We start from the raw sequence: 144,179 nt of genomic DNA, 5'->3' as shown, positions 1-144,179 counted from the left end.
CGGTCCTTAGCTAAGTGATGAGCTTTGAGAGCACTATGGTGTTGAACGCTGGGCTGTAGTCAATGAATAGGATTCTCACATAGGTGTTCCTTTTGTCCAGGTGGGAAAGGGCAGTGCTGAGTGCAATAGAGAGCATCATCTGTAGATCTGTTGGGGCGGTATGCAAATTGGAGTGGGTCTATGTTTTCTGGGACAATGGTGTTGATTGTGAGCCATGACCAGCCTTTCAAAGCACTTCATGGCTTCAGACTTGAGTGCTACGGGTCGGTAGTCATTTTGGCAGGTTACCTTAGTGTTCTTGGGCACAGGGACTATGGTGGTTTTCTTGAAACATGTTGGTACTACAGACTGTCAGGGACAGTTTGAAAATATCAGTGAAAACACTTGCCAGTTTGTCAGCCCATGCTCGGAGTACACGTCCTGGTAATCCGTCCGGCCCTGCGGCTTTGTGAATGTTGACCTGCTTAAAGATCTTAATCACATTGTCTATTGAGAGCGTGATCACACATTTGTCCGGAACAGCTGATGCTCTCATGCATTCTTCAGTGTTACTTGCCTCAAAGCGACCATAGAAGTAATTTAGCTCGTCTGGTAGGCTTGTGTCACTGGGCAGCTCGGGGCTGTGCTTCCCTTTGTAGTATGTAATAGTTTGCAAGCCCTGCCACATCCGACGAGCGTTGGAGCTGATGTAGTTTGATTCATTCTTAGTCCTGTATTGTCTCTTTGCCTGTTTGATGATTCGTCGGAGGGCATTGCGGGATTTCTTGTTAGGATTTACATTTATTATGTTACTTCTAGTCTAAGATACCAGGCTGGAGTGGATTGAGATGAATGAGCAAAAATATACTTTCATTCATTTCATATACATTTTCTCAATGGTCCCTTTACCACAGTAAAAATAACTAGAGTAAATGTTACTCTAATAGTCTAATTGATGAGAATGCCACAGATAAGTCTAAAAGGAGTAAAGCGTACTCTGGCAACAGATTCCTTTTTTCAGTGTTCTTTGTTATTCATTTAGTGTTGATATTTAACTCCGGTCATTGCATTTCACTCTGTATTTCATTAATTTAAAATAACTGTTTTTTCTTTTTGAACTCTGCAGTGTTGTTCAGTATTCTAGAGTTAATTGTTTAGAGTAATGTTTACTCCTACCAGTGTCATTAGAAATGTACTCTGACTCATAATACTACATACATTTACTCAAATCAGGTAAACACAAAACAATGATATTGTTACCATAATACAGTAGCCTAAAACTTCTGGTTTGCAGGCCATATCAGGCCTGGAAGTCATATTATTCTGGCTTGCAAAGTTATGTTTAATTCCTGTTGGAATCGATCCAGAGGGGAAATCCAACAATTTGAATTACCTCTTGGAACTCTAGGGGCAGTATTTTCATTTTTGACAAAAAAAACGTTCCCATTTTAAACGGGATATTTTGTCAGGAAACGATGCTAGAATATGCATATAATTGACAGCTTTCGATAGAAAACACTCTGTTTCCAAAACTGTAAAGATATTGTCTGTGAGTATAACAGAACTGATGTTGCAAGCGAAGGCCTGAGAAAAATCCAATCCGGAAGTGCCCCAGGTTTTGAAAGCGCTGCGTTCCAATGACTCCCTATTTGGCTGCTTACGCTTTCTACGTATTCCCCGCGGTGTCTACAGCATTGTGACATAGTTTTCCGCATTTCTGTTGAAGAATAGCCGTATGCGGGCACATTGCGTAAGTGGTCACATGGTGGCTCCGAGAGAGATTCTCGCGTAAAGTACAGAGGTAACCATTACTCCAATCGGTCCTAGAGAAACGGGAATTGTCCCGACGGATATATTATTGAATAGATATTAGAAAAACACCTTGAGGATGGACTCTAAACAACGTTTGCCATGTTTCTGTCGATATTATGGAGCTACTTTGGAATATTTTTCGGCGTTGTGGTGACCGCAATTTCCGGGCGATTTCTCAGCCAAACGTGAAGAACAAACGGAGCTGTTTCACCTACAAAAATAATATTTTGGGAAAAAATGAACTTTGGCTATCTACCTGGGAGTCTCGTGAGTGAAAACATCCGAAGTTCATCAAAGGTAAACGATTTAATTTGATTGCTTTTCTGATTTCCGTGACAAGGTTGCCTGCTGCTAGCAAGGCATAATGCTATGCTAGGCTATGATAAACTTACACAAATGCTTGTCTAGCGTTGGCTGTAAAGCATATTTTGAAAATCTGAGATGACAGGGTGATTAACAAAAGGCTAAGCTGTGTCTCAATATATTTCATTTGTGATTTTCATGAATAGGAACTTTTCTAGGGATATTTATGTCCGCTGCGTTATGCTAATTCGTTTCAGGCGATGATTACGCTCCCTCATGCGGGTTTGGGAGTCGCTAGAGGTTTTAACCTGCATTCAGAATGACTGCCAGGGTTAGAAAGGTTAATAAATGAGACTACCTAAACCATCTAAACAGGAACAACCATTTTGGTAACAGCTGCAATAATCCATATAAGATTAGTTTAGAAAAATGTATGCTATTTATCTTTGTGTTGCATAAGACTAATCAATCAATATACATGCAAAAACACAGATATTGAAGCAACATTCTAAAAACCGCAATGCAATAGAGCATGCTGGGAAGTATAATTATAATAATAGCCATGGTTTTGAGTGAAACAATCACGCTCAACTCTGTTAACCAGTTGCATCTCTAGGGGCGCTATTTCATTTTTGGATAAAAAACGTTCCCGTTTTAAGCGCGATATTTTGTCACGAAAAGATGCTTGACTATGCATATTCTTGACAGTTTTGGAAAGAAAACACTCTGAAGTTTCAGAATCTGCAAAGATTTTGTCTGTAAGTGCCCCAGAACTCATTCTACAGGTGAAACCAAGATGATGCGTCAAACAGGAAATGAGCAGAATTTCTGAAGCTCTGTTTTCTAATATCTCCTTATATGGCTGTGAATGCGACAGGAATAAGCTTAGACCTTCTGCCGTTTCCCCAAGATGTCGGCAGCATTGTGACGTTTTTGTAGGCATATCATTGGAAGATTGGCCATAAGAGACTACATTTTCCAGGGGTCCGCCCGGTGTCCTTTGTCTAAATTTGTGCGTAATCTTCAGGTGCGGGCATTTTCTCCTGGGATTCAGGAGAGAAAGCACACTTCCACGAACGATATATCATCGAAGAGATATGTGAAAAACACCTTGAGGATTGATTCTAAACAACGTTTGCCATGTTTTCAGTCGATATTATGGAGTTAATTTGGAAAAAAGTTCGCGTTTTGAGGACTGAATTTTCGGGTTTTTTTGGTAGCCAAATGTGATGTACAAAACGGAGCTATTTCTAATACACAAATCTTTTTGGAAGAAACTGAGCATCTGCTATCTAACTGAGAGTCTCCTCATTGAAAACATCAGAAGTTCTTCAAAGGTAAATTATTTTATTTGAAGGCTTTTATGTTTTTGTTGAAATGTTGCGTGCTGGATGCTAACGCTAATGCTAACGCTAAATGCTACGCTAGCTAGCTACTTTTACACAAATGATTGTTTTCCTATGGTTGAGAAGCATATTTTGAAAATCTGAGATGACAGTGTTGTTTACAAAAGGCTAAGCTTGAGAGATGGCATATTTATTTCATTTAATTTGCGATTTTCATGAATAGTTAACGTTGCGTTATGGTAATGAGCTTGAGTCTGTATTCACGATCCCGGATCCGGGATGGGGAGATCAGAAAGGTTAATTAACACCAACACTGTGGTTATTTTACACCACAGGGTGTTAATTTCACTCTTTGCAGAGTTAATTCAACTATTTTAGAGTAAAATAATAGTAACTCTGATATAATGACTCACCATGTTTTCCTGTGTGTCAGGGTTTGACTCAGTTCAATTAAGGAAATAAATGAAAATTAATATAATGGCCCTGGAAAAATGTCCATAGTGCACTTCCTGAATTAACTGGAGTTAAAAGGGAATTGACTTGAACCCTATAGTTGGAGTTGATATATTTTCTTAGAAGAGGAAGGGTATGTTTAGGGTGTGCTGTCAGCAGAACTGGCTGCGTCTGAAATTGCACCCTATTCCCTATATAGTGAACTACATTTGACCAGAGCCCTGGCCAAAATAAGTGCACTATATAGGAAATAGGTTGCTATTTCTTACACAACTAACGACTTCCTGGGGAGAATGGAGGGATTTAGTGGACAGAAAGATATTTCTCTCCCACTCCACAACTCTCCACGTATTCCACGTTTCTGAGAGCAATTGGCAGCAGCAAAGCTTTTAGGATTGGTGTATCTTCCTATTAAGCCACCATTATTCACAGAGAAAAAGAGAAAGTGAGAAAAATAAGAAAAAAGGCAATGAGAGAGTTAACTTCAACCCTGATCTGACTAGATCTCAATGCCTCAGTATCATTCTAGTGCCTGTCTAGTCGAAACAGCCTCTCCATCTTGTGGTGATCAGCACTACTGCCCCCAGGCAGTAAAGGCAGGTACTACTTTGTTCTTCCTCACTTTTCCTAAAACTCAGAATCCCCTCCCCCACTTCTTTTGAATGTTCATTCAAAAAATGTGCTCTCACCTCCCTTGCCGCTCCGTGCTGGCAGTAAGTGGAAAAACATTCTGTGCATTTGAGAGAGTGCAATTGGCATCTGACATGGCAAAAAAATAAAACTCCACAGCAAAATGAGTCTGTGATTACATTTGTGAAAATCTAAGATTGAATGGTAGATGAAAACATTTAATTAGATTCGAAATGATGGTAGTTTGCTCTATTTGATGGAAGTCACGAAAGAGCACAGTTGTGTTTTTGTGAGAAAGGGAAAGTGAACGAGACTCAGAGGGAGAACTATTCTTCTGAACACAAACGTGTCTTGAACTCAGTGGCAGCCTAATTAATATAACAACTTTATGTTACATGTTGCCTTGCGATATTTGCCATCAATGTTTTCCTTTTCATCCTTTCGTATGGCAACACACACACTTCTAATTTATGTCCGCTACACACTACTCAAACACAGTGAAGGAGCGCTGTTTGCGACATGCAGTACCAGTCAAAAGTCAGGACACGTCTACTCATTCAAAGGTTTTTCTTTATTTGTACTATTTTCTACATTGTAGAATAATAGTGACGATATCAAAACGCATATGGAATCATGTAGTAACCAAAAAAGTAACACATATGGAATACTGTAGTAACCAAAAAAGTGTTAAGCAAATCTAAATATATTTGAGATTCTTCAAAGTAGCCTTGATGACAGCTTTGCATACTCTTGGCATTCTCTCAACCAGCTTCATGAGGTCAATTAACAGATGCGCCTTGTTAAAAGTTAATTTGTGGAATTTCTTTCCTTCTTAATGTGTTTGAGCCAATCAGTTGTGTTGTGACAAGGTTTGGGGTGGTATACAGAAGATAGCCCTATTTGTTAAAAGACCAAGTCCATATTATGGCAAGAACAGCTCAAATAAGAAAAGAGAAACGACAGTCCATTACTTTAAGACATGAAGGTCAGTCAATACAAAAAATGTCAAGACCGTTGAAAGTTTCTTCAAGTGCAGTCGCAAAAACCATCAAGCGCTATGATGAAACTGGCTCTCATGAGGACCGCCACAGGAAATAAAGACCCAGAGTTACCTCTGCTGCAGAGGATAAGTTAATTAGAGTTAACTGCACCGCAGATTGCAACCCAAATAAATGCTTCAGAGAGTTCTGTTTAGAGGAGACTGTGAATAAAACCTTCATGGTCGAATTACTGCAAAGAAACCACTGATAAAGGACACCAATAATAAGAAGTGACTTGCTTGGGCCAAGAAACACAAGCAATGGACATTAGAGCGGTGGAAATCTGTCCTTTGGTCTGATGAGTCCAAATTGGAGACTTTTGTTTCTAACCGCCATGTCTTTGTGAGACGCTGAGTAGGTGAATGGATGATCTCTGCCTGTGTGGTAGCCACTGTGAAGCATGAAGGGGGAGGTGTGGGTGGCTTTGCTGTTGACACTGTCTAGGATTTATTTAGAATTCAAGGCACACTCACCAGCATGGCTACCACAGCATTCTGCGCTATACGCCATCCCATCTTCTTTGCGTGTAATGGGACTATGATTTGTTTTTCAGGACAATGACCCAACACACTTCCAGGCTGTGTAAGGGCTATTTGACCAAGAAGGTGAGTGATGGAGTGCTGCATCAGATGACCTGACCTTAACAATCACCCAACCTCAATCCAATTGAGATGGTTTGAGAAGAGTTGGACCGCAGAGTGAAGGAAAAGCAGCCAACAATTGCTCAGCATATGTGGGAACTCCTTCAAGACTGTTGGAAATGCATTCCAGGTGAAGCTGGTTGAGAGAATGCCAAGAGTGTGCAAAGCTGTCATCAAGGCAAAGGTTGGCTACTTTGAAGGAACTAAAATATAAAGTATATTTTGATTTGTTTTACACTTTGTTGGTTACTACATGATTTCATATTTGTTATTTCATAGTTTTAATGTCTTCACTATTATTCTACAATGTAGAAAACAGTAAAAAAAATAAAGAAAAACCCTTCAGTGAGTAGGTGTGTCTAAACTTTTGACTGGTACTGTAGTTCTATGTACTTTTGTGTGGCAAACATTTTGGAACAGACGGTAGACAACGCTCCCGTCGCTATTTTTGCGTAGGGCCCATAGCAAAGATGATGGATATACTGACAAGATACATGTGACCATGCCCTAACATTGGGAGTCTTGTCCACAAAGCGGGCGATCCTGTAATCCTTTTTTGAATTTTCGATGAGGGTTGTTGTCTTCAACCGCCTGAATTCAATGGAGAGAGATACTTTGCTACTACCTCGACACAACTCAAAAATAAAGTTTTTTTTTTTTCTCAAAGTTGCCGGGATGTCACGTTTCCTACCTTTATCAGTACACTCTTAACAACTTAAGCATTATGAAACTTCTATTCGAGAAAATGAACCTCACGTAGCAAATAAGCCATAGATTTTTTTGTTGACCAAGTTCAACACTCTTTCATTGACTTCCACACAAAAACTTCTTGCTTGGTGGGCGAAACAATAGAAAAACGCAACCTGCTGGAGGGAGACAGATTTTCCGCAGAGTTGGGCCTCTCTCTTCCTCTTCCTCTCTGCTTTTAGTCAGCAGAACAGCAGGCCCCCATTATGCTCCTCAGCTGCCCATGTAAAATGCCTGAGCAACCACTAGTCTCACAAAGCGCCCATTTAATGATGTAGCTGTCCATCTGTGTGCCTGTGGGCTTTCACGACTACACTTCATAAACATAAACTCCTGCGATATCACTGTCTGTGCAATGTGTGTATCCATATCTATTCCTCGTAATTATCTAACATTATCAACTGATATTCAATATTGTCAGGGCAAAACACGCACATGTTTCTCACACAACCGTATATCAAGACATCAGCCCATCTACTCTTTACCACATCAACTGTAATGTTACATTATCCCACCACATGAGGTACACTATAGACAGGGCATCATTAACCTCACCACCCTAAAGCTAGGAGGAGCTTCCTAGTACCGTTAGAGGAATGTGGACCCGCGTTGACAAAGTGCACCAACTCCTGGTGTGTCTCTGCACGTCTACACAGCAGTATGTCTGTCAGTTCCACTTACGCACAGGAAATGCCAGACTGGCAGTGTGCCCATGCTAACACTCAGCAGCAGGTCCCCTCCTGAACTAAAACCCAGCAGAGTCAGTGCTGCCTGCTGCAGACACACATCGCTGGGAACACAACAGGATACATCCCAAATGGCACCATATTCCCCAGATAGTGCACTACTTTTGAGGACCCATTGGGCTGTGGTCAAAAGTAGCGCAGTATGTAAGGAATAGGGTGCTATTTGGGACATAGAAAAGGCAGACAGATGTAGCAGGGCTCAGGGGCTGGCTTCAGCTCCCTGTTCAGGCTGTAGGTGGCAGCATAGTACCCGGGACCAAGTACTGCCTGTGATGCAAATAATATCATGTTATATCATTATTGAGGAGACTGAGATGAAAATAACAAAATAGTCTGAATCCTACTCTGATAGTAGATACAATCCTACTCTGATAGTGGATACAGCACCTTAAACACATCTCCTTCATTGGACTATAAGCTCACATATACATTTTGTGTACATTTGCTTATGTAGGCTACACCATTGGGGAGAAAGTAACAACACTCCTGGGTATATACTCTATTTCATTTCAGCCTATGATCACATGTGTATGTTTACATTTAAGGTGTTGTCATTTAAGTTATATATAAATATATCATACTCTTGGAAAGCACAGTGCTATATTGGCCCTCCCATCTAACAAACAAATAAATAAATAATATATATATATATATATATATATATATATATATATATATATATATATATATTTATATATATATATACATACATATAAATATATGTTTTATTGCCACTCTGCCCATCACCTCTCCATCTCCCTTTGTCTGAATCACATTCCAGGTGTTAAACAACACCTCTGATAGGAGCATTACATCACTCAGAAGACCATCTCTGGTGCCAGGACAGTGGCATAGAGGCAATTCAAATTAATTAAGGAACAACGCCCAATTAAGCTGGGAGTCACAGGTCAGACAGTGGCTGCATTCGTCACCTCAATGCTCAGTCAGAGAGATGTGGCCCCATTCTCTTATTCTTTTCTGAACATACTACATCTTCTACACGCCCTCTCACTCACTCTTTCCCCCTCGCTATGTTTCTCAGTGGAGTTTTTTGTGTTGCCCTCTATTTAAGAATAATTACAGAATCAAAAGACATTAACAGGGTCATTCATAAAAAAGCTATTTCATACATTAAGTCCAGAGTGCTAGAGGTTAGTAGTAAAAAATGTTTCTCAATATGCTAGTTGATCATCCTCCATACCTGCATTTTTCATACCTACACAATCATATCACTGCTATAATCTATAGGCTTGACTTACATTGACACAAACAAAAGGAGAAGAGAAATTAAAAAAGATTAGTAATATGGAAATAGATGAGCCGAGGAGCTTACAAAGCCAAAGAGGAAACATATGAGACTATACAGTTTGATTTATGCTAGCTCAACTCTACCCCAGACTCTCCCAGCTGCATTTTCTCTCATTTATTTCACTGCATTCATTTCTCTCTGCTCTTTTCCATCCCATCCCTTTTCAGTCTCCTTTCTCTAACTTGCGTATACACATGTACTTCCTCTTCTGCAAATACACATAATATCCGTTCTCTTACATACACTCTTCCTGTATATATCTCTCCCTTTGCCTCCCTCCCTCACACTCTATTCCTCTCTCTCCCACTTATCACACTCTCTCTCCCTGCACCATTCCGTCATTAAGATTCTGGTGCCATGCAACTGCAGCACTTTGCAAATGGAAGGCTGGACATAATTTCCCTAAAATGCTGTTTTTTTATCACCTATTTCCCCTTGATCAGGTTGCGGAGCGCCTGTGATTGATGGCTGACGGCTCCTCTGACAGCCCAGCGTTTTTACGGCCAGATTTACGACCTATCTGCCGCTCCGCTCTGCTCTTTACGGCTCATACTCTGTAAAAATGCTTATTTCTCAGATAAGGGCTAAAGGGAGGATGGGGGACGGAGTATAGCTGTGTGTGCGTGTGCGTTGTGCTATGATACACACAGATACAAACTGAGCCACATGAACCCCCACAGAACAAAAAAAAACACAGAGGGGCTTGTCTTCATAACATACTCTCTCCCTTCACTCTTCTACTTTTCAATGTCCACTTCAAGAGTCCTTTTTTTATTTCTTTCCAGTGCTTTCTTACCAATGCTTGGTATGAGGACAGAAATTTTACGAGGGAGAATCCTTTAAAGGGGAAACAGAGAAGAATGTGTGGTCCGTGTTAAATTTTAAACCCTACAATCATCCCCTGCAGTAACTCTGGGTGATAATGTCTTCCAGAATAGAGAAGAGGATGACATTACTATTGACAGATAGATAAAGCCTTTGGTCTTGCAACCTCTGCTCTCTGTCTCTAATGAACCTTCCTGACTCTGGTATTCCAGCTAGATCACACCAGATCCAATGCAGTATCTGACCTTCGTCCAGGTCCCCAGGAAGTTGGGAGATGACTTCAATACTGGCCACTAGGGGCAACGATGAGTGTCATTATTATCAAGTAGGCTCGCGGCTTGCTAGTGCGTTGTGGATGTGGATGGGTGTAATTCCTAAACTTAACTGTCAAAACTCTACCTTTATCCTCACCTGGAAAAGAGTTGAATACTGAAATCAGACCATGTCAAACCGTGAGATCTTGTTGCATGTAACAAGAACACACAAAGCCAAGTGCCATGACACCTTGGATGATGGGGGATATGAATTCCTGAGTGTACATGTGTGTGTGTGCACACGTGTTTTGTGTTTTCCCTTTTCATCCATTTCATGCACCCATTTGAACTGTGATTATACAAAGAGGCTGGGAGGAAAGAGCGTAAGACAGGCATGCATAGAAGCTGCATCACATCCGGCTGTGATTGAGAGTCCCATAGGGCGGCGCACAATTGGCCCAGCATTGTCCTGGTTTGGCCGGGGTAGGCCGTCATTGTAAATAATTATTATAGCAATTATTAGGAAATGGAAGACATACAAGACCACTGATAATCTCCCTCGATCTGGGGCTCCACGCAAGATCTCACCCCGTGGGGTCAAAATGATCACAAGAACGTTGAGCAAAAATCCCAGAACCACACAGGGGGACCTAGTGAATGACCTGCAGAGAGCTGGGACCAAAGTAACAAAGCCTACCATCAGTAACACACTACGCCGCCAGGGACTCAAATCCTGCAGTGCCAGACGTGTCCCCCTGCTTAAGCCAGTACATGTCAAAGCCCGTCTGAAGTTTTCTAGCATTTGGATGATCCAGAAGAAGATTGGGAGAATGTCATATGGTCAGATGAAACCAAAATATTACTTTTTGGTAAAAACTCAACTCGTTGTGTTTGGAGGACAAAGAATGCTGAGTTGCATCCAAATAACACCATACCTACTGTGAAGCATGGGGGTGGAAACATCATGCTTTGGGGCTGTTTTTCTGCAAAAGGACCAGGACGACTGATCCGTGTAAAGGAAAGAATGAATGGGGCCATGTATCGTGAGATTTTGAGTGAATACCTCCTTCCATCAGCAAGGGCATTGAAGATGAAACGTGGCTGGGTCTTTCAGAATGACAATGATCCCAAACACACCGCCCGGACAACGAAGGATTTGCTTCGTAAGAAGCATTTCAAGGTCCTGAGTGGCCTAGCCAGTCTCCAGATCTCAACCCCATAGAACATCTTTGGAGGGAGTTGAAAGTCCATGTTGCCCAGCAACAGCCCCAAAACATCATTGGGGCTGTTGCTGTTGGAGGAATGGGCCAAAATACCAGCCACAGTGTGTGAATACCTTGTGAAGACTTACAGAAAACGTTTGACCTCTGTCATTGCCAACAAAGGGTATATAACAAAGTATTGAGATAAACTTTTGTTATTGACCAAATACTTATTTTCCACCATAATTTGCAAATAAATTGATAAAAATCCTACAACGTGATTTTCTGGATTTTTTTTCCTCATTTTGTCTGTCATAGTTGAAGTGTACCTATGATGAAAATTACAGGCCTCTCTCCTCTTTTTTAAGTGTGAGAACTTGCACAATTGGTGGCTGACTAAATACTTTTTTGCCCCACTGTATGACATCCAAACCAATCGGCAGCCAATGTTAGATGTATCTAAGAGGTTTTTTTAGAGACCATTTCACTAGAGCCTTTCTTTTTTACACATTTCCTTGGATGACTCTTAACTTGGCTACTGAAAAGAGACTGGCCACAGTGGGTAAATTTCACATAAGGTCAAATCCAGGGGTGAAAGTAGAATTCATTACTTCCCGGTACAGGATCTCCAATACGTGCACGCGTAGAATCACATATATAATCCATATTAATTAAATAGGATCTCTGTGAGTCTTAAAGATTTGTCATTTAACATTTAACTAAAATGTATTACCTTCCTAATTTTTTCATTTTATTGTCCAACAATCACTCAAAAGGGCTCCATTACTAGGTTACCCGCGCACGTTCATCCATTCTCAACATACACTGAGTGTACAAAATATTAGGAACGCTTTCCTAATATTGAGTTGCACCCCCTTTTATCCTCAGATCAGCCTCAATTCATCGAGGCATGGACTCGACAAGGTGTCGAAAGCGTTCCAAAGGGGTGCTGGATGTCCTTTGTGGGGCGGACCATTCTTGATACACGTGGAAAACTGTTTAGCGTGAAAAACCCAGCAGTCAAAGACTCCAGTCACCCAAGTCATAGACTGTTCTCACTGCTACCGCCCGGCAAACGGTACCGGAACGCCAAGTCTAGGACAAAAAGGCTCCTTAACAGCTTCTACCCCCAAGCCATAAGACTGCTGAATGATTAATCAAATGGCTACCAGGACTATTTACTTTGACCCTCCCCCTTTGTTTTACACTGCTGCTACTCACAGTTAATTATCTATGCATAGTCACTTTACACATTACCTGGACTAAGCTGTACCCCCGCACATTGACTCGGTACCAGTACCCCCCTGCATATAACCTCGTTATTGTTATGTCATTTTCTTGTTACTTTATTATAATTTTTTTTATTTTCACTTTAGTTTAGTCAGTAAATATTTTCTAAACTCTATTTCTTGAACTGCATTGTTGGTTAAGGGCTTGTAAGTAAGCATTTCACGGTTAGGTCTACACCTGTTGTATTCGTCGGCAGGGTAACCTTGTGGTTAGAGCGTTGGACTAGTAGCCGTTTGAATCCCCGAGCTGACAAGGTACAACTCTGTCATTATGCCCCTGAACAAGGCAGTTAACCCACTGTTCCTAGGCTGTCATTGTACATGAGAATTTGTTTTTAACTGACTTGCCCAGTGAAATAATGTGACAAATAACATTTGATTTGAGTTATTGACACACTCAAACTGGTGTGCCTGGCACCTACTACCATACCCAGTTCAAAGGCACTTAAATATTTTGTCTTGCCCATTCACCCTCTGAATGGCACACATATACAATCCATGTCTCAATTGTCTCAAGGCATACAAATCCTTCTTATATATATTTAATTCTAATTATTATCTTTACCCCTTTTTCTCCCCAATTGGTAGTTAGTCTTGTCCCATCGCTGCAACTCCAGTACGGACTCGGGAGAGGCAAAGGTCGAGAGCCGCACTGCTTCTTGATACACTGCTCACCTAACCTGGAAGTCAGCAGCACCAATGTGTCGGAGGAAACACTGTACACCTGGCGACCGTGTCAACGTGCATGCGCCTGGACTGTTAAAGCACAATGGGACAAGGAAATCACCTCTAACTTGGACAGTGCTGGGCCAATTGTGCACCGCCTCATGGGTCTCCCGGTCAAGGCCGGCAGTAACACATCCTGGGATCGTAGCACTGCTTCAAGCAGTGCCTTAGACCGCTGCGCCACTCGGGAGTCATGAGTGTTATATTTTGCTTTTGTGGTATCAGTTAAAGTATTTCATTGGAGAATGGGGATACATTTTTTTATTAAATGAATAATAAAAACATTTAAAATATATATAATATGTACCAATCAAAAGTTTGGACACACCTACTCATTCAAGGGTTTTTCTAAATGTGTTCTATTTTCTGCATTGTAGAATAGTAGTGAAGACATCAAAACCATGAAATAACACAAAACAGCGTTTCTTCAAGGTAGCCACCCTTTCCTTTGATGACAGCTTCGGGCGGCCTAGTGGTTAGAGCGTTGGACTAGTAACTGCAAGGTCGAATCTCTGAGCTGACAACTAAAACTCTGTTCTTATGCCCCTGAACAAGGCAGTTAACCCACTGTAATTTAAAATAAGAGTTTGTTCTTAACTGACTTGCCTAGTTATATAGAGATAAAATAAACTCCTCATGAGCCTCCATAAAAATGGGCTTTTCTGACTACAAGTGCACCAGTATCCCTAAGTTAAAACTACATTGGCATTAATAAAAAATGGAAGTTATAATAATTTTTTGGACAAGCTGGTTGTGTGGTTAAGACGTTTGTTTTTTATATACAGTTTTTTATATACAGTGTTTTATATACAGTACCAGTCAAAAGTTTTGACACCCTTACTCATTCCAGGGTTTTTCTTTATTTCTCCCCTACTCTCAATGGGAGAGGTCATTGGCTTAGATTAAAAAAAACTGCCCAACAACAGTAAGATATTTAAGGGAGGAGGATAGAGAATGGAATAGAAAACAACAGACAGCTCACCTATGCACATGTGTACATACAGAAGCACACACACAAATCAAAATTTACTGGTCACATACACGTGTTTAGCAGATGTTATTGGTCACATACACGTGTTTAGCACATGTTATTGCGGGCGTAGCAAAAAGCTTGTGCTTCTAGTTCCGACAGTGCAGCAATATCTAACAAGCCATCTAACAATGGCTCCATCTGAGGCCCTTCCCCACCTCACAGCTAAACAACATCAATACAAACATGATTATGTTACAATTGGAGGTTCGGAGGGAGCAGATTCAACAGAGAAACAACATAAATACTGAACATTGGTAGCTACAGGCACCAATACACCCTTTCAACTTTCAACAGTTTCAAGTTTTATTCGTCTTATTTAGGGACGGCAGGTAGCCTAGTGGTTAGAGCGTTGGGCCAGTAACCGAAAGGTTGCTGAATTGAATCCCCGAGCTGACAAGGTCGTTCTGCCAATGAACAAGGCAGTTAACCCAATGTTCCCCGGTAGGCCATCATTGCAAATAAGAATTTGTTCTTAACTGACTTGCCTAGTTAAATAAATCTTACATTTACAGGATACACATTGTATACAGTTTCCAACGGAATGCTTACTTGCAGGTTCCTTCTCGACAATCTTACAACAATAGGAAAATATAAGAATACGAATATGGAGTAAATAGCACAAGTATCATACAGGAAGGCACAATTTATAGTCCAAGATTTTCATGTGTATCAGGGGATTGGGGGGGCAGTGTTTAAATTGTGCAGTATTAGCAATCGTAAATACGAGTTTGGTAGCAGCAGTTGTGATGTGTGTGTAGCATGAGTGTGTATGTGTATATGTCTGTGTGTGTGCATGTGTGCTAAGGTCCAGAGACTCAGTGCAGGTGGCTTGTAGATAGAACGTCTCTGAGCCTGTTGGTATCAGTCCTCATGCTTGAACACCCTCGGCTCGACGGTATGAGAGTGAGCAGCTCGTGGCTGAGCTGTGTGAGGTCCATTTCAAGTCACCCTAGATGGGTGGGAACTCGGCCCCAGTGAGGTACTGGGATGTCTTCACCACCCGCTGGAGGGCCTTGCTATCGTGGATGGAGAAAGTCCTGTATCAGGCTGTGATGCAACCGGTCAGGACGCTCTCGATGGTGCAGTGGTAAGTCATCGGTGATGTGGACGCCGAGGAACTTAAAACTGCTGACTCTCTCTACAGCAGGCGTGTTGATGTGGATCGGGGTATGTTCCCTCCTCTGCTTCCTGAAGTCAACAATCAACTCCTTTGTTTTACTGATGTTAAGGGAGAGGTGCCCGACAGTTCACTTACATCCTCCCTATAGACTGACTCGTCATTGTTGGTTATCAGGCCTACAACCGTGGTGTCATCAGCAAACTTGATGATGGAGTTGGTGTCGTGCAAAGCCACAAAGTCGTGGGTGAACAGGGAGGACACACCCCTGCTGGCCCCCTGTGTTAAAAGTGAGATTGGAGGAGATGTTGTTGCCAATCCTCACAGCCTGTGGTCAGCCCATCAGGAAGCCCATGATCCAGTTTCAGAGGGTATAGTCCAGACCCAGGGCTCTGAGCTTGGTGACGAGCTTGGAGGGAACAATAGTGTTGAATGCTGAACTGTTGTCAATGAACAGCATTCTCACATAGGTGTTCCTCTTGTCCAGACGTGTTTGGGCCGTTTGAATAGCAAAGGAAATAATATCTTCCATGGATCTGTTGGATCGATAGTCAAATTGGAATAGGTCCAGTGTGCCTGGCATGCTGGCTTTGATGTGGGCCATGACCAGCCTCTCAAGCACTTCATGATGACAGGGATAAGTGCAATGGGGAGATAGTCACTGAGACGATGGTGGTCTCCTTGAAATGAGTGGGGACTACAGCCTGGGACAGGGACAGGTTGAAGATGTCCGAGAAGACGCCCGGTCAGCTGGTCATCGCACACTCTGAGGATGCCATCTGGGCCAGTGTCTTCGTGAATATTCACTCTTTTGAGAGTTTTCCTGACGTAAGCCTTGGAGATCAAAAACACCTGGTCGTCCAGAGCAGCGAGAGGCTTTCTGGATGGTTAGGTATTGTCTGTCTCAAAGCGAGCATAGAATGTGTTAAGCTCATCTGGGAGGGAGGCTTAGTCCTTGCCATTCTTCTTACATTGAATGCTGCAGTATGGGCTTTTAGCATGGTACAGATTTATCTTTTCATTCAGGGTTTTTCATTGGGGTCTGTCCGGATTGTTACTGTGGGTACAACATCAACACATTTGCTAATGAAGCCTGTGACTGACAATGTACTATATATTCCTCAAGATTGATAGATGAGTTCTGGGTGGCTGAATCTATGAACATACTCCAGTCAGTATTCTCAAAACAGTCCTTCAGTATTGAGTCCAGTGCCTCACTATTCTCTGTGTTGGGGACTCCCTCTTGAGTTGCTGATTGTTGGCGGGGAGTGGGAACAGAGAGATGTGATCTTATTGGCCCAAAGTGGGGGCGGGGGATGGCTTTGTACGCGTCACGGATGTTTGTGTACACATGGTCCAACATGTTGTTTCATCTAGTGGGGCAAGATATATGTTGGTGATACTTTTGGAATAATTTGTTTTAAATTGACTTGGTTAAAATCTCCCGCGACATTAAAGACCGCTTTAGGGTGAGAAGATTATTGCTGGCTAATGTTCTTGCACAGTTTGCTGAGTGTCGCCTTGATGTTTGCTTGTGGCGGAATGTACACAGCTGTGATAATAACACACACGAATTCCCTCGGCATATAATGGGGTTTGTATTTTAGCATCAGAAACTTCAGGTCATGTGAACAGAAGCTCAACATGTTTTCAAGTTCGGTACACCAGGTATTGTTGATAAGGAAAGATACACCTCCCCCATAATCTTACCAGAAGCCACCGTACGATCCATCCTGAAAATGTAAAGCCGCTTGGTTAAATAGCAGAGTCGAATGAATTGTCCGTAAGCCATGTCTCTGTAAAACTAAAGACACAGCATTCCCTGATGTCCCTCTGCGATTGAAGCCTTGCTCTGAGTTCACAAAGTTTATTTTCCAGTGATTGGACAATAGCCATCAGGATACTAGGAAGGGGAGGATGTGTAGCCCATCGTTTTTAGCCTAGGAGTCCCCCTTTCCTTCCTCTTTTCGTCGCTGGCGTTGCCTTCGGTCATGCAGGTAGCAAAGGATAGAATGTAGTATCCTTGTACCATCCTCTCAGCTGTTCTCTTAATCTTGCACTTCGCAAGTGAAGATGAGAAACAATTGATTTCCTGTCGAAAGAGCTTTGACACTAGCGTGTCTCTCTGAGCCCATCAATTACTGCAGTGTCTCAGTTACTTGGCTATATTTGGGCAACTTTGTAGCCTGTTAATGTCTAATAGAGTAGTATCGCACCCATCAGGACCGGGGGCAGCCCTGAGCCCGGGCATCATTTACATCTGCTGTCTTCACACAGATTAGACAGGGGTTCGATTTTAATGCAGACGGATCACTGAGAGCCTGGGGTTGAGCTGTAAAGAGGAATGCCCCTGCCTGCCTGCTTGTAAACTCTGCTGTCTTGGTGGGAAGGGGTGGGGGTTGGGGCTTGCGGCTGCTGCTGCTTTTTAAGGGCCAGAGAGGAATTTGAGTCCTTCAAGGGATAAACACCTTCTACCGCCAAAGTTGGGATCAATTCACACTGTGCATACTAAAAGCACAGACACTTAAAACAGTGATCCGCATGGTGATGATTTTGGAAATAAAATATAGCATCCCTGTGGTAGTTGTTTTCTCCTGTTGCCTTGTGCTCTCTGTGTATGTATGGGTGTACCACCGACTTACTATCTCAAAACCTAGTGACAACCTTCATCAAACTTCATTTAGAACTTGAACAGTATTCTGTTCCATATCTAATTGTAAAAAATGATGCTGCAGACAGCCACGCCGAGCCTGTTGAGTAAGGACAACCGCATATGTCTCAGTCCTCTCCTGGGTGTTTTTGAGAGAAATATGGAATGGATTTGAGGAAAGTGTATGTGTGAGGGGGCGTAGGGTGCCCTTGTGACTGCCCGGCCCAAAAGGGGGGGGGGGTTCTCCACCTCCCTCCTACCTGCCATCCACTGCTCATCCCAGGATCAGAAGTGGATCAGATGGACGATATAACACTAATCATTCCCTCTCGGCCCATCGAGCATAAAGCTATCATTAATTTTGTGGAATTACATCAAATCCAGGACATTCTTTATGCAGCCCGCGGCCCAGTGACAGTTATACGACAAGGACCGCTGGGCTAAGCAGATGGGGCAGCTCAGCCCTGCATGCTAACTACCCTCATCTCTATTTCTCCATTCCATTCCACTCCCTCCCTCCACTCTCTCCCTCCCTCTATCTTTCTCAGTACCGATGCTGCCCATACCTCTCCCTCCATCTCTCTACCACATTTAAATCTCTCAGTAGCTTTCTCTTTCCTTTGTTTTCCTTGCCTTCTACTCCCCATTCTCTGTCATCATTCAGTCTTCTGCCCTTGCTCTCCTCCCCTCTCTCACACAGACAGTTATTATCTCCTTAGCATTAATACACTACATACGGTTCTACTGCCCCTGTCCCCCACCTCGGCCTGGGCTAGCAGCTTGCTGTCAGTCACCATTTTGCCTACACCCTATCTTGTTCTCACTCCCCTCTCCTTTCCTCTCCATCTCTCCTTGACATCCAGGGTTGATTTATTCCGTCTTTTATGAACAACCCCATCAAATTTCCCCCTCATCCTCTCTCCTATATCCCCACCACCTTCCCTCTATAATATACCCTGGTCGTCCTCTCTCCCCACCCCACCTTCATTTGATACTTTCTTAATAACCTTGACCCTATGGATTCTAATCATGACCTCCACCAACACTCTGACATTCCAATCTTCTAATTATCAATGGATATATCAATCCAGAGACGTATAGTAACTCAACCAATAACTTGAAATTCAACTCGAATACCATTTTCATCAATGCTCCTTCTTGGAATGATTTACTACATCATTCTTCCCCAATCAATTAACACACACAGCTTACAACCTACACAGTGATTTGAGCCTCAAGATTAACACTGCAATTAATGACACATGCCAATGGTTTCCACTCAGGTTATCAGGTAAGGGTAGGTTCTCTGTCACAGGCAGCTAATCGATGACTACTATGACTCCCAAAAGGAGTGTTAAAATGACCACTGGTTGTGCACATTTTCCCCCCCATAGCAGGACGAGTGGTGGGCGTGAGGTAGAGACAGGGGCTTGGACTATGCTGATTGGTAGACCAGATCTGAATGTCATCTCCTCCTCTGGAGACAAAGGGTGGACCTCCAGCAATGCCTCTACCAAATGTGTGCGTGTGTGCAACTAGCTCTCATAGTCTTAAATCAGAATTAGACATTCATCCACATTTCACAAACTTCAAATTTCGAAGTTGTTACAAACGTCAAATTTTGAAGTGTTTAAGGTTAAGTCTAGGCATTAATAGCAGCATTTTTAAGGTTAGGGTTAAGTTTAGGCATTAATTCTGAAATCTTAAGGTTAGGAATTACATCTGAATGGTTAATTAAGGTAAGGGTTAAGGTTTGGGATAGGTTTAAAACTAAAATCTCAAAAACTACTTTCCATTGCTGGATTCGAACTTGCAACATTTGGAATCAGAGGCAGATGCCATCCCAGTCCCACAATGCCCTATCAAAACCGAAACCTACTTGAAGGTAACAGCGCTCATTGTTGCCCCCTAGTGGCCGGCTTCCGTTATCTCCCAATGTCCTCAGACATGGATGGATGTCGAATGCTGACATGTATCGTGGGTGACCTGGCTGGTGTGTGTGGGGCCTGACTCAGACTTAGGATATGTACAACTTGCTACGCACGCCTTTCCTACACACTTCTCAGTATTTGGGCTTTGCAGGAGTGGTTCCCTTGTGCACGCTGAATAAATGTAATTCAACTGCTAAAACCCTCCCACTTGCTGCCCAATACATTTTCTGGTGGAGTTTTCATTCAATAGGGTTGAACAGCAGTTTTCGGTACCTAAAGCCATCCCTGGAAATGTGGTGAACCTTTCATTTGAATTTTCTCGACAGACTCATTAGAATATATAGTGGAAACAATTCAGAATATTATGGATCAATGACAGAAAGTCATGTAGGCCTAAATACACATATTTGTCTCCTTTTTAGCACCAATTGGTTGATAAAAAATATACTCGGATTAGGGTTAGGAAAGTATTTATGAATAATACAAAAAACAAGTTTGAAAAGTCTTTACACCCAAAATATATTGGTGAATAAAAAATACAGTAGTTTGATTCACATGTTACATTGTTCAATGCATGAAATATTGGAAGGTGAGAAAATTGTACAATAGGGTTTGAACAGTAGTCCTATAAATCTACCCTAATAATCCTCACTAATCATGCAACTGTGATGACAACTGTCCAGTCACTGTGAACAGTGCGCCAGGCTCCAGGTTTAACCTGCTAAGTGTGGTCTGAGTTCCATAATGACTCAAATAGACTACATGTCCCAAATTTTTGCACAACTTGTAATACGGTAGCCTAATATGATCCGCTAATGCTAGTGATCCTCATGAACAACCACATGGACATGACAGAGAAAAGAAAGGTAAAGTAACTATGTAATGGAATCATGCCAAATGTAAGGAAACTAACACTAAAGTGACAGATATAAATGTATGTGGGTATAATTGACGGTGGTTACCAACATTGGCTAATATTTAACATGATACAAATGTTTAAGAATACAGTGTAAAGTCCGGGCATATAATTAAAACATTCAAGAAATCATAAATAACTCAGCAGGTTTGGTGATGTTGCAAAACAATCTCACATTCAATTTGTGCAAATTTTGTACATTTTGTGCATTTTGTGCGTTTTTTGTGGCTTAATTCGTGTGAAAAGACACAAATATTTGTAGAAAAGGTGCAAATTTTTTTTTTTTTTGTGCAAATTCCTTCATAGGAAAATATATTTTTGGGGGACAAACTTCGAAAACAATCTTTTGAAAGTTATAAGAGCATGATCGGCAATGGTGTTCAACACTGCCTTTTCTTTGTGTCCCACATTTATTTACAATACCAGTCAAAAGTTAGCACACACCTACTCATTCAAGGGTTTTCCTTTATTTTTACTATTTTCTACATTGTAGAGTAGTAGTGAAGACATCAAAACTATGAAATAACACATATGGAATCATGTAGTAACAAAAAATGATTATTCAAAGTAGCCACCCTTTGCCTTGATGACAGCTTTGTACAATCTTGGCATTCTCTCAACCAGCTTCATGACGAATGGTATTCCAACAGTAATGAATAAGTTCCCACATACAGCTGAAGTGGGAAGTTTACATACACTTAGGTTGGAGTCATTAAAACGAATTATTCAACCACTCATCAACCACAAATTTCTTGTTTTACAAACTATAGTTTTGGCAAGTCAGTTAGGACATCTATCTGCCTTGTGCATGACACAAGTCATTTTTCCAACATTTGTTTACAGACAGATAAATTCAATTATAATTCTCTGTATCACAATTCCAGTGGGTCGGAAGTTTACAAACACTAAGTTGACTGTGAATTTAAACATGTTGCAAAATTCCAGAAAAGGATGTCATGGCTTTACAAGCTTCTGATAGGCTAATTGACATCATTTGAGTTTGGAGGTGTACCTGTGGATGTATTTCAAGGCCTACCTTCAAACTCAGTGCTTCTTTGCTTGACATCATGGGAAAATCAAAAGAAATCAGCCAAGACCTCAGAAAAAAATTTGTATAACTCCACAAGTCCGGTTCATCCTTGGGAGCAATTTCCAAATGCCTGAAGGTACCACGTTCATCTGTACAAACAATAGTACACAAGTATAAACACCATGGGACCATGCAGCTGTCATACCGCTCAGGAAGGAGACGCGTTCTGTCTCCTAGAGATCAACATACTTTCGTGCCAAAAGTGCAAATCAATCCCAGAACAACAGCAAAGGACCTTGTGAAGATGCTGGAGGAAACAGGTACAAAAGTATCTATATCCACAGTAAAACGAGTTCTCCATCGACATAACCTGAAAGGCCGCTCAGCAAGGAAGAAGCCACTGCTCCAAGACCGCCATAAAAAGCCAGACTATGGTTTGCAACTGCACATGAGGACAAAGATTGTACTTTTTGGAGAAATGTCCTCTGGTCTGATGAAACAAAAATTGAACTGTTTGTCCATAATGACATTAGTTATGTTTGGAGGAAAAAGGGGGAGGCTTGCAAGCCAGAGAACACCATCCCAACCGTGACGCACGGGGGTGGCAGCATCATGTTGTGGGGGTGCTTTACTGCAGGAGGGACTGGTGCACTTCACAAAATAGATGGCATCATGACAAAGAAAAATTATGTGGATATATTGAAGCAACATCTCAAGACAGTCAGGAAGTTAAAGCTTGGTCGCAAATGGGTCTTCAAAATGGACAATGACCCCAAGCATACTTCCAAAGTTGTGGCAAAATGGCTTAAGGACAACAAAGTCAAGGTATTGGAGTGGCCATCACAAAGCCCTGACCTTAATCCTAAAAAAAAATTGTGGTTAGAACTGAAAAAGCATGTGCGAGCAAGGAGGCCTACAAACCTGACTCAGTTACACCAGCTCTGTCAGGAGGAATGGTCCAAAATTCACCCTACTTATTGTGGGAGGAATGTGGAAGGCTACCTGAAATGTTTGACCCAAGTTAAACAATTTAAAGGCAATGTTACCAAATACTATTTGAGTGTATGTAAACTTTTGACCCACTGGGAATGTGATGAAAGAAATAAAAGCTGAAAAAATAATTCTCTCTACTATTATTCTGACATTACACATTCTAAAAATAAATTTGTGATCTTAACTGACCTTAACAGGCAATATTTACAAGGATCAAATGTCAGGAATTGTGACAAACTGAGTTTAAATATATTTGGGTAGGTTGTATGTAAACTTCCCGACTTCAACTGTATGATTTGGCACAGTATTTGCACATTTACACCGCTTTCCCTTCTACATTAGCTGCAGTAAAATGTCTCCACACATCAGATAGAACCCGTGGCATTATCCTGTAAAGATTAGATAAAGAATGGTAAAAAAAAACAAATACAATTCAATGTACAGATAAATAGTTAAGCAGTTAGATTAAACAACTCCTTTGTAAGATACATGTTTTAAAATGAAAAGTGTATGGAAACAGGTGAATTAACACTCCTCAGCTAGCAAAAACGAACTAGCAGAAATTGTTAACAAGTTAGAAATTATTTAAACATACTTTGCTATAGGCTACTACTTACTAGTTAACAAAAATTCATGTTTGTCATATAAAATATATTCACCCCACCCAGTATTGTAATTAGATCATGTAGTCCTTGGCTCAGACAGTGTAGTAGTGTGGGCTCAATAGCATCTCATTAGTGTGCAAGATCTTGAGAATCAGCTGTTCATGTGATGGAAGAGTGCCCTGCACATGTGATGGAAGAATGCACTGTGCATGCAGAGGGTTGCAATTCCATTGAATTGGGGATAGTTTAACCAAAATATGCCACAAGACCTAGAATTGCCTTATGTGTATCCCACAAAAATGGTTCACTGTTATAAGCTAACTTTTATGATGAATTTAAGCAAAATTCCCCAAATTCCAAGGCTTAACTTCCCATGGAAAATTTCCGGAAATTTCCCGAAAAGTTTCCGACCCCTTGCAACTCTACTACCACAGCATTCTCCAGTGATACGCCATCACATCTGGTTTGGGCTTAGTGGGACTATCATTTGTTTTTCAACATGACAATGACCCAACACACCTCCAGGCAATGTAAGGGCTATTTGACCAAGAAGGAGAGTGATGGAGTGCTTCATCAGATGACCTGGCCTCCACAATCCCCCGACCTCAACCAAATTGAGATGGTTTGGGATGAGTCGGACTGCAGAGTGAAGGAAAAGCAGCCAACAAGTGCTCAGCATATGTGGGAACTCCTTCAAGACAGTTGGTAAAGCGTTCCAGGTGAAGCTGGTTGAGAGAATGCCAAGAGTGTGCAAAGCTGTCGTCAAGGAAATTGAATAATCTATATACACTGCTCAAAAAAATAAAGGGAACACTTAAACAACACAATGTAACTCCAAGTCAATCACACTTCTGTGAAATCAAACTGTCCACTCAGGAAGCAACACTGATTGACAATAAATTTCACATGCTGTTGTGCAAATGGAATAGACAACAGGTGGAAATTATAGGCAATTAGCAAGACACCCACAATAAAGGAGTGGTTCTGCAGGTGGTGACCACAGATCACTTCTCAGTTCCTATGCTTCCTGGCTGATGTTTTGGTCACTTTTGAATGCTGGCGGTGCTTTCACTCTAGTGGTAGCATGAGACGGAGTCTACAACCCACACAAGTGGCTCAGGTAGTGCAGCTCATCCAGGATGGCACATCAATGCGAGCTGTGGCAAGAAGGTTTGCTGTGTCTGTCAGCATAGTGTCCAGAGCATGGAGGCGCTACCAGGAGACCGGCCAGTACATCAGAAAACGTGGAGGAGGCCGTAGGAGGGCAACAACCCAGCAGCAGGACTGCTACCTCCGCCTTTGTGCAAGGAGGAGCAGGAGGAGCACTGCCAGAGCCCTGCAAAATGACCTCCAGCAGGCCACAAATGTGCATGTGTCTGCTCAAACGGTCAGAAACAGACTCCATGAGGGTGGTATGAGGGCCCGACGTCCACAGGTGGGGGTTGTGCGTACAGCCCAACACCGTGCAGGACGTTTGGCATTTGCCAGAGAACACCAAGATTGGCAAATTCGCCACTGGCACCCTGTGCTCTTCACAGATGAAAGCAGGTTCACACTGAGCACATGTGACAGACGTGACAGAGTCTGGAGACGCCGTGGAGAACGTTCTGCTGCCTGCAACATCCTCCAGCATGACCGGTTTGGTGGTGGGTCAGTCATGGTGTGGGGTGGCATTTCTTTGGGGGGCCTCCATGTGCTCGCCAGAGGTAGCCTGACTGCCATTAGGTACCGAGATGAGATCCTTAGACCCCTTGTGAGACCATATGCTGGTGCGGTTGGCCCTGGGTTCCTCCTAATGCAAGACAATGCTAGATCTCATGTGGCTGGAGTGTGTCAGCAGTTCCTGCAAGAGGAAGGCATTGATGCTATGGACTGGCCCGCCCGTTCCCCAGACCTGAATCCAATTGAGCACATCTGGGACATCATGTCTCGCTCCATCCACCAACGCCACGTTGCACCATAGACTGTCGAGGAGCTGGCGGATGCTTTAGTCCAGGTCTGGGAGGAGATCCCTCAGGAGACCATCTGCCACCTCATCAGGAGCATGCCCAGGCGTTGTAGGGAGGTCATACAGGCACGTGGAGGCCACACACACTACTGAGCCTCATTTTGACTTGTTTTAAGGACATTACATCAAAGTTGGATCATTTTTTTGAGCAGTGTATTTTGATTTAAAATAAAAAATAGTAAAAATAAATAAAAACTTCAATGAGTAGGTGTTCTTAAACTTTTGACCGGTAGTGTAAATGTGGGACACAGAAAAAGGCGGTGTAGATCACCATTGCCCAAAATGCATTGCTCCAATAACTTTCAAAAGATTGTTCCAAAGTTTCCCCCCAAAAAAAATATTTTCCTGTAAATTACATCATAAAAATGTGTCTTTTCCTAAGAATTTCCTAAGAATTCAGTTAAATAATTCACACAAATTAAGCCAAACAAAAACACACACAAGAAAGCATGAAATCTGCTGAAATACATATTTGCATGATTGAGTGTGAGATTGTGTTGGCTATACTGTCATTTGCGCATGGCTACAGAAGCATATAGCTTGGGTCTCCAAATGTCATCCTTGCATGTTATAAGGCCAGCAATTCATCAACTTCACTATGGAAAATGGTGTTATTTCTATCTGAAAATAAAGTAGATGTTGTTCCACTTGAAACTGACAGGTTGCTCAAGTTTATTAATTGTTTCATCGCACATAAATGTCCTGGAATTATGAGGACATTAAGTTAGTCAGAATACAGCGTATCGGTCGACACACCTTCGCCACACCTTAATTCCTTTGATCTCCACCCCAAACGAATAGCAAGTGCATAGCATGCTATTGTCATGCTTATATGGAGACTCATATCTCCCTCACTAACTTCAAGCATCAGCTGTCAGAGCAGTTTACAGATCATTGCACCTGTACATAGCCCATCTGTAAACAGCCCACCCAACTACCTCATCCCCGTATTGTTATTTTTAATTGTTTACTCCTTTGCACCCCAGTACCTCTACTTGCACATTCATCTTCTGCACATCTATATATAATTTTTCAATTGTGTTATTGACTGTACGTTTGTTTCTTCCATGTGTAACTCTGTGTTGTTTGTGTCGCACTGCTTTGCTTTATCTTGGCCAGGTCGCAGTTGTAAATCAAATCCATGAGCTGACAAGGCAGCAATCTGTCGTTCTGCCCCTGAACAAGGCAGTTAACCCACTGTTCCTAGGCCGTCATTGAAAATAAGAATTTGTTCTTAACTGACTTGCCTAGTTAAATAAAGGTAAGATAAAAAAATTAAATACAAATAAATGAGAACTTGTTCTCAACTGGCCTACCTGGTTAAATAAAGGTGAAAAACAAACAAATACATAAATATATGAATATGTATGTATATATATATATATTCAAGGTCAGAATATGCAAAGAGAGAAGTGCATGAAAAGGGAATTCCATTCCATTCATGATGCTCTTAACTCGGGTCGGAAATCCCCCTTAAGTGAGCTAAAAGTGCATTGCATGAAAAATCCATTGTGCTTCATGAGTTGCAAAGTTAACCTGTGAACCATGTGAGGCTCAACCCAGTGTTCCCATGCAAGCTGTGATAATGTCACACACACAGGTCCCTGTGCACATGAAACTAATAGAAGTATCTATCCAAACAATTTATTACAGCCTCAAAAAACACAACTCATAGAAAGAGAAGTGTGAAAATCTACTGAACCTTCTAGAGTGTAATGTGCATACTACACATAATCCCCATGAACATTCATGTAAGAAGTCTGGATTAGTCGGGAAAAGCAGTCCCAGGAGGCCGCCAAAACCTGTGGAGATACTGGTATCTTACTTAGATGTATAACAACACACTCTCTCCCTTTCTCTCTTGTAACAGAAAACCAAGACTACCAGCATACCTTCACCATCCCCCTCTCCCTCCCCCCAACCCCATGCTCACTCGGTTATAGCCACCTCACAGCCCTTTATTAGAGCAGTCTCATTCACTGCCTGCATAAAATTACTAGTCAGTGGTCGGCTCATAAACCCCTACATACTCTACCGAGCTCTGAGAGTCGGGCATCGCCTGGACAGACATCCATACCCCCAAAAAACACGGATTTACAGAAAAGATAATGACATTACATCTGTGAAGTAATGTGTTTTATTTCAAAGGATGTATACATGTTAGATCAATCTGAGAAGCTAATGGTTATATCTAAAATTGCAATGTGGGGAATATGCTGGGACGGATAGTAACTGCACTTGAACACCAACAATCTCTCCAAAGGGACCACGCCTTTATTCTGTTATATGACAAGGATAGTCTTTGGGGTGTTGTCTCACTGCACCCACTAGGGCCATGATGGCTTAGTGATAAAGTGAGGTTGTGTTGAGATACACTGCCATCTAGTGTTTTTAGGTGGAACAAGGGCTTCAGTGGACTCCAACTCAGTAACTCTTCCTTAGGTCCAAACATATTAAAGCATTTACATTACATATAAAACAAAAGATAAAACAGTACATCATGTAACAGTATTACACCACTACACATCTACAATACAAAATGTTTGATACCACCATACAACAATATCACAATGCATGTGTAGGTGTGTCTGTACTGTTGTGTGTGTCTCTTCACAGTCCTCGTTGTTCCATAAGGTGTATATTTTACCTGTTTTTAAAATCTGATTCTACTGCTTGCATTAGTCACCTGATGTGGAATAGAGTTCCATGTAGTCATGGCCTTATGTAGTACTGTGTGCTTCCCGTAGTCTGTTCTGGATTTGGGGACTGTGAAGAGACCTCTGGTGACATATCTTGTGGGGTATGAATGGGTGTCCAAACTGTGTGCTAGTAGTTTAACCAGACACCTTGGTGCATTCAGCATGTCAACACTTCTTACAAAAACAAGTAGTGATGAAGTACCTCTCTCTTCACTTTGAGCCATGAGAGATTGTCATGCATGTCACTAATGTTAGCTCTCTGTGTACTTTTAAGGGCCAGCCGGCTGCCCTGTTCTGAGCCAACTGCAATTTTCCTAAGTCCCTCTTTGTGACACCTGGCCACACTGTGAATGATTTGTCCCAAATACAATGCTTTTTGTTTTGACAATATTTAGGACTAACTTATTCCTTGTGTAACAGTACAAATTTAGACCGTCCCCTCGCCCATACCCGGGCGCGAACTAGGGACCTTCTGCACACATCAACAGTCACCCTCGAAGCATCGTTACCCATCGCGCCACAAAAGCCGCGGCCCTTGCAGAGCAAGGGGAACTACTACTTCAAGGTCTCAGAGCAAGTGACGTCACTGATTGAAACGCTATTTAGCGCCCACGCTAACTAAGCTAGCCGTTTCACATCCGTTACACTTGCTACCCATTCCGCTCTTAAGTGTTGCAGTCATTTCAGTAGCATTTCAGTAGCATTTCAGTAGCATTTCAGTAGCTGACGTGCATAGTGCTCAGTCATCCGTATACATAGACACACTGGCTTTACTCAAAGATTGAAAAAAGTAAGCTGCCTAAACAACTACCCTGGGGAATTTCTGATTCTACCTGGATTTTGTTTGAGAGGCTTCCATTAAAGTAAATCTTTATCCTATAGGGAGGAGGTCGGAGACCTGGCCGGATGGTGCCAGAATAACAACTCAACATAACCAAGACTAAGGAGATGATTGTGGACTACAGGAAAAGGAGGACCGAGCACGCCCCAATTCTCTTCACATCAACAACAAACTAGAATGGTCCAAACACACCAAGACAGTCGTGAAGAGGACACGATATAGCCTATTCCCCCTCAGGAAACTAAAAAGATTTGGCATGGGTCCTGAGATCCTCAAAAGGTTCTACAGCTGCAACATCGAGAGCATCCTGACGGGTTGCATCAATGCCTGGCAGAGCAATTGCTCGGCCTCTGACCGCAAGGCACTATAGAGGGTAGTGTGGCCCAGTACATCACTGGGGCTAAGCTGCCTGCCATCCAGGACCTTTACACCAGACGGTGTCAGAGGAAGGCCCTAAAAATTGTCAAAGACCCCTGCCACCCCAATCATAGACTGTTCTCTCTACTACCACATGACAAGCGGTACCGGAGTGTCAAGTCTAGGACAAAAATACTTCTCAACAGTTTTTATCCCGAAGCCATAAGATTCCTGAACTGGTAATCAAATGCCTACCCGGACTATTTGCATTGTGTGCCCCCCCCAACCCCTCTTTTTACGCTGCTGCTACTCTCTGTTTATCATATATGCATGGTCACTTTAACTATACATTCATGTACATACTACCTCAAATGGGCCGATCAACCACTGCTCCCGCACATTGGCTAACTGGGCTATCTGCATTGTGTCCCGCCCCCCCACCACCCGCCAACCCCTCTTTTACGCTGCTGCTACTCTCTGTTCATCATATATGCATAGTCACTTTAACCACATCTACATGTACATACTACCTCAATCAGCCTAACTAACCGGTGTCTGTATGTAGCCTCGCTACTTTTATAGCCTCGCTACTGTATATAGCCTGTCTTTTTACTGTTGTTTTATTTCTTTACTTACCTATTGTTCACCTAATACTTTTCTGCACTATTGGTTAGGGCCTTTAAGTAAGTATTTCACTGTAAGGTGAAACCTGTTATATTCGGCGCACGTGACAAATAAACTTTGATTTGATTATATTGTGATCACTACATCCTATGGATTGAATACTGATTTAAAGCAAATTTCTACAACATTAGTAAAGATGTGATCAATACTTGTTGATGATTTTATTCCTGTGCTGTTTGTAAATACCCTGGTAGATTGACTGACAACCTGAATCCGGTTGCAGGCCCCGTATAACTCTCCATTGACTTGATTGGTTGACGGTAGGTGGGGGAGCTATGTTCTGTATAAACACTAACTACATTCGTTAACAACAGACAAAGTGCAAGAAGTATGAATGCCCTGACTTATGCAGTAAATGCTGTACTGCCAGTGCAGACGCCAGATTGACCATGCTGCTAGCTTTAGCGGTAAGGACGTTCTTTAAAGTAAATACTTCAATAAACTCAACTCACATTCTCCAACAAATCTTCAAACAAATCAAACGTATTGAGACTCGATTTCAAAATAAAATGTGAAAAAGGTGACTGTTTTTGAAAACATATATTCTACACCGAAGTGACGCAGAGTAGGTGAATGGATGATCTCCGCATGTGTGGTTCCCACCGTGAAGCATGGTGGAGGAATTGTGATGTGTGGGGGTGCTTTGCTGGTGACACAGTCAGTGATTTATTTAGAGTTCAAGGCACACTTAACCAGCATGGCTACCACAGCATTCTGCAGCGACATGCCATCCCATTTGCTTTTGCGCTCAGTGGGACTATCATTTGTTTTTCAACAGGACAATGACCCAAAACACACCTCCAGGCTGTGTAATGGCTATTTGACCAAGAAGGAGAGTGATGGAGTGCTGCATCAGATGACCTGGCCTCTACAATCACCTGACCTCAACCCAATTGAGAAGGTTTGGGATGAGTTGGACCGCAAAGTGAACGAAAAGCAGCCAACAAGTGCACAGCATATGTGGGACCTCCTTCAAGACTGTTGGAAAAGCATTCCAGGTGAAGCTGGTTGAGAGAATGCCAAGAGTGTGCAAAGCTGTTATCAAGGCTAATTTGAAGAATCAAAAATCTAAAATATATTTTGATTTCTTTAACACTTTTGTGGTTACTACATGATTCTATGTGCTATTTCATAGTTTTGATCTCTTCACTATTATTCTACAATGTAAAAAATTGTAAAAATAAAGAAAAACCCTTATGAGTAGGTGTGTCCAAACTTTTGACTGGTACTGGTCCTTTCTAGGGAGTTTTTCCTAGCCACCGTGCTTCTACACCTGCATTGCTTGCTGTTTGGGGTTTTAGGCTGGGTTTCTGTACAGCACTTTGAGATATCAGCTGATGTACGAAGGACTATATAAATACATTTGATTTGATTTGATTTTGATTTGATACTGTATAAAAATCTCTAAAGCAAATGTATTTGTTTACCTTTTGTTAATAAAATAGATTTTCTGCTAACAGATCCCTCTGTAGGTATGAAATGAGCATTTTGAATCCCGTTGCTGTGTTAATGATTACTGGTTAATTGTATAACTAATAGATTATGTGTTTGTAGGTCGAATGAGGTGAATGAAGCTACAGCAACCAATGTGATAATGGCTGGGGTAATTTTTGTTTGTTTTTGCTGTTCTCCAAATAGCATTTGAGTTTTTAAATCGTATAGAAATGCAGTAAATGATCTTAAAATGTCTTTCACCCCCCCTCACTAAAACAGATCCTGGCTAGGGCCTTGGAGTCAGAGGCTTGAGGGGTATACTACAAAGCAGGATGAAGGAGTGAACCAGCTAACTAGTCTATGTTCTGATCTATATGTTCTGATTCTGGTTTAGGAGTATACCCATCTGGTACAACAGATTTACAACAGCACATTTCATCACATGACTGTGGTTGTTTTGGGGTATACACAAGTAGCAGAATTCCCACAAAAAATGACCAGATAAGTCAGCTATACTAGCCTATGGTAGGTCAAAGAGCGCCCTCATGGACACCGGCTCTTCCATAGCAACAAATCATATTCCACAGCCACAAAGTTAAAATTGGCTACAAAAATGTGCTTTTTGGTCTTAATTTGAGGTTAGGTATAAGTCAAATCAAATCAAATTGTATTTGTCACATGCTTTGTAAACAACAGGTGTAGACTAACAGTGAAATGCTTACTTATAGGCCCTTCACAACTGTGCAGAGAGAAAATTTGAGAAATAATAGAAAAATAATTATCAGGAATCAAGGTAAGCCCCAATTGCAGACTGTGTGAAGTAGCAATGTTTATTGTAACCACAGGGGCAAGTAAACAACAGGTCAAGGCAGGCAGGGGTCGAATATCCAGAGCAGAGGCCAAGGTACAGGACGGCAGGCAGGTTCAGGGTCAAGTCAGGCAGAGGTCAGTAATCCAGAGGTGAAGCCAAGGTACAGGATGACAGACAGACTTAGGGTCAGGTACAGGCAGTGGTCAGGCGGGCGGGGACATGGTCAGGACAGGCAAAGGTCAGAAACCAGGAGGACGAGAAAAAGAGAGACTAGGGAAAAACAGGGGGTGAGACAAAACGCTGGTAGGCTTGAACAAACAAGATGAACTGGCAACAGACAGACAGAAAACACAGGTATAAATACACAGGGGATAATAGGGAAGGTGGGCGACACCTATAAGGGTGTGGAGACAAGCACAAGGACAGGTGAAACAGATCAGGGTGTGACAATAAAACCACAAAGAATAAATACAAAATGAGTGATGGTAACTTGGCTAAGGGTAAGTACCGAGTCGATATGCAGGGGTATGAGGGAATTGAGGTAGATATGCACATACCCCTTGACTTTATCCACATATTGTTGCGTTACAGCCTCATTCTAAAATGGATTACCTTAATTTTCATTCCACATCAATCTACACACAATACCCCTTAATGACAAAGCAAAAACAGATTTTTAGAAATGTTTAAATGTATAAATGTATAAATAATAAATGTATAAATAATAAAAAACGGAAATATCACATTTACATAAGTATTCAGACCCTTTACTCAGTACTACCTCGAGTCTTCTTGGGTATGATGCTACAAGCTTGGCACACCTGTATTTGGGGAGTTTCTCCAAATCTTCTCTGCAGATCCTCTCAAGCTCTGTCAGGTTGGATGGGGAGCGTCGCTGCACAGCTATTTTCAGGTCTCTCCAGAGATGTTTGATTGGGTTCAAGTCCGGGCTCTGGCTGGGCCACTCAAGGACATTCAGAAACTTATCCTGAAGCCACTCCTGCGTTGTCTTGGATGTGTTCTTAGGATATTAGTCCTGTTTGAAGGTGAACCTTCGCCCCAGTCTGAGGTCCTGAGCGCTCTGGAGCAGGTTTTCATCAAGGATCTCTCTGTACTTTGCTCCAATCATCTTTCTATTGCTCCTGACTCCTAGTCCCTGCCACTGAAAAATATCCCCACAGCATGATGCTGCCACCACCATGCTTCACTGTAGAGATGGTGCCAGGTTTCCTCCAGACGTGACGCTTGGCATTCAGGCCAAATAGTTCAATCTTGGTTTCATCAGACCAGAGAATCTTGTTTCTCATGGTCTGAGAGTCCTTTAGGTGCCTTTTGGCATACTCCAAGTGGGCCGTCATGTACCTTTTACTGAGGAGTGGCTTCCGTCTGGCCAATCTACCATAAAGGCCTGATTGGTGGAGTGCTGCAGAGATGGTTGTCCTTCTGTAAGGTTCTCCCATCTCCACAGAGGAACTCTGGAGCTCATTCAGAGTGACCATTGGGTTCTTGGTCACCTTGCTGACCAAGGCCCTTCTCCCCCAATTGCCCATTTTGGCCTGGCGGCCAGCTCTAGGAAGAGTCTAGGTGGTTCCAAACTTCTTCCATTAAGAATGATGGAAGCCACTGTGTTCTTGGGGACCTTCAATGCTGCATAATTCTTTTTGTACCCTCTCCCAGATCTGTGCCTCAACACAATCCTGTCTCGGGGGGAGCTCTACAGACAATTCCTTCGACCTCATGGCTTGGTTTTTGCTTTGACATGCACTGTCAACTGTGGGACCTTATATAGACATGTGTGTGCCTTTCCAAATAATGTTCAATCAATTTAATTTACCACAGGTGGACTTCAATCATGTTGTAGAAACATCTCAAGGATGATCAATGGAAACAGGATGCACCAGAGCTCAATTTCGAGTCTCATAGCAAAGGGTCTGAATACTTATGTAATTAAGGTATCCGTTTTTATTTTTAATAAATTAGCAAAAATGTCTAAAAACCTGTTTTCGCTTTGTCATTATGGGGTATTGTGTGTAGATTCATAAGGAATAAAAATGTATCTAATCCATTCTAGAATACGCTGTAACGTAACAAAATGTGGAAAAGGTCAAGGGGCCTGAATTCTTTCCGAATGCACTGTATTACTATGCGTTCTAAAGTCTAGCTTTCCGACGCTCGCAAGCCGTTACTACCAGGACAGTTTATTTTACAAACATTCTGACAAACATTGTGATTTGCCACATAATATGGATCTTGAAAGGAAATGTTATGCATTTTAAACTTTTTTTTCAGTGGATGTAGGTTTTTGCCATGTCACTGGGTGTTATTCATCAACTTCCACAAGAAACAAAAGTCATAAAATAATCAAATATTTACAATCTCTTCATTATTTTATAGTCCGAGTAAAATTCTCTCTCAACGTTTTTTTGTGATTATTGTATTTATTATTTTATGTTATGTTATTTTATGTCCTTAGCTCATTATTGGCCACTCACAGAGCTATGGCTAATGTAGGCTCCAAATTTCCACCCTGTTAGGATTATGCTCAGGTTGGAAAATGCGCCCAGAAATGTTCTGTGCCTGAGCTAGTGCCTGATGTTGATCAGTATGTTTTTCAGAGAGTCAAACATGTCCCTTTTCCGATTTAATACTTTTTAAAAACAGATAGCAAAAGTTGTGATATCCAAAAGGCACTGTATCGTAGGAGTGACCTGGCTATGGAAGCTACTGACGACAGGGGAAAATCAAATCAAAATTACGCAAATGTTCCAAATAGCCGTCTGTGAGTTCGGTAGGTTTCATATGAAATACAGCCTGTTTTCACAGTAGCCTAAAGAGAAAAATAGAACAGATTTAAAACTCTACTCGGAAACGCATTCTTCCAACTGCGCATTAATTTACAACAAGTCAGTAAACCAATCGATCTCAAAAGCCGCAGGGAGTGACAGTTCTTTTATATCTCAACGTGACAGCGCTATCTTTTTACTACCATGCGCCCCAAATGGCAGTTGTAGTCCAAGACCAAACGTTGTATATTCCTTTCAGGATGTGATGTCCTCTCAAGAACTGCATTTACCATAATGGAGCCAACTGTTTTCAAGCTGTCCCCGGGTGTGTGTTTGTGTTGTAGTAGCAGGCAGCCTGCTATTAGTTGACAGGCGAGCATGCATCACTTTATTTCAATCACATCTCTCTGACAAATAGGCAGCATTGAAGAGATTGGAAGAAAATTGCGTAGCCACTTTAGGTAAGCTTAAAAAAAAAATCTATGACAATGTATGTGCATGAATTTATCAATGTTGTTAATATCTTACATGATAACAAAAGTATGACTTGCTGACTTGACAAATGCTTAATCATTTAGGCTCCAAATCAAATTGGTTTACTAGGCTTTAATTCCAAGCTACCATGGCAACATTTAGATAGGCCTATTGATAACACAAGCATAATATTAACTAAATGATCATCTTTTCAAATGTATGAGGTTATGTTCATTTTAAGGGGACAGTTCAGCCCAAGTTGGAGCATTTATCAATGAATCTAGGCTGTTATAGCCTATGCCATGTCATCATACGTTCTAACTTTATCTTTTAGATGATTTATTTTTGTAAAAGTTTGTTTATTAATCCCGTAGGCTGTCTGAGGTGTAATCTACTTTTAAATGAAGCAAACATGTCAATTACCCAGTAATTACAGTGACAGGTTAAGATGCGTAGACAAAACAATAATGTACCATAACAATGTTGCATAATCTTTGGGTGATCACAGCAACATCATGACAACAACAAAAATCCTGTAGGCCTATATTCCATACTTCACTATCATCGTTGCTTGGCTGCTGGCTCAGATCTCTCACACTCTCTGTCCTGCTTGTTTTAGTATTTTCAGAAACGATTCTGGCATGGACAGTGAACGCTCATTTCACAACACTTGGAAATCTAATATTTGCTCCTGTCCATCAACTACACTCAGAGGTTTTGCCATTCATCAGAATGTTACCAAGAATAGCTTTAGGCCCTTGACCTCAATCCATGACATTGCAAAATATTATGCCACTGCCTGTAGGCTTCCAAATGGAGATAAAACACACCAGCTGATGTACATCTACCATCTCTACTTTTTATTGTATTTAAGATCAGCTTTAAAACTAACTGGATTGATGGCTTTTAACCAGTGCAATGAAAGGGTCAATATGTAGGTAAGTAGGCTAAAGGCTATGGTATGCCTACATCCAAAGATTTCCAATCTGAATAGTAGCTTTCAACTAATATTGTAATTTAGGCTTACTGCAAGCATGTTACTTTTAAATAATATAAAACTATGGAATAGTGTAAACCAAATACCCTTTAAAGCAGATCCCACAGTAGAAGTAAAATGGGAACATTGCTGTTTTTACTTCATCCATAGCTCGTTTTATGGCCTTAATCTCAAGCATACTCGTGGTGTTGTTTGTTATGAACATTGGGACATATGCGTGTCTGTTACAGTGAACACATCACATTCCTAAACTTGTACAGCTATCATTTTTCATCAGCTGTTCTCCACTGGACTGGAACACATTTCACATTTCCACGTCATGTTTTCGTCTCTACAGAGCTCCTAATTGCCATGGAAAAGCAGTCCAAGGTGGAATTTCGGAATGTGGGACAGATGTATTTCCCCCAAAGTAGAGTGGAGTGCCACTACAGCCTTACCTCTCATCATCACTGGACCAACAAGGACTGGATAGGCCTCTTCAAGGTGTAGTAACATTCACAACCTACCTCTCTTCCGGCAAATAGTACATTTCACTCCTCTTATAGGGATCACAAGATTTTCCTGTTTTACATTTTTTTTTAAATAGCCAGAGTGATCAATATAAAGGTATTTTAACAGCATTAGTAGGATAAGCGTTTGTGCATTGTACTGTTTTGATGTTTCAAACAAACGAACACTTCCAAAAAATCACAAGGGTAGACTATTATTGATATGAACAATATAGAGAACTACTAATGTCTCACTCAGGCTGGCTGGTCATCAGTGAAAGAGTACACCACCTTTGCATGGGCACTCACTCCTGAGGGGTACACTGAAGGAAATAATGCCAACTGCTGTGTACATTTCCAAGGTAAGAATGCATCCATCATGTCAGATTAGCACAGGAATGAGAAGTACCTTTTAAGGCTGGGTTTACCAGCAAATTAGCATAATATTTTTTGTCACTAATCAAACCCCTTGATGTAGCATACAATTGACTTAAAATTGGTAAATATTATACTCAACACATTTGATCAGTTTTTGGGGAAGAAAATATGAGAAACCAAACAGGAGAAGTGAAAAAAAAACAGTACCCCCACTCCATATCTCCTCCCTCTCCACAGCCTCTTACCTGCCCCGCCCCAGTGCGGTGGAGTACCAGTTTGTCTATGTGGATCAGAGAGGCGAGGTGTGTGCCCGCAGTCGCCAGTTCACCTTCTGCATTTCCAGGCCTCTGGATGAGCTGGAGACATTGACAGAGGAGCGGGACGAGGATGAGGAGGGTGGAGAGGGGGACGGGGACGACCTGCTCCTGGTGGTGCCCAGAGCTCAACTCCTGCAGGTGGGGATGTATGGATGGACAATAGCTCAGTTTCACTTAACTTCTTTATAAATGTGTCATACTCATGTTATAATTTGTCCAACATGAGAACAGTTTGTGGGTATAATTAATGCAGACGAGTGCAGTCTATGTTAATAGTTTGGTTCCTTGAGGATACTCCATACAAGTTGAGGGTTTAACTGTTTTGATAATTTCCCTTTGAAAATAGTAGTTGCATGCGGGAGCGAGGCGCAGCAGTAGTGCTGAAATCTGTCAAGCACAAAGCCGATCTCGGCATGGGTTCGAATCCCACTTCAACTACCATGTTCCACCTGTTCTCACCTAGAAATTCTGTGTCGCACTCCTAAATTTCTACCTAAAAATAATCCAACATGTGAGGAGATTGGAGCTCACGGTCCCTTTTTGAGAAAAAATGAAAATTGTTGCACTGCTTTCAAGCCTTCTTTCATGGACCCCTTGGTCTTCTCCCTTTCTTTCTCTCTCTCTCTCTCTCTCTCTCTCTCTCTCTCTCTCTCTCTCTCTCTCGCTCTCTCTCTCTCTCTCTCTCTCCCTCTTACTCTCTCTTTCTCTGTTACGATCAGACTCGGCTGGATGAATGCCTTAGAGAACAGGCCGATTCAAAACAGGCCCGGGAGGAGGCAGAGAGGGAGAAGGAGAGAGAGGAAGAAAGGAGCAAAAGGGCGAAGGATGAGTGGGAGCGAGAGAGGGAGGGGATGAATGAGGAGATCTCTGAATTGAGGGACAACCTGAGACGGAGCTGCGACAGGATGGAGAAGGTGGAGGGGAAACAGAAGGTATAACAGTATATGGGTAAATGGATGATAGATCAGCAGACAGTAACTGGTACAGTAGACACAGAGCTTAGAGTAAAATATTTCCTTATACTCCAGAAGGTGCACCTATTCTACATGTTGTAAATAAATGGATCTGGATTGTTTACAACTGCTTAAAAGCTTAAATATATCTTGTTTATATAGCCATAAACCCTTTCATCGCTATTCTTCTCTCCCCCCAACACTGGAAGGATATGCAGTCCTCTCAAGAAACCTTGTCTACTCTATTGGATGAGAAAGCTGAGTGCCTGCAGCGAATCAGAGGGCTGGAAGATGACATAATGGTTCTAATTCAGAGAGGGAAGGAGACAGAAGCTGAACTTGAAAGGTAACTAAGTATTTGTGAAAGAGAAGACTTTGACTCTGTCTTTCTTACTTTCTCTCGCTTTGCGGGTCAACCGCTTTGTTTTGTTTTGACCCACAGGATGAAGGAGAGAGTGAAAAAGATGTCCACTCAATTGAGGGATGAAGAACAGGAGAGAAATAATCTGCAGGTAACAATAGTGTGTAGTTTCCCTCTCGTGCAGTAATACAGCTAGTTCAAATCCCTACATAGCCTACTCAGCCCTGACGTTGGTACTTGTGGAATTGTGCCAGGACAGCAGATCTCTGGAGGCAGGCCAGATCTAACGACAGGTGTCAGCTCCTAGTACCCAGTGACCTGAACATTGGGTGTCAGCTCCTAGTACCCAGTTACCTGAACATTGGGTGTCAGCTCCTAGTACCCAGTGACCTCAGCAATGGGAAGAAGATGATTAGCCATTTAACTTAACACAAGTTTATAGAAATCCACATAAAAAACATACTAACATCTCCCCTTATTCCCCAGGTGGAGAACGGGGCTGTGCTGGCTGAGCTGAGGGCGATGCAAAAGCGTTTGGAGGCCAGCGAACGCGGGGCAGAAGGTCTGAGGCAGGAGCTGCGTGAGATGGGGGCTCAGCAGGGCCACAGCCACGCTGAGCTGCACCAAGCCAGGCTGCAGGCTGCCCAGCTCACCCTGCAGCAGTCTGAGGCTGACCTGGCCCTGAGAGAGGGACGCGCTCACTGGGCCCAGGAGAGAGAGGCCTTCCAACAAGCAGCAGAGGTTAATGCAGTGGTTACTGGATAGGGTAGCACTACAATTCACAGCACAACCTCCAATACAAACATATACAGCACAAAGCAGAGGTAGGGGTAACCCCATAATACAGAATTGGTGCAGCAGAATAGAGGGATAATGCAAGATCAAAAGCTGAGTAATTTGCTGATTCCTATTAGCCCAGTCCAGATTGACTGGCACCTGTTTTTTTTACTCAAGGTTAATGCATAGCACTAAGATTAATTCAAACAGCCCCTTTCTGAGCCCTACTTCTGGATCCAGCTAAGTTTCCTACTCCATTGAGGATTATGGCGTAATAAGGCTCCAACTCGTCTCTGTTTCACAGATCCTGAGCATATGAGGCAACAGAGCTTAGCCTATGTGGATCAGACAACCACCTATTTCAGTTAGCATACAGCCAATCTTTTCTGTATTTATGAATCTTGTGTTTGTGTATCCTATTTTTTATCTATTAATCTGTCTTTCCTTGCTGTAGCTTGATAAAGAGAGGGTGCAGAAGTTAAGCCGTGAGGTGCAACGGAAGGAACAGTGGCTCCAAGAGGAGAGGATGGAGAGGCAGAAACTAGAAGTGGAGCTTGAAAAAGAGAAGGATTGCAACAGGGTAAATATAGTCAATATATTTATATGTATATGTTATATGTACTGCAATAGGTAGGCTATATTTCATCATACACAAACACATAGACCATATACAACTATTGGTACACGAAAACATACATGTCTAAATATAACTGCCATCACCATCGTGTCACTAATCTGTGCCCTCATCGGACATTCAGATCAGATCGTATTTCAGGAAACTGTTTGCTGAACCCCAATAAAAAAACATCCGTGGCTACTTTCACAGTACACACAAACACAAACAGACAGACACAAATAGATATGCCAGCAGCCTGGCATCAACACCCATTCATCACACACTGCTCCCCACAGTGAGTCACACAAGGCTGTAAATCACACTTACCCCACCGGCCATCGCTTAACACACCAGTGCCCCCTGCAGGTGCTGCTGAGCGATGCCCGCAGGGAGGTGCAGGAACTGAAGGCCAGAATGAGAATGAACCAGAAGGAGAGAGAGCAGCAGAAGATGGAGAGACAGGCAAGGATCAGGCTGTTTGCTGTTTATATCGGGTGTCTCTTCTTTATGTCTATATATTTAACTGCTGTTATGTGTGGCATCACTGATCAAAATAAGGTTTAAAAATACTTTTTAGTGATGGGTTTGGTTGAGTAAACCATGTTGTGGATGTTTCCATATCTGTGCTTGTCATGCCCTGTAATGGTTGCTGTGTACGCAATCAAATACACACAGGACCTGCTGGACTACATGCATCAGTTGGAGCAGAGACTGGAGGTGGCTACAGACAATAAGTGGAATGAAGTGGCTCTCTACTACTCAACCAGTGAGTGATACTAATACCATGTAGGCTAATGTACAGACCCAATGCCAGGCAATCACTGTGCCCATTCTAGTCATATACAGTATAGTACAGACATTGTCCCATTCTTGGATGCTCATGACATCATATTTAAAAGACACCATGTCTTCCTTTGCAGCTCGTGGCACTGACACTCCATTTCAGGATGAGAAACCCTCTTCTGAGGATGAGATGCCTGCATCTCCCCTACCCTACCGGACACCCAGACTACACTACTGGAGCGACGCCCTGGAACGCTCCTCTCACCGTAGTGTGAAGTGTCTCCAGACTGAGACGGTAGGCCACCATATCACAGCCAATGTCAAACTAAATACCACCAAAAGACAGAGAATACGTAATGGAAACAGCTAAATATAAGACTATAGCACATCCGAAACACAGACCAAGCATTTTAATATCAACAAAACATACTGACATCAAATCAGTTAAAATCACCATATCAATATCCCTGAAATCCTCACTGGAGTTGTTTTATTGTCTGTGTGTCTGTGTGTTTGTGTATGTGTGTGTGTTCTATCAATCTGGACTAAGGATGAGGAAGAGCAGAACAAGACCAGTAAGGGTGAAGACACACCACTGATTCTGCCAGACCTCACCAACCCCATGCTAAGGTGACTCTTCTGGCCTTCGGCCCAAACACTCCTCCATTTCCAACCTAACCAATTTCTATGCTGACTGTACATACACAGTGCTGACTGTACATACACAGTGCTGACTGTACATACACAGTGCTGACTGTACATACACAGAGCTGACTGTACATACACAGTGCTGACTGCTGTTAAAACGACCCTGTTCCTTTCCTTTTCTTGTGTTATAATATTTAAAGCACTGCAGCAGTGCCAATGAATTAAAGAACAGCGGGAATAAGAGCATCTGTAAAATGATAATGATTGTCCTCCCCAAAACTAATGTGAGTGTTATAGAGGTAATGCATCAGCTGGAGTAGACCAGTGGGAGTAGAGCCACACAGGAAGGGCGGGAGGGGGAAATAAAGACCAGTGCTGCCTGGAAGCAGTGTGGAGATGATCTATCACTAGTCACACAGTGTTCAGTATTCACCACATCATCACTATTTTCTCTCTCTCTCTCTCTCTCTCTCTCTCTCTCTCTCTCTCTCTCTCTCTCTCTAACCATTATAACTATTATGCCCTTTCCCTCTCTCTTTCATGCAAGCATCCATCCACAGAGCATCATCCAACTATTTCTCTCTTCTCTTCATCTTCCTCTTTCATAGTGAGTTTGCTGACGGCTCCCCCTTGTGGTAACAGCAATGAGGACAGAGGACAAGTTGCTTGATAGTTTACAATGTAGGCCCTATATTATTGTTGGCTACAGTCAGCCATGCAGACAAACTGTGCTGTAGAGATACAATATGTATACGATTATGAATCTGGCTTGGGATGTTGTGCGTGATGAGTGTGTTTTTTTAAAGACTGTATTGGTTGTGTGGTGAGTTACTCTACAAAAAATATTCTAACTAAAAAAACAATTTGGCACTTTTTCTCTTAGATTTTTTTGTTTGTTTACATTATATTAGTGGTTTGGTTAAGATTCAATGTTGGAAATTAAAAGATGTTTTGCATGAAAGGTGACTATTGTGCCATGTTCATATGAGCACAGTCTCAACTGATGTTTGCATAGAAATGGAACAATGGTTTATTAGGCCATACAACTTAGCAGATGCTAGCTGTAGACCTACATTTGAAATGAGAGGTTTCTTATTGAAAGCAATGTGTCTATTTGAAAATGTTACTATTTTTATCTAGGTATGCATTTTCTCTAGGTGCTATAACTAGCCCGATTTGTGAGTAGGCTTTAAAAATGTTTGTAGATTTGTAGAAGTGTTCACAGGAGTTATAGAATGAACAAGTTGTGTCTACTGGTTATGTGGTTTTCTTTTATTTAATGATTTATCCATTTGACTGTGAAGTTTACTTTCTGAGTGCTTCACACGGTGTAGAGTCGTTTCTGTAATAAAACACTACCTGTTTATTGATTGATGCTTGTCTCCTGTGATTTTTATGAGGTACTGTTAAGACAAACCATTCATACACTTTATCACAGAATGGCTGGATGGAGCGGAGGATCCATCTGACTGTCTGCTCCTCTGCCTCTGATCCTCTTTGCCAATTTCTACTCTTCGTCTATTACTATTCTCCAAAACTCTGGAGGAAAAGAGCTCTGGAGGAAAAGAGCTCTGGAGGAAAAGAGCTCTGGAGGAAAAGAGCTAATTATAAAATCAATGGTCTAATACAGCCTGCTCTGAGTCTGAAACACGGTCTGGAAACACGGTCTGGAGAAATGAAGTCGCTCTGTGCCAAAACCCAAACAGTAGCGCTACCACCTCTTTGAGAATCACACCACCTCTCAACTATAGCATGGCGTATCACACCACCTCTCAACTATAGCATGGCATATCACACCACCTCTCAACTATAGCATGGCATATCACACCACCTCTCAACTATAGCATGGCATTTCACACCACCTCTCAACTATAGCATGGCATATCACACCACCTCTCAACTATAGCATGGCATATCACACCACCTCTCAACTATAGCATGGCATATCACACCACCTTTCAACTATAGCATGGCATATCACACCACCTCTCAACTATAGCATGGCATATCACACCACCTCTCAACTATAGCATGGCATATCACACCACCTCTCAACTATAGCATGGCGTATCACACCACCTCTCAACTATAGCATGGCGTATCACACCACCTCTCAACTATAGCATGGCATATCACACCACCTCTCAACTATAGCATGGCATATCACACCACCTCTCAACTATAGCATGGCATATCACACCACCTCTCAACTATAGCATGGCATATCACACCACCTCTCAACTATAGCATGGCATATCACACCACCTTTCAACTATAGCATGGCGTATCACACCACCTCTCAACTATAGCATGGCGTATCACACCACCTCTCAACTATAGCATGACGTATCACACCACCTCTCAACTATAGCATGGCATATCACACCACCTCTCAACTATAGCATGGCATATCACACCACCTCTCAACTAGAGCATGGCGTATCACACCACCTCTCAACTATAGCATGGCATATCACACCACCTCTCAACTATAGCATGGCGTATCACACCACCTCTCAACTATAGCATGGCATATCACACCACCTCTCAACTATAGCATGGCATATCACACCACCTCTCAACTATAGCATGGCGTGTCACACCACCTCTCAACTATAGCATGGCATATCACACCAGCACTCTACAACAAGTCCATCCCTCCTTTCCTAATCTGTTCCTTTTCATTCACTCTCACTCTCGGTTTATATTATGTTTGCCTATCTTAAGGTCCATCTGGGGCTCATGAAGATCCCTGGCTGCTATCTACTATAACGAGTCTACAAGGCTTTCCTGAGTGTCTCTTGATGATGTATGTTCCAAAATGCCTCCACTCCCTGATGTATCTGACAATACTGTTGTCATATTAATTTGCACCCAGGGGTAAAATGGGGAAATCCCCCCCCTCCACACCCCTTTCTCTGCACAGTTTTATCTCAGATCAGTCATACTCCAGGCAGCCAAAGACAGATCAAATCTAAATAAAGACAGAAACGCATAAAAAGGGGGAATAAAATATACTGCTCAGCTGCCTTAAATCCTCCACACCATCCTGCGTTCCCATGGAAACGTGCCTCAGCGCAGTGGAATATACGAGGTCGTTTAAAGCTTCCTTGTAAAACAGTGGATAAGGTATGGACCCTGTTTTCATCCTTGCACCGCTTTATTGATCTCTGTTTAATGACAGTTAATTATGGAAATCATTTAATTAGCAGTACTATCCCAATTTACTGCATTCTTCTCTCTCCCTATTACAATGTTTTTTACATGCTGACAAAACACATCCATCATTGAAGGGAGAAGTGTGTGCCTGCGCTCGTGTAATGCATGCAAAGATTGTGCCAACCTTCAAGAGTAGAGTGAGCATCTTCGCAAAAACACAGTAGTGCCTATCCCCCAATCTAACCAAATCAGCAGGTATTCAGTTCCTCTACACTAGAAAGCAAAATGAAGCATGGATGCACTGGCAATAGCTATTATGCGAGATAATGTCATACTGTGGTAAGGCCCAGGGTGTAAGGACAGACGCTGGGAGACGAGAAGCAAGTACAGGGAGTGAATATTTAATAAATAACCAACATGAAACATAACAAGGACAGCGTCTGGACAGGGGAAACAAAACTACATTAATGCTGACACAGGGATGAAACTGAGGAATAGACAGATATAGGGGAGGCAATAAATAAGTGATGGATTCCAGGTGAGTCCAATGAAGTGCTGATGCGTGTAACGATGGTGACAGGTGTGTGTAATGATGGCCCGCCGAGCGCCAGAGAGGGAGAGCAGGAGCAGGCATGACACAGGGTTGGTTATGTTATATAGAACTAGGACAGTCACTGCAGATATGGTTATGGAGACATTAGGTGACATTACAAACTAAAATAGGTTAAGGTCTTAATCTAGAGGTCAAGAGAGAGAGCAAAAAGAGAGCAACAACTGCACTTCCTGTCAACATCATTTAGTTGACTCCATTGCAGCAGAAATCTGCAAATGCACATTACTTTCTATGAGTCTGAGTCTGTCTGAATCCATAGTTACTTGAAGAATATTTATTTGAAAGTCATGTAATTCCTCATTGTCCCTGTTTGACTAATTGCACATGGGTGGAAGTGTCTGAGCAAGATTAGCTATGAGCTATCGAAGGTTTTCTAGTAGGTCAATTATTATTTTTCTTTCTCAATATCATAGTTATTTTTGCAGTAAAACAAAGGTAGGCTATAGGTTGGCTTTTTCACAATGTAACTTAGATGCTAGCTAGGCTACTTACTAGCTCTTGAGAACCCAAAGGGGTATACCCACCCCTTGAGTTCTCAACTGAAGGTATGGACTACAGCTGGATCAATGAACAAGATTAAAACGCTATGGTTTTGGAAACGTTTGGAACTTAACTTTCATAAAAGCGATAAATAATCTTTCAACTACAAAATATACACATACTGTAAGCAGTTTAGCAAAGTTGCACCTAGTTGTTTTCACACACTGCCTGGGCTATGACACATCCTCTCACCTTGCACATTGGACAGTTCCATTCCACAGCCAGGTGCAACTTTCTTAAACTGCGTACAGTAAGTGTATCTTTTGTATTTATTTTCTTAGTTTTGCTTATATGAAAGTTAAGTTCCAAATGTTTCCAAAACTGTAGAGAGTATTAGCATTTAGACAGAGCATTTGGACAGCCTTGGGGCATTTCCAGCACAAGGACTAAAGTAATAGACCTACCTACTGGTAAACTGAAATGAACTGAAATAAACTGTTCAAACATTGAAATTAATCGAATTAATGACTGTAAAAGTCAAACATATCAAGAAATAGGGCAAACAGATCAAATTGTTACGAGAACACAACTTCAAGCCTGCTTCAAGCCTCCTCATGAGACAGAAAGTGCACAAACCGTTAAGGTTGAGATTGGATTGATGCGAGTGCGTGGTGGTTGTGAAAGGCGGTCAAGATGGCGGAAGTGGATGCCAGGGTTGAATCGAGCAGGACGTTGAGCGAAGCTGCTGAGGATGAACAGTAGTGTTAAAGAGGAAATTATCTCAAATTGGAGTGAAAGATAGGTCTTTGTGTATGTCGGATAAGGATTTGTTTGTTGTTGGGATGCTTTTGCTGATTTAGGATGCATATCTGGGAGACCCGTTTGTGGTGTCGAAGATGGTGAAGCATGCGCTGGTGGAATCTATCAAAGTGACCAGAAGTCGTCTTATTCTGATTAATTGTGCTTCTGAAGAACAGAGGAAGACTGCAGTGGGCCTCAAAAGAATCCATACAACAGAAGTATCATGCTTTGAACTTCAGAGTAGAGCGCCCGTTAAAGGAGTCATCACAGATGGATGTTAACATTGAATACCTGAAGAGAATTCCAGGAGTGGTTGGTGCCCGGTGAAAAGGAGGAAAGTCTGTTGGTTATGTTGGTTCTGTAAGATTCACAGTAAGAGCTTTCACTCCCAAACCATTGCACTGTAAACATTTTAAAGGATTTGGCAATGTTTTAGTGTGTGCAGGCGGACGGAGTATACTGAAGAACGATGTGTAGAAGGACAACGGTGTTGCAATTGTGTTGGGATCCCGAGTTCCTGGAGTGCCCTGTAAGGGTGAAGGAGCTGGAAGTGGCAAAAGTTAGAGTGGTCAATCGGAGGCAATTAAAAGAGCTAGTGAAGATATGGTAGTGGACATAATTGTAGCTGCGACTGAAAAGTTTTTGTGACTTCAAGAGTTTACATCGGAAGACTTGCAAGGGGTACTGGCGCCAGAAAACAGCCCGCCCTCCCAAGCTCCCCTTGAGCCAGCGGCTCAAAATAATGGCTGGAACGGAGCGAATGGAATGGCATCAAACACATGGAAACTGTGTTTGGTGTATTTGATACCATTCCACCTATTCCACTCCAGCCATTACCACGAGCCCATCCTCCCCAATTAAGGTGCCATCAACCTCCTGTGTCTTGAGCCTGTGTAGGGATCACATTGGTTCCATCTTTTTGGAATCCTGTTTCCATCCTGCACAGTAGGTGGTGGCATGCTGACTAAATTGTGCAAATGCTTACATGCCATAGAAGAAGAAGAAGAAGACACAAGTGTGCGTAAAGACACATTCTGGTCTTCAGGAGAAGAAGAAAAACATGTTGGGGACGGCTCTTTTCTGCACTATTGTACAACTGAATGAATTCAACTGAAACGACAGATTTTAACCTTGTCAGCTCAGGGATTCGATCCAGCAACTTTTTGGGTACTGGCCCAGCTCTCTAACCACTAGGATAACATTACCAGTGGAAGCTTTGTAGCTAGATCATATAAAGCCACTTTTCTGAGCTAATATTTAAATCAAATGTTTTAGGGCCCATACACAGATTGGCTACACAGTTACACATCCATAGCATACAGGTATTTTTTATCCTCCACTACAGAATAAGCAAGAAAATAGTCAGCTACTACTATGTTACTTGCATTGGCAAATACCCTTACAAAAAAAGATTGCAGTGAGAGTGCAGTATAACTGCAGTTAGAGTGCAGTAAAACTGCAGAATATTACAAATACTGCATTCAAAATAACCGTTTTTTTTACTGCAGTAATTTTGCAGTGTAACTGCAGTTAATCTGCAATTACTGAGTTCAAAATACCACAGTCTACTGCAGTTACTTCAGTAACTTTTTTTGTGAGGGTATCTTCTACCTCTTAAGTTAACGTTACATTACAACAATAAAGAACAATGACAAGTGTTTGACTTACAGTTGAAGTTGGAAGTTTACATAGATCTTAGCCAAATACATTTAAACTCAGTTTTTCACTATTCCTGACATTTAATCATACTAAAAATTCCCTATCTTAGGTCAGTTAGAATCACCCCTTTATTTTAAGAATGTGAAATGTCAGAATAATAGTAGAGTGAATGATTTTTTCAGCTTTTATTTCTTTCATCACATTCCCAGTGGGTCAGAAGTTGACATACACTCAATTAATTAAATTGTTTAACTTGGGGCAAACGTTTCAGGTAGCCTTCCACAAGCTTCCCACAATAAGTTGCGTAAATTTTGGCCCATTCCTCCTATCAGAGCTGGTGTAACTGAGTCAGGTTTGTGGGCCTCCTTGCTCACACACGCTTGTTCAGTTCTGCCCATAAATTTTCTATAGGATTGAGGTCAGGGCTTTGTGATGGCCACTCCAATACCTTGACTTTGTTGTCCTTAAGCCATTTTGCCACAACTTTGGAAGTATGCTTGGGGTCATTGTCCATTTGGAAGACCCATTTGCGACCAAGCTTTAACTGATGTCTTGAGATGTTGCTTCAATATATCCACATATTTTTCCTGCCTCGTGATGCCATCTATTTTGTGAAGTGCTCCAGTCCCTCCTGCAGCAAAGCACCCCCACAACATGATGCTGCCATCTTCGTGCTTCACGGTTGGGATGGTGTTCTTCGGCATGCAAGCCTCCCCCTATTTCCTCCAAACATGATGATGTTCATTATGGACAAACATGTCTATTTTTGTTTCATCAGACCAGAGGACATTTCTCCAAAGAGTATGATCTTTGTCCCCATGTGCATTTGCAAACCATAGTCTTGCATTTTTATGGCGGTTTTGGAGCAGTGGCTTCTTCCTTGCTGAGCGGCCTCTCAGGTTATGTCGATATAGTACTCGTTTTATTGTGGATATAGATACTTTTGTAGCTGTTTGCTCCAGCATCTTCACACGGTCCTTTGCTGTTGTTCTGGGATTCATTTGCACTTTTCACACCAAAGTACATTAATCTCTAGGAGAAAGAACACGTCTCCTTCCTGAGCAGTATGACGGCTTCGTGGTCCCATGGTGTTTATACTTGCGTACTATTGTTTGTACAGATGAACGTGGTAACTTCAGGCGTTTGGAAATTGCTCCCAAGGATGAACCAGACTTGTGGGGGTCTACAATTTTCTTTCTAAGGTTTTGGCTGATTTCTTTTGATTTTCCCATGATGTCAAGCAAAGAGGCACTGAGTTTGAGTTTGAAGGTAGGCCTTGAAATACATCCACAGGTACACCTCCAATTGTCTCAAATTATTTCAATTGGCCTATCAGAAACTTCTAAAGCCATGACATAATTTTCTGGAATTTTCCAAGCTGTTGAAAACTTCTTATGGGCAGGTGGGATGGTAGTGTCCCACATGGCAAACATCCAGTGAAATTGTAGAGCGCCAAATTCAAAATACAGAAATACTCATTATAAACATTCATAAAATATACAAGTGCTATTTAAACATCGGCTTAACTTCTTGTTAATCCAGCCGCTGTGTCAGATTTCAAAAAGGTTTTACGTCGAAAAGATACCATGCGATTATCTGAGGACAGTGCTCCGCTTACAGAAGCATGCAAACATTTTCCAGCCAAGTAGAGGAGTCACAAAAGTCAGAAATAGCGATACAATTAATTACTTACCTTTGATCTTCATGTGGTTGCACTAACAAGACTCCCTGTTACACAATAATTGTTTGTTTTGTTTGATAAAGTCCCTCTTTATGTCCCAAAACTCAGTTTTGTTGGCACGTTTTGTTCAGTAATCCACTGGCTCTAGGGCGGTCAAAACATGCAGACGAATACATCCTAATAGTATGTGTAAAGTTCATCGAAACATGTCAATCTGTGTTTATAATTAATCTTCAGGTTGTCTATTGTCTAAATAATCAATAATATTTCAACCGGACTATAGCCTTTTCAAAAGGAAGGAAAAACAATGAACGGCGCGCTCACAGTCAGGCGCCCAATCCAGCTCTGCATACTTCCCCTGTCCACTGACCAAAAGGTATTTTTACTCATCGTTTTTCAAAATACAAGCCTGAAAGCATGTCTAAAGACTGTTGACATCTAGTGGAAGCCATAGGAGCTGCAATCTGGGCACTAACCCATAAAATAGTCAATAGGCATTCAATGGAAAACAAATCGCATCAAAAAAATCCCACTTCATGGATGGAATTTCCTCAGGTTTTCGCCTGCCATACCAATTCTGTTATGCTCACAGACATTATTTTAACAGTTTTAGAAACTTCAGAGTGTTTTCCATATATGCACATGCACATGCATATCCTAGCTTCTGGGCCTGAGTAACAGGCAGTTTACTTTGGGCACGTTTGTCATCCAAACTTCAAAATACTGCCCCCTACCCAAGAGAGGTTAAGACATCCAGGGATTGCCATTGATTAGGCCTACATTAATAGATGTGTTTGTCTATTGTTGTGACTTAGATGAAGATCAGACCAAATGTTATGACCATTTTATGCAGAAGTCCAGGTAATTACAAAGGGTTCATATATATAAAGTTGGATTTGATTTGATTTGAATAAGGCTGAAACTGTCCTGGGAAAAACGGGAGGGTCACCCTAACACACACAGTCAACTTACTAAGGTAGGCTACAAGGTGTATTACCATCAACTTCAAATAGGACTACCATTAGCCAGTGATGTAGTATTAACAAAAATAGATGGGTAAAGTGATTGCTGATTGCAGTGAAAAAACTAACACTCCCTATACTTTCAGTGCATAGCAAAAATGTGTTTAACATCCACTAGGCCTTAAGGCCTACACAACTGCTGGTCGCCTACCCTCTCATCCAAAGCTATTTTAAACACATGCACACATGCAGAATAGGTGTCCGATATTCAATATAATACACAAGTTGAATCAAAACATGTTTTACAACCTAGTTCATAATGTCCATAATGAATTAGTTCATGTTTTATCTTGACAGATCGTGTGACATAAAACACTACCTTTCCTTACGTTAATTACATTTATGACAGGGTTATTTGTCATTATTAAGCATTTAACAAATGAATTAGAACATTGAACATTTCAATGTTTAGGTGTGAAAACAGTTCCAATGGGCACACAAATCTAAAATATTGTAGGCCATGCCATTGCAAAATCGAACCGAAAGAGTCAATTATAGGCATACTGTCATTGACATATACTTGTTGGATGGATTGGATGCGCATTGGTGTCTAGATGTAGGTGTCACGCTGCTATGAAGAATTTGGAGACAGGCGCAGGAATTCATAACAGGGTTTTTAATACACCCCCAAAAAACAGCATACAAAACACTGGGATGTACCCAAACATAAGAGCATTGTAGAATGACACAGGATGAGACCCGTAATACACAATGCACAAAACACTCCAACGGACATGGGAACAGAGGGCACATATATAACATCATAATCAAGACAAAATGGGAACCAGGTGTGTGTAATCAGACAAGACTGTCCGGGGTTGATGATAATGAATCGAGTTCAGTGAAGCCTAGAAGGCCAGTGATGTCCACCTCCGGTTCTGGTGAACAGAATTAGCAGCATTACTGTTTAGATCCGTGACAGTAGGCTAGTTGTCTAGTATTATTGTTGACCATCATCAACAAGCCTTCGAGCTCCAGGGAGGGTGGGGGAGCGGGAGCGGGAGCAGACGTGACACACACAGAAATCAGAACCATGGACAGCCACATCATATTTACCTTACTTTGATTGGACTAAATTGTTTTTGGTATCTTTTTGTTGTCAGTGTATTAGACTAAGCATAGGTGATTTGATTATGTTTAAATGTTGTAGTTGAAATGGTTCTAGAATAGTGGAGGTAGCTCCTGTTTTCTTTGTGACTTGCGGTAATGCTCTGTGGTTCTAAATCAATAGTGTTTTTGTAGTCTGATTAAGACAAATTTGTATTTATTTAACTAGGCAAGTCATTGTAAATAAGAATTTGTTCCCCCCTAACCCAGACGACGCTGGGCCAATTGTGCGGAACTACGGAACTCCTGTTAACAGCTGGTTGTGATACAGCCCAGGATCGAACCAGGGTCTGTAGTGACACCTCTAGCACTGGGATGCAGTGTCTTAGACCGCTGCGCCACTCGGAGCTTGCTAGCTTAACTTCCTTTCTTGGGCAATAATGAGCCAGCTAGTTAACATTAGCCCATGCTGTAGGTCATGTAACTGTTTGTTACATGCAACATATTTTTGTGGACTTCCCCGGACAGAGGTTGCTCTCCGATTTTGTGATGAAACAAATGTGTGGTTGAATTTATTCTGCCACAGTGTCTTCTTATTGTCTCAGCCCAGGCCTATATATATATATATTCATGGTGGCAAGGCATATTAACTAACAGGTTATAGAGCAAACAACAATTATCGCAACACATATTGTAGGATGTAATATGGCTTCCTTTTTCTGGCTTCGCTTCGCTAGTGATTTTACCCACTCACCGCTAATGGAACAGTGCACCCACCAACATTGCTTTCCAATTCGCAAGAGGCTGAGATCTGTATATAATGACGATGGGAGAGCAGGCGACAAGCTTAGGTCTGCATATTATGGCCATAGAAATGCATTGGGCTTATACTGGTCAGATTCTGGCCAGTTTGAGCCCTCTCGCTTCTCCTCTTCCTCTCTGCTGAAACTATCTCAAAGGAGAAATCATCAAATCAAGCGAAACAGGGTTCTACCTGGAAACAAAAAGGGTTCTCTTATGGGGACAGTTGAAGAACCCTTTAGGACACTGGGTTCAAGCCCATGTAATAACAAATAAATGTGGCACATCCAACTCTGGTGTCTGCTGTCTACAGTATATTTCCATTAAAGGACACATTTGGTACTTTTCACTTACATGTATTTTCTATTTTACCTTTAAAGTAGTCCATTGGCCAGGCGAAACCGCAATCCATGGTTCAGATCTGTTTAAATAGCCACCAATAAATTCAGCTTATTTAGCCACTGATAAATACAAAAAAATGGCTAATGTCAGTATGTCCACAATTGCATGGCCAATTCAACTCAATTACTTAGTTTGATCATATCCTAATAACCTTTTCATACTACAGTATCTCTCTGGCCTGTACAGTACGGTGCTGGCTCAGATATTTTCTTTCAACATTTTCCTTTCCAGCAAGGTTCCAGCAACTGTGGTGGATATGTAACCAGGCCAGCGCAGTACAGCTTGACAGTGTGAAATGGGTGGCGATGTAGCCAGAAGGAACATGCTAATGTTGCCCCATTCATTCCCAATAGAGTAGGAGTGGATTCAATTTACTATGGTAGAACTACCATCGCCCCCCAGTGTGTTTTGATCAGGTATGCATCTGTATTGATGCTAATGACATGATGATACAGTACACATGTAATACAAATGAACACACACATATAAAAGATAAGTTTCTTTATAAAATCAAAATATTAACAACAGCATCCAAACGTACAAGAAATGACAACTGCCTTAATGACAAAATGTTTTTTAAGGGACAACAAAGATAGGCGAAACAAAGCGTTGTTTTGAGAAACTTTGATAAGGGACAGCCGATATGGAACAACAGAAAAACAAACTACCAGTATATTTTATCTCACAAGAGCATACAAACACAAACTGGGGATTTCATGTTTTTACACAAACAGAAATACAAATCACAGGCAGATTTTGAAATCCCTGAATTTAGAGTACAAAAAAGTCATAATGTTTTTACAAATTAAATTGAAAAATGAAAGTTATATTATAGTTATGAACACCAACAAAATAAGAAAAATAAGAAAATGAAGACAAGTATAGTACATTCTGAAAAGCAATTATTTTACTCATAAAATACCCAACAATCCTCAAGCATTAAAAAGATAGAGCTTATCGATAATACTACAAGCTGTAAAAAGGAACAAAAATACAATAGCACACACATTTCAAATAATTGGCCTAATTGAAATTATTCCTGAATGATAACACTGGTGTAATTGTTTTTCTTTGTCAATCTATTTTCGGTTATCATTGCCAGCAAACAATCACTACTGTATTTCAGCTGTCTTGAAAACATTTTGTCCAAAATATATGCCCTATATTCTTCATATATATTGATCGTGCTTGCTAAATGCACAAACACCATGGTTCTTTGCTACATCCGTTTAGCTTCAAACAAAACATTGACTATATAACAAGAATGAACAAATACTTAAATCAGTACATGTCGGATAAAAATGGTCAAACAGGCCTGATAGAAACAACACATTTGTCGGTAAACTTTCCAAATGTTGACAAAACAAAATATGCTAGACAAGGTGGAAGCGCGGTGGAAACGCCTTCATGACCAACTATTGATATATTAACTTTCATATCGAAGTAAACTTTGAGTCATGCGATGATATTGTGTGTTCATCCCACTACGACTCCGTAAAGCATGCAGTAAATAAATTATGTTGAACTTCACAGGGTGGTGAAAGTGCACGCTGATGAGTTTGATGCTCCTTTCCAATAAATATTGAGGGTCTTATTCTGGTGACATGATGATCGTCATGATGATTTGACAAATACAAAGAATATCGCTTTTATCATGTAGGTAGCCTATACCCGCACTTTATCTGCGAGCTGTTGGCATTTCGCTACTCCTGCAATAACATCTGCTAAACACGTATATGTGACAAATGTGACAAGTGATTTGATAGAACGCACGTGATGTGTTGTTACAAAGCCATCAGTAGAGTTGAAAATGCGATGGAAACCCATTTACCTTGTATTTCTGATTCGGTACATGGAAATGTATCTGCGCAAGTTATTTTTATGTGTGCACAGACTGTTATTTGCAAGTCAATTTGATGGAAACACATCTCTGGTTGGAAAATGTGCATATAGTTTTTATGCGGATTTTAGAATATTCACATGGAAATCTGTTGCCAATTGGATGGAAACCTAGCTAGTGACAGGGTCCTCTGTAGCATTCTGAGGCCACACACGCACACACACACCTACATAAATAGCCTACACACACTAAATATGTTTTTTGTTTTAAAGCTATCAGATTTCTCACTAGAGTGGCTATGTGAACTGTGCTGCAGTGAGGGTTGAGGTTTATGCATCAAGGTGTGACTATATAGGCAAATTCTCCCCCTACTCCAAGAAGTCCTGGCTGAGTACTGAGTAGGTCTGTGCAGTGGCTGCTGACATGAAGGTGTAAATCACTCTTTCAGAATAACTAATGGTCTCAATGTACACTGGGGATTAACTCCAAATCCATTCCTTACCCTGGAAGTCTTACTCAGCCTGAGGTCCATGTTAATGCTTTACAACCACAGACTTTTACAAGTCCACACACTGCTGTGCCTGTTGGCACTAGCTAAGAGACAACGGCACGGTGCCGACAGTGTGGAAACTGAATACACTGTAGATGTGGAGTTTGAGACATTATGAGCATAAATACATTAATGAATGTACATTAATGATCTGCCTTCTGTCTGTACTGGGTCTGAAGTTCAAATGTATGCAGATGATACAGTGATATATGTGCATGCAAAGAGCAAACAACAAGCTGCACAATAACTCACTACTGTAATGGTCCAGGTTACAAAGTGGCTCAGTGACTCGTGTTTGCATCTCAATGTGAAAAAAACTGTTTGCATGTTCTTCACAAAGAGGGCAACAGATGCTACTGAGCCAGATGTCTATGTGTCAGGGGAGAAGCTCCAGGTGGTATCCGATTTTAAGTACCTTGGCATCATACTTGATTCCAACCTCTCTTTTAAAAAGCATGTGAAAAAGGTAATTCAAATAACCAAATTCAACCTAGCTAATTTCCAATTTATACAAAATTGTTTGACTACAGAGGTAGCAAAACTGTACTTCAAATCTATGATACTCCCCCACTTAACATACTGCTTGACTAGTTGGACCCAAGCTTGCTGTACAACATTAAAACCTATTCAGTCTGTCTACAAACAGGTTCGCAAAGTGCTTGATAGGAAGCCCAATAGCCATCATCATTGTCACATCCTTAGAAAGCATGAGCTCTTGAGTTGGGAAAATATTGTGCAATACACCGACACATGTCTTGTATTCAAGATCCTTAATGGCCTGGCTCCCCCTCCACTCAATATTTTTGTTAAACAGAAAACCCAGACATATGGCAGCAGATCCACAAGGTCTGCCATGAGAGGTGACTGTATAGTTCCCCTAAGGAAAAGCACCTTTAGTAAATCTGCATTCTCTGTGAGAGCTTCCCATGTCTGGAATACACTGCCATCAGACACACATAACTGCACCACATATCACACTTTCACAAAATGCTTGAAGACATGGCTAAAGGTAAATCAGATTTGTGAACATGGTCCCTAGCTGTGTGTTGCCGCTTTCCATGTTGTCTGTTGTCTGTAGCTTGTGAGGTGTGGAAACACTTTGTTACTTTTATGAATTTTGTCTTGCTGCTTTTTGTTTTATGTTGCTCTGTCTGTATGCTACGTCTTGCTTGTCCTATGTTGCTCTGTCTGTATGCTATGTCTTGCTTGTCCTATGTTGCTATGTCTTGCTTGTTCTATGTTGCTATTGTCTATATTGTAATTGTTTTTAATAACCTGCCCAGGGACTGCGGTTGAAAATTAGCCGGCTGGCTAAAACCAGCACTTTTACTGAAACGTTGATTAATGTGCACTGTCCCTGTAAAAATAAAAATAAACTCAACTCAACTCAACTCAAATACCCTGCTCCTTTATTAAAGTCAGATTGTGCACAGTCATCATTGGGGCAAGAAGATATGTTTATAGAGGAACTGGGAGGAATATCTCACTTGTGGACTTTTTGATAATTAAATGCAGTCATTCTAAAAGGACTAACTTATCTAAATATCAAATTAATCTGTAAAGCATAAAAGTAAAAAAACATAATTAAGAAAAATGACTGGAGTAATGAAATCAACCATACGGTTCTGTGAATGTTATTGGACAGAACTAGGGACTAAAAGTCCTAGAAACCAGTTCATGTATGTAGACAGTTTCCAAAATAGTATCTCATCTATTATATGGTAGAACAAGCATAAAACACTAAATTATGTTGCACAAGTAGCAAGAAACACACACAGAGAGACACATGTGGGTGCACACACACACTGACACACAAAGACATCTACATACCGCAGACACATTCATTTCCTGATTCATGGCTTTGCATATAATTCCAATATTGCTTATTCATCTACGAGATCATCACTGTATGAGGGTGAGACTTCATTGACATCAATGATATGTGTAACTATGGCCTATACATGAGTTTTTGAATTGAATGAATGGACCTAAGACTGAACTGGTCCTGTGTTAGTGATCTAGTCCATGTATTCTGACTCATAACACTAGTAATTATGGCTTACTTTCAATGTGCTGTACTGTTATCAACACACTACCTAAGCCATGACTTGGGGCTGGGAGCATAGCTGTGGGAAGATGTTTGGAGGTGGAGGAGTGGTGATGATTTTTCAGGGGGTGCTGCAGCACCCTCAGCATACCTACTTCCCGCGGCTATGGCTGGGAGCAGACGGCTAGTTTCAGAATCACAGATGTCAGCTACAGATGAAGTCAGAAGTTAGGTTGGAGTCATTAAAACTCGTTTTTCAACCACTCCACAAATGTCTTGTTAACAAACTATAGTTCTGGCAAGTCGGTTAGGACATCTATTTTGTGCATGACACAAGTCATTTTTCCAACAATTGTTTACAGACAGATAAATTCACTTATAATTCACTGTGTCACAATTCCAGTGGGTCAGAAGTTTACATACACTAAGTTGACTGTGCCTTTAAACAGCATGAAAAATTATTTGCTTGACATCATCGGAAAATCAAAAGAAATATACCTCAGAATTTTTTTAGATCTCTATAAGTCTGGTTTATCCTTGGGAACAATTTCCAAATGCCTGAAGGCACCACATTCATCTGTACAAACAATAGTACACAAGTATAAACACCATGGGACCACGAAGCCGTTATACTGCTCAGGAAGGAGACGCGTTCTCTCTCCTAGAGATGAACGTACTTTGGTGCGAAAAGTGCAAATGAATCCCAGAACAACAGCAAAGGACCGTGTGAAGATGCTGGAGGAAACAGGCACAAAAGTATCTATATCCACAGTAAAACGAGTCCTATATCGACATAACCTGAAATGCCGCTCAGCAAGGAAGAAGCCACTGCTCCAAAACCGCCATAAAAAAGCGAGACTACGGTTTGCAACTGCACATGGGGACAAAGATGATACTTTTTGGAGAAATGTCCTCTGGTCTGATGAAACAAAAATAGAACTGTTTGGCCATAATGACGATCGTCATGTTTGGAGGAAAAAGGGGGAGTCTTGCAAGCCAAAGAACACCATCCCAACCACAGAGGTGGCAGAATCATGTTGTGGGGGTGCTTTGCTGCAGGAGGGACGGGTGCACTTCACAAAATAGATGGCATCACGAGGAAGGAAAATTATGTGGATATATTGAAGCAACATCGCAAGACATCAGTCAGTAAGTTAAAGCTTGGTCGCAAATGGGTCTTCCAAATGGACAATGACCCCAAGCATTCTTCCAAAGTTTTGGCAAAATGGCTTAAGGACAACAAAGTCAAGGTATTGGAGTGGCCATCACAAAGCCCTGACGTCAATACTATAGAACATTTATGGGCAGAACTGAAAAAGCATATGCGAGCAAGGAGTCCCACAAACCTAACTCAGTTACACCAGCTCTGTCAGGAGGAATGGGCCAAATTCACCCAACTTATTGTGGGAAGCTTATGGAAGGCTACCTGAAACAATTTAATACTAATTGAGTGTATGTACTTGGAATGTGATGAAATAAATAAAAGTTGATATAAATCAACTAGGACTAGGACATTTTTACTAGGACTAAATGTCAGGAATTGTGAAAAACTGAGTTTAAATGTATTTGGCTAACGTGTATGTAAACTTCCGACCTCAACTGTATGTACTGGATTCTGCCCACCCAGATATCTGATCCCCCTGGTAGACTGCATGGCATTCCACTGAGAACAAAGGGAAACTACATTAGTTCTGTTTCACATTCAGATCCCTGTAGAATGGCTTGTTGATGAAGAAAACGGGGAGAGTGGCGAACCGTCGGTGCTACCCCACAGTTCCTTGTTGTGATTGTCTTGAACATTCACACTGGTGAGTTTTTGTCCATCTCTAGAATCACCCTGAGTCAAAGCATTGGCATTACATTGTAGAAAATTGACCCTGCACACCTTTATAGACGTTAAAGGAGTGTGTTTGTGTGTTTAGTATATGTGTAGCTCACAACTATAGCTTGCAACGTGCCATAGTCCATTGGTCAAATCCTTGTTTTTGTTTCTCATCGAGCAGAGATCTACAATAAGCTCTGTCCCAATGAGTGAAGTCACAAGCACAGACGATGTAAAGATCAGAAGAGAGTTGCCCGTTTGTAAGTTGAGTTTTCAACTTACAAACTGAGAATCTATCGCTAGTTTGATATTGCTCGTCAAACATGAGCATGACTGAAGCATAAACGAGACAACAATAACAGAGTAAAATACATAGTAACACACTTGAATATATGTTCAAATATGAATGTTATTTGGGGGAAATCATACAATAGAAAAACATTAATGTCAAAAAACTATTCTCAAAAGGCATTTGTGGCGAATGGTTTTCACAATAAGAGTTTGGTTGTTGCAGTTGTCGTTTCGTCAATGCTCTTGCACTCCGAGTAGCCCTTAAGGAAAGTGGGGGAGTGCATTTCATATGGTCCACCAATCCAAGCTGCTGCCATTCAGATTAGGATCTCTTGTGTTTCTCTTTGTGTGGAGACAGCATTGTAAAGTAGCATATGGTCAGTCTTATGATTGGCACAGTGATCTCTCGTGGCACTTGTCCCAACTCTGAGAATTAGTGCTTGTTTTTCTCTCTCTTCTCTTCCAGACTACATGTTCCACCTGTTTTTATTTTATTTATTTAACTTGGCAAGTCAGTTAAGAACAAATTCTTATTTACAATGGCGGCCTAGGACCAGTGGGTTAACTGCCTTGTTCAGGGGTAGAACGACATATTTTTACCTTGTCAGCTCAGGGATTCGATCTAGCAACCTTTTGGTTACTGGCCGAACGCTCTAACCACTAGGCTACCTGCCGCCCCAAGAAACTGTTCCTGTAGACAGTTCCTGAAACTTTTCCTGTAGACAGTTCCTGGGCCAGTTTCACCCTGGAGTGACAGAGTAGGTTCACTACATAGAGCCTTTACATTACTGTCTATCTAGAGCAAAGGGGAAATTCTTATGGGTATACAGCATGTGTGTGTGTGTGTGTGTGTGTGTGTGTGTGTGTGTGTGTGTGCGCGCTCGCGCGCGTGTGTGTATGTGTATAGGGGTGTGGGGGGTAGTTTAACAGGTGTAACAGCAGAGGTCTTGGAGTAAACAGGTGTAACAGCTTGGTCTTGGAGTAGACCTTTGTTATAGGATGGGCTGCTCATGTGGGTAGATGACTTGGTGGGCTTGTAAGAATAGGACAGGGAGTGTTGGTCTGTCTGAGGGTGGTGGAATAGGAGGTGACGAGAATGGGTCAGAGTGCATCACTATGTCACTCTCACTGGGATCTCCCAGTTGCCCCTTTCTGGGACACCGCTTCTGCCGCTGCAGCCTCCCCCCAGGGCTCCCCATCGCTGTCCGCCCCCCTCTCCCTCTCCTCGTCCCCCCACTCGTCCTCCTCATCCTCATCTTCCTCCTCGAGGCTCTTCTCCTCCCTCTCTTTCTTGATGGCTTGGATGGCAGGGGGGGCGGAGGCACTGTCCCCAGAGTCGCTGCTGTCCTCAAAGGCCTCGGGGTTCTCCAGCATCTCCCTGATCAGAGGAGGCATGGGGCCTGGGATCTCCATCTTCAGAGTGATGGCTCTCTCAGCACCTACAGTACACAAAGAGACCCACGCATAAACATAAGTTTACATTCACATTGACACTTTAGCCATTTAGCCATCCAGAGTGACTTACAATCAGTTATTCATTGTTAATTATTTGGGGTGCTATGTCTCTATCAATACTGATTGAATGCAGGAGTCTGAGGCTCTACTATATATGCATATTGATCTATGTGTCAGTATTGTGTTAGTATAGCCTGTGTTATGAATAAAGATCTAAGATGTGCTATATATCTGTACTGTGTACTACATCCTTATCTGTACTGACCCTTGGTGCTGATGCCCCTGAGGTCGGTGACCTTCATCAGCATGCGGGGGAACATGTGGGGCTTGTTGGGGCGTCTGCGGCGGGCGTAGATTTTCAGGGCCTCCAGGAGGGGTTCCTGTAGCTTGTCCACCTTCTGGGGCTCCTCCAGGTCCATACGGTCTGAGGGAGAGAGCCAATCACACTGGGTCAGGAAGGGGGAGAGCCAATGATGGGTATAAAAAGAGTCAGCAGCCAATGACATAGGGTCAGGGAGAAGAAAAAAAAGGAACACAAATAGAAGAGGCAAGAGTCTGTATTGTAGTGTATTGTATTGTACCTAGGATATTGAGCCAGGGCTCTAAATTCAGAATATTAATTGGTAGCACTAGTGCTCCCAACTTATAAAAGTTAGGAGCACAACATAAAATGTACGAGCCCCAATTGAGATATAGCCTATACTGGGCCTATATGTACTGTATTCTAGCTGCTTCTGATACTGTTCCCTAGAAACTAATGTGTAACCCTGTAAATAAATGTGTATTATAAAATACTAAAATGATGATACAATTACCTGTCATTGAAATTACAAAGTCGTTTGTCGAATGTTAGGTTTCTAAATTGTGTAAAAGAGTAACTGTACTACTGAGATTACATCGAAAATTGTAGATGAAAGAGATTAGTCACTCATTCATTGCTATCCTCATTGATCTCCTGAAGAAGCCATCCCTGTAACTTTCTTTCTGTGTCCCCAACTGTTCAGATATGGCCTACTAGTTACCAGGTTATTAGCTAGCCAGCTAGGTAACAGGGCTGAACAAAGTGTAAGCAAATGAATGTAAAATTCGAAGAAACAAGACGTTTTCGCTGTAGTAATGGTACAACCATGATGCTAATGAATATGTGTTTGCTTTTTTCTCTAGGGCACTCGGAAACAACGGTAGAACGAAATCATTACAACAATTATCTAGCCGCATTGGTTCTCTCAAATAAAAATTCAAGGTCTCACAGCAAAATGTTTAGGAGCATATGCCACCAAAATGGTCACATATTATTATTGAGACATGTGCGTGCACACACAAACAGTAGTACCTCCACAGATCAAGCAGATGGCGCTGAGGAGGCCGGTTTCTGTGTCGTCCATCTCCAGAGGCAGCAGCTGGCCAGCAAAGGCAAACACCAGCTCTGTGAGAGGGCCAAAGCCTGCGTTGTGCATCTGGGTCCGGTTCAGGGTCAGCCCGTCGGAGAAGGTCATTGTGTCCTGCTCCGGAGTGTAGCGAGTGCAGATCCTCAGCATCTGAGAGGAGAGGATGGAGAGGTTAGGGGAATAAATGACAACAAAGATGATGAAAAGGGAGGGTGAGGAAGAGGGGGTGTGTAAATTGTAGGGAGTGGCAAAGGATTGAGGATAGTGACATGTTGATAGTGTGTTAAGGGAAAGAGGAGTATGGATAGAGCATTGTGAGGGAAAGAGAGAAGTAGATAGGTTGTAGTGTGGGAGAGAAGAGTGAAAATGTAGGGAGAGAGCAGTGAGGGAGAGAGGAGTACAGACAGAGTGGAGGTGGAGGGAGAGAGCAGTGAGGGAGAGAGGAGTACAGACAGAGTGAAGGTGGAGGGAGAGAGCAGTGAGGGAGAGAGGAGTACAGACAGAGTGGAGGTGGAGGGAGAGAGCAGTGAGGGAGAGAGGAGTACAGACAGAGTGAAGGTGGAGGGAGATAGCAGTGAGGGAGAGAGGAGTACAGACAGAGTGGAGGTGGAGGGAGACAGCAGTGAGGGAGAGAGGAGTACAGACAGAGTGGAGGTGGAGGGAGAGAGCAGTGAGGGAGAGAGGAGTATAGACAGAGTGGAGGTGGAGGGAGAGAGCAGTGAGGGAGAGAGGAGTACATACAGAGTGGAGGTGGAGGAAGAGAGCAGTGAGGGAGAGAGGAGTACAGACAGAGTGGAGGTGGAGGGAGAGAGCAGTGAGGGAGAGAGGAGTACAGACAGAGTGGAGGTGGAGGGAGAGAGCAGTGAGGGAGAGAGGAGTACAGACAGAGTGGAGGTGGAGGGAGAGAGCAGTGAGGGAGAGAGGAGTACAGACAGAGTGGAGGTAGAGGGAGAGAGCAGTGAGGGAGAGAGGAGTACAGACAGAGTGGAGGTGGAGGGAGAGAGCAGTGAGGGAGAGAGGAGTACAGACAGAGTGGAGGTGGAGGGAGAGAGCAGTGAGGGAGAGAGGAGTACAGACATAGTGGAGGGAGAGAAGTGTTCAGGTACCAGTATATCCAGACAGGCTGATTTGAGGAGAGTGATCTGGTCAGCGATGGTGAGGGTGGTGAAGCCTGGCAGGCGCTTGGCAAACTCCACTATCTTGATGATGCACTTGGTGGAGAGTTCACTGAACTTATCCCACAGCCCCAGATCCAACTGTACACGGTGGTCTGCACTGGAGTTCTGGAATACGAGAGAGAGGGCTAAGGTGTGTGTGTGTGTGTGTGTGTGTGTGTGTGTGTGTGTGTGTGTGTGTGTGTGTGTGTGTGTGTGTGTGTGTGTGTGTGTGTGTGTGTGTGTGTGTGTGTGTGTGTGTGTGTGTGTGTGTGTGTGTGTGTGTGTGTGTGACACTCACTGTAGTGTATTTGCCCAGCTGGACAAGTGAGGGAAAGGTATCTTTGTGGGCCTTGCTGACTTTGTTGACTAGCTCTTCCAGTTCTCCACTGAGCTCATAGCTCTCCAGCAACACCACCTCCTCCTTCACATCCTTCTTCTTCTTGTTCCTGTCATTACGCACCGCTGCATGACAGAGAAGAGGAAGGAGTGACGATAAGTGAGAGAGTAAGGGAACGTGGTGGATTGGTGGTGCTTATAATATCCATTTATAGGGGCCATATTGTGATTTCACTGTAAACCCTAGCTATCCCAATACACACACTTACAGACATAAACTGTAGTGAGATCCCTTTACAAATTCTTTGCCACCCAATCACTCTCACAACCTCTCTGTTTTCAAGCAGTCTCTGATCTCCTCACACCTTTACATTTGAGCACAACTTACCCAGCAGGCAAACTGGACAAAACGGGTTGTAATGGCATCCCTCTGATGCACTGTTACTCACCTTCTTTGGACATGCCAACCTCAAAGCACTTTTGCAGCCGGCAGTACTGACAGCGATTACGGGTCACCTTGTTGATCTGACAGTTCTTGTCTCGGTGGCAGGTATACACCATGTTCTTCTGAATACTGCGCCGGAAGAATCCCTGAGAGAGTGAAGAGAGAGAGAGACCGAGGGAGAGAGACAGAGAAATACCAACAGACCAAGAGAGAGTAAAAGAGAGAGAAATAAGGCATTAAAACATCCTTAATGGTCACAAGACCATATCTCTGGAGCATAGATGGAATATGTCTCACTACATGGCCACAGGAGGTTATTTCAGCCCATGCCCTTACTGTAGATAAAGATTAGACCAGAGGACAGCACAGGTGTCTTTACATCGTGTAATGTCTCAGAATAGGGATACATTGCATGGAAGAAATGATGGTAGACGGTCTGTTTGCCCCAGTCTGACTTTCTGGCTTGTTTGTTTGTGTATGCATTTTCTGTATATGTCATGTATTTGCTTGTGTTACACATCCTGTCTGTGTACCGAGCCTTCAGAAAGTAGTCATAGCCCTTGACTTACTCCACATTTTGTTGTGTTACACCCGGAATTCAAAGTGCATTTCATTGTTTTTTCCCCCCGCACCTATCTCTACACACAATACACAATAGAAATTGCATCAAATTTATTGAAAATGAAATACAGAAATATTTCAAACTATTTACACCACTGAGTCAATACTTTGTAGAAGCCCCTTTAGCAGTGATTACAGCTTTGACTCGTGTTGGGTATGTCTGTATCAGCTTTGACTCGTGTTGGGTTTCCTCAAGCTCTGTTAAGATAGATGGAGAACGACAGTAACCTGACATCTTCAAGTCAATCCACCAATTTTAAATGGGATTCAACTCTGGGCTTTGGCTGGGCCACTCAATGACTTTCCAATTCTTGTCCTGAAGCCATTGCAGAATTGCTTTGGCTGAACACTTGGGGTCTATTGTCCTGTTGGAATGTAAATCTTCGCCCCAGTCTAAGGTTGTTTGCACTCTGAAGCAGGTTCTCATCAAGAATTTGGTGCTGCCGCCACCATGCTTGATGGTAGAGATGGTGTTAGACGGGTGATGAGCCTGGTTTTCTCCAGACATAACATTTTGCATTCAGGCCAAAGAGTTTCATTTTGGTCTCAGACCACAGAATCTTTTGCTTTAGTCTTTCACTTGCCTATTTGCTTACGCCAGGCGTGCTGTCGTGTGCTTTTTTCTCAGGAATGGCTTCCGTCTGGCCACTCTCCCATAAGCCTAGATTGGTGAAGTGCTTTAGAGAAATGTCCTTCTGGCAGGTTCTCCCATCTCAGCCAAGGAACTCTGTAGTTCTGTCAGAGTGCTCATTGGGTTCTTGGTCACCTCCCTGACCAAGGCTCTTCTTACCCGGTTATTCAGTTTGGTCAAACGGCCAACCTAGAGTTGGGTAGTTCCATATTTTTAACATTTTCCAATGATGGAGACCACTGTTCTCTTTCAAACTTTCAACACGTTAGAAATAGTTGTATACCCTTCCCCAGATATATGCCTCATCATAATTATCGCTGCGATCTACAGACAGTTCCTTGGACTTCATGGTATAGTTTCTACTCTGACATGCACATCTTCTTCCTTAAAGTTTTATGGCAGACTACAACTATTTGTGTATTGCTACCACCTACTGTGCGGGGTCTTCTTCTTTGATATTATTGCCGCCCGCAAACAAATACTGTAGCTGCATGCCGCCACCTACAGTTTTGGCTGTATATCAGCCCAAATAATTAACCAAATAAACAATACAAAACTCAATGTACTCCAGATTCAACTGCCAACGCCCATCCCTACAGGCTCTGGGGTCTGAGAAGGAAGAGCATCTTCAGACAGTATTCTATGCAATGTTTTGGCAGTGAAGTCCTGGAAACCCCAAAAACCTTTCAGCCACAGATACTATTATGTTCAGTTTCTTCTGTTGTTTGTTTGTTTGTGCAGTACAATAAACCACATCTCTGATAAACACCATGAACCCTACCTTCTTCACAATCAGCATATCAGTTTCCCTCAACTGTTGAACAACACTCTGAATCTCCACAGTCTGCGGAGCATCCACCACCATATCTTCAGCTCCCCTCGCTCATTCAACTATTTCATGTGCCTTCGTGTAGGAGACCTGCTGTATAGACCTAACCCTTACCACTTCATACTCCTTTACCCTAACCGGGCTCTCCGGGGAATTGGGAACATGGTTGCATCACAATTACAACATCGTAGAGCCTCAGATTCTTCAACAACATTCCTTTGGCACACACTTGATACAAAACAACGGCTTGGACACAGAAGCTCTCACTGCACAAATCCCAACTTCACGTGAAGGGAGATACTCTTCGTCAAACATCAATAATACCGACAGGCTTTCTTCTTTTCCCCATTCACTACACACTACACCGTTCAGCCGGCGTGCTCCAACTACTCCTGTATGCCACTCGTAAAGCACGAGGCCTCCACATCCAACGTGATGCCAGAGTCGACACCTTTTAACGGTGCTCTGCTACAAAAATCTAAACTCTCCACTTCATAACTCGGTAGTTTGTTGATCCTTAATGCCTTTTCCTTCTGCTCTTGTGACACACAAGAAATCAAAACAAAAACACTTCTGGTCCCTCTGACCGATTCCACCTTGATACTTCAAACGGATCTCCCAAAAATCAGTTGTTAGTGAACCTATACTCATTAACAACTTTCACCCTTTTTATTCAATTTTTCTTTATCACTGTCTTCCACTCTTCAGCCAAACTGCAAGGATTCACTCTCTCCACCAATGTCATTCCCACTGAGCCAGAAACATTCTTCACATCCTTGGAACGAGGCCCGAACTCGGCAGTCCTCACCGTGGGTACTTCGTCCACAGTCCCGTCAGGTTCCATCTCCGAGCTACTATCGCATGTATCCCTCATTTTACACGTCACCAATCTTCCTCAACTCAACTCATTCTTGGCTGTCGTCACTACACCTGCCACTGCAATTGATTCACCCTCACTCTTGTCACGTTCAATTTCCTTTTCTAGCTCTTCCAGAAGTTCTGTGCAATCCTCCAATTCATATTCACTCAGGACATATTTCACTTTTCTTCTGTTTCCCTTGTCTGCCATCTTCTCTTTCAGCAAGTCTTCCAGAAGGTCTGTACAATCCCCCACTCCATATTTATTCATAATCTGTCCCAGGTTTTTCCTTTTGCCCTTTTCCCCCATCTTCTTGAACCCATGCCCCTGCAACCTCAGCTAGCGCTTCCTCATCTCGCCAATGCCACTCCTGTTCATCTGCGTTCCTGACATGCACTGTCAACTGTGGGACCTTATATAGCCAGGTGTGTTTCTTTCTAAATCTTGTCCAAACGTTTGAATTGGCCACAGGTGGACTCCAATCAAGTTGTAGCGACGTTTCAAGGGTGACCAAAGGAAATTGGATGCACCTGAGCTCAATTTGGAGTGTCATAGGAAAGGGATGTGAATACTTACTCTAAATGAGACATTTCTATATTTCATTTTCAATACATTTGCAAAAATGTCAAAAAATAGTTTTAACCATAGGGTAGTTGTGTAGATGGGTCAGAGAGAGAAAAAAATGAATTCAGACTGTAACACAACAAAATATGGCGGGGTATGAATACTATGAATACTTTGTGAAGGCATTTATGACTGGGTATATTGTGTCTCTCTGTTTTGATGTGTCTCACCTTGCAACCCTCACAGGAGCTGACCCCGTAGTGGTAGCCAGAGGACTTGTCCTGGCACACGAAACAGGGCTTGTAAATGCGGGGAGGAGGGGGTGGAGAGGGTGAACTGGGCACCATCTCCTCAGAGCTGGTGCTCTGGGTCTCCACTGCTGCTCAGAGAGAGAGAGAGCGAGAGAGAGAGAGAGAGTGAGAGAGAGTGAGAGAGAGTGAGAGAGAGAGAGAGAGAGAGAGAGAGAGAGAGAGAGAGAGAGAGAGAGAGAGAGAGAGAGAGAGAGAGAGAGAGAGAGAGAGAAAATGGGGGCAAAGAAGTCATATACATTATCTTACTGCACATTTCAGTACTGAAGCTAATAGGTACACTGCATGTCAGAGGATGAACATGAACATATTTCTTTCTTCCTGATGGGGGGAGAGGGAAAGAGACACAATTAGCTGATGGACAGATGGCTACACTGATAAAAATCATTATCGGCAGATGAGATTTGATTGGTGTCTCCACTACTGGGTAGTGGGGCTGGAGCATACCTCTGACTGTCTGACTGACTGACAGCTAAATGATGTGTGTGGGTGTCTTTTTTATTTGAATGCCAGCTCAACCCGACATGCTTATATACCTATAGCCACATTTGAACAAAAAGACTGAAGGTAATCTCGTGATGGCACCGCGATCTTAGGAAACTATGCAGTATTTTGTTTTTTTTATGCATTAATTCTTACACTGTTACCCCAAGAAATCTTAAGTCTTATTACATAGAGCCGGGAAGAACCATTGGATATAAGAGCAACGTCAACCAACATTACGACTAGGAATACGACTTTCCCAAAGCGGATCCTCTGTTTGGACCACCACCCAGGACAGAAACATGACTGAATACAAACAGTGTAGCTACTCCATCCACAAGGCAATCAAACAAGCTACGCGTCAGTATAGAGACAAAGTAGAGTCGCAATTGAACGGCTCAGACACGAGACATATGTGGCAGGGTCTACAGTCAATCACAGAGTACAAACAGAAAACCAGCCCCGTCGCGGACACCGACGTCTTGCTCCCAGACAAACTAAACAACTTATTTGCTCTCTTTGAGGACAATACAGTGCCACTGACATGGCCGACCACCAAAACATGCCAACGTGAGTAAAACATTTAAATGTGTTAACCCTCGCAAGGCTGCAGGCCCAGACGGCATCCCTAGCCTCAGAACATGCGCAGACCATGAATCCCTATCCCAGTCTGCTGTTCCCACATGCTTCAAGCGGGCCACCATTGTTCCTGTACCCAAGAAAGCTAAGGTAACTGAGCTAAATGACTATCGCCCCATAGCACTCACTTCCGTCATCATGAAGTGCTTTGAGAGACTATTCAAGGATCATATCACCTCCACCCTACCTGACACCCTAGACCCACTCCAATTTACTTACCGCCCCAATAGGTCCACAGACGACGCAATCGCAATCACACTGCCCTATCCCATTTGGACAAGAGGAATACCTATGTAAAAATGCTGTTCATCAATTACAGCTCAGCATTTAACACCATAGTATCCTCCAAACTCGTCATTAAACTCGAGACCCTGGGTATCGACCCCGCCCTGTGCAACTGGGTCCTGGACATTCTGACGGGCCGCCCCCAGGTGGTGAGGGTGGCAAACAACATCTCCACCCCGCTGATCCTCAACACTGGGGCCCCACAAGGGTGCGTTTTCAACCCTCTCCTGTATTCCCTGTTCACATATGACTGCGTGGCCATGCACGCCTCCAAGTCAATCATCAAGTTTGTAGACAACACTACAGTGGTAGGCTTGATTACCAACAATGACGAGACGGCCTACAGGGAGGAAGTGAGGGCCCTCGGAGTGTGGTGTCAGGAAAATAACCTCACACTCAACATCAACAAAACAAAGGAGATGATCGTGGACTTCAGGAAACAGCAGAGGGCGCACCCCTCTATCCACATCAACGGGACAGTAATGGAGAAGGTGAAAAGATTTATGTTCCTCGGCGTACACATCACGGACAAACTGAAATGGTCCACCCACACAGAGAGCATGGTGGAGAAGGGGCAACAGCGCCTCTTCAACCTCAGGAGGCTAAAGAAATTTGGCTTGTCACCAAAAACACTCACAAACTTTTACAGATGCACAATCGAGAGCATCTCCGCCTGGTACGGCAACTGCTCCGCCCACAACCATAAAGCTCTCCAGAGTGTAGTGAGGTCTGCACAACGCATCACCGGGGGAAAACTACCTGCCCTCCACGACACCTACACCTGATGTCACAGGAAGGACAAAAAGATCATCAAGGACAACAACCACCCGAGCCACTGCCTGTTCACCCCGCTATCATCCAGAAGGCGAGGTCAGTACAGGTGCATCAAAGCTGGGACTGAGCTTCTATCTCAAGGCCATCAGACTGTTAAACAGCCATCACTAACATTGAGTGGTTGCTGCCAACATACTGACTCAAATCTCTAGCCACTTTAATAATAAAAAATTGGATGTAATAAATGTATCACTAGTCACTTTAAACAATGCCACTTTATATAATGTTTACATACCCTACATTATTCATCTCATATGTGTATATACTGTACTCTATACCATCTACTGCATCTTGCCTATGCCGTTCGGCCATCGCTCATCCACATATTTATATGTCCATATTCTTATTCATTCCTTTACACTTGTGTGTATAAGGTAGTTGTTGTGGAATTGTTAGATTACTTGTTAGATATTACTGTACGGTCGGAACTAGAAGCACAAGCATTTCGCTACACTTGCATTAACATCTGCTAACCATGTGTATGTGACCAATAAAATTTGATTTAATTTGAATTGTTTATGAGACTCTGCTGTCTCCCTCTGTCCCTCCCTTCTGTGTTGCAGGGGGAAAATGCACCACAATATAATATAATTTGCTTTGCCACAGACAAACATTTTTATACACAGAGACAACATGACACCGATGGACCCCAGATGAGCGAAACCTTTGTCCATGTCTGGAAAAAAAATGTTTTTTCACCTTTTTCATCAGACTATTTCAGGTCTTTGCACAATCTAGCTACTAAATATAACTTAAAATGCACTGGGTTTTTTCCTGACTTCACAGACAAAACACATCAGCATACATTTGCATAGATATACACACACACATACATTTATAAATGGTCAAAAAGCTCATATACCCATACATTTATCCACATTCACTGACCAAGCCCCCAAACCAATCCTCTCTAACATGCCTTTCAACTTTCACCTTCAGTCACCCCAAATTCACCTCCCCATGGCCATCCCCGAAACCCCCTGTTTTCTCTTGTTTCTTGGCCCTAAATTCCTCAGCGCAGGCTGGCCAGGGTTTAATAGAGGCCCAGGCTCATAAGCTGACCTATAAAGGCTGTGTCTGGGCTGGGAAGGAGGCCCCCGACCAGGCCGACCACCTCTTTATTGGGATCCAGTCACCTTGGATAGCCATTCACACCAACAGCTGAACTCTTGCATCCCTGCCCCTTATTATTATAATTTTTTAAATACAAAAATGGGGCTGCCACCTTGAATGGATAGAACAGCTCTGCCCCAAATGGGGACCTCTACACACCCCTACCCCTCCTCCTCGACCCCCTTCCAACCCCCTCTCTCACACTGGGGCCTGCGTTTAACAAGTGGCAAGACTTCAAAAAGAGGAGAAAAGGGAATCATCTAATAAAAGAAGAGGAGACAAATTAAGAGAGAAAAAGAGAGGGTGAAATATATGGGAGTTAAGAGGACAGAGGGCTCCCAGTAGGTAGAGAGGTGGAATAAAACTCTGACCCTTTAGCTTTGACCTTGCTTGTAAGACCACCACTACCAATACCATTAGTTCTAACTACCAACAGCCTAACAGTATACTACCACCACTACCATTAGTTCTAACTACCAACAGCCTAACAGTATACTACCACCACTACCATTAGCACCAGCTACCAGTAGCCTAACAGTCTACTACCATCACTACCATTAGTTCTAACTACCAACAGCCTAACAGTATACTACCACCACTACCATTAGCACCAGCTACCAGTAGCCTAACAGTATACTACCACCACTACCATTAGTTCTAACTACCAACAGCCTAACAGTATACTACCACCACTACCATTAGTTATAACTACCAGTAGCCTAACAGTATACTACCACCACTACCATTAGCACCAGCTACCAGTAGCCTAACAGTCTACTACCACCACTACCATTAGTTCTAACTACCAACAGCCTAACAGTATACTACCACCACTACCATTAGTTCTAACTACCAACAGCCTAACAGTATACTACCACCACCATTAGTTCTAACTACCAACAGCCTAACAGTATACTACCACTACCATTAGTTCTAACTACCAACAGCCTAACAGTATACTACCACCACTACCATTAGTTCTAACTACCAACAGCCTAACAGTCTACTACCACCACTACCATTAGTTCTAACTACCAACAGCCTAACAGTATACTACCACCACTACCATTAGTTCTAACTACCAACAGCCTAACAGTATACTACCACCACTACCATTAGTTATAACTACCAGTAGCCTAACAGTATACTACCACCACTACCATTAGCACCAGCTACCAGTAGCCTAACAGTCTACTACCACCACGACCAATAGCATTAGTACTAGCTACCAATATCCTTTATCATGACTCATAGTTCCATTCCATTACACATAAGAGTCATTGGATGGAACTGTCTTCTTTGGGGGGAGTTTTGTAAGAACCACGACACTCGGTCTGAACATTAACACGCATTGCTTGAGGTACGGTTTTGGAAGCATAAGGACCTTATCTTTCATATCGGCAAGAAATAATAAAAATTGTAAAAAAATTCAATTTAAACACACCGTTATAGGGTTAGGGTTCCATCATGGCCATATTAACATGTTACAGATGGAGGATTACCTGTTCTAATTAGCCATATGCTTCCCCAAACACCTGTGTGTAAATGGAAGACATATTGTCACTGAAAAATACTGTCGGCTGCAGCTGTGTTAAAACCAGTCAAAACAGTAAGTGTGTATTTTGCATTTGTGAAATTATTTTGATGTGAAGTGAAAGTAGAGGGATTTATGTTTTTAGAACCGTATCACAACTGAGAATCGATTCATGTTTAGATGGAGTATTTGGCTGTTTTGGCTTCTAGAGCCAATGCCCCCTTTAAACAGAACCTGTAAGGTCATTGGACTAAAGAGTAACGTTTGGCTCCTTTAGTCCAATACCAATGTTTTTATTGTCACATACACTGCATTGAAATATGTTGTTTCACAGGGTCAGACATAGCATTAAGACGCCACCGGAGCAAATTACGGTGCTTTGCTCAACCAACTCTTCACCTTGTCGGCTCGGATATTTGAAAGAGCAACCTTTCGGTTACTGGCCCAACAGTCTAACCACTAGGCTACCTGCCACCCAATACCATTAGCACTAGTTTTTCAAGCCGATCAAAACTGTAACTAGGCCACTCAGGGACATTCAATGTCATCTAGGTAAGCAACTCCAGTGTATATTTGGCCTTTTAGGTTATTGTCCTGCTGAAAGGTGAATTTGTCTCCCAGTGTCTGCTGGAAAGCAGACTTAAAGAGGTTTTCTTCTAGGATTTTGCCTCTGCTTATCTCTATTCCATTTATTTTTATCCCCAAAAAAGACCTAGTCCTTGCCGATGACAAGCATACCCATAACATGATGCATCCACCACCATGCTTAAAAATATGAAGAGTGGTACTCAGTGATGTGTTATGTTGGATTTGCCCAAAACATAATATTTTGTATTCAGGACATAAATGTAATTTCTTTTTTTGCAGTTTTACTTTAGTGCTTTATTGCAAACCAGATGCATGTTTTGAAATATCCTTCTTCTCACACTGTCAGCTAGGTTAGTATTGTAGAGTAACTACAATTTTGTCTCAGTTTTCTCCTATCACAGCCATTCAACTACAGTGAGGGAAAAAAATATTTGATCCCCTGCTGATTTTGTATGTTTGCCCACTGACAAAGAAATGATGAGTCTATAAATTTAATGGTAGGTTTATTTAAACAGTGGGAGACAGAATAACAACAACAAAAATACAGAAAACGCATGTCAAAAATGTTATAAATTGATTTGCATTTTAATGAGGGAAATAAGTATTTGACCCCTCTGCAAAACATAGACTTAGTACTTGGTGGCAAAACCCTTGTTGGCAATCACAGAGGTCAGATGTTTCTTGTAGTTGGCCACCAGGTTTGAACACATCTCAGTAGGGATTTTGTTCCACTTCTCTTTGCAGATCTTCTCCAAGTCATTAAGATTTCGAGGCTGATGTTTGGCAACTCGAACCTTCAGCTCCCTCCACAGATTTGCCCTGGCTGAGGGAAGGAGGTTCTCACCCAAGATTTGACGGTACACGGCCCCGTCCATCGTCCCTTTGATGCGGTGAAGTTGTCCTGTCTCCTTAGCAGCAAAACACCCCCAAAGCATAAGGTTTCCACCTCCATGTTTGACCGTGGGGATGGTGTTCTTGGGGTCATAGGCAGCATTCCTCCTCCTCCAAAGACGGCGAGTTGAGTTGATGCCAAAGAGCTCCATTTTGGTCTCATCTGACCACAACACTTTCACCCAGTTGTCCTCTGAATCATTCAGATGTTCACTGGCAAACTTCAGAGGGGCATGTACAGTGGGGAGAACAAGTATTTGATACACTGCCGATTTTGCAGGTTTTCCTACTTACAAAGCATGTAGAGGTCTGTAATTTTTTATCATAGGTGCACTTCAAATGTGAGAGACGGAATCTAAAACAAAAATACAGAAAATCACAAAGTATGATTTTTAAGTAATTAATTTGCATTTTATTGCATGACATAAGTATTTGATACATCAGAAAAGCAGAACTTAATATTTGGTACAGAAACCTTTGTTTGCAATTACAGAGATCATACAGTGCCTTGCGAAAGTATCCGGCCCCCTTGAACTTTGCGACCTTTTGCCACATTTCAGGCTTCAAACATAAAGATATAAAACTGTATTTTTTTTTGAAGAATCAACAACAAGTGGGACACAATCATGAAGTGGAACGACATTTATTGGATATTTCAAACTTTTTTAACAAATCAAAAACTGAAAAATTGGGCGTGCAAAATTATTCAGCCCCTTTACTTTCAGTGCAGCAAACTCTCTCCAGAAGTTCAGTGAGGATCTCTGAATGATCCAATGTTGACCTAAATGACTAATGATGATAAATACAATCCACCTGTGTGTAATCAAGTCTCCATATAAATGCACCTGCACTGTGATAGTCTCAGAGGTCCGTCAAAAGCGCAGAGAGCATCATGAAGAACAAGGAACACACCAGGCAGGTCCGAGATACTGTTGTGAAGAAGTTTAAAGCCGGATTTGGATACAAAAAGATTTCCCAAGCTTTAAACATCCCAAGGAGCACTGTGCAAGCGATAATATTGAAATGGAAGGAGTATCAGACCACTGCAAATCTACCAAGACCTGGCCGTCCCTCTAAACTTTCAGCTCATACAAGGAGAAGACTGATCAGAGATGCAGCCAAGAGGCCCATGATCACTCTGGATGAACTGCAGAGATCTACAGCTGAGGTGGGAGACTCTGTCCATAGGATAACAATCAGTCGTATATTGCACAAATCTGGCCTTTATGGAAGAGTGGCAAGAAGAAAGCCATTTCTTAAAGATATCCATAAAAAGTGTTGTTTAAAGTTTGCCACAAGCCACCTGGGAGACACACCAAACATGTGGAAGAAGGTGCTCTGGTCAGATGAAACCAAAATTGAACTTTTTGGCAACAATGCAAAACGTTATGTTTGGCGTAAAAGCAACACAGCTGAACACACCATCCCCACTGTCAAACATGGTGGTGGCAGCATCATGGTTTGGGCCTGCTTTTCTTCAGCAGGGACAGGGAAGATGGTTAAAATTGATGGGAAGATGGATGGAGCCAAATACAGGACCATTCTGGAAGAAAACCTGATAGAGTCTGCAAAAGACCTGAGACTGGGACGGAGATTTGTCTTCCAACAAGACAATGATCCAAAACATAAAGCAAAATCTACAATGGAATGGTTCAAAAATAAACATATCCAGGTGTTAGAATGGCCAAGTCAAAGTCCAGACCTGAATCCAATCGAGAATCTGTGGAAAGAACTGAAAACTGCTGTTCACAAATGCTCTCCATCCAACCTCACTGAGCTCGAGCTGTTTTGCAAGGAGGAATGGGAAAAAATTTCAGTCTCTCAATGTGCAAAACTGATAGAGACATACCCCAAGCGACTTACAGCTGTAATCGCAGCAAAAGGTGGCGCTACAAAGTATTAACTTAAGGGTGCTGAATAATTTTGCACGCCCAATCTTTCAGTTTTTGATTTGTTAAAAAAGTTTGAAATATCCAATAAATGTCGTTCCACTTCATGATTGTGTCCCACTTGTTGTTGATTCTTCACAAAAAAATACAGTTTTATATCTTTATGTTTGAAGCCTGAAATGTGGCAAAAGGTCGCAAAGTTCAAGGGGGCCGAATACCTTCGCAAGGCACTGTATGTTTCTTGTAGTTCTTGACCAGGTTTGCACACACTGCAGCAGGGATTTTGGCCCACTCCTCCATACATACCTTCTCCAGATCCTTCAGGTTTTGGGGCTGGTGCTGGGCAATACAGACTTTCAGCTCCCTCCAAAGATTTTCTATTGGGTTCAGGTCTGGAGACTGGCTAGGCCACTCCAGGACCTTGAGATGCTTCTTATGGAGCCACTCCTTAGTTGCAGCGGATGTGTGTTTTGGGTTGTTGTCATGCTGGAAGACCCAGCCACGACCCATCTTCAATGCTCTTACTGAGGGAAGGAGGTTGTTGGCTAAGATCTCGCGATACATGGCCCCATCCATTCTCCCCTCAATACGGTGCAGTCGTCCTGTCCCCTTTGCAGAAAAGCATCCCCAAAGATTGATGTTTCCACCTCCATGCTTCACGGTTGGGATGTGTTCTTGGGGTTGTACCCATACTTCTTCTTCCTCCAAACACGGCGAGTGGAGTTTAGACCAAAAAGCTCTATTTTGTCTCACTGTATGTACACTGCACCTGTTTGAACTTGTTACCTGTATAAAAGACACCTGTACACACACTGAATCAAACTCAAACCTCTCCACAATGACCAAGACCAGAGAGCTGTGCAAGGACATCAGGGATAAAATTGTAGACCTGCACAAGGCTGGGATGGGCTACAGGACAATAGGCAAGCAGCTTGGTGAGAAGGCAACAACTGTTGGTGCAATTATTAGAAAATGGAAGAAGTTCAAGATGACGGTCAATCACCCTCGGTCTGGGGCTCCATGCAAGATCTCACCTTGTGCGGCATCAATGATCATGAGGAAGGTGAGGGATCATCCCAGAACTACACGGCAGGACCTGGTCAATGACCTGAAGAAAGCTGGGACCACAGTCTCAAAGAAAACCATTAGTAACACACTACGCCATCATGGATTAAAATCCTGTAGCGCACGCAAGGTCCCCCTGCTCAAGCCAGTGCATGTCCAGGCCTGTCTGAAGTTTGCCAATGACCACATGACCTTCTCCCATTCCTCCTCTGGATCATCCAGATGGTCATTGGCAAACTTCAGACAGGCCTGGACATGCGCTGGCTTAATCCACCGCATCCACCGATGTCGCACTTCTGCATCTGCGGTAAAAGGTGGTGATAGAACTAGAGCGGTGTTTGTCAGACTACAAGACATCCCGAAACTTGGTCTTCTCACAAAATCGTCTGTAGTTTCCGAACGGTTTGGTTGCTACAACAGCCAAATTGTGAAAGAGCTTTAGTTAAGACCGTACGCTAACATTTCATCCATATGTCATATACAGTGCCCTATTGGGACTGTGAAGCATTTTTTCTTATTTTGGCTCTATACTCAAATAGTTTTATTTGAACTCAAACAATGACTATAAGGTTAAAACCTCTACAGGATTGGTGTCCCATCCGCGGGACAGCTGAGGTAACGTAGGCTCATTTTGATTAGCATGAGGTTGTAAGTAACAAGAACATTTCCCAGGACATAGACATATCTGATATGGGCAGAAAGCTTAAATTCTTGTTAATCTAACTGCACTGTCCAATTTACAGTAGCTATTACAGTGAAAGAATACCATGCTATTGTTGGAGGAGAGTGCACAGTTATGAATCTGAAAATGTATTAATAACCAGTTAGGCACATTTGGGGAGTCTTGATACAACACTTAGAACAGAAATACAATGGTTCATTGAATCAGTCTAAAACGTTGCACATACACTGCTGCTATCTAGTGGCCAAAATCTAAATGGTGCCTAGATTCCTAAGTCATATATTGGCCTTTCTCTTGCATTTCAAAGATGATAAAGTGTTATATTCTCCTACATTAATTTCACATTTCCACAAACTTCAAAGTGTTTCCTTTCAAATGGTATCAAGAATATGCATATCCTTGCTTCAGGCCCTGAGCTACAGGCAGTTAGATTTGGGTTTGTCATTTTAGGCGAAAATTGAAAAAGGGTCCGATCCTGTGCAGACTATCAACTTTAATTTGAGGGTTTTCTCAACCATATCGGGTGAACCGTTTACAAATGACAGCACCTTTTGTACATAGTCCACCCATTTTAGGACATCAAAAGTATTAGGATAAATTTGCTTATGTGCATTAAAGTAGTAAAAGGTTCATTATTTTTTCCCATATTCACAGCACGCAAATGCATCCAAATTTGTTGGATACATTTCCTGTTGTTTTGGATGTGTTTCAGATTATTTTGTGCACAATAGAAACTAATGGTAAATAATGTATTGTGTCATTTTGGAGTCACTTTTATTGTAAATAAGAATAGAATATGTTTCTAGACATTTCTACATTAATGTGGATTCTACATTAATGTGGACCATGATTACGGATAATCCGAAATTAATCTTTAATAATGACGAGTGAGACAGCTAACACAGACAAACATCATACCCCCAAGACATGCTAAACAATAAAAGGGGAGGTTAGCATTTCTGGGGAGGGGATATGATATTTGTGAGTCTGTAACGGTTTACCTGATATGGATGAAAATACCTTCAAATTAAAGCTGACAGTTTGCACTAAATACAAACTTTTGGATTATAGAGCCAAAAGAAGAAAAAATAAATCACTGTCCCAATAATTATGGTGGTTACTGTATGTCATATAGATCTTACAGGTGAGAAATATCCAGCATACGCATGTGCGCACACACAGTCTTGTTTCACTAAACGTGCGGTGAGGGGACACATTGATTCCTATTCAAAGTCCTATTTTCCTTAACCCCTAACCCTTACCTTTGCCCTAACCTTAACCCCAACCCCAACTCCTAACCTTAACCCTTAACGCTAAACCTTTAAACCCTAACCCTAATTCTAACCCTAATATAATTCTAACACTAACCCTAACCCCCCTAGAAATAGCCTTCTGGTCCCCAAAAGTATAGTTAAACATGTTCACACACACACACACACACACACACACACACACACACACACACACACTGAATGTATGCCATGATAAAGGGATCCTTTCATTTTCTGTCTTCAGCGTGGTTGTGTGGGCGACAGTGTGACGCATCGCCTGAGGGGCAGCTCAGACGTCTCAGGGTTGGGCTTCAGCCAGAATAGGGCGCTTACAGACCCTCTCAAAGGGATGTTACTATGGAGTATCTACACAAGTCTATATTTCTTAAAGTGGCCTTGTGATTTTGTTTACGTTTGCCTTCCCTTGTATTTTTCTCTAATAGTCCTTAAAAGAGGCACATTTTGGATCATCAACAAAATAGTTTTAGGGGCAGTAGTTTTTCCTAACCCAGTGATCTGACCAGGAAAAAACTCATGTCCTAGTTATACCTTGGCAATACGCAATAGTAGTTTTCCCTGGTCAGGTCTGATGACGTTATGTAGTTCTCTAATTAAACAATAAGGCCTAAGGGGGTGTGGTATATGGCCAATATACCATGGCTAAGGGCTGTTCTTAGGCAATTATCATTACAAACTGGTTGGTTCGAGCCCTGAATGCTGATTGGCTGACAGCTGGTGTAAATCAGACCGTATACCATGGGGATGACAAAAAATGTATTTATACTGCTCCATCTATGTTGGTAACCAGTTTATAATAGCAATAAGGCACCTCGGGGATTTGTGGTATACAGAAATCTCTAGATAATGCCATTGTGTATTTAAGCAATAATGCCTGAGGGAGTGTGGCATATGGTTAATATACCATGGCTAAGGCCTGCATCCAGGCACTCCGCATTGCGTCTTGCATAAGAACAGCCCTTAGCCGTGGTATATTGGCCATATACCACTCCCTCAGGCATTATTGCTTAAATACACAATGGCATTTTCTAGAGATTTCTGTTGTGGCAACATTATGGAATCTCAGATCATGACTGTAGGCGCTCAGTTTTAAATTGGCCATGCTCCAATCTATGGTGCTATCAGGTCTCTAAAGACTCATTTGGTTTGCAAATTCACATTTTACATAACTTCTCGCCTCACAAAATGTTCAGGAATGTGCTGTGGAATGTGTGAGTGTGGGTTGGCTTCAACATAGGAACATGTTGAAATGTGTGTAATGGTTTTCAGTGTTACTTTCAGTGTGAAACAGAGGAACAACAACACACACACACACACACCACCTAAGCCTGATCTGAAGGAGAAAATGGAGACTACATTAACAGTCATCCCATTCAGTACATACCAACAAACAGGAAAAAAAATCCCATGTGTGTCTTCAAACCCATATCCTCTACCATTACCACTCACTCTTTGAACTGAGCATGCTGTGGGCAGTATGAATGTCTGAAATTATTTAATGGGTGGTTGTAGGTCTATTTGTACAGATAACCTATAGGAAAAAGATAGGCCTGAACCCCAGGAGAGGATATGCTGATTGTGTATATGTGTGTGCGGGGAGATGAAATTTCTGTCAAATGTGGAACAGTGGCACTTCCTTTCATCAGCCGTTATTAAGTTCAATACCTGCAACCCCCCCCCCCCCCCCCTCCCCTCCTTCCTCACCTCCTTTCCCCTGCCTGGCCTGTCCCATATCCCCCACTCCCTACCTCTCTCCCTCCTCCTGCCTTCCTGCCCTGTTGGGAGGAAGAGTGCTTCCTGTCATTGGGAGCCTCTTTGAAAGGAAAGGCTGTGATAAAACCAGGCTACTGTCAAGGAGATGGCTCCATAAAAACAGAAACACCAAACACAGAGGAAAGAGGGGGTCACACACAAACACACAAGTGCACACCAATGCATGCACACACACAATCCGGGAGGAATTATCACACCCTTACTAGAATGACACAGCGATGTGGGCACTGCATCTCAGTGCAAGAGGCATCACTACAGTCCCTGGATTGAATTCAGGGTGTATTACATCTGGCCCTGATTGGGAGTCCCATATGGCGTTGCACAATTGGCCCAGCATCGTCTGGATTTGGCCGGTGTCAGCAGTCATTGTAAATAAGAATTTGTTCTTAACTGACTTTCCTAGTTAAATAAATAAAATAGAGCACACACACACACACTGACATATAACGTGGAGTTTAATGCAGCAAGTTCACCTACCAAGGATGAGTTTGTGCAATCATCCCACTCAGAAAGCCCTAATTAATGTCTTACTATTGTATATGTTAACTCTATAAGTACAACTGTGCAGAATCTGATGCAGTGTTTTTAATGTAATATTTACTTCCATATGTTTTTCTCCTAACAGAGACAGGAAGGCAGGGCTTCTCTGTGTGGGTGGTGGGGGGTAATAGTAATTACCTGTGGTTAATATCCTCTTGGCTTCATAGTTACATGATGGTGGTTTTCAATAGGCTACCTCTTGTCCAGCACATGCAATGTCCCGATAGGAAGATTGATGTGTGAGCGATTGCCCCTCTCATTCAGCGGCCTGCAAACAAGGCAGCCTTTCTTCTTTACAACACCTCATCAAGCGACCTTTTTATTTTGCAATTTTTTTTGATGAAACAGAGTCAACATTTCCCCTCATCTCCACTACTCTCGAACTAGCCCTACTATCAGCACAGCACTTTCCTGTCAGATGACCAACACCATTCTTCAAACAGCCACGCCTTCCTAAACCCACCTTGACAACCAACAACACTAAGACACACACACACACACACATACACTACCGAATTCCCAAATGTTCCCATTGTTTCCTAACATCCAACCATTGAAGGCAATGTGTTGTGGCCATGGATGGGAAAGACTTGTGACACAACAAGGAGTGGAATTAAAGAGTTTGAGACAAGATGGAACAAGATGGAACAAGACTAGGTGGAACAGACTATTCACTTCAATGGGTGACGCAGTGCTGCCTGGCTTCTGCCTCATGCTAACTGGTTCTCAATAACTTTCCCAAGATAATGCCATTACTTTGAAGATTGTTTGAGCTATATGAAATTGGCAAACAATTTGTCATTTCTTTCAAAGTGGTTCAGTCATCGCAATTACTAAATCACTCATCTGACTGAGCGAGGTTCAAGTATCCAAATAACCTAGCTACGAAACCCACAAGGCATTTCAGCTCACTTGCATCCATGACAACCTACTTTGTGTTTGCATTTTAAGAGTGAAATGCTCAATCAGTATATCAACGTATCAGTCTCTCAAAATCAATACATTTTGTGTGGTCGGCTGGTATAGCACATCAGAATAAAATCCAGCTAGTAACTCCAGTGCAATTCAAACATACACTACTACCCTACTACTAGGCTTCACTACTACCTTACTACTAGGCTTCACTACTACCTTACTACTAGGCTTCACTACTACCCTACTACTAGGCTTCACTACTACCCTACTACTAGGCTTCACTACTACCCTACTATTAGGCTTCACTACTACCCTACTACTAGGCTTCACTACTACCCTACTACTAGGCTTCACTACTACTACTACACATAGACATAATCAAGTTCAAGTGACGGGGTGTAACATGGAGTCCTTCTCCACTGGCCCTGGCCCAGTGGCACTATGTGAAGGCCAGCCTAAAGGCATCCCAGGACAATGTGTAGGACCCATAGGAGTGGACGCACCATGGGACGGACAGCCCATATTATTTACTGTGTACCCTTGCCCACTAAAGTCAGGCTATAAAATGCCATTAACGAATTCCATCACCGGCCTGTGAAATCTGTGCAGGCACACAGAGGGATGGCCGTTTAAGCGCTGGGACAGACACACGAAGCACACACGCACGCACGGACACACACACACACACACACACACACACACACACACACACACACACACACACACACACACACACACACACACACACACACACACACACACACACACACACACACACTGGGTGTATTCTCTCTCATTCTACCTCTCAACCCACTCAGCTACCATCTACCTCACAAATAGTATTTCCCTCTGTCTCCCTATCCTTGTCATAGACAGATTCAATCAAACTGGCCCTAGTATGTTTGTGTATTTTTTTACTTTACAAACTGCTGCCTTTGTGCATACAGGAAATGTATTATGAAAACTAAAACATACACCTGTGAGGAGTGTAAAAGTATTTGGCATTTTTTATTTGACCATGAAAAAATTGTGTTTATGCTTTACTAAATACTGCATTGTAGGTTTGATTCTCCCTGTCCATTGAAATATGCTCACCTTGCAGTTCATCTTCAACCATATTGTTTCATCCTGAAGCCATAGCACTTTAGTCAAACTACATTGAACAAAAACATCAATGCAACTTGTAAAGTGTTGGTCCCATGTTTTATAAGCTGAAATAAAAGATCCCCAAAATTGTACACACAAAAAGCTTATTTCTTTCAAATGTTGTGCAAAAATTTGTTTACATCTCTCTTAGTGAGAATTTTTCCTTTATCAAAATAATCCATCCACCTGAGAGGTGTGACATATCAAGAAGCTGATTAAACAGCATGATTATTACACAGGTGCACCTTGTGCTGGGGGACAATAAAAGGCCATAAAAATGTGCTGTTTTGTCACACAACACAATGCCACAGATGTCTAAAGTTTTTAGGGAGCATGCAGTTGGCATGCTGACTGCAGGAATTTCCACCAGAGCTGTTATCAGAGAATTCAATGTTCATTTCTCTACCATAAACCGCCTCCAACGTCGTTTTAGAGAATTTGGCAGTACGTCCAGCCAGCCTCACAACCACAGACCACGTGTATATCGTTGTGTGGGTGAGCGGTTTGCTTTTGTCAACGTTGTGAACAGAGTGCCCCATGGTGGAAGTGGGGTTATGGTATAGACAAGCATAAGCTACAGACGACATAGCATTTTATCGATGGCAATTTGAATGCACAGAGATACTGTGACAAGATCCTAAGGCCCATTGTCACGCTGCATGAGATAAATGGTGGCATTTTTTGAAGGTATCTGAGACCAACAGACGCATATTTGTATTCCTAGTCATGTGAAATTCATAGATTAGGGTCTGAATTTATTTAAATTGACTGATTTTCTAAAATAAACTGTAACTCAATAACATCTTTGAAATTGTTGCATGTTGCATGTTGTAACCCTATTTCACCTGAGCTTCCTAACATACAGTAGCTATGATGTGGCTACATGACCATCAAGGCGGTTTTGTATAAGACATCAAGGGGAGAGAGCGGAGAATCAGAGAGAGTCAGGGGATGGTGGTATACTCCTAGAGAAGACATGCTGGTGTATTCTCTGCTGAAAGGATGAAACCCCCCGAGTACAGAAGAAGTGATGGAATTTTAGGGGGTAAATGTTAATCCCTGATCAAACCCCCTTCACTTCTCTTTCATCCCTCTCTTCTTACTGGCCCATCACCGCAGGCAGTTTCATCTCTTAATTGAGCCTTTTGTAATTATAATTGAATAATTAAAGGCCTTCATTAAAGGCGAACACATTATGTTTATCGATTCTGACAAGACAAAGACCCGACTGTATGCATGATTCAGTGAGATGAACACACACACAGCAGCAAACTCATAAGCACTCAAAATAATGCTACGTAACAGTGTTGCTTCAGTGTAAGTGTTGTATCCGCCCCTCTCCTCGCCCCAACCTGGTCCGAATCAGGGACCCTCTGAACACATCAACAACTGCCTCCCACAAAGCACCGTAACCCATCGCTGCACAAAAACTGTGGCCCTTGCAGAGCAAGGGAAACAAATGCTTCAAGGTCTCAGAGCGATCGATGTCACCTATTTAAACGCTACTAGCGTGCACTACTACCTAGCAAGCCACCGCCTCTTTCTCCGCAGCACCCAGTGATACTGGTCAACAGCATCAATGTAACAACATTACTTCCGTCCCTCTAATCACCCCAACCTGGGCTTGAACAAGGGACCCTCTGAACACATCGACAACAGTCACCCTCGAATCATCGTTACCTATCACTCCACAAAAGTCACGGCCCTTGCAGAGCAAGGGAAACAACTATTTCAAGGACTCAGAGAGAGTGACGTCACTTACTAGCAATCCATTTCACACCAGTTCCACTTGTTTGGTGTTGCTTTCATCATTGTACAGTACAGTGCCTACTTTATACTGAGTAGTGTTTAAAATGATCCCTTTCTCTTTATTTTTTAGGAAGCCCACTATTGTGCAACGAGGGACACACACGCACGCGCACACACACACACACGCGCGCACACACACACGCACGCACGCACGCACGCACGCACACACACACACACACACACACACACACACACACACACACACACACACACACACACACACACACACACACACACACACACACACACACACACACAGGTCCTGACTTTGGCCTGTCTGTGCTCTCTCCATAACCTCTGACATTTAAACAAAGGGAGGCAGAGAGGTCTTGAACTCTCACATTAAAACAACAAAAAACAGGAAAGATAGCCACACACAGACACAGACACACATACACACAGATGCACACAAACCCCCACACACACCCCCCAGGGCCCCCTGAATGCCTATCCCAGATTATGAGAATTTAGAGAAGTAACATGATCAAGTTCCACACTGTGACAGAGACTCTATTCCAATCTACCCCCTGGATGGATCCTCCACACACAGGTTGGCTGTGTTGATACTAGTGCTGATACGTTGTGCTCTCCTGTAGGCCAAACATTCTATTCTGCTGGTGTCATATGAGAAAGACCTACAGCTTTCCGAATATTTACGTTATCAAATTCGTGTTTGGCAAGGTGAGGATGAGTCATAGCTAGCTCATCCATCTGAAAGAGAAACAATGAGGGCTAACCGGTGTGAATATAGTGGGGGAATTACACCTCGTCGCCAGTTATTGGGAACAGAGGATTGAAACAGAACACCGGTCTAAAGAAGAAGACCCAATGCTCTAGCTCTCTCTCTCTTCTCTCTCCACCGCCAGGGCCATCCACACACAACTCCACACCTATCAAAGGAAATTTTTGTAGCCTATATCCTGTGTTCTCATTCTCACTCTTTCTCAAACTCCCTAACAACTGATAGTATTTTGTGAAGAGAACCAACTGCTGTAGACTACAATAAGAGACAATTAGTTTGTAAACAGAACTTAATTCGTTCAAGGTGTTTGTGGAAAAATAGATCTTGTTCTCTTCAACTGAAAAGTGTTGTGATGGCCACTATGCACATTTGCACAAACATAAATGTAATTACTCTGCAATAAGGACACTATAGGACCTAACGTGTTACCAAAGGAATGCCCATAGTTTCGATGTTGAAATATAGGCTAATTGTATAGTAAGTAGTATGTTGTTGTTCTGTCCCTTCAGAAGTTGGCAATTGTATTAAGCAAGTTGAGACCGGCTGTGGCCTTGCTCACCTTGACAGATAATCCGTTTTCATTTAAGGGAAACACTGTGGGGGCTGACAGCGCCTGAAACCCCAGTGTCTTCACGATTAAAGAAGATATATAGGTCTTTCACCTGGAAGAACTGAAACTAACCAGCACACAGTGTAGCCTACTGCCATGAATTTGAACTCGCCTTTATTAAACCAAAACAAAAGGTGCTAAGGGGTAGAGCCTTGCATAAAAGTCTGCAGGCCAATTGGATAAAATGGATAAATATAACACCTTTAATAATTTTCCCTGTCTTTTCACGCAGCCTGGTCTCATAGACTAAATGTAACATAGTAAATGTAAATCCGGGGCACTCAAATGAGTAAATAGTGGGGTACGCCATACAGGTAAAACATGAGCCTATCATAATAATTAAAACATCAAGAAAAGTGTAGGCTATTACACCACTTTTTTATCATTACTGCATATCAGAGGCATAGCCGTGGGAAGTAGGGGTCAGAGGGTGATGCAGCCCCCCCTGAAAAATCTGTAACATATTGTACAAATTGCAACATATTATATGGAATGGATGATTGATATCCACAAATTAATACATACCATATGAAATGTAACATATCATACTAATTGGAGTGTCCCGGATTTACATTTGCTACAGTATACAGTGCCTTGCGAAAGTATTCGGCCCCCTTGAACTTTGCGACCTTTTGCCACATTTCAGGCTTCAAACATAAAGATATAAAACTGTATTTTTTTGTGAAGAATCAACAACAAGTGGGACACAATCATGAAGTGGAACGACATTTATTGGATATTTCAAACTTTTTTAACAAATCAAAAACTGAAAAATTGGGCTTGCAAAATTATTCAGCCCCTTTACTTTCAGTGCAGCAAACTCTCTCCAGAAGTTCAGTGAGGATCTCTGAATGATCCAATGTTGACCTAAATGACTAATGATGATAAATACAATCCACCTGTGTGTAATCAAGTCTCCGTATAAATGCACCTGCACTGTGATAGTCTCAGAGGTCCGTAAAAAGCGCAGAGAGCATCATGAAGAACAAGGAACACACCAGGCAGGTCCGAGATACTGTTGTGAAGAAGTTTAAAGCCGGATTTGGATACAAAAAGATTTCCCAAGCTTTAAACATCCCAAGGAGCACTGTGCAAGCGATAATATTGAAATGGAAGGAGTATCAGACCACTGCAAATCTATCAAGACCTGGCCATCCCTCTAAACTTTCAGCTCATACAAGGAGAAGACTGATCAGAGATGCAGCCAAGAGGCCCATGATCACTCTGGATGAACTGCAGAGATCTACAGCTGAGGTGGGAGACTCTGTCCATAGGACAACAATCAGTCGCATATTGCACAAATCTGGCCTTTATGGAAGAGTGGCAAGAAGAAAGCCATTTCTTAAAGATATCCATAAAAAGTGTTGTTTAAAGTTTGCCACAAGCCACCTGGGAGACACACCAAACATGTGGAAGAAGGTGCTCTGGTCAGATGAAACCAAAATTGAACTTTTTGGCAACAATGCAAAACGTTATGTTTGGCGTAAAAGCAACACAGCTCATCACCCTGAACACACCATCCCCACTGTCAAACATGGTGGTGGCAGCATCATGGTTTGGGCCTGCTTTTCTTCAGCAGGGACAGGGAAGATGGTTAAAATTGATGGGAAGATGGATGGAGCCAAATACAGGACCATTCTGGAAGAAAACCTGATGGAGTCTGCAAAAGACCTGAGACTGGGACGGAGATTTGTCTTCCAACAAGACAATGATCCAAAACATAAAGCAAAATCTACAATGGAATGGTTCAAAAATAAACATATCCAGGTGTTAGAATGGCCAAGTCAAAGTCCAGACCTGAATCCAATCGAGAATCTGTGGAAAGAACTGAAAACTGCTGTTCACAAATGCTCTCCATCCAACCTCACTGAGCTCGAGCTGTTTTGCAAGGAGGAATGGGAAAAAATTTCAGTCTCTCGATGTGCAAAACTGATAGAGACATACCCCAAGCGACTTACAGCTGTAATCGCAGCAAAAGGTGGCGCTACAAAGTATTAACTTAAGGGGGCTGAATAATTTTGCACGCCCAATTCTTCAGTTTTTGATTTGTTAAAAAAGTTTGGAATATCCAATAAATGTCGTTCCACTTCATGATTGTGTCCCACTTGTTGTTAAAAAAAAATACAGTTTTATATCTTTATGTTTGAAGCCTGAAATGTGGCAAAAGGTCGCAAAGTTCAAGGGGGCCGAATACTTTCGCAAGGCACTGTATTACGTCTAGGTTGGAACGTATTATTTTAGCCCAATGGCAAGGCCCCCTCATCTTTCATATTCAAATGAGCATGCCAGAAACTCCATGTGTCCAGAGACAGAGTATTATCATATGAAATACAGTGGTGAGGGTAAATAGGCTACATAACAATAACAACTCCAGTTCATTTCTCACACCCATTCTCTTTCACTCCATCTCACTCAAACAGGCATTAAACAGGCTCCCGAGTGGCGCAGCGGTCTAATGCACTACATCTCAGTGCTAGAGGCGTCACTACAGCCTGGTTCGAATTCAGGCTGTATCACAACCGGCTGTGATTGGGAGTTCCATAGAGCGGCGCACTATTGCTCTGGGTTTGGCTGGTGTAGACTGTCATTGTAAATAAGAATTTGTTCTTAACTGATTTGCTTAGTTAAATGAAAACTGGGCATAGCCTCCAGAAAGAGAGAGGGCCCTGTTGTACTCCAAGGCCTGGGCAAAGCCTCCAGAAAGAGAGAGGGCCCTGTTGTACTCCAAGGCCTGGGCAAAGCCTCCAGAAAGAGAGAGGGCCCTGTTGTACTCCAAGGCCTGGGTAAAGCCTCCAGAAAGAGAGAGGGCCCTGTTGTACTCCAAGGCCTGGGTAAAGCCTCCAGAAAGAGCGAGGGCCCTGTTGTACTCCAAGGCCTGGGTAAAGCCTCCAGAAAGAGAGAGGGCCCTGTTGTACTCCAAGGCCTGGGTAAAGCCTCCAGAAAGAGAGTGGGCCCAAGGCCTCAGTTGTTACTGGGTCAATCCGTACTTTCCTACTTATTCATGCATCTATTAATTTTTCATTAACAGTTCTGCACAAACACACACAAACACAACATATACACAGTCAAGCTTTTACAGTCTGATGAGTCAAGAGAGGAGACAGAGCAAACACGTCACTTACACTGAACCTCAAATGAACCTTTAAGTTAGATAATTATGTTTTTATGTTGTTATTCGCATTGCATCAGTTACCCAGATCTCCACTGAAATGTGTTATAGGCTTTCATCATTAGGACTCTTGTGATCCCTTTAAAGGATCAATTTTCATTTTGACTTTGGTTGTTAGTTTCCTAACACCTCACAAGGTCAAGGGGCCCATATTGTGAGAGAGAGCTAAATCCTTCATCTGAAGTCATTCAGAAAGAAAACAAACATGATGATGAATAAATACACAGTCACACACACACACGCTAAGTACATAAACAAACAAACTGGAGGGTGAGAATGGGCACAGAGAATCCAATGGAATCTGGCTCTTCCTGTGGAGAGAGCTCTATGATAACAACACCAGCACTCTGATAAGGACACACATACAAACACACACTCTCTCTCTCTCACACACACACACTCTCTCTCTCTCACACACACACACACACACACACACACACACACACACACACACACACACACACACACACACACACACACATACAGGGATAGTCGCTCTCCCGGATGACTACAATAACACCACCAGTCTAATGAGGAGTGTAAAACTCCTGGCTCTGCACAAACACACACAAACACAACATATACACAGTCAAGCTTTTACAGTCTGATGAGTCAAGAGAGAAGACAGAGCAAACACGTCACTTACACTGAACACTGGCCATCCCAGCCCAGGCAAAGGGGTCCAGACCAGGGAAGAAGGGGGTGGCCTTGCCCAACATGCAAGCCCCCTGAGTGGACACGTCAAAAAGCGGCCGGGGGGCAAGAGCCTCCATACAGTCAAACATGCTCCTCGCTCTATCTCCACACACACTATAGTTTGACAAGCAACCACAACAGTCTTTCTTGGCTGTGGTTGTTCAGCTGAGCTCAGCTAGCAGTGACGTCTCAAAGGAATTTCCACACAGAACAAAACAAGAGCAGCTCAGAGAAGGACTGGCTCTCCAGGCTTGTGGTTGTTGTCGGTTCCACTCTGATAAAGTCCTCGACTGCCTTCCACCCCCCAACCTCTCTCTCTCTCTCTCTCTCTCTCTCTCTCTCTCTCTCTCTCTCTCTCTCTCTCTCTCTCTCTCTCTCACTCGGTGTGTGTGTGTATGTTGGTCTTAGAGTTGAACAGCTTTCTTTCTTTGGTTCTGGTCTTCTCTTGAGCTTTTCTCTTGAGCTCCAGACTGCTTCCCTCTCTCTCACACTCAGTCGTCAGTCTCTCGAGCCCTCTCTCCCCTCTGAGTGTCTCTCCTTTGCGGCTGTAACTGATCCAACACCCCCTTCTCCTCAGCTCTCTGGGCCTCTCACACACAGCCAGTGACACTGTGGAGCGAACCAACTGCCTGTTCTCTCTGCAGAGACAGGGGAGAAAGAGAAGGGAGGAGGGGGGTGGGACCTAGAGAGCCAGGGACGGCCTCTCAGAGTCAGGTTGGTCACAAACTTTCTCTTGCTCCTATTTTCTCTGTCAGCTTTCCTGCCCTCTTTTCTCTTCTCTTCATATTTGACAAATGAAAACAAACACTATGCCTCCCTTTAATTCTTTCTTTCTCTTTCTCTCAGCCCCCCTCCTTTCTCAAATGAAAATCATCCCCCCCTCCTCAATCAATCCATCAATCAAATGTATTTATAAAGCCCTTTTTACATCAGCAGATGTCACAAATTGCTTTACAGAAACCCAACCTAATAACCCAAACAGCAAGAAATGCAGATGTAGAAGCACGGTGGCTAGGAAAACTCCCTAGAAAGGCAGGAACCTAGGAAGAAACCTAGAGAGGAACCAGGCTCTGAGGGGTGGCCAGTCCTATTTTGGCTGTGCCGGGTGGAGATTATAAGAATACGTGGCCATTTAAAGCCAGATTGTTCTTCAAGATGTTCAAACGTTCATAGATGACCAGCAGGGTCAAATAATAATCACAGTGGTTGTAGAGGGTGCAACACGTCAGGAGTAAATGTCAACAGCTTTTTCAAAAAATGTTGAGAGGAATGTGAGATTCGATGTAAGCCGATATTTTTTAAAACATTTTCCAGGTCAAGGTTTGGCTTTTTCAAGAGAGGCTTTATTACTGCCACTTTTAGTGAGTTTGGTACACATCCGGTGGATAGGGAGCCGTTTATTATGTTCAACAAAGGAGGGCCAAGCACAGGAAGTAGCTCTTTCAGTAGTTTAGTTGGAATAGGGTCCAGTATGCAGCTTGACGGTTTAGAGGCCATGACTATTTTCATGAATGTGTCAAGAGATTTAAAAAAATGTCAGTGTCTCCATTGATCCCAGGTCCTGGCAGTTCTGTGCAGACTTAGGACAACTGAGCTTTGGAGAAATAAGCAGATTAAAAGCGGAGTCCGTAATCTTTTCATCGAATAAATTCATGAATTTATCACAGCTGAAGTGAAGGTTATTCTCTCTTGTTGAATGCTGCTTTTTAGTTAGCTTTGCGACATTACAATTTTTTTTATGTTGGATTGTTCTTATTCTCCTCAATTAGGTTGGAAAAATAGGATGATCGAGCAGTGGTGAGGGCTCTTCGATACTGCACAGTACTGTCTTTCCAAGCTAGTAGGGAAGACTTCCTGTTTGGAGGAGCACCATTTACGTTCAAATTTTCTGGAAGCTTCCTTCAGGGGTCGGGTATTTCTGTATACCAGGGAGCAAATTTCTTGTGACAAATGTTTTTTGTTTTTAGGGGTGCGACTGCATCTAGGGTATTATGCAAGGTTAAATTACATTTGTTGCGATTGCAAACGTAATAAAATGGTGGTCCGATAGTCCAGGATTATGAGGAAAAACATTTTAATCCACAATATTTATTCCATGGGACAAAACTAGATCCAGAGTATGACTGTGGCAATGAGCAGGTCCGGAGACATGTTGGACAAAACCCATTGAGTCGATGATGACTCCGAAAGCCTTTTGGAGTTGGTCTGTGGACTTTTCCATGTGAATTAAAAAAAATACCAAATATATATTTTTTGATTTTTATTATCTGCCATGACTACAAGTTCTGATAGGAACTCAGGGAACTCATTGAGGAATGCTGCATAAGGCCCAGGAGGCCTGTAAGCAGGAGCTATAAAAAATGATTGAGTTGGCTACATAGATTTCATGACTTCTTTTTGGAAATGGAAATTTGCTGTCATAAATGTTAGCAACACCTCCGCCTTTGCGGGATGCGCGGGGGATATGGTCACTAGTGTAACCAGGAGGAGAGGCCTCATTTAACACCGTAATTCATCATGCTTGAGCCATGTTTCAGTCAGGCCGATCACATCAAGATTATGATCATTGATTAGTTCATTGACTATGACTGACTTGGAAGTGAGGGATCTAACATTTTAAGTAACCCTGTTTTGAGATGTGAGATATCACAATCTCTTTTAATAATGACAGGAATGGAGGAGGTCTTTATTCCAGTGAGATTGCTAAGGCGAACACCACCATGTTTTGTTTTGCCCAACCTAGATCGAGGCACAGACACGGTGGCAGACTCCACTAAGCTGCCTGGCCTGCACCCTATCTCATTGTGGAGCTATAGGAGTTAGAGCCCTGTCTATGTTCATAGGTCAGATGAGAGCACCCCTCCAGCTAGGATGGAGTCCGTCACTCCTCAACAGGCCAGGCTTGGTCCTGTTTGTGGGTGAGTCCCAGAAAGAGGGCCAATTATCTACAAATTCTATCTTTTGGGAGGGGCAGAAAACAGTTTCCCAACCAGCGATTGACTGTGAGACTCTGCTATAGAGCTCATTACTCCCCGTAACTGGGAGGGGGCCAGAGACAATTACTCGATGCCGACACATTCTAGCTGATTTACACATGGAAGCTATGTTGCACTTGGTGACCTCTGACCTTTTCATCCTAACGTCACTAGTGCCGAAGTGGATAACAATATAACTAAACTATCTACACTCGCAAGTTTTAGCCTTAGCCAGCACCATCCTCAGATTAGCCTTTACGTCGGTAGCCCTGCCCGCTGGTAAACAGTGTATGATCGCTGGATGATTCTTTTTAAGTCTAATATTGCGGGTAATGGAGTTGCCAATGACTAGAGTTTTCAATTTGTCCGAGCTAATTGTGGGAGGCTTCGGGGGCTCAGACCTGAGAAGGCTCGACCTCTGACTCCGACTCGTTGCTTAATAGGGAGAACCGGTTTCTGTCGGCTGAATGAGCGACACAGGTAGAGCATGCCAACAGCTTTTCTTTCCAGAAGCCTAGAGAAAATAGTCAGATTGCGGGGACTGTATGGGGGAATTTATATTACCATCTGTACTTACTGGTGGCACAGACTCTGGTTCATCCTTTCCTACACTTAAATTGCCCTTGACTAACAATTGCATCTGAAGCTGGGCTTGCAACACGGCTATCCTCCCCATAAGGCGATAGTTCTGCTGTATATTATGAGTATAGCGACTGCAATTACAGTAGATGGCATAGTGTTAATGTTACTACTTTTCTTTTTTCGGCTGGTGAAGGTCCTGTAGAACAATGTCTAGATAAAGCGTCCGGGGTGAAAAAGTTGAATGAAAAAAGTTGAGCGAGGATAAAAACTAAGATGTTCGTAAATGTATTAAGTTTGGCAGATAGCCAAGTAGTAACAAACAGCACAACAGCACAGAGACTAGTCCGGAAGTTGAGACCCACACAGACTTGAGGCTCCCTGTTCCACTCTAGGGTTCCAACAATACAAATGAATGTGTCCCAAACACCACTTCATAGTGTTCCAAAGGGAGGGCACATGTACTGAGTCAAAACACAATGTTAAGAGAAGAGTGCCATCTTATTGTAAATTAATGCTGAGCCTGAGTGTACCACACTTAGCTTGCATTAAGTGACAGATGGATCATTTCTGATGGTCACTGCATGTAGGGTGAAGGCACCACAGAGACTTCAGATGACTTCAGATGACAGTGCCGTGCGGAGGAAAACACACACACAGTTCAACCTGATGACCCAGAGAGGGGGTTTAATGAATTACACAGTATTGTGCAACTTTCCCAAGTAAGTGGATTATGCAACAACTGCCCATGATGACCATAGCTTACAGCCTGACTGTCATTTTAAGGTGGCAATCTGATATTTACTCCTAATTTCTATATCATGGAGGCGGCAGGGTAGCCTAGTGGTTAGAGTGTTGGACTAGTAACCAAAAGGTTGCAAGTTCATATCCCCGAGCTGACAAAGTCCAAGTCTGTTGTTCTGCCCCTGAACAGGCAGTTATAACCCTAGGCTGTCATTGAAAATAAGAATTTGTTCTTAACTGACTTGCCTAGTTAAATAAAGGTCAAATCATGCTTGTTCTTTGGTTGACTATCATAAATGTTCCACCCTTCTCATCTCATCTCATCCCTCTATTTCACACACACAGTAGTCATTAGCAGATACTCTTATCCAGAGTGACTTACAGGAGCAATTAGGGTTAAGTGCCTTGCTCAAGGGCACATTAATCGTCAGCTCTTGGACTTGAACCAGTGATCGTTCAGTTACTAGACCAACACTCTTAACCGCTAGGCTGCACACACACAGTCTCGTTCTCCCTTACCTCTCTCTTTGTTTTCGCCTCATTCTACCCTCCTTAATTATGTCCTGCTTTTATTGGAATGAGTCTCAGGTCTCGTTACTGCTGCCCATACTAGTACACACTGTGTCGTTCACTTTTCCTCTCTGATTACCAACTTCAAACACAACAAAGGGTTTGACCAAACACATCAAAAAGCACAGCGGCAACGTAGACTAAACCGCTACTGACAAAGTTTCAGCCACTGACCCAAGTAGTGGCTGACCCGTGATGTGTTAAAGAGTGGGGAAGTCATTTTAACTGATACAGAAGTTATTTCATAACATGTTAAGAGAGGAGCATGTTCCATAAATCAACACAAGCATTGTCAGCTGTGTGTACAGTATGTTCACCTGTCACCTATAATACACCCTCCCTGCCTCTCTCCTGCTCTACCTCTCCCTCTTCCTCTCTCTCTCCCCTCCCCTTCTCTCTCTGTCTTTCTCTCTCTCTCTCCTGTGGGTTTGTGTTTTCACCTCTCGGACTCTCTCTTTCCACTTCATCTGGCTTGTGTTGTTTTATAATTGCATTTATTCAAATCAATTCAGTTGGTTTGCCCAGTCCTGGGGTTGTTGGCTATTTCAGCCCCATTAAAACCACACTTTCCCCCGCAAGCCAACTTAAATCTGGTGCTGTGACTTCTCTATATGGTCAACTCCACCCCCATCCCTTCTCCCTTTCCCTTCCCTCGTTCAAGAGAGATGAACTCTTGAAGAAACCCCCAGTGGGGAACTAACTCCCCCCTCCAGACTTCTCCTGCCGTTCTCCTCCCTCCCTCCCTGGTTTCTGTTGTTTCCCTGGCTCACTTTTCGTCCGATCTCTTTGTTTTTACATTTCTTTTTTCATTATCCGATTAGATTTAGCCTTAGTGCATTATCACAGGTTTACTGTCAATATCCTCACCACTCGGTTTATGTACTGTTGCATTTTTCTCTCTATTATTCTTACTCCTCTCTTTTTCTCTACTGTCCCTCATTTTTCTCCCTATGGAACAATAGTAAAACTTCCAAGGAAAAAGTCCTTATTTACGTGATGCTACGGCCTCTTTTTGCCTTTTCAGCTTTGCTTGGTTCATGTAAGCTTTCCCCTCTATGTCCCCCTCAAAACCTTTCCCTCTCCCAGTTGCAACATTTTTACCTGTCTTTCAACACGCAGGACACACACACACACACGCAGGCACGCACGTATACGCGTGCGCGCACACACACACACACACACACACACACACACACACACACACACACACACACACACACACACACACACACACACACGCACACACACACACACACACACACACACACAAACACACACACACACACACACACAGAAGGGAGCGTAGCTGCAGATTCTCAGCCTGGTCTGTTCTCTCCACACCTTGAGACAATTACAGCCCCCCCTACCCCCTCAATAATCCCTCCCCTAAAGCCCCCAAGCCCAGGACTGAGGAAAAAGAGACAAAAACTAAAGAGAGAATGCAGACAGGAAAAGGGTGGCCCATTCCCGCTCGGTTTCTTTCGTTCTGTTTCTTTCGCTCTTTTTCTCTCTCTCCAACAATTTTTTTAACACACACACACACACACACACACACACACACACACACACACACACACACACACTGCACACATTCACATTCCAGCTCTTCACAGTATCTGGTTTCTCAGCTATTCATCCTGTTGTCATTTCTGACACAAACACACACAGGCCAGAACAATGGTCTTTCTCAGTCTCTCATAACACCAGCACTAACAGCCTTGGCACAAGTCACAATGTGTTCATCAATAAGGCTGCAGTCACAATTATGGTCGTAATTACAGGACTATAGAACTTTTGTCTGCATTTTGTGTGGCATTTGCTTGTGTTGGAATGCATAGCCTTCAGTTCCTTTGAGAGCAGGCTGGCAGTGGTGTGTGTGTGTGTTTGGACATGCTGAAACTGAGCGCATGTGATGACAAAGACACATAACACCACACAAGCCCTGCCCTACACACACACACATACACGCACACACACCCAAGTCGAGGCCCAACACTGAAACATTGCTGAGGACAATGTGTGACTAGCTCAAAATGGGTGTATATTGTGTTGTGAGAATAGAACTGGCCTAAAGCATTTGCTCATCAGTTCAAGCCTGTGTATCAGACTGTGGATCGTTCTAAAGTTCGAAAACTTATAGTAATCTTGACATTGGAGCAAGAAATAACAGTCAGAGGATGATGGACAAAGCCAGGAAGAGCTTTGGATCAGGAAGAGATCAGCAAAAGCGTGCATTAGTGCAAATTAGAGAGCTTATGCCCCACCCTCTTCTTCAGACTGCAACCACTCACTGAACTCCATTGGACCACCTCGCTCTCAAGACCAGACCAATTTTCATTGGTTGAGGTTTGTGTCAATCTCTTGTCAAGGGATCCTTTATCTGCATCTGTCATCATGCAGATTTGCCCACGCTCCCTGTGCGGCCCCTCTATACATTTGTTTTGATTTTCTGCCTGACTCAAGTTTCTCTTCTAAACAACTACATTTAAAAACGAATACAAATAACAATCAGTGTTTTCTTCAGAGAGAATGGACTCATTCTCTGATTTCGGTGTATTTCCTCCTGTTATTTTGAAGTAGCCTGTGTTCTGTAGTTGCCTCTTGCCATGGCACCAAGAGTAAGCTTAGGCAGAAAGATCTGTAAATATTGTACTTTTGTTTGAACTTTTTTTTTGGCACCAATGTTTTGTTGTTGTTGATTAAACACTTTTATTAAGGGTTTAGTGACCAGCTGGTGGTTTCATAGTAACAGCGTCACCAGCCGAATTCTAATCGAGCTGGCACCAGTTGTGAAACTGGACTGTGTTGGCCTGGGATTCCCTTGTCCAAGCTTCAATTCGAGAATTCCATTCTAGCCAACCCTAATTTGGCCCTAATTTTAAGTGCTAGTGGAAGCTCGGGCTTAAAAGCTCCAGAAAAGACCACCACACCTCGACAGTCTGGAACAGTCCCCTACAAGGCGAGCCTCTACCATTCCCTCACACTGCAGTCCACACCCTTCCAGGAACCGGGATAGGTGGAACGAAAAGCTGGTGATGTGAACGCATCATTCAAATACCATTAGCTGGTTCCTGGAGCAAATCTATCTAGCTAGCTTGTTAGCTAGCCAAGCCATCATTATGCCTGCAACTCCGTGGTTTGCCACCAGATATTTCAGATCAACCCTTATTAAGTTACCAAAACCCCCCCAAAAAGTTTCTTGAAAAATGTAATTAAAAACAAATTTGTACAATGTTTACAGAGCTCTCTGCCTATGCGAACTCATGGCGTCATGGCAACCATGGAACCATGTTTCACTTGGCTACCAGTTCCTGATCATTGGAGGAGTCGTCTGAAGCATGAGAGAAATTATAGAGGAAAGAGGAATACAGCAGTACTGAGTCAGAGGGCTTGTAGTGAGGACGACTGGCTACTATTCTGAACTCTGCTACACAGGGTGGAAGAGGAGAAGTCCATAGGCTGTAAGACTCCGGCTGAATCCCAGACTTTCCCTCTACAAGATCATCAGTAGACTCCATCACCATCATCTACCCTCCTCCAGTGTTGTAGCCTACCACTCAGCCTCAAGACCACATATTGACGATTTGACACAAATACTACCATGGTCTTGAATTGGACTCACATTTTTCTGGTCTCGGTCTCGACTTGGTCTTGGACCCCTCGCCTCTCTCCCAGTCTTGGTCTTGACTTGGACTCAATTTGCTCTGGTCTTTGTCCTCAAATCGGTCTCACTTTAGGTGGTCTCGAACGCAACATTTTTCAACCAGAATTTAATCAACTGACTTAGATTATGCAATTATCTTTCTCCATAGACACAGTCCATCCTTCTCTTGAGCACTCTCACACACACACACACACACACACACACACACACACACACACACACACACACACACACACACACACACACACACACACACACACACACACACACGCACACACACACACACGCACACACACAAACAGGCCTCTGCTGGTTGAAGGCTTGGACCAGACCCAACATTCCAAATCCGATTTTATATTTAAAAAACAAATTAGACACAATGTGTTGTTTGTCCTGGGTCCCTTTCAGTACTAAAGTAACCTTTACTTTTGGGCCATCCTAGTGGTTTCTTTCCATCAAAATGTGGCATTCATTTGAAATGTTTTGTCTTCCATCTCATTGCTGACCGCTTCCGACCAGACCGCCTGTAAGAGGCAAAATTCCTCCAAGATCAGCAAGCTTATATGACAGCAGAACTTGTGTGTGTGTCTGTGAGTGTGTCTGTATATGTGTGTGTGTCGGTGTCTGTGTATGTGTGTGTATGTGTATTTGTGTGTGTGTGTGTTGGTATTTATGTAATTGTACCCTTCCACATCCACAAGTGGGAGCAGAGAGTGCTGTAGGTCTATGTGATATTTGGTCAAACAACCATGTTATTGATAATAATTGCTCTTCTCTGTGAGAAACATAGCGTTTTACGATTTTAGGCTCATAAAAGTGATAAATTCTTAACCTTTACACAAACAACATATTTCAGATAACATATGTTTTCACTCTTAAATGCCATATTATTGAAGGGCTTAGTAATGCAATATAGTTTTATTGACTTCTCTTGAGGATGTATCAAATCTGCATTTAGCTCAATTTCTCCACACTGTCGACGGGACAGTAGTGGAGAGGGTAGTAAGTTTTAAGTTCCTCTGCGTACACATCACGGACAAACTGAATTGGTCCACCCACACAGACAGCGTGGTGAAGAAGGCGCAGCAGCGCCTCTTCAACCTCAGGAGGCTGAAGAAATTTGACTTGTCACCAAAAGCACTCACAAACTTTTACAGATACACAATCGAGAGCATCCTGTCGTGCTGTATCACCGCCTGGTACGGCAACTGCTCCACCCACAACCGTAAGGCTCTCCAGAGGGTAGTGAGGTCTGCACAATGCATCACCGGGGGCAAACTACCTGCCCTACAGGACACCTACACCACCCGATGTCACAGGAAGGCCATAAAGATCACCAAGGACAACAACCACCCGAGCCACTGCCTGTTCACCCCGCTATCATCCAGAAGGCGAGGTCAGTACAGGTGCATCAAAGCAGGGACCGAGAGACTGAAAAACAGCTTCTATCTCAAGGCCATCATACTGTTAAACAGCCACTACTAACATTGAGTGGCTGCTGCCAACATACTGACTCAACTCCAGCCACTTTAACAATGGAAAAATTGATGTAAAAAATGTATCACTAGCCACTTTAAACAATGGCACTTAATATAATGTTTACATACCCTACATTACTCATCTCATATATATATACTGTACTCTATACCATCTATTGCATCTTGCCATCTTCATGTAATACATGTATCCCTAGCCACTTTAAACAATGACACTTTTATATGTTTACATACCCTACATTACTCATCTCATATGTACATACTGTACTCGATATCATCTACTGCATCTTGTCTATGCCGTTCTGTACCATCACTCATTCATATATTTTCATGTACATATTCTTCATCCCTTTACACTTGTGTGTATAAGGTAGTTGTTGTGAAATTGTTAGGTTAGATTACTCGTTGGTTATTACTGCATTGTCGGAACTAGAAGCACATCATTTCGCTACACTCGCATTAACATCTGCTAACCATGTGTATGTGACAAATAAAATTTGATTTGATTTTGACATTTGAAGTACAGTATAGTAGACCTACAGGTGCACTGCATATGAGCTGTTTGGAAAGGACTATGCTGGTTGTAAAACTTAACAGGCTTTTCAGTTGTGAACTAAATGATTCTATCAGATTGTCAGACCAGATAAAGTTGTGGGTTCGGATTCAAGTCTGTTTATGTTTAAGTCACATACCATTGATCCATATTCAAGACAAAGAGATACTGTGCAAAAACTGGTTGAATCAATGTTGTTTCCATGTCATTTAAACACCAAAACTCTATAATGACTTGGAAAACGGATTGGATTTGCAAAAAGTCATCAATGTAAGGTCATTTCAGATTTTTTTTCACCCAACGTTTAACCTAAATCCATTGACATGGTGTTGATTTCACGTTGAATTCACAGTAGTTGACAACAACCAAATGATAATCAAAACTAGACGTTGAACTGACGTCTGTGCCCAGTGGGATTTCTTAGACAAAAAGCGAGACAAGATGGGAAAACATTCTGTAGTTGAACAAAGTTTCAAAGGAACGACAACATATATAAGTTAGAATAGTCCAAAATGTTCAAGGTAATGACAATTTAGAAGAAAATCTGGCTCAGCAAAAATAAGTCTATTCATAGCTTCCAAGTGGACACTAAACTAAAATATGCATATGTCTTAATGCCGTATTCTGACTGAACGCTAAACCAACACCCCAATATTTGGCTGTTTAGGCCAGTGGTTCTCAAACCTCTCCTCGGGAACCCCCAGAAGATTAACAATTTTGTTGGAGACCTGAACTAGTTCACCTGATTCATGTAGTCAATGACTTGTTGATTAGTTGACATGTTGAATCAGGTGAGGTACCTCTAGAATAGATCAAATACATGGAACTTCTGGGGTTCCCCGAGGAGAGGTTTGAGAACCACTGGTTTAGGCAGCCAGGGCTAACTTGAAACCACTATCAAACCAAAATATCCAGCCAAGCATGTTTGAGTCCTATCAGGGACAATTGTAGCATTTTAGCTAACTTTTCCCCTAAACCCTTATTCCAAATTCAACCTAATTCACCTCACCTGCTATGTAAATTCACCTAACCTCATCGTCATTTTAGTTCCCCTAACATTTGTCATTAATTCCCCCAACCGCAAACGTAAATTCTCCCTGTAATTCTCCTTTGTTTTTACAGCGCAACAACCATGATTGGTTAAGTAATTCAATGGTATGGGGGTTTTAAGGTTAGTGGTAAGATGCAGTGTTAATTTTGTCAACAATAACTATGACGAAAAATATTTGTCAACAACCTATTTTTCCTGATCAAAACTATGGCAATTTCGAGATGAGAGAATTTATTTTACAAATTCATTGTTGACCTCTGCCTACCCTGACCCTGAGCATGCCTGCCATCGGGTACCGTTGCCCTTCCTCTGGTTTACTGACCTCTGCCTGCCTTAACCTGTCTATTGCCTGCCCCGTTGGAATATTAACATCTCTTGGGTAGGGGGCAGTATTTTGACATCCGGAAGAAAAGCATGCCCAAAATAAACTGCTTGTTACTCAGGCCCAGAAGCTAGGATATGCATATAATTGGTAGATTTGGATAGAAAACACTCTAAAGTTTCTAAAACTGTTAAAATGTCTGTGAGTATAACATAACTGATTTGGCAGGCGAAACCCTGAGGACAAAACAATTGAGGTCATAGGATTTTCTATGGGACACCCTTATTATTAGGAACCTGGTTACAGTTCCTATGGCTTCCACTAGATGTAAACAGTCTTTAGAAATTGTTCAATGCTTTTCTTTTGATAAATTAAGAAGTAGTCCCATTCATTGTAAGGGAATACCTCCCTGAAATGAACAAAAATGAATGGGATCTAATTGGCACCGTACGAAACATATACACAATATACAATACCAGTCAAATGGACGTTGTTTCATTCAAAACTGATTGCAAATGCCATATGGCAAATGCCAAGTGTCACACAGCAAAAAATCAATAGATGGCGAGCGCGCTCCATCGTAAATTTTCATATTGCAAATGTAATACAAGTCAAGACCCAAGGGTCAAATTTTGAAAGCGTAAAAATTATTTCAAAAACGTATTACCCCCTTAAAAAAGAACTTTCTTGGCCGTTTTTTCGAAATTCTTTAGATTTTTTTTGTTGTCAATTACACATGTATATGAACTGTATGAACATACTTTTGTCATATTTTATTCTCATAATTTTTTTAATTGTCCATAAGACATATGTTTTGCAATATGATTTCATAGGAAGTCAAAAGTCCAAGTCAAAATTCAGTAAACCATTGCCAAATGCCATTACAAATGTCCAAATGCAATATGAAAGTATCGAAAGTGCCAAATCAGGATGTTATGTCCATTTGCCATATATGATCATAGGAAGTCGGTTTCCAAACCCAAAAGTCAGTGAACCATGTCCAAATGGCATTTATACTGCCCAAATGATACATAGCACTATGTTAAGCCATGAATCAACTTAGATGGTCTATTTGTCATGTATGATGAGGAAGAAGTAGGACTCTGTTGTTTTTTAATTTTATTGAAAAATGTCCAAAATGACCAGGGTTGCCCCATATTGAATTGGCAATGGGTGCGTGGTGCTCCATACCCAACCGTAGAACCCTTGCACCCCCCTAAAGGCATTAAAAACATTTTTTAAATGTGCTCCTGGTAACCCGTTTCCAATCACCAGGCGCACGGTTGTCCATTTGCAATATGTTTCAATGGGCATTTACCATCACGAAAATTACAGGCCTCTCTCATCTTTTTAAGTGTGAGAACTTGCACAATTGGTGGCTGACTAAATACTTTTTTGCCCCACTGTAAGTGTCACTCCAGGTGAACTCTACTGTTTCGGTGTGCTTGAACAGGAGCGCGCTCCACATTGTTTTTTATTCGGTATTAGAAACAGTTTATTCCGTCTTAAATTTTATAGATTATTTACGTTTTAGGGTACCTGTGGTTGGATTAGGAATGTTGTTTGAAATGTTTGGACCAAGTTTACAGGTAACTTATTAGATACTTTGTAGGCATGTTTGGTGAGTTGAAACCGGTGTACTTCTGAATCAAACGCGCCAAATAAATTGACATTTTTGGAACATAAAGAAGGACATTATCGAACAAAAGGACCATTTGTGATGTTTGTGGCACATCTTGGAGTTCCAACAGAAGAAGAACATCAAATTTAAGGCATTAATTATATCGCTATTTCTGACTTTTGTGTCGCACCTGCCTGTTTGAAAAATGATTTTCATGTGTTTGTATGCCTGGCGCTGTCCTCAGATAATCGCATGGTGTGCCTTTGCCGTAAAGCCTTTTTGACATCTGACACAGCGGCTGGATTAACAAGAAGTTAAGCTTTATTTTGATGTATATCAGATGCGCAATGCCATCTCCACCCACCGAGCCACTATCGGGCCACCATCGGCCAACATCGGTAGGCACAAGGCTTTGTGGCCTTGTGGAGGGGGTCCAAACATTGTCTGAATGCTATGACAGGGCGTTGGACAGTTTGCTGGAGCAATTCCACAGGTTGTCTTGAAAGCCGCCTATCAAGGTGGTAACCACACAGCTCCTCGGCAACTCAGCTGCTAGCAGTGCCATCTCATCGGTCACTCCACCTTCTCGGGAGCCGAGATGTCCGGGAGGGCTCTCACCTGGGCTACTGCCGTGTGGTAACAACAGCCGGTCGGAACAATATACGCTAGTCTGGAGGGGTTTGTGGGAGAAGTGAGGAAGGTATTTGATGCCCCGTTCTCGGGCGAGAGGCCCGGAGATCCAGCTTTGGCAGGACTCCCGCAGTGTAGCTGATTATGCGGTGGATTTCCGCACATTGGCAGCAATTATGGGCAATTACGATGGGCAATTACGGGAACGACGGAGGGAGAGGAAATGTGATTTTTCATGCACGCCCAGGGATCCCACCTTGCCTCTGAGTTATCCCGGAAGCTCCCGATGGTCTCGTTGCTGAGAGAACCCGAGGCTTCCCGACTTGGCACAAGTGCTATCGAAGATGGCCGAGTCACCGCTTCCTGAGCCTATGCCACTAGGCAGTGCTGGGCTGTCGCCAGCGAAACGGCAAAACAGGATCGACACGGAGAGTTGTCTGTTTTGCAGAACTATTTTTCATTTTGTGAGCTCTTGTCATTAAAAAAAAAACTGGCTCACCAGTAGGAGCGAGTACACTGGTGGGCCATATGGTGAACGTTCCTGCTTCCCTTGCTCGCAACCCTTTTCATGCCATTCTGCTGTGGGGAGACCAGTCCAAATCTCTCCGGGTTGTCATTGACTCTGGGGCCGACAAAAGCTTTTTGGACACTACCTTGGCGTCCGAGCTGAACATCCCCACTCAGCCCCTCTCCATTCCCATGGACTTTAGAGCGCTGGACGGGTAATCTGTAGGACGAGTCACACACAACAAACCTCTCACATCAACCTACGTGCGTCAGGGAACCACAGCGAGACTATCCAGTTCCTGCTCATCAAGTCCCCTCTGATTCCCGTGGTATTGGGATTCTCCTGGCTCCAGTGACACAATCCCCTCCTTAACTGGTCTACTGGTGCCATCATGGGCTGGAGCCTGTACTGTCTCGCCCATTGCCTGAAGTCAGCACAACCTGCCCCGGGACATCTTCCTGGGGGTTCTGAAGGTGCCCCGAACCTCTCTACCATTCCCGCGGAGTACCAGAACCTCTGGGATGTGTTCAGCAAGGCATGGGCCACTTTGCTCCTGCCACACTGACCTAATGACTGCAGGATTGACCTTATCCCTAACACAACTCCACCCCGGGGACAACTGTACTCTCTGTCGGGACCAGAGACCAAGGCGATGGAGACCTACATTGGGGACTCCTTTGCTCCAGGATTCATCCATTCTTCTTCTTCATCCGCCGGCGCAGGGTTCATCTGTGTGGAGAAGAATGACAAGACCCTGCGCCCGTGCATTGACTACTGGGGTCTCAACGACATAACGGTGAAGAACCGCTACCCGTTACCACTCATCTCCTCGGCCTTCGAGCCACTCCAGAGGGCCAACGTGTTTTCCAAGCTAGATCTACCGAACGCCTATCGCCTGGTGCGGATATGGGAAGAGGACGAGTGGAAGACCGCCTTCAACACAGCCAGTGTTCACTACGAGTATCTGGTTATGCCATTTGGCCTTACCAACGCCCCTGCTGTGTTCTAGGCTCTGGTCAATGATGTTTTCTGCGACATGTTGGTTTGTCTACCTAGATGACATCCTCATCTTCTCCCATTCCACCCAAGAACATGTGCTCCATGCCCGACAGGTTCTCCAATGCCTCCTGGAGAACCAGCTGTTCGTAAAAGCAGAGAAGTGCGAGGTCCATCATTCCACCATCCCTTTTCTGGGTTTCATCATTGCTGCAGGGAATGTGCAAATGCATCCCGGGAAGGTGAGAGCGATGATGGATTGGACCCAGCCTGCTTCCAGGATGCAGCTGCAACACTTCCTGTGGTTCACCAACTTCTAGCGCCGCTTTATCCGGGGATACAGCACCCTGACATCCTCCCTGTTCGCACCCACCTCGCCTAAGGTTCATGTGATCTCCAGCTGCTGACTGGGCATTCTGGGACCTCAAACATTGCTTCACCACAGCTCCCATCTTGGTTCATCTGGTCCCTTCTCATCAGTTCGTGGGTTAGGCTGATGCTTCTGATGTTGGAGTGGGGGCGGTCCTGTGCCTTCTTCTCCCACCACCTCAACGCCACGGAAAATAACTACGATGTGGGGAATCGTGAGCTTCTCGAGGTTAATTTGGCGTTAGAGGAATGGAGGCAATGGCTGGAGGGGGTGGAACACCCATTCATCATGTGGACTGACTGCAAGAACCTAGAGTATCTCTGCACCGCCAAGCGCCTCAACTCAAGGCAAGCCAGATGGGCCCTGCTGTTCACACGGTTTAACTTCTCCCTCTCATACCGGCCGGGATCCGAGAATGTCAAGCCGGATGCACTGTTCTCACCTGGTGACGGCACTCAACTATGGTAAACAGGTCCGGGAGGCGCAGCGGTCCCAGTCGAACCCTGAGGGGGGCCCCGATAATCGGATGTTTGTGCCTGATGCTGTCCGCTCTGCGGTCCTGGAGTGGGCCCATTCCTCCAGGCTTGCCTGCCACCCAGGCTCCCGTCGAACCCTGGCCTTTGTGCAACAACGCTTTTGGTGGCCTACGATGGTTCTGGATGTCGGCGCGTTTGTCTCCTCCACAGTCTGTACTCCTCGGCAAGCTCCGGCTGGTCTTCTGTAACCACTGAGGGCAACACTGCCATCCTGATTGTGGTTGACTGGTTTTCCAAGGCCGCTCACTTCATTCCTTTCCCCAAACTACCCTCGGCCAAGGAGACGGCCCAGCTCATGGTGCAGCACATCTTCTGGGTCCATGGACTGCCCGTGGACATGGTCTCCGACCGGGGGCCTCAGTTCTCGTTCCGGTTCTGGAAGCCATTCTGCGCCCTCATTGGGTCGTCGGCCAGCCTGTCGTCTGGGTTCCATCCCCAGTCCAATGGCCAGTCAAAGCGAGCCAACCAGGATCTTGAGACTACTCTGCGCTGCCTGGTCTCCACCAACCCCACCTCCTAGAACCAGCAGCTGGTGCTGGTTGAGTACGCCCGCAACACCCTTCCCTGCTCTGCCACGGGTCTATCTCTGTTTGAGTGTTCCCTGATGTGTCTGCCCCTGCTCTTCCCAGAGCAGGAGGAAGAGGTCCACGTCCTTCTGCCCAGATGCTTGTCCGCTGCTGTTGTTGTACCTGGAGGAGAGCCCGGTCGGCCCTCCTCAAGACCACTTCCAGGTATCGACGACAAGCTGATCACCATCGGACCCCGGCTCCCCCGGTATAGTCTCAGGCAGAAGGTATGGCTATCCACCCGGGATCTGCCTCTCCCCCCGGTTTATCGGCCCATTTCCCATCTCCAAGCTGATTAACCCCTTTGCTGTTCATCTTCTGTTTCCCCGTACCCTTTGTATACATCCAGCCTTTCATGTGTCCAGAGTCAAACCAATGTCTCACAGCCCTTTGTCTCCTGTTTCCAGAATTGACATCTTCCAGTTGTGTGGTCAGATTGAGCTGATCTGTCAGCTCTCCCCCACAGCTCCCAGCCGGTCACTTCAGTCACTTGTCAATCTTTGAACTAATGTGAAGCAAGGACACTTTACTTGTTACTAACCTCAACTAGAAACAATAATATTTACTCTCTCTTTTACCTTTTCCTTTGATCACATCAGAAGCTCTAATTTCCCATGTGTGCTATATTCATTCATCTATGTTGTCGCTTTCACACTGGTCTATCAATGTGTGTGTGTATGCAACTAGCTCTCACAGTCTCACGTCAGAATTAGACGTTTGTCTATGTTTCTCAAATGTCAGATTTTTACGTCAAATTTCGAAGTGTTTAAGGTTAAGTTTCAGCATTAACTCTGAAAGTTAAGGTCAGGGTTACGTTTAAGGTTGGGGTTAAGCATTAACCGCTCTAGGGTATGTGGGACGCCCCACCTAGCCAACATCCAGTGAGATTGCAGAGCGCCAAATTCAAATACAGAAATAATCACTATAAAAATTCAGAACAGATACTACAATTTTACATAAGTTTAAAGATGAACTTCTTGTGAATCCAACCACGGTGTCAGATTTCAAAAATCCTTTACGGCGAAAGCATACCTTACAATTATTTGAGAACATAGCCCAGCAGACAAAGTCAGAAATATAGATAAAATGAATCACTTACCTTTGATGATCTTCATATGTTTGCACAAAGAAGACATTAATTTATAAAGTCTCTCTTTATATCCGAAAACCTCAGTTTTGTTCCCGCGTTTTCTTCAGTAATCCACAGGCTCAAACGCAGTCACAACAGGCAGACAAAAAAATCTAAAATGTATCCATAAAGTTCATTGAAACATGTCAAACTATGTTTATATTCAATCCTCAGGTTGTTTTTAGCCTAAATAATCGATAATATTTCAATATAAAAGGTAAACAAGTAAGGCACTTTCTCGGTCCCGCACATGAAAAAGCTCTGTGAAACGGCAGGGTCCACTCATTCAGACTGCTCTTACTCCCTCATTTTTCAGAATTCAAGCCTGAAACCATTTCTAAAGCCTGTTGACATCTAGTGGAAGGCATAGGAACTGCAATTTGAGTCCTAAGTCAATGGATACTGTAATGGCATTGAATAGAAAACTACAAAAAATAATTCTACTAATTCTACATTCTACTTCGTGAATGGATTTTTCTCAGGTTTTCGCCTGCCAAATCAGTTCTGTTATACTCACAGACATTATTTTAACAGTTTTGGAAACTTTAGAGTGTTTTTCATCCATCTACTAATTATATGCATATCCTATCTTCTGGGCCTGAGTAGAAGGCAGTTTCATTTGGGCATGCTTTTCATCCAAAATTCCAAATGCTACCCTAGAGAAGTTAACTCCGAAATCTTAAGGTTAGGCATTAACTCCAAATGGTTAAGGTAAGGGTTAAGTTTTGGGATAGGCTTAAAACAAAAATCTCAAAAACAACTTTCTATCGCTGGATTCGACCTTGCAATCAGAGGCAGATGCTTACCCCCATCCACCATCCCTGTCCACAACACTATAACAAAACTGAAACCCACTTGAAGGTAGCAGCATTCACTGTTGCTCCTAGTGGCTGGTATCCATGTCATCTCCTCATCTCCTCATCTCCTCAACATCCTCAGACATGGATGGATGTCGAATACTGACTTGTATTCCAGGTGACATGCCTGGTGTGTGTGTGTGTGTGTATATGTGTGTGTGTGTGGACACAAGGTTAGCTGTACAATACTCTGAGTGTGTGTGTGTGTGTGTGTGTGTGTGTGTGTGTGTGTGCATTTGTGTGTGTGTGTGTGTGTGTGTGTGTGTGTGTGTGTGTGTACATTTCAATGTGAGCTTGTGAGTGTCTATGCATAAGTATTCCTGTATGATGTGCATGCGTTTGTTTGAGTTGTAGCCCTAATTGGCAGTGGGTGGTGTGCATCTAATTGAGCGAAGGGGTACATAAAAACATTGATTTTGGTATGTTTTTACATAATTGGTTGAAGCTATTTGTAACGGTCTGAGTGTAGTGGGTGAGGAGTCAGGCGCAGGAAGCAGAGAGTTCAGGGGAGTGCTATTTTAATGCACTGATAAATGCTGAACATAAGCCAACCCTCACAAAAACACAGGGCGTACTGAACAAACAAATGCCCCAAACAGGGGGACTTAAACTGTCCAGGGAAAAACCCACAAAATGGGAAAACACAAAACCCAATAGACGTGCACACAAGCACACCAAACAGACGATCACAATAATTAATCCCGCACAAGGAACCCTGCGGGCCGGCTGACTAATAAAGCCTACTACCTAACTCAAAACAGGTGCACACAATCAACACATAAGGAGGGGGAGGAAATAAGCAGTAGCAGCTAGTAGGCCGGTGACGACGACCGCCGAGTGCCACCCGAACGGGAAGGGGAGTGTCCTTCGGTCGGAGTCGTGACAGTACCCCCCCCTTGACGTGTGGCTCCCACAGCGCGCCGACACCGGCCTCGAGGTCGACCCGGAGGACGAGGCGCAGGGCGATCCGGATGGAGGCGATGGAAATCCCTCAACATTGACGGATCCAAAGTGTCCCTGGTGGGTACCCAGCACCTCTCCTCCGGACCGTACCCCTCCCAGTCCACGAGGTACTGCAGGCCCCTCACCCGGCGTCTCGAGTCCAGAATGGCCCGTATCGTATACGCCGGGGACCCCTCGATGTCCAGAGGGGGAGGAGGGACCTCCAGCACCTCACCGTCCTGTAGGGGACCAGCTACCACCGGCCTGAGGAGAGACACATGAAACGAGGGGTTAATACGATAATGGGAAGGGAGTTGTAATCGATAACACACCTCGTTTATTCTCCTCAGGACTTTGAACGGCCCTTCACACTGCGGCCCAAGCTTCCAGCAGGGCACGCGGAGGGGCAGGTTTCGGGTCGAGAGCCAGACCCTGTCCCCTGGTACAAACACGGGGGCCTCACTGCGGTGGCGGTCAGCACTCCTTTTCTGCCGTCCACTAGCCTGTTGAAGGGATTCCTGGACGGCCCTCCAGGTTTCTTTGGAGCGCTGCACCCATTCCTCCACCGCAGGAGCCTCGGTCTGGCTCGGATGCCACGGTGCCAGGACCGGCTGGTACCCCAACACACACTGAAAGGGGAACACATTAGTAGAGGAGTGGCGTTATGAGTTCTGGGCCATTTCCGCCCAGGGGATGTATCTCGCCCACTCCCTGGCCGGTCCTGGCAGTACGACCGCAGAAACCTACCCACCTCCTGGTTTACTCTCTCCACCTGCCCATTACTTTCAGGGTGATAACCGGAGGTCAGGCTGACCGAGATCCCCAGACGCTCCATGAACGCCCTCCATACTCGGGACGTGAACTGGGGACCCCGATCAGAAACGATGTCCTCCGGCACCCCGTAGTGCCGGAAGACGTGGGTGAATAATGCCTCTGCAGTCTGTAGGGCTGTTGGGATACCGGGCAACGGGAGGAGACGGCAGGACTTAGAGAACCGATCCACAATCACCAGAACCGTGGTGTTGCCCTGAGACAGGGGAAGGTCGGTCAGGAAATCTACGGATAGATGTGACCATGGCCGTTGTGGAACGGGGAGGGGTTGTAACTTCCCTCTAGGAAGGTGCCTAGGAGCCTTACTCTGGGCGCATACCGAACAGGAGGAGACATAAACCTTAACGTCCCTAGCCAAGGTAGGCCACCAGTACCTCCCCCGAAGGCTCCCTACTGTCCTCCTCACCCCAGGGTGACCCGAGGAGGGTAGGACGTGAGCCCACCGAATCAGTTGGTCCCGAACACCAAGCGGCACGTACCTCCGCCCCGCCGGACACTGAGGAGGCGCTGGTTCAGCCCGTAACGCCCGCTTGATGTCCGAGTCCACCTCCCATACCACCGGTGCCATCAGCTTTGAGGCCGGAAGGATGGGAGTAGGTTCGGTGGACCTATCTTCCGTGTCGTAAAAGCGGGACAGTGCGTCCGCCTTCACGTTCTGGGAACCTGGTCTATATGATAAAGTGAACCGGAATCGAGTGAAAAACATGGCCCACCTTGCCTGCCGCGGTTTCAGTCTCCTAGCTGCCCGAATATACTCCAGATTTTGGTGGTCGGTCCAGATGAGAAAGGGGTGCTTAGCCCCCTCAAGCCAGTGTCTCCACACCTTCAGAGCCCTGACCACCGCTAACAACTCCCGGTCCCCCACATCATAGTTACGCTCCGCTGGGCTGAGCTTACTCGAGAAGAAAGCGCAGGGGCGGAGTTTTGGTGGCGTACCCGAGCGCTGTGATAGCACGGCACCCACCCCAGCCTCGGACGCGTCCACCTCCACTATGAATGCTAGAGAGGGGTCCGGATGCGCCAACACGGGTGCATCCGTGAACAGCACCTTCAACCTGTTGAAAGCTCTGTCCGCCTCTGCTGACCACTGCAACCGCACCGGGTCCCCCTTTAGCAGTGAGGTAATTGGAGCCGCTACCTGGCCAAAACCCCGGATAAACCTCCGGTAGTAGTTGGAAAAACCCAAAAACCACTGCACCTCTTTTACCGTGGTTGGAGTCGGCCAATTACGCACGGCCTTACTGCGGTCACCCTCCATCTCCACCCCCGAGGTGGAAATGTGATAACCCAGAAAGGAGACGGCTCATTTGGAGAACACACACTTCTCTGCCTTGACGTATAGGTCATGCTCCAGCAGTCTACCAAGCACCTTGCGTACCAGAGACACATGCGCGGCGTGAGTGGCTGAGTAGATCAGAATGTCATCGATATAAACAACCACTCCCTGCCCGTGCAGGTCCCTGAGAATATTGTCTACAAAAGATTGAAAAATGGCTGGAGCATTTTTTAACCCATACGGCATGACGCAGTACTCATAGTGGCCCGATGTGGTACTAAATGCGGTTTTCCACTCGTCTCCCTTCCGAATACGCACCAGGCTATACGCGCTCCTGAGATCCAATTTTGTGAAGAACTGCGCTCCCTGAAAGGATTCCACTGCCGTAGCAATGAGAGGTAGTGGGTAGCTGAACCCCACTGTGATGGCATTTAGACCTCTATAATCAATACAAGGATGCAAACCTCCCTCCTTTTTCTTCACAAAAAAGAAACTCGAGGAGACGGGTGAAATGGAGGACCGAATGTACCCCTGTCCCAGAGACTCTGTGATATATGTCTCCATAGCCAACGTCTCCTCTTGGGACAATGGGTACACGTGACTCTTGGGAAGCGCAGCGTTTACCTGGAGATCTATCGCACAATCCCTTCCCGGACGATGTGGTGGTAATTTAGTCGCCTTCTTTTTACTAAAAGCGATTGCCAAATCGGCATACTCGGGGGGAATGCACACTGTGGGACCCTGGTCTGGACTTTCCACCGAGGTGGCACCGACGGAAACTCCCAGACACCTTCCAGAACACTCCTCTGACCACCCCTGGAGAACCCCCTGTCTCCACAAAATTTTAGGATTGTGCCGGACCAGCCAGGGAATCCCCAACACCACTGGAAACGCAGGCGAATCAATAATATAGAGACTGATACGCTCCCTAAGATTCCCCTGCGTTACCATGTCCAGTGGGATTGTGGTCTCCCTGACCACCCCTGACCCTAATGGCCGGCTATCTAGGGAGTGCACGGGAAAGGGGGAATCTATCGGCACAAGCGGAACACCTAATTTAATAGCAAGTCCGCGATCCATAAAGTTCCCAGCTGCGCCTGAATCGACTAGCGCCCTATGCTGGGAAGAGGGGAAAAATTTAAGAAAAAAAATCAAGACAAACATGTGACCAACAGGGGGTTCTGGATGAGTTTGGTGCTGACTCACCTGGGGTGATCGAGAAATGTTCCGCCTGCCATCTCGACTCCCAGACGGACCCCCCCAGCACCGATCGGCCGTGTGTCCTCTCCGACCACAGTTAGTGCAGAGGGAGCCTCCTCCTCCGGTACCCATCGGCAAAGCCCCTCCCAACTCCATCGGAACAGGAGTGGAGGTGCTGGGTGGTGGAACACACAGGACCCTCTCCGAACGCCCGCGGGCAGCCAGCAGATTGTCCAGTCGGATGGACATGTCAATTAGCTCATCCAAGGAAAGAGCGGTGTCCCGACACGCTAGCTCCCTGCGGACGTCCTCCCGGAGACTACACCTGTAGTGGTCGATAAGGGCCCTGTCGTTCCACCCGGATCCTGCTGCCAAGGTACGGAACTCCAACGCGTAATCCTGGGCGCTCCTTTTCTCCTGCCGGAGATGGAATAGTCGTTCTCCCGCCGCTCTGCCATCTGGAGGATGGTCAAACACGGCGCGGAAACGGCGAGAAAACTCGGGGTAGTGCTCCTTCGCTGAGTCTGGGCCATTCCAAACTGCATTTGCCCACTCCAGAGCACGACCCGTGAGGCAGGAGATGAGGACATTCACCCTCTCCGCTCCCGAGGGAGTAGGTCTGACGGTGGCCAGGTACAGTTCTAGTTGGAGTAAGAACCCCTGGCACCCTGCTGCCGCTCCATCATAGACCCTTGGGAGCGTAAGACGGAGGGTGCTGGAGTCAGGAGATCGGGAGTCCTGAGGAGGGGGGGCCGAAGGTGGAGAGAGGAGACCGCTTCTCTCCCATCGGTCCATTCTCTCCATCACCAGATCCATCGCCGTTCCGATCCGATGGAGAACGGTGGTGTGATGTAGAACCCTCTCTTCCATCGATGGGAGGGGAGTGGCTGTTGCTCCTGCTGACTCCATTCCAGTCAGTGCGGGATTCTGTAACGGTCTGAGTGTAGTGGGTGAGGAGTCAGGCGCAGGAAGCAGAGAGTTCAGGGGAGTGCTATTTTAATGCACTGATAAACGCTGAACATAAGCCAACCCTCACAAAAACACAGGGCGTACTGAACAAACAAATGCCCCAAACAGGGACTTAAACTGTCCAGGGAAAAACCCACAAAATGGGAAAACACAAAACCCAATAGACGTGCACACAAGCACACCAAACAGACGATCACAATAATTAATCCCGCACAAGGAACCCTGCGGGCCGGCTGACTAATAAAGCCTACTACCTAACTCAAAACAGGTGCACACAATCAACACATAAGGAGGGGGAGGAAATAATCAGTAGCAGCTAGTAGTCCGGCGACGACGACCGCCGAGCGCCACCCGAACGGGAAGGGGAGTATCCTTCGGTCGGAGTCGTGACACTATTACATTATTCATAAAAAGCGTTGTTATTCACAGGTTAATGTAATAACCACTGGTTAATTACATTTAGTGGAAAAACGTATTACCTTTACCGTTCAACATTTAATACGTTTACCGGCAAGTTATTACATTTACCAGGTTTATTACATATATCAATGAAAAGTTATTACAAATAAAAAAGTTATTACATTTAGCCTACAGGTGTTATTACATTTTTCGTTGTTTCTGACCTTGTAAAGTGATCTTAATCTTGATCTTAATAAATCCTGTTGCGACTCTAGGGGTAGTATTTTCATTTTTGGGAAAAAAAACGTTCCCGTTTTAAACAGGATATTTTGTCAGGACAAGATGCTAGAATATGCATAGAATTGACAGCTTTGGATAGAAAACACTCTAACGTTCCCAAAACTGTAAAGATATTGTCTGTGAGTATAACAGAACTTATGTTGCAGGCGAAAGCCTGAGAAAAATCCAATCCGGAAGTGCCCCAGGTTTTGAAAGCGCTGTGTTCCAATGACTCCCTATTCAGCTGTGAATGTGCCATCAGCGAGCTTACACTTTCTACGTATTCCCCAAGGTGTCTACAACATTGTGACGTAGTTTTACGCATTTCTGTTGAAGAATAGCCGTAGGCGGCCACATTGCGTAAGTGGTTACATGGTGGCTCCGAGAGAGATTCTCGCTTAAAATACAGAGCCATTACTCCAATCGGTCCTACTGAAAAACGAATTGTCCTGACGGATATATTATCGAATAGATATTAGAAAAACACCTTGAGGATTGATTCTAAACAACGTTTGCCATGTTTCTGTCGATATTATGGAGCTAATTTGGAATATTTTTCGCCTTTTTCGTGACTGCAATTTCCGGTCGATTTCTCTGCCAAACGTGAAGAACAAACATAGCTATTTCACCTACAAAAATAATATTTTTGGAAAAAATGAACTTAGCTATCTACCTGGGAGTCTCGTGAGTGAAAACATCCGAAGTTCATCAAATGTAAACAATTTAATTTGATTGCTTTTCTGATTTGTGACAAGGTTGCCTGCTGTTAGCAAGGCATAATGCTATGCTAGGCTATCGATAAACTTACACAAATGCTTGTCTAGCTTTGGCTGTAAAGCATATTTTGAAAATCTGAGATGACAGGGTGATTAACAAAATGCTAAGCTGTGTCTCAATATATTTCATTTGTGATTTTCATGAATAGGAATATTTTCTAGGGATATTTATGTCCGTTGCATTATGCTAATTAGTGTCAGGCGATGATTACGCTCCCGGATCCGGGATGGGGAGTCACAAGAAGTGATCTTAATATAATACTAAATGGAGTGTCACAGATTTTCATACAGAATAATAAAAATTGCCCTGAGACCACATTAAAATATCTGACTAAAGTCTTTGTATTTTTCTAGGGCTATAAGTTCAAAAACTATTTTACCAATATAACCCTTACTGAAAAAAATAAGCAGCCAGGACCTCCTCTTGACTCTAGAGCTGTGTACACATGACACCAGCCCAGGGCTCTGGAGCAGTGGAGTGTGACCACAGCTAGGTTTATTGTCTCTTATGGCGACTGAGTGGACTGTATTTTTCTCGCTCTCTATCATTCCCTCCTCCTCTATTTCCTTCTTTCTCCATTTCTCTGTACCTCTCTCGCTCTCTCTCTGTCTCCCTATCTCTTCTCTGCCTTTCCCTATTCACCCCCCCCCCCCCCCCTCCGCTCTCTCTTTCTCTCTGTGAGGGGTAGGGCCGAGATGTTATCAGGTATTAAATTGTGCTAATAGACTCCCTACCGTTTGGACTGAAGACTCCAGATAATGGCAGAGATCAATAGATAACAGCCACTGTGACCAGATTAGTTGATCATCCCCCTGGTAGCTCACAAAAAAGCACACACAAACGTACACACAAAAGCACACATACACTATATGCTGAGAGCTATCTCTCTGAATGACACTGTGCTCAACAGGTATTTCTTAACATGATACCAGCATAGCAGATATGGGAGACTGCACCAACTTGTCTGTCTATACGTGTGTGTGTGTGTGTGTGCGTACCCCTGTCATTCAGTGTCTGTGTGTGTGTGCATCTGTTACTGTGCTCGTCTATCAGTGTGTGCATCTGTCAGTGGGTGCTTGCATGCATGTGTGTGTGTGTGCACGTCTATTAGTGTCTGTGTGTGTGAGTGTGCGTTCTCCAGACAGGATGTGTTGTCAGATTCCACCCCGGCCCTGGCTCAGCCAGAGGGATTAGTGGGGAGTCTTCTCTACTGCGCTCTACCTCTTCCTCAAATCACTAGAGGATTAACTGAGTATAGGGAGGGAGGGAGGGAGGGAGGGAGGGAGGGAGGGAGGGAGGGAGGGAGGGAGGGAGGGGTGATTGACATGCAAAAGCCTGGCAAGGAGAACAGACAAGATTGGACATGGAGGACAGGGAGAGCAGAGTGGGAACCAGGAGATTTTGTTTTACAGTTTTATCACCACTACACCGAAGTGGAAGGTTGGCTACTGTATTACTGCTGTCACATAGGATTGATGATATTTAGCCTGTAAAAAAAGGGCAATATTTAGATGACCCCCTTACAAACAGGCCCATTTTTGCCACATTCTTACCTGCATACACATGTTATACCTCCCGTGAGCAATCCGGCATGCTGGGGACAGTTGTAGTTGTGGTTTGCAAATGTGGGTGGGTGTCAATTTTAATAAATCCATTGAGAATTTACATCAAAAATAAAGGCAGGTCCTGAGAAACAATATAACACAATTTTAACCACTCCACAAATTTCTTGTTAACAAACTATAGTTTTGGTAAATCGAATAAGACATCTACTGTGTGCAAGACACAATACATTTTTCCAACAATTGTTTACAGACAGATTATTTCACTTACAATTCACTGTATCACAATCCCAGTGGGTCAGAAGTTTACATACACTAAGTTGACTGTGCCTTTAAACAGCTTGGAAAATTCCAGAAAATGATGTCATTGCTTTAGAAGCTTCTGATAGGCTAATTGACATCATTTGAGTCAATTGGAGTACCTGTGGATGTATTTCAAGGCCTACCTTCAAACTCAGTGCCTCTTTGCTTGACATCATGGGACAATCAAAATAAATCAGCCAAGACCTCAGAAAAACGCCTGAAGGTACCACGCTCATCTGTACAAACAATAGTACGCAAGTATAAACACCATGGGTCCACGCAGCCGTCATACTGCTCAGGAAGGAGATGCGTTCTGTCTGTTCTGAGATGAATGTACTTTGGTGCGAAAAGTGCAAATCAATCCCAGAACAACAGCAAAGGACCTTGTGAAGATTCTGAAGGAAACAGGTACAGAAGTATCTATATTCACAGTTAAACGAGTCCTATATCGACATTACCTGAAAGGCCGCTCAGCAAGGAAGAAGCCACTCCTCCAAAACCGCCATAAAAAAGCCAGACCATGGTTTGCAACTGCACATGGGGACAAAGATCATACTTTTTGGAGAAATGTCCTCTGGTCTGATGAAACAAAAAAAGAACTGTTTGGCCATAATGACCATCATTATTTTTGGAGGGAAAAGGGGGACGCTTGCAAGCCGAAGAACAGCATCCCAATCTCATGATGCCATCTACAAAATAGATGGCATCATGAGGCAGGAAAATTATGTGGATATATTGAAGCAACATCTCAAGACATCAGTCAGGAAGTTAAAACTTGGTCGCAAATGGGTCTTCCAAATGGACAATGACCCCAAGCATACTTCCAGAATTGTGGCAAAATGGCTTAAGGACAACACAGTCAATGTATTGGAGTGGCCATCACAAAGCCCTGACCTCAATCACATAGAAGATTTGTGGGCAGAACTGAAAAAGCGTATGCGAGCAAGCAGGCCTACAAACCTGACTCTGTTACACCCGCTCTGTCAGGAGGAATGGGCCAAAATTCACCCAACTTATTGTGGGAAGCTTGTGGAAGGCTACCCGAAATGTTTAACCCAAGTTAAACAATTTAAAGGCAATGCTACCAAATACTAATTGAGTGTATGTAAACTGCTGACCCACTGGGAAAGTAAAAGCTGAAATAAATAAAATTTTAATTATTAAATTATTCTGATATTTCACATTCTTAAAATAAAGTTGTGATCCTAACTGACCTAAGACAGGGAATTGTTAGTAGGATTAAATGTCAGGAATTGTGAAAAACTGAGTTTAAATGTATTTGGCTAAGGTGTATGTAAACTTCCGACTTCAACTGTATATTTTATAGTAAGAATATAATGGAATTTAACAGAATAAATCACAACACATTTTTCACACACTCATATTGTGTCACCGGGAATGTGTGGAACCACTGTCATGTCAAATCTGATACTTAGAGCCCAAGCCCATGCTTTTTTTAAATTAACGTTTAATCTATGTTTAGGGAGCAGGTGTAGGCTCTTATCTTCATCATGATACAGATAGAAAATAATAGCAATCCTGTTTTCAAAAGTATGTGATTCTTATTCATATTTCACAACCTCTGTTGGCTTTTGGAGTTGCCTTTAGGCTACATTATTGTGTGCTAAATGTTTCTGATCAGTGATTGATGAGCAAATTAATACAGTATATGAGCTATATCACCTCCACTTATTTGCCCAGCCAGAAACCAAGTAACCAAATAGCCTATACAGACAGAAATTCTGTGAAACAAAATCACAAAAAAATATTGCAGTTCAGTAACCAAAGTTGACTGTGGTATTTTGGATGCAGTAATTGCAGAATAATTGCAGTGTACTGCACTGTAACTGCAGTTACACTGAAAAATTACTGCATTGAAACAAACTGTGTTATTTTGTACGCAGTATTTCAATCAAATGTATTTATAAAGCCCTTCTTACATCAGCTGGTGTCACAAAGTGCTGTACAGAAACCCAGCCTAAAACCCCAAACAGCATGCAATGCATGTGTAGAAGCATGGTTAGAGTGCAGCATACTGTGTTATACTGCACTCTAACTACAGTTATATTAGTGTATTACAGTTATACTGCACTCTGACTGCAATCTTTTTTCATAACCTCAACTTAGCTAATGTTTTCCCAGCCTAATTGTAGCCTAACCAATATCCAAATGAAGATGCAAGGGATAAAATGTTTTGATATTTATTGATTCATCAAGACGAGTCCCCACACCTGTCTCAAAGCAGCGCGATGGTGCTGTCCCAATCAAAACGGCGCTGTCCCAATCAAAACGGTGCTATCCCAATCAAAACGGTGCTGTCCCAATCAAAACGGTGCTGTCCCAATCAAAACGGTGCTGTCTCAATCAAAACGGTGCTGTCCCAATCAAAACGGTGCTGTCCCAATCAAAACGGTGCTGTCCCAATCAAAACGGTGCTGTCCCAATCAAAACGGTGCTGTCCCAATCAAAACGGTGCTGTCCCAATCAAAATGGTGACAAGCCGCCTCAACATTATGGCTGCGTTTCATATTAAGCAGTATTCAGCACTTTACTGAAATTATTATTTTAGTTATTAGAAATTTAGCAGGATGAAATCTATTAAATTCCCATTTTCAAGTGTCCAAATAAAGAAAAAAAATCACAACAAACACTTAGTAAATAGAATAAAATAGCAGCTACTGTCTAATAATAATAACAATGAAATAATAATAATAACAAAAACACCATAAAAAAGCTGTAATTGTGGACTTGGGTAGAACGTTGTTTTTGATATTTATGTTTTAAGATTTTCCCAAATATTAACCCTAACCTTAACCATTCAGAGTTAATACCTAACCTTAAGAATTCAGAGTAAATGCCTAACCTTAACCATTCAGAATGAATACCTAACCTTAAGAATTCAGAGTAAATGCGTAAACTTAACCATTCAGAGTTAATACCTAACCTTAAGAATTCAGAGTAAATGCGTAAACTTAACCATTCAGAGTTAATACCTAACCTTAAGAATTCAGAGTAAATGCCTAACCTTAACCATTCAGAATGATTACCTAACCTTAAGAATTCAGAGTAAATGCGTAAACTTAACCATTCAGAATGATTACCTAACCTTAAGAATTCAGAGTAAATGCGTAAACTTAACCATTCAGAGTTAATACCTAACCTTAAGAATTCAGCGTAAATGCGTAAACTTAACCATTCAGAGTTAATACCTAACCTTAAGAATTCAGCGTAAATGCGTAAACTTAACCATTCAGAGTTAATACCTAACCTTAAGAATTCAGCGTAAATGCGTAAACTTAACCATTCAGAGTTAATACCTAACCTTAAGAATTCAGCGTAAATGCGTAAACTTAACCATTCAGAGTTAATACCTAACCTTAAGAATTCAGCGTAAATGCGTAAACTTAACCTTGAAACTATACATAGAAGTAACCAAACACATATGGAACAACTTAGAAATTTGACATTTGAGAAACATGGATGAACTTCTAATTCTGATAGGAGGCTGGGAGAGCTTGTTGCTACCCTTAGAATTTGTAATGGCTGCTGTTGTCGAAAGGAGTAGTGTGAGTCTTGTAAAGTTAGGTGTTCCTTAATACCAGTATATAAGCTACAGGGAAATTTAAGTTGATACATTAAATCATTTGGTACCAATGCAGTTGTCTTCTGTTTGGGAGTGACAGCCAATTTACTGTTTCAGACATTATGCAATTGTGTGTCTTATAATGGCATCCAAGAATGAATGTGAAAGATTGTTATAAATTACATATACTTCATAAGGAAGGTCTTTGTTGTGTTTTGATAGATTATGTCACTGTAGTCTAGGATAGGATCCCAGCAGTTGGGTTATTAAGGTCTTTACAATGGATACAGTAAAAAAAATCTTACATCATCTGCATAGTAATCAAAGCTTATAGTTAATTGTTTTTCTAATATAATCAATATGCTTTCCAAAATATAATTCAGAATGTATCTTCAAACCCAGATATTTCAAACAATCAACACTTTCAAACACCTGCATGAATTTTGAAATAGTCAGCTGTGAAGTTTTTTCTTTGTCGTGTACCAAACAGTATAATATATGACTTTGTTGGATTTAATACCAAATTATTTGGTAGAAACAATTTTTGTAAAGTGTTAAATTATCTTGCTTATATATATATATATATATATATATATATATATAGTTGCTTATATCAGAAAAGAAGGTGGGCCAATACTGAGCCTTGAGGTACACCTCTACTGAGTTCCAGGTTGTGATTTTTAACTAGGCTAGTCAGTTAAGAACAAATTCTTATTTTCAATGACAGCCTAGGAACAACTGCCTTGTTCAGGGGCAGAACGACAGATTTTTACATTGTCAGCTCGCGGATTTGATCTTGCAACCTTTTGGTTACTAGTCCAACGCTCTAACCACTACCTGCCGCCCTTCTGTTAGTGAAACCAATGTTTTTAAGATTTCCTAGTAAGATAAAAGGATCAACTAAATCAAACGCTTTGATGAATCAATAAAATGATTACTAGGTTGTTTGGTGGAAATAAAGGTTTTGGCTTTGATACCGAAACTTTCAGATATAAAGAAAAGATGGAAAAAAGTTGGCGGTATGACAAAGTTGGCGGGAAAACATCTTGGTATGAAATGGCTATATCCTTTTGGATGTATGTTTATGCTCAATGGCCTGATCATTGTAAGCATTAATGTAGTACTGTTCAATAGTTATATTGTATAGTTAGGTAGTTTTCCTGACCCTCCAACCTCACCAAGAAATACTGGGTACAATTATGAAATGTAATTAACTTAACTCAATAGTTTCAAGTTCTACTAGTTGGTATTTAAGTACTGTCAACAATGATGCGTGGTGAACTAACTCAAATGTTAATCAGGACAGAATACCCAAACTTTTAAGATTTAAACTCAGCTTTAAACTCAGCTTTAAACAGTTCAAGGCATTTGGTTTTCTCAAACCATTTGAGTTAAAGGGACCATTGCAACTTACTCTAAAACGTAGTCCTTAACTTTGTCCAGTAAAACGTTGTAGTAGTGTTACATTTTTCTTTGTTCTCTCCAGCAGTGCCTCAGCATCCATGTGCCATTGATCTGAGTTCCTCTCCAAGCCTCAATCCTGCAGTATTGATGCCTATGTGTTTCATGTGGTTAGAGTCAGAGCCAGGGCACTTATAACAGAGCAGGCAGTGACATATTTCTACTGCTAATACTCACACAGCTCTATGTCTCTAAATGTCTGCTGGACAAAACAGGGGCAAGGAAATGACTGTATATTGGGACTGCTGGATGTGTGTGTGTCAGACTCTCTCTCATGTTTTAATTTGATTCACCTCTGTGTGCAGTGCCATGTTATAAAGGGGCCGTTGTTCTGCCTTCTGGTACTCCAGACCAGAGAGAGGCCAGGCTGGCCCCGGGCCTGTACCCTGCCAACCCACCGCCCGCCCGCACCCCGCCACCCGCCTGCTTTACCACATGGAACCCTGCTTTCCTGGAAGGGCCACTTTTCTACACTTATAGTTACACTCCCACTCTTTCTCTCTGGCTTTACTGTTTTTCTCTCTCTACTTGTCCTTCTATTTCTTTAGGGTAGGGTAATGATCACAGAGTAATGCCACATGCTGAACCCCAACAAAGAATTCTCTGTCTATGTCCGTTTTTGTATCTTTCTTTTGGCATCCCTCTTCTATATTTCTTTCACAAAGAAAAGTGAAGGGAGGGGAATTTGCTTTTTACACTTTTTAATGCCTATGGTACACTCCTAAAACCATCCCAACCCAAGATTAAGAGTTGTAACTGAGTAACATATCACAAAGGGGTGTTTTTTTGAGTATGTTAATGTGGTGTGTGTATACATTATGTCTTGAAGATGGAGAGATGAAAAGTAGAATTGAAAATGAAACATGAGTAACAGTACTTACACAATGCAGCCATTTCTTTCGGAAGGTCTGCCCCAAAACGTCCAAAGAGGCTGCTATTGGCCAGAAGGTCGAAAGGTGAGTGGCTCCTCATGGAGTTGAAGGCGAAGGGGTAAACGGCAGGTGAAAAGCCAGTCATGTGACTCACCTGCCGTTCCCTGTTGGTTGCCATGGCCTTGAGAGGATAATTTAGGTCCAGGATAGTTCCGGTCCCTTGTCACTCTTAGGCAGTCTTACTGGAGCTGGTCCTGGGGGCCTGGAGAGGAAAGGGATAAGGAGGGGTGATGAGATGAGGTGGGACCCACAGACGAGACACCAAGCCTGTGCAACACTACCTCAGGTCCAGGGTCTCTGGAGGGAGAGATGAGAATAGGAGGTTAGTTTCAATGCCTGTCTGTTAATCGCACACAGTTTTAAGTAGTCTACACAGCCACCTACAGACGTAGGATCTTAATTTGATCACTATTTTGTTGCTGGGAATTTTCCTGCACTGCAGGAAACGCAAACTTGTAGTTTATTTGAGCTATTAAAAGACTTCTAAAGTTTTTTATTGCCACTTTGCAATTTCAGACTTGATTTGCCCTAAAAAAAAAAATATCAACCCCTTCAAAAAAATTCCCATTAATTATAATCCACATAATAATTTACATTTCCTGTTGCTGCAGGATTATTTTCCTGCTGTAGCAAACTGGCCCAATTTAAGATCTTAAGGGGCAACAGGTTAAGAGCGTTAGGCCAGTAACCGAAAGGGCCAGTAACCTAAATTGAATCCCCAAGTCGACTAGGTGAAAGATCTGTCGATGTGCCCTTGAGCAAGGCACCTAACCCTAATTGCTGCTGTAAATCACTCTGGAAAGGAGTTTCTGCTAAATTACAAACATTTTAAACGTACAAATACCGGTCAAAAGTTTTAGAACACAAACTCATTTAAGGGTTTTTCTTTATTTGTATTCTCTACATTGTAGAATAATAGGGAAGACATCAAAACTATGAAATAACACATATGGAATAATTTAGTAACCAAAAAAGTGTTCAACAAAACAAAATATATTTGATATTAGAGATTCTTCAAATAGCCACCCTTTGCCTTGATGACAGCTTTAAACACTCCATTTTCTCAACCAGCTTCATGAGGTAGTCACCAGGAATGCATTTAAATTAACAGGTGTGCATTGTTAAAAGTTAATTTGTGGAATTTCTTTCCTTCTTAATGTGTTTGAGCCAATCAGTTGTGTTGTGACAAGGTTAGGTGGGTATACAGAAGATAGCCCTATTTAGTAAAAGACCAAGTCCATATTATCTCACTAACAGCTCAAATAAGCAAAGAGAAATGACAGTCCATCATTACTTTAAGACATGAAGGTCAGTCAAAATTTCAAGAACTGTAAAAGTTTCTTCAAGTGCATTCGCAAAAACCATCAAGCGCTATGATGAAACTGGCTCTCAAGAGGACCGCCACAGGAATGGAAGACCCAGAGTTACCTGCTGCAGAGAATAAGTTAATTAGAGTTACCAACCTCAGAAATTGCAGAACAAATAAATGCTTCACAGAGTTCAAGTAACAGACACATCTCAACATCAACTGTTCAGAGGAGACTGTGTGAATAAGGCCTTCATGGTCAAATTGCTGCAAATAAACCACTACTAAATGACACCAATAATAAGAAGCGACTTGCTTGGGCCAAGAAACATGAGCAATGGACATTAGACCAGTGGAAATCTGTCCTTTGGTCTGCAGTCCAAATTTGAGATTTTTAGTTCCAACCGCTGTGTCTTTGTGACACGTGGTGTGGGTGAACGGATGATCTCCGCATGTGTATTTCCCACTGCAAATCATGGAGGAGGAGGTGTGATGGTGTGGGGGTGCTTTGCTGGTGACACTGTCTGTGATTTATTTAGAATTCAAGGCACATTTAACCAGCATGGCTTCCACAGCATTCTGCAGCGATACGCTATCCCATCTGGTTTGGGCTTAGTGGGACTAGAATTTGTTTTTCAACAGGACAATGACCAAACACACCTCTAGGCTGTGTAATGGCTATTTGACCAAGACGAAGAGTGATGGAGTGCTGCATCAGATGACCTAGCCTCCACAATCCCACAATCCCCTGACCTCAATTGAGATGGTTTGGGATGAGTCAGACCGCAGAGTGAAGGAAAAGCAGCCAACTAGTGCTCAGCATATGTGGGAACTCCTTCAAGACTGTTGGAAAAGCATTCCAAGTGAAGCTGGTTGAGAGAATGCCAAGAGTGTGCAAAGCTGTCATCAAGGCAAAGGGTGGCTACATTAAAGAATCTCAGACATAAAATATATATATTTTTTAACACATTTTTGGTTACTACATGATTCCATATGTGTTATTTCCTAGTTTTGATGTCTTCACTATTATTCTACAAAGTATAAAATAGTAAAAATAAAGAAAAACCCTTGAATGAGTAGGTGTATTAAAACTTTGACCGGTAGTACACGTTTGTATACTGCATGGAGTGTCACAATCAAAATGCATCAATGCAAATATGATCAAATGAAAAGTCTGTTACAAACATAGAGGGATGGCATCGTTCATGGAGAAACTAACTGACACAAAAGATCTTTTGAAAGTTAAAGGAGAAGAAAAAGAGGAGGAATGAAGGAAAAAGGGGAAAGAATATAGATTGGTAAGGTTATGATGAAGATAGTGGTGGCCAGAGAATGAGTACAAAAGAGGCAGTTCCAGGGAAAATTTTTATTTTTATTTCACCTTTATTTAACCAGGTAGGCTAGTTGAGAACAAGTTCTCATTTGCAACTGCGACCTGGCAAAAAAATAAGTACAAACTAGGTCTGAGAGGATGAGACAGAGAAGAGAGAAGTCTAATTTCTGTATTTTTTTGAAAGTGCAAAATAGTGCAATGCCATAAATCAGCCCACTTCACCATGAAGAGTCTCTGTGTTCTCTCTGCCAGCCTGAAACTATGGCCCCTCTGCCCAGGGAACTGTGCTCAACACATGGGCACACTTAACGCATTACAACATGCATGCTTTCCCCCCTCTTCTAAGGCAAATCTTCATGAGACTCCAAGGCACGTGATTCTGTAAAGTCTGGATATTTCCATGTTGAGGTCATGTGGTCAGGAAAAAACTGTTGGTTTTGATTGACAAAGATGCAGGGCCTTAAACATGTGCTGTCTTGCCTCTTCTAAATAATTTCATCAATCTATCATTCCCTCTCCCGACCTCTCTCCCTCTCCCTATCTCTCTCTCTGCCCCCCCCCCCCCTCTCTCTCTCTCTCTCTCTCTCTCTCTCTCTCTCTCTCTCTCTCTCTCTCTCTCTCTATTTTTCTTGTTCTGTCCCACCCCCCACAGAGTGATGTGATAAGTGGGGTCACATTCTCTCTGGTGGAGCTGTGGTAAACACACAGGAGCCAAAGAATGTTTTTGGGGGCCTGATGCAACTTATGAATCAGAGATAGGGGAGATGGAGGGAGAGAGAAAGAGGAGGAGCTGGAGAGGGAGAGAGGGAGGGAGAGAGGGGGGGTGAGAAGGAGAGGGAGAAAGAGGGATGAGAGAGAAAGAGAGGGAATGGTGAGGAACTTACAGTACCCTCTCAAACCAGGGAAAAAAAATTCCATGTATTAACGTGTACAGTGGAAAACACACACTCACGTACACTCGCTCTGCAGTGACCTGTTCCACACACTGGGGGGCACCGCAGGGGCAGTAGCATGGCATACCGTGCAAGCAAGCGCACACACTCATACACAAAAAGACCATAACACAACAAACACAGAAAACGCACACATGACCACAAACACACACTCCTAATCCTTCTCTTCTTCCCTCCCCCTCTCTGTCTGTCTTTCTCTCAGCCTCTCTCCCTCGTTCACAGAGCTAGTTAATTACAGCCTACTGCAGTGGGCTGCCTCAGACCACCGCTAATTTAAAGTTCCATTCCAGTAAACTGTTCCACATGTGGGGCCAGGCTGGCTGGCCAACCCAGCCACGTTACAGGAAGGATACACACACATGCACACACACAGTCACACACAGACACACAGCTTTATATTTGTGAAATTTCTGGACTTTTTGCAGAGTAAATATGTTTGACCATTTGAAATACTATTTTCCCTAAAACCTACCCCTACCCCTAACCTTAACCTTAACCTTAACCTTAACCTTAACCTTAGCCTTAACCTTAACCTTAACCGTAACCTTAACCTTAACCTCAAAACCCTAAACCTAACCCTTAAGCTTAAAATTGCATTTGAACAAATTCAGGACATGAAAAAAGTCCTGATTTTACAAAAAAGTTATTGTTTTCCTGATAAGGTAAAACATTTTTAAAAAGCACGCAGACACACACACACACACACACACACACACACACACACACACACACACACACTAGTTCATATATCATATCATACCAATGCCTAGTACATAATACGTAGAGCCCTGAGTTTTACTTAGTCAGCTCACAACCACCTACACCATGCAGGTATTCTTACCCTTCAACCCAATACATTCAATCCACTAAATCTAACCAGTGGATACTCTACACCCCCTATCCATACCCGGACCCATCTATCGTTACCACAGCTGTCAAAGATACCTTCTCTCTCTTCCATCTCTTCTTCCTGTTTCTATGCCCCCCTTCTCCAACCACCTCTTCCTCCATCTCTAAACCTCCCTCTCTCAACCATTACCAATCAGTCCACGCACTACACCCCCTCCCTTTCTACATCGCTCATCTGCCAGGGTTTTAATCTGGTTCTCATTGTTCTCTTTGTTCCATCAGGTCTGTCATTAGGCCTAGCTCTGACCCGGCGGTTTACGGGATGCTATGGTTTTCTTCTTTTGTTTGCTTTTGTCTTGTTGTGTTCTGTTCTGAATAACCAACCCCGTAACTCATTATTCAGCAATCACACACAAACGAAAGCATGAACTCTGTTTTTCAAGCCATAATTCTTCTTATTGAAATGTTGGGTCTTCAGGGGTTTCGATTCTCTGTAAGAGCCAATGTGGTCTCTGTCCTACAAATGTTTTTACTGAGAGGGAAAAAGGAATTTAGACTCCATAGACAAGAATCTCTTATATGTCAGAAGTATGATAGGATGGTATGAACGTGAATAGACTGATGTCCAAATGAAGGTAAGTGGTGCAACGACCACATCCCTTCAGACACACATACATACTCCTGCACACACACACATACATGGATCCTAAGCATCCTTATGGGGAAGTGTTTGGTGGGAACCAGGGTCAGTCTGAGGCTTCAGTATGGAGGAGAGATAAAGTTCATACGGGACGTGTCGAACCACTTCCCATAGGCTTAGTCACACAATTCACACAATAAGAACCACGTTTCTCTCTAGTACAATGAAAGAAAGAGAAAAAGAAGGAAAGAAAGAAAGAAAAGCAGGGAAGCAAAAAAAGTGAAAAGTGAAAGAAGATGGAAAAGAGAAGGAAAGAGAAAAAGAAAGCATTTGTTTCAGGCATCTGGAGCCTTTCCTCCATTCGTAGGAGGTGAGTAGTGTTTCATAAATTACTCCCACATTGAGAGCTGGATCAATAAGAAAAAGAGAGGACTGTGATGAAGAAAGAGGGAGGGAGGACAGATGGGGTAGTGGAATAGCAGACATCAAAATAAAGAATCAGTTTTATTTCCTCCAATAAACCCACAGCATAATGCGACTCCAAGCCAGGAAATGTTTATTTTGCTCTAATGAGTCACGCCATCCTGGGCATCCTTTCTCTCCTTCTTCATCTCTCTCTCGCTCTCTCTCTCTCTCTCTCTCTCTCTCTCTCTCTCTGTCTCTCTCTCTCTCTCTCTCTCTCTCTCTTTTCATCCATCTCTATCCCTGCCTCCAGGGGATACACAGTGTACCTGTGCGTCTCAATGCTGCCTTTATGAGACAGGGCTGGGTTGGGTCAGACTGGGCTGTCTGGCCCTGCTGTGTGTGTGTGGAGGGGGTTAAGTTAAGGTGGGCTGTCTCAGTGATCTCATCCCCCACCATCTCCCCAAGTCCCGACCTGATTCAACCTGCCACTGCCTGAGCCACCCCTCTTCACACACACACACACACACACACACACACACACACACACACACACACACACACACACACACACACACACACACACACACACACACACACACACACACACACACATGCCAGAGGGGCACCTCTTTCCAAATGGTGAGGAATTTAAAGCAGATATGGTGTGTGTGTGTGTTGCGGGGCATTCCATTCCTTCATCTCTTTTCCACCAAGGACTTTAACTGAGGGGCACACCTCAACACACACAAAACAAACACAAACGTCTTGCCTCATCTCACTGGCTTTCCCGTGAAAATTGTTATTTTTTATAACATTATTTGACTAAGGGTCTATAACTGTAAAACGCACTCATATAATGTTACTTTAATGATTTAATGACTTTAATGGTTTGTTATAGCCTCGACCTGCCACTGTATATATAACCATTGACCATTGGATATGTTTAAAATCCAACTTCTAATTTTCTTTACAAATAAAACAGTCAATATAAGCCCGTTTAAAAAGGGAACCAGAAATAAAAGCATCCTGAAGTGTTTCCAACTGCATCCGCCTCTCTGGGGCTAAGTACTACTGTACTGTGGAAACCGTGTTTTCCAACCGAGCTAAACCCACACAACAGCTTGTTTCTGAGGCGAAGCGTACACTTCACTGGGTGATTTTTAAGTATCCAGCTTTCATGTGGTCAATGCAACATGCTGAGTAATATGGAGGGGTGGTTTAATATGCCTCTAATTACTGACTTAAACATGCACACACGCGCCCGCGCACACACACATACACACACACACCAGGCCATTACTGAGGTGGGATGTGGAGAGCTTTAATCAAACTAGTAAAAACGAAGCTGTGTGACCCCATGGCTAGATGACTTTAGTATCACTTTGATAAGTACACTCTTTATTACTTATTAAATCACTTCTCTGCCTGCCAGACATTTCACCTACTGGCTTCAGGTTTTCACCTCTGTTCCATGTGTACAGTTAAACAAAGTTGAATTCACTTCCATTCAGAGAGAAACTCATGCAGCTCAACTATTCAACATTTTGTCCATAAATGTTCTATAGATCAACACGGTTACGATCTAATACATTTCCCCTACTGGTATTAGAACTGATTTGAATTGAATTTGTGGGACTGTGGGTCAATGATATCATGTCACTGTGTGGGACTGTGGGTCAATGATATCATGTCACTGTGTGGGACTGTGGGTCAATGATATCATGTCACCATGTGGGACTGTGGGTCAATGATATCATGTCACCGTGTGGGACTGTGGGTCAATGATATCATGTCACCATGTGGGACTGTGGGTCAATGATATCATGTCACCGTGTGGGACTGTGGGTCAATGATATCATGTCACCGTGTGGGACTGTGGGTCAATGATATCATGTCACTGTGTGGGACTGTGGGTCAATGATATCATGTCACCGTGTGGGACTGTGGGTCAATGATATCATGTCACCGTGTGGGACTGTGGGTCAATGATATCATGTCACCGTGTGGGACTGTGGGTCAATGATATCATGTCACCGTGTGGGACTGTGGGTCAATGATATCATGTCACCGTGTGGGACTGTGGGTCAATGATATCATGTCACCGTGTGGGACTGTGGGTCAATGAACTTTGTCGGAGTGGGCATCCTGATTCTAGTTTGTGAGCTAGGCAGGCTACTGCAGTGGAAGGTCTCCCACTCAGAAGTACGAGATGGGGCGGGGGTAGGTTGACCTCAGGTCTCCCCACTGGAAGCCTGAGGAAGGGGGAGCTGAAGGGGGGGTTGGCCCAGTGAGCCGTACAAGGTAGAAACGCCACTGCAAAAGACAAAAACGTATATAACTGTGTGTGTGTGTGTGTGTGTGTGTGTGTGTGTGTCTGTGTGTGCGTGCGTGCGTGCGTGTGTCTGTGTGTGTGTGTGTGCGTGCGTGTGTGTGTGTGTGTGCGTGTGTGTCTGTGTGTGTGTGTGTGTGTGTGTTTGTGTGTGTGCGTGTGTGTGTGTGTGTGTGTGCGTGTGTGCGTGTGTGTCTCTGTGTGTGTGTGTGTTTCCTCTCTATGCAGAACAGAAGTGTTGTCTTTTGTAGCTGAGTTAGCACAGGGTCAAACGGTCCACTTGACTCAGACAGCCTGAAGCAGCAGAGTCTGGCTGGAGCTGGATGAACCAAAACACCTGCTTTTACAACTACTACCACTCTTTGTAATGTATGTGACACCTGGACTCCACCAGAAATATAAATGACTATGTATTATGAGTGAGAATGGGTGGAAAAACATGACTTCAACAGGGATAATTGGCTAGTGAAATATGAAACATAAATTAAGGTGTTCTTGCGAGTATTTAACACAAACCAACCAGGAGGTGGTACGTTCACAACTCACACTCCAAAATACACACTCCGGGAAGTTTCACACACACGGCGAATCGTACAGAGAGCCAGATAAACTCGCACACACACACGCACGCACGCACGCACGCACACACACACACACACACACACACACACACACACACACACACACACACACACACACACACACACAGGGTAAATCACCCATGAACAATACACAATTCAATTATAGATTCTCTCTTTCCCAGACAAATAAAAGGCCATAATATAGGAGTTATGACATGCATATATTTGTAATCATAAGGAATCAGAATATAGCTGGTTCTCTAAAACACATGCTACTCTCGGTATCGGAACACCAACATTGTGGTCAAGGTTTGTGAACAATAACTTTAATTTATGAAAGCTATTATGTCGTGAGATTAGCTGTAAAAAAGCAATGCATAAATATGCATAGAAATGTCCTTTATTTGAAATATTTTAATACCATTTACGACCAAGATGGTAAGTAAAAAATGACTCCCTTTTAACAACTTAACTTCTTTGAGGAAAACTAGACTTTTGTACTAACAAATGAAATGTTTTACTTCATGTGAACGTTTTTTTTTAAACATTTTGTTGTGGAAAGTTTTCCCTCATAATCATTCATCATGGTCGTTTAGTTTCTATCTATTTAACCATTCTGTATGAAGCTCCTCTCTCCTCTAGCAACAGTCATCTTACTGCATCTCTCACTGTCAAACGGACAGATGGTAAAGGAGAAACATGGGGTTTTGTTTAGGCAGCAGTAACTGCTTTGCCTATGGAAATTGGAATGTGGTTTAAAAACTAGGCCTATACAGTTTTTCTATACTCTCTTCTATACCTTCCACTGCAAACACGGATTTAGCCAACGTCATATCAAAATAACATAGTAGATTGTAGATTTTGTAATACCACTGTTACTCTTACAATAACTGTCACAACCTTTACAATCCCTTACTAACCATTTCATAAATAATGGTAATTACAGATACACCAACAATATTGTTATCCTCCTAATGGTAACTACAGATACACCAACAATATTGTTATCCTCCTAATGGTAACTATAGATACATCAACATATTGTTACTCTCCTAATGGTAACTATAGATACATCAACATATTGTTACTCTCCTAATGGTAACTATAGATACATCAACATATTGTTACTCTCCTAATGGTAACTACAGATACATCAACATATTGTTACTCTCCTAATGGTAACTACAGATACATCAACATATTGTTACTCTCCTAATGGTAACTATAGATACATCAACATATTGTTACTCTCCTAATGGTAACTATAGATACATCAACATATTGTTACTCTCCTAATGGTAACTATAGATACAACAACATATTGTTACTCTCCTAATGGTAACTATAGATACATCAACATATTGTTATCCTCCTAATGGTAACTATAGATACAACAACATATTGTTACTCTCCTAATGGTAACTATAGATACATCAACATATTGTTACTCTCCTAATGGTAACTATAGATACATCAACATATTGTTATCCTCCTAATGGTAACTATAGATACAACAACAATATTCTTACCCTCCTAATGGTAATCATAATAGTGACTGCAGCACTAATGATGGTAATAATAAAGATGTTTAAATCAAACGCACAATGGTGCCGTTATGTGGAGTCCACCCCCTCTGGCTGACTCTGGGGTTGCCAGGTCGCGACTTAGGTCACCCCATGTCACTCCAGGCTAGGGATAGGGGTCAGGGGTCATGCCTAATTGAGGCATTTGGTAAGCACCTTTTAGCTCTGCTCAAGTGGGTTTGTGTCTGTCTACACTAAGGCTTGGCGTTACCACCTCTCTTCACCCTCTCTCTAACGCTCTCTCTCTTCTCACTCTCGAGGTTGAGGGTTGCGTTCCACAACAGAGGGAGGACTAGAGGTGACTTGCTGTGTTTAAAGGACTAGTTGATGTTGATCTGAAGGCAGGCCTGAGACTGTGATTAAAGTAACACACAGACAGAAGACAGCTTCACCGACACACCAGGTGACCAGATGATACAACCTGACCCGATGACAATGACCACCATTCAACAGACTCAAACACAGTGTTAAAGAGCCAAACGGTACATTCTGAGACATACATTTTGAAGTAAATAGCAATGTTTCCACAAAGTGAAGCAGAAACAAAGCATTTTTTAACAGGAAGAAGAACAGACATACTTGGAGTAGAACTGTCATTTGGAAAGAGTTAAATATAGTAGTAGTTGCCCTCAAGAGAGTTGTTCTCAAACAATGCAGCATCTACAGCCGATGGTGAAGATGCAAGGCCCTCCAGCGGGTGGTGAAGATGCCCCAGTACATCCCTGGGACCGTGCTTCCACCCATCCAGGACAGCTACTCGAAGCGGTGCATGAGAAAGGCCTGCAGCATCATCACGGACCCCACACACCCCAGCCAAGAGCTGTTCACTCCCTTACCGCCGTGCAGACGGTATCGGAGAATGAGGTCTGATAACAACAAGCTCACAGACTTTTCTATCTACAAGCCATCAGACTGCTCAACACTTAAACTGGACTGACCACCTGTTCTGACTCTAGTACACATGCACTCACTTACGCACACACCCACACAGACATATACACATCCAGACACACACACACACACACATACATTCATGCTACACATACATCACAACTGCTGCTACCAGACTCTTATTAGGATTGCCAAATGCTGCAAAATTGTAACACTGGCCCCCCAATCCCCTCTTCCCCAAAACACGTGTAAATATTGGACTATAAATTGTGCCTTTCTGCATTGTACTTATGCTAACATGTTTATTCTGTTCTACTGAGCCATTTAGTTTTCCATTGAAATGTCCATTGATATTTATAGGAAAAACACAGAGGTTGACACGAGGAAAAGAGAAGGAGAGACATTTTAATTTTAGAGCAAGTAAAGCTGAACTCTTGCTGTTACCTATTGTTCACGCAACAAAGAAATAAATATGTTATTTAGGTTCAGACGTGTGTGTTTTTTTTGGGGGGGGGAGGGGGCAGTTTGAAAGGGGATGGTATGGACAGACAGGTATGGACAGACAGGTAGGAGAGAGAGAGAGAGAGAGAGAGAGAGAGAGAGAGAGAGAGGTGTTGAAAAATGCTTTGTGTTGAAAGATGAGTGGTGACAGTGAAGCAGAAAGAAAGAAATAGAGAGAGAAGACCCACAGCATTCTCCGCCTGAGGGCCTGTCATTCTTGAAAAGTGAATGGAACAAAGACGCAAAGATTGCAATGCAGTTAAAGGAGTTAGGCAGTAATAACCATCACACAAACACTGCAGATGCGTCATTTGTGTGTGTGTGAAAAATGTAACATTTGTTAAACGTGTGAGAAAATATTACGTAGACTCATGCGTGTACATTTTTATAAGTGGGTGTATGCTGGGAATATATCTAAAGCGTGTGGCCAGACAAGACCAGAAACGTCAGTCTGTCAGGTCAGGTGAGTTTGGTTATAAAACACAGCGCTGACAGACAAGCTTTCACACACTCGCACACAAACACACACATGCACGCATACACAAGAGAGGGGAATGAGTTTAAACTACAAAAGTATACACATTTATACATAAACAAATGCTATCAAAACAAGTTTTTACAACAGCATAAAATTGTACAAAGAAATTTGGCTATACGACTGTTTCCATTTCCAGACCCCCAGAACAGTTACACATAAGAATGAAATACCTACAGTATATCTAACCAACTTAACTAATCCCCATATGTGAATCAGGGAATGTAGATAACAAAATGAAGATCAAATGGTAGTCATTGGCGTATGGAATTTAGATCTCTAAGACACTCATCTAGAGTCAGTTTATCATTTTCCACCCTGATGGTTAAGGTTAGGGATTAGAGAGGATAAGCTGATCCTAGACCTGTGCTAATGGCTGACCTGGGAGTTCGGTGGGACTGAGAGTATTGTTGCTGAGGGCCATTAGTTGACACTCTCCAGGCATCTTGGGTCTGGGAACATTAGTGTTTGGATCTTTGACTTCAAACTCATACCTCCAGCCACACAACACGCACCAACCACACACATTAACAAGCACCAACCACACACACACACACACACACACACACACACACACACACACATACACACACACACACACACACACACACACACACACACACACACACACACACACACACACACACACAGTTAACTACACTCTTACACTCAATGTTGCTATTCACGGCGACTCACACAAAACATTATACACGTGATTGGCACTTCTCATAAATACCAGGATCACTAACACACAAATACATGAGTACTCTGACACATCACATATGAATAACTTGATGAATAACTTTTAGTAAAACTCCACTGACTTCACTCACACAGAGAAAGATATCCAGTCTGAGTAAGTGACACATAGAGTTCTGGTGGTAGAGAATAAGAGAAAGATATCCAGTCTGAGTAAGTGACACATAGAGTTCTGGTGGTAGAGAATAAGAGAAAGATATCCAGTCTGAGTAAGTGACACAGAGAGTTGTGGAGGTAGAGAATAAGAGAAGGGGGCTCTCCATGTAGTAAATTTAGACACACTCTGACCATGGTGTCTCCCAAGCCACTATATACACACTGCTTTTACTAGAGCTGGCCCTCACTCTGGTGGGACATACAGAATGGTGTGTTGTGTTGTGTTCATCTCTTAGGGAAGTGTGTGTGCTCCCTCCACAAAATACAGCTGACAGATCTTTTTATAGATAACTAAACGTGGGCTTATGAGTGAAGTTTAGTAATTCATTCAGCAATCCTCCTCCTCATCCTCATCACTCCATGCCAAGACAGTTACTGGATGTGCTCACTAATATTCCATCAGACATTAGGAAAATACATCTGGAATAGATTTGTCGGGAGTCCGCTACATTGGCAAGGGGCAGGATAGGCATAGCATAGAGCAATATGCCATAGATCAGCACACCGAGGTCAGCACACTATTATTGATCAGCATTACATCACAGCAAGAAGGAAGACAACAGCTTAACTATAGCTTGGTCCACAGACAATGATGGCAAAAGTTTTAATTTGAACAAATGAAGTAAACAGGGCAACAAACAGTTTACAAGGTTGCAATGTTTATACCGTTCATAACTTAATACTGTACATGTAAAATACAATTGATGCGTACATGTTGCTTTTGCGAAGAATTGTGCACATGCACACTGTATGACTAAGTCACAAATGTGTGTACGCAGGTGCACACAAACTCCTACACACACGTTCAGACATGTAAGCTGGTGCACACATTCACAGAAGTGCCATGCCCATAAGGGGCACAGGGGCACGAGCCCATGCAGACTTGTCCTCTTTCTTTTCCCCTTTTCTACCTTTTTTCCCCACTCTTGTTTGTGATTTGTCAGATTGCTGAATGAATTACTAAACTTCACTCATAAGTCCACCCCCCCCCCCCCCCCCCATTCTCCTTAGTAAGTAGTTCCTTCCAAGGTGCACTGAGGAGCAAAGATATGCTGGGTGGGACGTTAGATACTCTAGTGCATGCAGACAGTATCGTCAGTGGAGGAGGAGAGAGAGTGTCCAGTAACACACACAGCGTTTGATTTGATTTTAGCTGCCGGTTCTGGGCAGGACTCGCAGGAAGTATGTTTGTAAATTCATTTGATCAAGCTATGTAGCCTATTGATTCCTTTTTTATTTATTAAAAAAACAAAAACGTTTTGTTCTTTCTCTGTAATAGCAACTTTATGAAGTTGGCTTTAGCTAGCCAGCTAGATACTATCGGTTCCCAATCTCCCCACCTCATCATAGCTACCAAGCCATTTCAGGCTATCAAGTTAGAGTAGCGAGCTTGTCTAACTATCTTAGCTGGCATGCCTGCCGGCAAGGTTACTAGACTTTTAAAAAGCAAGCAATTACTAATGCACTGAATAAGACTTGCATTCCTTTGAATGATTGAGATACAGAGAAGCATATTGAGTTTCTTACATTTTGTATTTACCACCAGCCAGGAGGATACAGGCAGTTCAAGAGGTATGCATAGATATACAGAAAAATGCTTGGTTTAAATGTAATCTGGTACCTTATGATATGTTATGATATTTATGTATTAATTATGATGTCATGATATGTGCATGTACTGATGATGTGTGTTATGATCCCTTGTACAGTGTTGTAATGTGGATGTAATATCCCAGGCATGTTAGTGCAGTATATTGAGATGTGTGATTTACATCAGTCAGAATGACACTCTCATGTAAATGACAATTGAACAGTTAAAGAGGTATGCTTACATAACCTATGTAGAAAAAAACATATTTTTTTATATAGAATTAGGAACAATGACTCTTGAAACTACCACCACCTCCTCCTTTCTCATGTACTTCATGCCCCCTCTAAAATAAGGGTGCATAACACCTCTGAACACACACACACACACACACACACACACACACACACACACACACACACACAAAGCAGTGGGCAAAGCAGAGACCCTAATGTCTGAGTACAGAGTTTGTATGGTGGCTGGCATTGTCTACTCCTACAGTAGCTACCACATAATAGGTCTGTGCTTCTGTGCTGTGTGTGACCATAACATGGGTGTGGAAATATAATGACATGTAAAGACACATATTACAAAGTAATTGAGATGGAATTACACAGACATATATGTGCACATGTATAATGGCATAGGGAGGAAATATACTGACATATAAGTACACATACTATAAAGACATGGAGGTGCATTACACTGACAAACAGTATATGTCCCCATAATATAAAAGTTAGTGCAGGCCGATGTGAGAATATATTGTGTCATGCAACGAATAGAAAACAGTGTTCATGCCAGTATGTCACATTGGGAATTTGAGCATGTTTGAAAATGAAAAGATAGAAGATGTCATACAATCGGCAACACACACAAGAACGCAAAGAACATACAGAAACCTGAACATATCACACGCACTGGCACTCACGCATACAATACTGCACATGCACTCACACACATAATAATGGTCATAACAAGAGCACAAGAAAGAGGCGAACTTCTTTCATTCCTCTCCTTTTTTATGTCTTTCTCACTCACTCGTTTTCCTTCCTCTCTCTCTTTAAATCTCTGTTCTCAATTAAGCTGTCCTCTGGAAACTCAAACTCTCCCCTCATAGCGTCCCAATCCTCCCCAAACACACACAAACACTGTTTCAATTGTCTCCCCGTCCACACACACACACACACACACACACACACACACACACACACACACACACACACACACACACACACACACACACACACACACACACACACACACACACACACACACACACACACACACACACACTCTCTTGTCTCAGTCCTGCTCTGACATGTTCTCTTTGTCTTTCCTTCTCTCGCAAATCCACAGAAAGACTCAGAAAGAAAGAAAAAACTGGAAAAAGAGGGATGTTTTCGTCTGTAACGCTCAATCAGAAACCCAAACTCACCGGATCTGGATTGTGTCTGGAGCACAGACAGACGGATGAAGGAAGAGAGTGAAAGGAGAGGTGAACAGAGGAGAAGTGTAGTGGAGTTCAGTTGGTCAGTCAGAAGTCCCTCTCAGAGCGAAGAATAAGCACGGCCTGTTGCATTCCGCCTTCCTCTCGCTTTTTTCTTTTCTCGCTCTCTCCCCCTCTCTCACTTTCTTGCTCAGTCACTCACACACTCTCTCTCTCTTCTTGCTCTCTCTCTCTCCCCCACTGAAATCATTATGCACTTTGATTCACAAACCCTGCCTCTGTCACGTGATCCAACACTTCAAATATACAGCACATTTTTTACAAGCCACATAATGCCTGAAGGGATGGAAAATAGGGTCCAGAAAGCTTAGGTTTCAACTTCTCAGCCCCCCTCTCTTTCCTTCTCCCTCTCTCTCCCTCTTTCTTTGTCTCTCACTCTCTCCCTTCACTCTCCATCCTACACTTTTGGATTGTCAGTTACCTAACTATTCTTGGATAATTCCTTTCCTTGACTGTTCCCATACCTCCCTTTATGCATCTTCATTTAAAAAACAAACAATTGTCCACCCAACTTTGTACAAGTTTATGCACCCGTGTGCGTGCAGGTGAATGTATGTGAAGGTGTGTGTCAGAAATGCCAATTCGTTCATTTTTCTTCTCAGTCCCATTATGTTGTCGTGTTCTATGTTCATAAGTTCAATTTTAATTTAAAGTCACACACACACACACCAGACCAGCTCCAGGAAATTGCATGACTAACGAAGCCATCCGTCAAATGTGACAATTCACAATATGAGTGAGCAGCCTGTGGGCAAAGCAGAGGCCCTATTGTCTGAGTACAGAGTGTGTATGGTGGCTGGCTGGCACTCACACACACACCTCACACATATGCTCTGAAACAGTCATTACCTAGCAGACATACACAAACACACACGCAGCAGAAGGCTGTGCAGCTTTGGGGATATCCATATCAATCCTTGGTTTGCTTCATGTTTACCATGCCTGAACTGTGGGACTGGGGCCAATGATCTGGGAGCCCAAGAGGGGCTTGAGCCATGGAACACTGAACACACTATTGTGACTAAATCTTCCCAATCACAGGGAAATATACTCACTCTGACTCAATGGCCCAGGTAATTTACATAGTGACACCAATAACACCAATCTAATATTAAACCCTTAAAAAAATTGCTCAGTTGTGCACCAGGGCCTCCCACTCCTCTTTCTATTCTGATTAGAGACATTTTGTGCTGTTCTGTGAAGGGAGTAGTACACAGCTTTGTACGAGATCTTCAGTTTCTTGGCAATTTCTTACATGGAATAGCCTTAATTTCTCAGAACAAGAATAGACTGACGAGTTTCAGAAGAAAGTTATTGGTTTCTAGCCATTTGAGCCTGTAATCGAACCCACAAATGCTGATGCTCCAGAACCTCAACTAGTCTAAAAAGGCCAGTTTTATTGCTTCTTTAATCAGAACAACAGTTTTCAGCTGTGCTAACATAATTGCAAACTGGTTTTCTAATGATCAATTAGCCTTTTAAAATTATAAACTAGGATTAGCTAACACAACGTGCCATTGGAACACAGGTGTGATGGCTGCTGATAATGGGCCTCTGCTATGTAGATATTACATTCAAAATAAGCAGTTTCCAGCTACAATAGTCATTTACAACATTAACAATGTCTACACTGTATTTCTGATCAATTTGATGTTATTTTAATTGTCAAAAAATGAGTTTTCCTTCAAAAACAAGGACATTTCTAAGTGACCCCAAACTTTTGAACAGTAGTATATATAAGTCTGGCTACTTGAATCTAAAAATTAAATAGTGAAGTATTTGTCCTAAATGTCCTAAAAATCTATTTGCTAAGGAATAACCAACAGCTTTTATTTGTAATAACTCCACTATTTTCTTAAAAAGCATCAGTTGGACAAACTCTTAACTCGCACACAGTAAACCAATAAGAAATGTGACTAAACTAAATTTGATAATAAACACTAATCTTATGTCGCTAATAACTTAACCCTATTACTGTAAAGCTAAACTGATACAAGCAGTGAAACTACTGCGTTTGGAGATTTGAAGGATTGTGGTAGTAATGTAATCATATGTCTGTTGGAATGAACCACTGGTTGAGCACTGTCAATTAATGGCTTAGAGGAAAATGGAATTAACGGAATGAACATGAAATAGACAACCCAACGGAATGAACGTGAACTAGACAACACAACGGAATGAACGTGAACTAGACAACCCAATGGAATGAACGTGAACTAGACAACACAACGGAATGAACGTGAACTAGACAACACAACGGAATGAACGTGAACTAGACAACACAACGGAATGAACGTGAAATAGACAACCCAACAGAATGAACGTGAACTAGACAACCCAACAGAATGAACGTGAACTAGACAACCCAACAGAATGAACATGAAATAGACAACCCAATGGAATGAACATGAAATAGACAACCCAACAGAATGAACATGAAATAGACAACCCAACAGAATGAACGTGAACTAGACAACCCAACAGAATGAACATGAAATAGACAACCCAATGGAATGAACATGAAATAGACAACCCAACAGAATGAACATGAAATAGACAACCCAACAGAATGAACGTGAACTAGACAACCCAACAGAATGAACATGAAATAGACAACCCAATGGAATGAACATGAAATAGACAACCCAACAGAATGAACATGAAATAGACAACCCAACAGAATGAACGTGAACTAGACAACCCAACAGAATGAACATGAAATAGACAACCCAATGGAATGAACATGAAATAGACAACCCAACAGAATGAACATGAAATAGACAACCCAACAGAATGAACATGAACTAGACAACCCAATGGAATGAACATGAAATAGACAACCCAACAGAATGAACATGAAATAGACAACCCAACAGAATGAACATGAAATAGACAACCCAACAGAATTAACATGAAATAGACAACCCAACAGAATGAACATGAAATAGACAACCCAACAGAATGAACATGAAATAGCCAACCCAACAGAATGAACATGAAATAGACAACCCAATGGAATGAACATGAAATAGACAACCCAACAGAATGAACATGAAATAGACAACCCAACAGAATGAACATGAAATAGACAAC

The 144,179-nt window shown here is 42.9% G+C and overlaps 2 protein-coding genes and 1 pseudogene across 8 annotated transcripts; 1 reads left to right on the top strand and 2 right to left on the bottom strand.

Moving 5' to 3' along the window:
* The first annotated feature begins 3,320 nt into the window (after positions 1-3,320).
* calcoco1b (calcium binding and coiled-coil domain 1b) lies at positions 3,321-43,361 on the top strand. Of its 4 annotated transcripts, XM_090241428.1 has the most exons (15): positions 29,661-29,721; positions 30,945-31,164; positions 37,003-37,148; positions 37,413-37,515; positions 37,769-37,986; positions 38,568-38,780; positions 39,011-39,147; positions 39,244-39,313; positions 39,649-39,903; positions 40,394-40,519; positions 40,922-41,017; positions 41,231-41,321; positions 41,476-41,633; positions 41,889-41,968; positions 42,595-43,361. In XM_090241428.1, exons 2-15 carry the CDS (start codon positions 31,023-31,025, stop codon positions 42,623-42,625), a joined length of 1,866 nt encoding a protein of 621 aa, XP_090097554.1. In that variant the 5' UTR covers positions 29,661-29,721; positions 30,945-31,022; the 3' UTR covers positions 42,626-43,361. The 4 variants fall into 4 exon arrangements, with proteins under 4 accessions (XP_090097557.1, XP_090097554.1, XP_021465733.2 ...); XM_090241431.1 differs by lacking the exons at positions 29,661-29,721; positions 30,945-31,164 and adding an exon at positions 3,321-3,431; XM_021610058.3 differs by lacking the exons at positions 29,661-29,721; positions 30,945-31,164 and adding an exon at positions 35,101-35,655.
* A 10,776-nt stretch (positions 43,362-54,137) lies between these two features.
* Positions 54,138-141,286, bottom strand: LOC110528197 (retinoic acid receptor gamma-A). Of its 4 annotated transcripts, XM_090241426.1 has the most exons (10): positions 141,015-141,286; positions 125,449-125,464; positions 125,117-125,369; positions 68,717-68,865; positions 64,987-65,128; positions 64,500-64,663; positions 64,151-64,327; positions 62,990-63,194; positions 61,922-62,080; positions 54,138-61,640 (listed from the first exon to the last, which is right to left on the bottom strand). In XM_090241426.1, exons 3-10 carry the CDS (start codon positions 125,283-125,285, stop codon positions 61,327-61,329), a joined length of 1,479 nt encoding a protein of 492 aa, XP_090097552.1. In that variant the 5' UTR covers positions 125,286-125,369; positions 125,449-125,464; positions 141,015-141,286; the 3' UTR covers positions 54,138-61,326. The 4 variants fall into 4 exon arrangements, with proteins under 4 accessions (XP_090097552.1, XP_036839639.1, XP_090097553.1 ...); XM_036983744.2 differs by lacking the exon at positions 125,449-125,464 and having other exon boundaries at positions 141,015-141,268; XM_090241427.1 differs by lacking the exons at positions 125,449-125,464; positions 141,015-141,286 and adding an exon at positions 140,618-140,733.
* LOC149982612 (uncharacterized) lies at positions 94,286-106,694 on the bottom strand (annotated as a pseudogene).
* Positions 141,287-144,179: the final 2,893 nt, after the last annotated feature.

The sequence above is a fragment of the Oncorhynchus mykiss genome, chromosome 7, assembly GCF_057628025.1.
Source record: "Oncorhynchus mykiss isolate SJ-2025 chromosome 7, ASM5762802v1, whole genome shotgun sequence".
NCBI lineage: Eukaryota > Metazoa > Chordata > Actinopteri > Salmoniformes > Salmonidae > Oncorhynchus > Oncorhynchus mykiss.
The sequence above is the reverse complement of the archived record's forward strand: the minus strand, read 5'-3'. Positions and strand labels throughout refer to the sequence as shown.

Excerpts from the sequence above, each read along its gene's own strand:
- calcoco1b (XM_090241428.1), top strand. The coding sequence starts at position 31,023 with ATGACCTGGCCTCTACAATCACCTGACCTCAACCCAATTGAGAAGGTT. Across the intron at positions 39,148-39,243 it reads ACAGAAGCTGAACTTGAAAG|GATGAAGGAGAGAGTGAAAA; the intron begins GTAACTAAGTAT and ends TTTGACCCACAG. Across the intron at positions 41,322-41,475 it reads GGCTCTCTACTACTCAACCA|CTCGTGGCACTGACACTCCA; the intron begins GTGAGTGATACT and ends CTTCCTTTGCAG.
- LOC110528197 (XM_090241426.1), bottom strand. The coding sequence starts at position 125,285 with ATGGCAACCAACAGGGAACGGCAGGTGAGTCACATGACTGGCTTTTCA. Across the intron at positions 68,866-125,116 it reads GAAAGAAATGGCTGCATTGT|CAGTGGAGACCCAGAGCACC; the intron begins GTAAGTACTGTT and ends CTCTCTGAGCAG. Across the intron at positions 63,195-64,150 it reads CAGCCTGTCTGGATATACTG|ATGCTGAGGATCTGCACTCG; the intron begins GTACCTGAACAC and ends CTCTCCTCTCAG.